Source organism: Danio aesculapii, chromosome 1 (genome assembly GCF_903798145.1).
Source record: "Danio aesculapii chromosome 1, fDanAes4.1, whole genome shotgun sequence".
Taxonomy (NCBI): Eukaryota; Metazoa; Chordata; class Actinopteri; order Cypriniformes; family Danionidae; genus Danio; species Danio aesculapii.
Genome location: NC_079435.1, coordinates 62,706,860 through 62,818,006, shown reverse-complemented (window position 1 = coordinate 62,818,006; position 111,147 = coordinate 62,706,860). Strand labels below are relative to the sequence as shown.

General features: G+C 35.8%; 8 protein-coding genes across 9 annotated transcripts in view; 5 read left to right on the top strand and 3 right to left on the bottom strand.

The window, feature by feature from the left end:
- Positions 1-635: 635 nt before the first annotated feature.
- On the bottom strand, positions 636-9,934 carry trmt10c (tRNA methyltransferase 10C, mitochondrial RNase P subunit). The gene is made up of 5 exons (XM_056463952.1): positions 9,744-9,934; positions 8,077-8,343; positions 7,283-7,564; positions 5,713-6,045; positions 636-2,829 (listed from the first exon to the last, which is right to left on the bottom strand). The coding sequence occupies exons 2-5, from the start codon at positions 8,338-8,340 to the stop codon at positions 2,494-2,496; spliced, it is 1,215 nt and encodes a 404-aa protein (XP_056319927.1). The 5' UTR covers positions 8,341-8,343; positions 9,744-9,934; the 3' UTR covers positions 636-2,493.
- Positions 9,935-10,149: 215 nt separating this feature from the next.
- On the top strand, positions 10,150-13,911 carry txnl4b (thioredoxin-like 4B). The gene is made up of 3 exons (XM_056453027.1): positions 10,150-10,364; positions 11,507-11,658; positions 13,325-13,911. The coding sequence occupies exons 1-3, from the start codon at positions 10,233-10,235 to the stop codon at positions 13,488-13,490; spliced, it is 450 nt and encodes a 149-aa protein (XP_056309002.1). The 5' UTR covers positions 10,150-10,232; the 3' UTR covers positions 13,491-13,911.
- Positions 13,912-16,112: 2,201 nt separating this feature from the next.
- Positions 16,113-26,096, bottom strand: si:ch73-41e3.7 (uncharacterized protein LOC572312 homolog). Its single transcript, XM_056463939.1, has 4 exons — positions 26,021-26,096; positions 23,345-23,795; positions 21,301-21,524; positions 16,113-16,453 (listed from the first exon to the last, which is right to left on the bottom strand). The coding sequence occupies exons 2-4, from the start codon at positions 23,780-23,782 to the stop codon at positions 16,207-16,209; spliced, it is 909 nt and encodes a 302-aa protein (XP_056319914.1). The 5' UTR covers positions 23,783-23,795; positions 26,021-26,096; the 3' UTR covers positions 16,113-16,206.
- Positions 26,097-26,506: 410 nt separating this feature from the next.
- Positions 26,507-35,051, top strand: mrpl16 (mitochondrial ribosomal protein L16). The gene is made up of 5 exons (XM_056463928.1): positions 26,507-26,691; positions 27,791-27,862; positions 28,957-29,105; positions 30,911-31,204; positions 34,412-35,051. The coding sequence occupies exons 1-5, from the start codon at positions 26,634-26,636 to the stop codon at positions 34,601-34,603; spliced, it is 765 nt and encodes a 254-aa protein (XP_056319903.1). The 5' UTR covers positions 26,507-26,633; the 3' UTR covers positions 34,604-35,051.
- Positions 35,052-36,129: 1,078 nt separating this feature from the next.
- cenpq (centromere protein Q) lies at positions 36,130-57,081 on the top strand. The gene is made up of 9 exons (XM_056453015.1): positions 36,130-36,214; positions 37,404-37,495; positions 39,868-39,922; positions 45,421-45,514; positions 47,054-47,122; positions 48,028-48,157; positions 51,263-51,382; positions 52,960-53,037; positions 56,819-57,081. The coding sequence occupies exons 2-9, from the start codon at positions 37,409-37,411 to the stop codon at positions 56,972-56,974; spliced, it is 789 nt and encodes a 262-aa protein (XP_056308990.1). The 5' UTR covers positions 36,130-36,214; positions 37,404-37,408; the 3' UTR covers positions 56,975-57,081.
- Positions 57,082-59,886: 2,805 nt separating this feature from the next.
- On the bottom strand, positions 59,887-66,039 carry LOC130233737 (C3a anaphylatoxin chemotactic receptor). Its single transcript, XM_056463913.1, has 2 exons — positions 65,941-66,039; positions 59,887-61,419 (listed from the first exon to the last, which is right to left on the bottom strand). Exons 1-2 carry the CDS (start codon positions 65,967-65,969, stop codon positions 60,339-60,341), a joined length of 1,110 nt encoding a protein of 369 aa, XP_056319888.1. The 5' UTR covers positions 65,970-66,039; the 3' UTR covers positions 59,887-60,338.
- Positions 66,040-94,011: 27,972 nt separating this feature from the next.
- On the top strand, positions 94,012-105,336 carry mrpl39 (mitochondrial ribosomal protein L39). Its single transcript, XM_056453004.1, has 10 exons — positions 94,012-94,176; positions 94,985-95,194; positions 98,290-98,429; positions 98,984-99,083; positions 99,387-99,454; positions 101,178-101,290; positions 101,470-101,535; positions 101,991-102,144; positions 102,299-102,346; positions 105,186-105,336. The coding sequence occupies exons 1-10, from the start codon at positions 94,137-94,139 to the stop codon at positions 105,273-105,275; spliced, it is 1,029 nt and encodes a 342-aa protein (XP_056308979.1). The 5' UTR covers positions 94,012-94,136; the 3' UTR covers positions 105,276-105,336.
- Positions 105,337-110,086: 4,750 nt separating this feature from the next.
- jam2a (junctional adhesion molecule 2a) overlaps positions 110,087-111,147 on the top strand; it is a 19,889-nt gene continuing 18,828 nt past the window's right edge. For both annotated transcript variants that reach the window (XR_008838243.1, XM_056463896.1), the window contains exon 1: positions 110,087-110,278. Coding sequence is in view for 1 of the 2 variants with exons in the window: in XM_056463896.1 (XP_056319871.1) it covers positions 110,242-110,278 (37 nt within the window). In the remaining variant the exon portion in view is untranslated. The remainder of the gene's footprint in view (positions 110,279-111,147) is intronic.

The following is a 111,147-nucleotide window of genomic DNA, read 5'->3' as shown; positions in this document are numbered from 1 at the left end:
GAATCAGTATCAATGTGAGCTTATTTCTCATCCTCCTAATATCTGACTATTTCTTATATTCTTAAACTAAAAATTCTAATGACGTGATCAATAATATGGTCAAAAATACATGATTTTGCTTTCCTTTATTATTTTTGTTGATTTCTTTAATTTTATTTTCAGGTTTAGCTTCACCACATGATGCAAAAGCTTGTTTTACTGCAGTCCAAACACATGCTTTCACTTTTCTTTAACTCTTTAGCTCTTCTTTAGTTTCACCACATGAAGCAGACGATTTGTGAAGTCTAAAATCCTTTTATCTGATTGAGAATCCGCATTTCTCTGTCTGCTTGCACTGAGATTCAGTGTGCAGTTAATTATTCTGTGAGATGAAATGAGAGAGAACTGTTCGAGTCCGAAATAATGTCAAAATTAGAAAACGGTTGTCAGGCATACATGTAATGCATTACTATGCAAAATCTACTTTCCTTTTTCAGTCATTATTAGCTCAAATTCTACCTGAAGCAGAAGGTTGTTGATGTCTGAAATAATTTTCACCGCTGTAAATGCAGAATCAGGAACTCTTATGCTGAATTTGCATGTTTACTAATGCAGCTTATTATTCCTTCAAATGAACGCAGAGAGAAACTGTTCAATTCACAAGAAACTGTCTAATTTAATCACCAAAATTATGACAAAATGCAAAATCTAGCTCAAATTCTACCTGAATGTTACATGAAGCACAAGTTTAGTGATGTGTGAAATAATATTCAGAATCAGGAACAGTACGAGTTTCACTTCTGCTTTAAAAAATAGTTCTTTGATTACACTAATGTCATTAGTATTATCATCATTTATTATTTCTGTCTCAATCACAGTGTGAGTTTTATTTCCCATTGTTTATTTTGTAAATGCCTCGTAAATAATACACCAAAATATTTCCAAAAGTGGATTATAACCAAGGCTGAGTGTTCAAAAACTAGCTGACTCACTCCTGATGTAGACTATGGCGTCACATTAACACACGCTTATATAACTACAATATACAAACTGCACAAAACAAACGGTGATGTTGAAGTAATGAGCTATTTAAAAGTACACTTTAAAGAAAATCACATGAGAGAGAGAGAGAGAGAGAGAGAGAGAGAGAGAGAGAGAGAGAGAGAGAGAGAGAGAGAGAGAGAGAGAGAGAGAGAGAGAGAGAGAGCAATATGATCTGTTTTAAGGCACAGTCTGTCAGGCTGCGTTTAGTTTTTATTTTAGGTTTGTTAATGTATGAATTATTTAGGTTTAATATTTCCTGTATGGGGATTAATATTTGATTGGCCATTAAAATGGAAAATCTAACAATTTTATTGATCGGTTGGAGCTCAAAAAATAAAAATAAAGTTATTAACAACTGCAGATTTGGGTCGTGCCTTGTGTGACCGCCCGCTGTACCAGATTATTTCAATATCTTCATTATCCCGATATCCGGCTCTTTTTTATACACTTAAAATGAAATTATTTAAAAAAATAAAATAGTCAAAATGAATATTAATATTATAAGTATTAATAAATGTGCTAATACATACGTCCACAATACTTATACTCTGAAGGGGGTCACACACCAGAAGCGACGCGCCACGCATTTTAGAATTCTAAAGGTTTCTATCAGGGTACACACACCGGCACTGCATGTTGGCGGCGCCCAGCCATGACACTGTTCATATTTCTGCCGCGCCATCTGTATACTTTAATTTTAAATAACATGCGAATGTGCGTGTCTGGTGTGCGTGCCGTGTCGCAGTGCATCCGGTGTGTGACGCCCTTTAGACTCAAGAAGGTATCGCTGCAGCCCAGAGACCTCCATGTGGGAGGGATTACACCGCAAGTAGGTGCAGGTGGAGCAGATATTAATAAAACACATCAGGTTACTGTGAGGTTGGGTTAAGGCTTGGGGTAGGTGTAGACATTCACAAAGCACAATATTGGACTCCGTGTCATGTTCAAGACATTAATTAAATAAATAAATGTCCTCATTTGTAAGTCGCTTTGGATAAAAGCGTCTGCTAAATGACTAAATGTAAATAACTTCAGGTTTGTATAGCCCACTTAGAGCTCAAGTCCCACCACCCACTCCGACCTCTGTTTATAGCCTTCTCATTAGACTGATAAAAGAAAAAACATTACATTAATTGGTATTAAAATTGTCTAAATGAAACAGAAAACACATGCTTTTATTTATTATATAGTCTTGATTTGTGTTTAGCTTTAGTTTCACGATATGAAGCAGATTTATGATGTCTGAAATCATTTTGCTGCTGTAAATGCAGAATCAGTAATAATATTCTCCTCATCTCTCTTACACTGAAATCTTTTTTTTTTATATTTCTTTAATTGGTATTAAAATACTATCCAGAAGAGTCCTACTACGTGCTTTTATTATTTGGGTTTCACCACATGAAGCAGAATATCGTTGACGTCTGCATCTCTTCTCACTGCTGTAAATGCAGTCCGTCAGTAACCGCATGATTATTTCTGTTGGTGTTGTTTCTGCTGCCTCCACCAGGGGGCTCTGTCTGCTGCTCCTCTGTGGTTTTTCTGGCTCCTCCGGTCTCCGCTTGGTTGATGGAAACCTTTATGTTTCCTCTTGGGCACAAACTCCAGCGCTTTCTGCCAGCTGCCCGTCTGCTTCACCGTGGTCAGAATGCGGATCATCTGATCCAGAGTCAGATTTTTAGCTCCACAATCCCAGTCCAGATACTCGTCCAGCGGGAGGCGCGCCGTGGCCAGTTTCAGGCGTTTAGCGTTAGCCAGCGATGCTCCTGCGCGGATGCTGCGGTCCACCATAGCTCCCACTATATACACCTGTCAGCACACACAGATGCAGATATACAGTTCATTCACTCGTTTTCTTTTCAGCTTAGTCCCTTTATTAATCAGGGGTCGCCTGATTGAACCGCCAACTTATCCAGCATATGTTTTACACAGCGGATGCCCTTCCATCCGCAACCCATCACTGGGAAACACCCACACACTCTTGATATATAATTAATAGTTCAATATTAAGATAATGAACATGTGTAATATCGGTATTGTGAGCACTGTGAAACATTTAGACTGCTCTTTAAGAATATTCACACTGTATTTGATGTTCATAACAACGCCAAAATGATTAAAGAGCTTAATACAGGGCTGTTACACCTTTTCTGAGTCAAATTGAAAGTCCACATGAACCAGAAGCTGCGACCGATTTTTATTTAGTTTCGTATTGTCATGTAGTTTCTAGAGAAACGGGATATTAAATGAGAAAACAGTGGGCGTGGCTTGTTTTTTCTACTGCAAGCTGATTGGATGTAGTAAAGTAGATGTTTCATTCAGAAAGATGGGAAAAAGGAAGAGTTATTACGACCTAACAGACTCCTCCTCCTCCTCACCATTTCTGTTTATTGTAATGAGCGGACAGTTGAAGGGGTGTGGTTAAGTATAATAGCCACGCCCAATGCCTTAGACAGACCTAATCTGAGAATAGGGTATATGCAGAAGTATGGGTGTCAAAATGAATTGTTTCTTCGGTGCACCGTGATGCTGACACGGACAGTTCAGTATCGGTTCAGTAATAGATCATTACAGGTTATTGTATACTGACGTCATTTATCTCATATGCGCTATATCGCCGTAGCTTACTATGGTGAGGGAGGCGAGACGCTCTAACTACTTAAAAAAACACAGAAACTATGCACAATTTCATTGCGTGTGTGTTTGCTGGATCCGTCTTTCATTGACACTCACAGCAGAAGCCCCTATTTCACTGCGATTGAGAGAATGACAGTAAACTCCATTTCTCTCTCTCACTGTGGCTCATTTGACCGGCTGCGTGACTTTTCCTCTCCTCTCGGCTGTTACACTTCTGGATACAGACACGAGCGCGCGAGTTTTCTCCTATCATGGATCAGCTGTGATCCCCTCTGCAGTGTTGCCAGATGTAGCTGACTGATTTCAGCCCAAAAACTATCCAAAACCCGCTGAAATGCCTATCCAAAACCACCCAATCTGGCAACACTGCGCCGCTGCCGTTTATCAGTGTCACTCATCGGTGAACAGCGCCTGTGAAGTAAAATATAAATGTGTATGGAGAGCATCATCAATGCACTGTGATATCGAATTGAACCGAATTGAACCGAACCGTGAGACCAGTGTAGGTTCACACCTCTATGCAGACTTTTAAATTCTCAGTGAACTGGGTCAAGTGCTTCCGGTTAACTGTATGGCGTTATAAAATCGGCACGTTTAAGGTCTGTTTTCTTTAAAAATCAGCGATCTCCACTGGCTGGGTGATGTCTGATATAAAGTGGGTACAAGAAAGTACAAGAAGCACTGCATTAAATGAATTTTTCCCTGCCATGTCCCTAGCATATTCAATGGTGTTTCTGCGCTAGCCTGCAAATCCTGACAGGTGTGTGCGTGTAAATGGCTTTTCATCTCCTTTTAAGTTTGAGCAACTATAATGGACGCTAAAGTCTATTTAACTGATTATATTTTAATGACATTACAACATCGATGCTGTAAAAGCAACCGTATAAAATGGAAAAAATTCACTGTTTCACTGTTCGCCGGAAGTTTATTAGTACGGGAAGAAACACCCTATTTAACTCAAAACAAACAGGAAGTGCATTTATATTTTTCAAATTTTGATTAAAAATTATAAAGGAAAACACTATATTTTTTTTCTTAATGACATGAACGGATAAATTGTTCACCCCAAAGCTAGCGACAACAAAATCTGTTAGCTTTGATTTCATGCCTTTTGATTGACGTTGTCTAGTTGCTCTGTGCAGATCACGTGAATTAAAAAAATTATTAATATTTTTATTAAAAAAAATTCAGGGTTTTCACCTTTAATGGATAGGAAAGTGTAGATTATTGACAGGAAACCATGGGGAGCAGAGAGAGGGGAAGGATCGGCATAGGACCGCGAGACGGGACTTGAACTCTGGTCGCCGTGAGCACCGGAGTGCATGTGTCGACGCACTAACCACTACACCACTGGCGCCGACAATCATGTGATTTTTGAGCTGAACTCTATGGTGGCCTTATACACGAAGGGCAAAAAACCGCACAGATGTATGATAAGAGCATGTTTAGCCAACAGGGGGCGATAAAGACATTTATGCGGAGTTCACACCAAATGAGGAAGCATTTGCATTAGTAAATCACGTGCAAATCAATGCAAGCGTGAGAACAGAAGCATATTACCGTCGTGTGGGTGATCGACACCAAATATGCAATGCATTTGCTGCAAACATTTGGAATTGGCCTCATTTGCATCTTGTGCGATCGGTGTTAACCAAGCCGTGTCGGCCAATCAGAAAGGAGAAAACGGCTCACAGTGATGTCATGAGTCGAAAACTAGTGTTCACGTGACCACACTGTACCCAGAGCTTTGGAAAATCTTCACCCTGGCCAGAGTTTTCAGAAAGGTTCGGCTGACACTGTGTTTTCTTGTGGAGCCACAGCACGTAGATAAGTGCGGTTTGTTTTGAAAATACCCGTGTTCGTGTGGGCAGAGCCTACATGATGTTTTTTGTCAGCGAGTAAACTTTAAATCACCTAACAGGTGTCAGCCAGTTAGATCGCTCTATGCAAATACCCTCGAGCAGATGCTAGCCAATCCCATTTAGGGAGCACTGGAAAACTAATGTGATTGGCTGTTGTCCTAATAATAAATCAGATATTGTGCTAGCTGTTCACCTTGGTGTGGTCGAATGTGCGCAGGACGGAGCGTGAGTCTGCGGTGAGGTACACCAGGTCCTGATGTGGGAACAGCTCCAGCGGCGAGCGCTCTGTGTGCGTGATCAGCAGGCGTCTCCAGGTCTCGTCCCCGTATCTCCGCAGCAGCTCGCGGTGGTATGCTCCCCCCGGCTGCAGGCTGCAGAAGTGCAGGTGAAACGGCTCCTGAACCCGCCGGTTAAAGCCTTCGCTCTCCAGCAGCTGACTGACCGTATTCTCCAGCTCATGCCGGCTCATCTGCTGATCGTAGCTCATGTCGAAGACCAGCGGCTGGTCGAAGCGCATCGCCTGCGCCTGGAGATGAAGAACAGGAGCTCATTAGGCAGCTACACTCATCTCAGAAAACAAACTACAACCCCAATAGAGGTGATGAAAAATAAACATACATACACTCAAACACTACACATAGACACTCAGACACAAACATACAGACATACACACACACACACACACACACACACACACACACACTACATTTACACACAGACACAAACAGACTCAGACAAAGATGATGTAACAGGCATACACACTCACTAGGGCTGGGCGATTTGGCCTAACATCTCGATTAATTAAACATTTTAACTCGATTACGATTAATGAAGGACTGTTTTAATCATTTATTTTTTTTTTGCCCTCATAGTTCACTGATAAGTTTTGAACAGTAAATACGCTCGCATATTACAAGTGAGAGATTCCTGAATGATGGGTGCAGGACAAAACTGAAGGAAACACACTGTGTACGATTATTTACTGAACATCAATGTTGAACAACTGAAATTAAAACACACGTCGCTTAAAACGAACAGTCCAGTTTTTTTCTTATTAAAAAGTGAAAATGAGTAACTTACACTTTTAAAAACAACATAAATGATTTCCCATGTTTTTCATATTAAAAGTAGAAAATAAGCAGTATCTCTTCTAAATAGTTGCATTTCATTTGTTTGTTGCATTTCATGAGTTTGGAAAAAATAAGTGTCAGTTTAAATGGTTCCGGGTCCAAGTTCACTGCCATGTGGCGTCCTTTCACAAATTATTTCCAAAGCCAAATGTAACTGTTAGTGGACAAAATGATGCTGATGCTGCCAGGTGTTGCTTGTACTGATGTTGTCTTCATTTTTTTTTTTGTCTGTGTGTATATGTACACAATGTTAAACCACTATGTTTATATTGATGTGGTGTTGTGTTGTTAGTTATGTCGATTAATGTATGTTTTTTGACTACTTAAATAAAAAAAAGGGGAAAAAAGAATAATGTTCAAGATTTAGAATAAATGTTAGGCTACTTGTAAAATGTGTTTTTTTTAACAACAGTAGGTCAATAGTGAAAGTTGACCTCACTTATGTCCTGTTGTGCGGTTTCTTACAACCTTTGATGGGTTATTTCCACAATTTATGATGACATAGCAGTCAAAATAGGTCAAATCAGAATATAGTAGAAAACATTCTGGACCTTTCTCGGTGGGGGGGGTAGTTCTTTCGAACTGAATGTGGATGTGGATTACTTTGACTAATCTCCCAGCCCTAACACTCACCGCCCTCCAGTTGTGTGCGCACTCGATGGAGTTGTTGCGGAGCCTCAGCATGAAGGTGTTCTCCAGGCCTGCGGCTCGCTCCTCCTCGTCCTCCTCTTTTCCATTATTATCATGGAGTTTTTCCGCTTCTCTTTCAGCTCTCTTCTTCTCCTGCTTCCTCTTGTCGTTGATCTTCTGCGCCTCTTTGATGGCCAGGAATTTGAGGTATTTCTTCTTGGAGGATTTAGTGGTGAGAATGGAGAGTTCCTGCAGCTGCTGATCCGTGATCACCTTCGGCACCAGCTGAACACATGGAGATATACATATATAAATATATACATACATATATATATATATGTGTGTGTGTGTGTGTGTGTGTGTGAAAGAGACCCTTGCACGCTAATCTTGATATGTCTGATAAAGTCAGAATAATCCCCTCAGCTCTCAGAATGCAGTGAACACAGTAAATATATTTCTGCCCACACACACACACACACACACACACACACACTATAATCAGCTGTTTTACTCCAATGAACTTCATATAAAAGCCAGAAACTCTTCAGCACAGGCCGATTTAAAGGGTGAATGCTGACAACTGATGATCAACAGTAGAAATGACACACGTTACCTTTTAATCCCAACAGGGAAAACCAGCATCAATCAGTAATGCATGATTATCTGCTGTCATGACTTTACAATCAATAAATGTGATTATAATGAAGGTCATCAGCACCAACATAATCAAAGAGCAGTCAATCTGAACAGTATTTAAGGGTTAATATCTGATGTGGTTCTAATAAGTGTAGCATCACCTTTCCGGCATGATGCCAGGTCTCCACCAGCTCTCGGTGCGCCTCCAGCACTGACGCAGCCGATGTCGAGTCCTGCAGATGCGGAGGATCTTCCGGCAGAGCTTGAGATCTCATCACAGACTTCCAGGCGTCCAGATCCAGCTTCTCCTCATGCTGTGGGTCATCTTTAAGGAGCGTCCGGCTGCTGCTGAAGAACCTGACGGTTATCTGCTGACACGCACACATCCGTCTGACCCGCGGGAAACACCAGCGCAGAAACATCATCAGCTGAGGACAGGAGAACAACACGGCACAGAGATCAGGTATTTTAATAATCCGTTCATCTACCATGGTGGCTCAGTGGTTAGCACTGTGGCCTCACAGCAAGAAGGTCACTGGTTTGAGTCCCAGCTGGGTCAGTGTGTGTTTCTGTGTGGAGTTTGCATGTTCTCCCCGTGTTGGCGTGGGTTTCCTCTGGGTGCTCCTGTTTCCCCCACAGTCCAAACACATGCGCTATAGGGGAATTGATCAACTAATCTGGCTGTAGTGTATGAGTGTGCATGGGTGTTTTCCAGCATCCGCTGTGTAAAACATATGCTGAATAAGTTGGTGGTTCATTCCGCTGTGATGAACTCTGATGAATAAAGGGACTAAGCTGAAGGAAAATGATTGAATGAATGGATCTACCCGTGTAATCAGTCAATCATATATATATATATATATAGACACATACACATGCATTCAAATACATTTATACACCTATACATGCATAGCCATCTATTTATATTGCATTTATATTACACTTTATTGCATTCAACTCAACTTGCAGCTAATGCCCTTTATTCTGAATTTAAATAATGAAATCTTTTATTTCATCAGAAATTGCATTAATAAATAATTTAATTACAAGATAAAATAAAAACTAGCTGCATATCACTTAATTAAGATAAATATAACAAGAAAATCAAATAAAGTTATACAGACAGAAAGTGATGCATTCGGTTCAATTTTTGTTTCAAACAAAGAGTCGATTACTACAGATTTAATGGATTATTGGTTGTAATTAATTAAAACAAATAATTTGATTAAACATTTCAGCGCTAATCGACTGTTTATTCTGTTCATCTCTATTGTGTATTTGATATAAACACAATCTAAAAGACATTTCAGTGTGGTGATATCATTGGCCCGTGATCTTTCCTGCTTATCAAACTATTTCATAACTGTAACAAGAGTCAATTCAATCATAACTGCATGTTAAAACAGCTCTCATGACATTATTTATCAATATGTGGCTCTTTTGGATTCTCAGAAGCTTTAGAAATTAAAAATATAAAACAGTTGACCAATGTTTTTGTTTACATCCCTCAAAATGGTCTATTAAGCTTCATTGTGTCAACAAAACCAAACAAAAACTCTGAACCTGCTTTATCAATGATCTTCTGATTTATGTTCAGCAAATTACTCTATAATTACCATGTACTGTATAACTAATTAATCTGACAACTTATTTGCATATTTTAACATAAGAAATTCTACAATATCAAATTACAGTGTTGTATATTAGTTAACATAACTAACCTGTAGGATTTAAAAAGTAAAACTAGTATCTGCTGTTCGCGGTAAATAAGAAATCTGTCACAAACAGAGTGAGAGTTTTTAGTTTGAGAAGTAAATGAAAGACTCACTGTTGGAGATAGACAAATCAGAATGAAATCAGCACCGTGACGCCCAGCCCCGTCCTCTTCTACATCTACAACATTATTCACACTTTATTTGAAGTAAATCTCTGTTCCACATCAGCTGCGGGTCTGCATGTCCACTCAGAAGTCACTGCTGGACCCTCAAAAGGACACACGCGCTGTTGATGTCATGTGGATGTCTGTGTGCAGCAATAAAATCTGTCCGTGCGGAAATCAATATTATATAGATGATTTTTGAAACCATTTGAGTGCTAAAACTAATATTAATCTTATTTTTAATCATAAAGCGATTTTATCATTAATAATAATACGTTATTTAAGCGGAGACACGCAAACTGCAGAAACCGTTGTTGGCGTTTCTAGTCGGTTCTAATATAGTGTTGTACCACACGCTAGTAAACATCCGCAGGAGTTCGTGCACACTCTCCGATGTGAATTTAATTAAAGATTCTGTTTAGTTTTAATTAAAGCGTCATGAGCTTTTTCCTCCCTAAACTGTCGAGTAAAAAAGACATTGATGAGGCGATTAAGAGTGTCGCTGAGAAGGTTTTAGTGCTGCGCTTCGGCAGAGATGAAGATTCTGTGTGTTTGCAGATTGACGAGATTGTGAGTCGGTTATAAATCGCCTTTAATCATTATTAAATTAGTGAATATATGATATATGTTCTCTATGCTGTCCTTACCCGCTATATGTGCTCATTTAACAGCTTAATACTTATTTTTTTGTATTTAAAAGTCACGTTTTATAAGTACGCATGCATGTTTTAGGGTGTAAGAAGTTTGTGCAAATAAAAATTAGCAGTTATTATTATCAGCCTTTAAAATGACCTTTAGAGTCCTTTATGTCCAAAGATCTTGTTCGTTATATTTACAACATAATTTTTTGTTGACAAGTCTATTTAAAGTTCACAGTTTGGCCTCAAAATACTCATTAAATGTAATCTGAAATCTTTATTCTTTGTCACTATCCTTTAAATCATTAGTACAGCTCAGAATAAGTATGTTGTTTCATTTTTACTTACACCACAGGGCAGCTGAATGCTTGATTCTGATTGGCTGATGATCATTCTAAGGCAGTGGTTTCAAACTCAATTCCTAGAGGGCCGCAGCTCTGCATACTTCAGCTCCAACCACCTCCAACTGACACCTGCTTAATAGTCTCTAGTAGTCCTGCACACCTTGATTAGATGGATTAGCTATGTTTGTTTAGGTTTAGAGCAAAACAGCAGAGCTGCGGCCCTCCAGGAGTTGAGTTTGAGACCTATATTCTAAAGTGTTTGGTTATTGTCAGATAAAGGCACAGCTAAAGTAGTTCCGGCAGGTATTACGGCTTCTTATCACTACACTTTCAAAATTAATTTGAAACAAGTAGACACTTAATATGCTTTCTATATTTATAATCCATATATATATATATATATATATATATATATATATATATATATATATATATATATATATATATATATATAAATTAATTTTGTAAAAAAAAATTATGTTGGCATCAAATTTTGAATTGAATTTGACTTTAACCCATGGAGATATTTTACTTTAATACCTCTATTCAATTCACTATTAAATGATATTTTATATACTTGTTAGATCTGCCTAGACAGCGTTTTATATTGGCATATTTGACAGATTTATACTTTAGTAGCATATTTTACAGTTATAGTATGTTAGCTAAATGCACTTTTTTTTAAATAAAAGCATAAATGCTGAAAGTGTTGTGTTTGTGTGATTGACAGCTGTCAAAGACGGCTCATGATCTGAGTAACATGGCCAGTATTTATCTGGTGGATGTGGATTCAGCTCCGGTTTACACCAGATACTTCGACATCAGCTTCATTCCCTCCACCGTGTTCTTCTTCAACGGACAGCACATGAAAGTGGACTACGGGTGAGTTCTGATAAGTGTTTGATTCTGACACTAGCAACATTTGTATTGTGATTAATTAAGTTTTTATCACAATATATGCTGTTATCATCATCACAATGTTCACCTGAGCTGCCAAATACGTAACTTTAACAAGTGTAATAACAGAAATAGGTATTTATGTGTTGCGTTATTGTATGTAAATGTTCAGAGTAAATGCAAACTGCAAAATGACTATGAAGTACATGTCCCATTAGTTAATGCTTTTACATCCACAGTGCTAAATAACCAGCCCTTTTAAAAGTGAGTTATGCACAATAGGTCCATTTAACTAATACATATTAATTATTAATATTATGCTTTAAGTATTACAATGAATTAGTATTACATCTCAACAGATGAGATTAAGATTAACATGTGAATGTGAAAATGTTTATGTGTGATGTCACTTATTAATTCTGCATCGTTTGGTACACTGATATGCAAAGAAGTCTCAATACTAAATAACTAGTGCTAGTATTCTGAAGTGATAACAATATCAGGCATGTTTATATTCATTCATTTTCCTTCGGATTAGTTCCTTATTTATCAGGGGTTGCCGCAGCCGAATGAACCACCAACAATTCCAGCATATGTTTTACACAGCAGATGCCCTTCCAGCCGCAACACAGTACTGGGAAACACCCATACACACTCATTTACACACACACTCTTACACTACAGCCAATTTAGTTGATCAATTCCCCTATAGCGCATGTGTTTGGACTGTGGGGGAAACCGGAGCACCCGGAGGAAACCCACACCAACACGGGGAGAACATGCAAACTCCACACAGAAACGCCAACTGACCCAGCTGAGGCTCAAACCAGCGACCTTCCTGCTATAAGGCCTCACTGCTAACCACTGAGCCACCGAGCTGCCCCCCAGCATGTCTGTAATCATTATATATTGTATTGTTGAACATCTTTATTATCAGTTTCTTCATGGTAAATCAATATTATAACTATATATTATCATCTATATTAATACGCTATTATTAGACTAATGATCACCTGGCTCTGATCCAGAAGCAGAACACGCTGTTCTGCAAAAGTCACAATCACAGGATGTGGTTAAAGTGAGAAGCTTCTTACTAGTGAATCTAAATTCACTTCTGCTGACACGGATATTTCCAAAGAACTGTGTTAGGAAACTACAGCGATTGAAAAGATCTCACACTTCTCACTCTCTTAAAGGCACAGTTTACCCAAAAATGAGCATTTCCTCTCGTTTATGAGTTGCTTTATTCCGTTGAACACTAAAGAAGATATTCTGAAGAATGTTCAGTCGTTGACATCCATAGTTTATTCACTAAATCTGTTTCCATTGTAGTTTATGCATATTTTGTTCTCATCAATAAACAGTTTACCCTACACATTTTCAAAATGTATGAGCATCTTGGGGTTTCAGTTAAGCATATTTTATGTGATGATACGAAATGCACATATCAAAGGATCAAAAGCCTGAAAGGGTCAGTTTCAGAGAGTTAGAAAGCATTATTTGTGTGCTATTTTCAGCTCAAACTGAAACACACACACACTAGAGTGTATAAAGAGGCAGAATAGGTGTGCTTTAATATCTGCTAATCCGCCAGACTGAGCTTGTGTCATAGTGTGGTGATTTCGCTGTGTTTCTCTCTCATGTGTTTCAGATCTCCAGATCACACTAAGTTTGTGGGAAGCTTCAAAAGCAAGCAGGACTTTATGGATCTGGTTGAAGTGATTTATCGAGGAGCCATGAGAGGAAAACTGATCGTCCAGAGCCCAATCGACCCCAGAAACATCCCCAAATATGACCTGCTGTACCACGACATCTAGCCGTGAGTTTAAGAGTAGTTAAAGGGACAGTTCACACCAGAATCAACATTTCCTCCTCATTCAATTGCACTTAGGTGTTTCTAAACGTTGGAGTTTTTCCTTCTGTTGAACACAAAACAAGATATTTTGAAGAATGTTGACATCCATTGTATTTCTGTGTTCCTATAAGTGAAGTCAATGGCTGTTTTGTTCAGCATTCTACAGTAGATCTTCATTTGTGTTCAACAGAAGAGAGAAACTCAAACAGGGTGAGTAAAAGATGGCAGAGTTATCACTTTTAGGTGTACCGTCCCTTTAAGAGCGATTGAACAAGAGGATGCAGGGTTTCCTGTGGAAACGATGATCTTTTGTATTTATAATAACAGCTTTATGTTGTGAAATATTTCTGTTTTCATAATAAAACTCTGTGTTTTTACACTGACCTGTGGAGGTTTGAAGGTAATTTACACTAAACATTAAACAATCAATCAGTACAACTGTTATAAAATATGAATAGAGGAGAACCCAGAGGAGACGTGTTGGTTAATCTGCAGTCATACAGCGTCTTCGAGAAGTCCATGTGTCTGCAAGAGCCTATTGGAGGTCTGCAGTCTGCAAATTTTATCACTAGTCTTAATTAAGACAAAGCTGTCCTGTCTATATTGTCTTAAGAGGAGGGGAGACGGCTAAACAAAGCATGCCAATTCAGTATTGGATTCAGCATGATAACCAGCATATAGGTGTTAGAAACCGGCCCAGCTACTGACCACACAAGTTCATCAACAGAAGGGTTTCTGTAGCCTGAAAATATCACCCAAAGACAAAGGCAGAGTCATTTAGAAGCCTGGCCGTAGCATTTGCATCACTCTGGCTCAGCCTGTAGTCAGAAAGACAAAGGTAAATGTCCCTCATGGCTGAGCTGTTAATAAAATGATATAATCAATAACCAAAGAATAGAACGTTTCAGTTATGTGTAGATTATTGTTCATTTGAAACTAGATCATATACATTTATATTTCCACACAACTTTACATAAAGGTATTTACTAACATCAACAAACCATGCTTTTGCTGCAGGTGATGATCTGAAACAGCGTCGGTGTTAGAAAATATTTCCAAAAGAATTAAAACTGCTAATATTAGATCTATATATAGTGCATATATTATGGAAATAACTTATTTTGCACATGATTAGTCGTGATTAATTTGCATCTAATTTAGAACAGATAGTTTTACTCTACTTGCTGCACGATATGGGAAAAATATGTGATAATGTAATAATATTTCTTATGATATAACTCATGTTAAAAATCACTCTTTTATTAGCAATTAAAAATGTATATATTCATGTTATGATCATACTAAAATAAACAGGTCACGGATGTTTTTCTGAGCTTAAATATTCACTCATTTTCCTTCGGCTTAGTCCCATATTTATCAGGGGTCGCCACAGTGGAATGAACCGCCAACTATTCCCGAATATGTTTTACACAGCGAATGCCCTTTCAGATGCAACCCAGCACTGGGAAGCACCCATACACACTCATTCACACACACACACACTCATACACTACAGACTGGACTGTGGGGGAAACCGGAGCACCCGGAGGAAACCCACGCCAACACGAGGAGGAGCATGCAAACTCCACACAGAAACACCAACTGACCCAGCCAAGACTCGAACCAGAGACCTTCTTGCTGTAAGGCCACAGTGCTAACCACAGAGCCACCGTGTTTCCCTTTAAATAAATAGAATAAAAAATAAACTTAAAAAAACACGAATGTCTAAAAACCTCGGTGGAATTTCAGATTCTCCTTGGCTCTCGTCATTTTCCTCTGTCGTCTCCCAGCGTTAGTGTTTATGAATACTGTTTATCATGTAAATAACTCATTTTGTACGATTAGTCATGATTAATTGACTAATTTAGATTAGAGACTTCTTGTCTATTTGCTGCACGATACTGGGACAATATGTGATGTGCATTAATGATATTTCTTATGGTTTAAATCACATTTAAAAATGCCATTAGCAATTAAAAAACAAACTTAATTATTAATGTAATAATCATACTAAAGTAATCAGGCCATAACTATATATCTGAGCTAATAAAATCAACAACAACACTAAAGACTTTAAAACACCATCAATGAATGAAAACTTCAGTGGAAATTCAGATTCTCATTGGCTGTTGTCATTTTAGTGTTTATGAGTAAAGATCTTGGTAACACTTCAGTTTAGGTCACAGTTCAGGGTATTAACTAACTTTACTAGCTTATTAATCTACTAATTATCTGTTTATAGACCATTTCAATATAGAACATTTCCTGCTTGTCATCAAACTATTTCATAGCTGTAACAAGAAGCAATTCAATCCTAACTTGATGTTGAAACAGCTCTCATAACATTCTTTATTAATATTAGTCTCTTTCTGGAATCTCAGAAGCTTTTAGACATTAAAAATGTAAAACAGGGAATACTTTGGGACCATTGTTTATGTTTACATCCCTCAAAATGGTCTATTCATAGTCAGTAAGGTAGAAGTTGGGTTTAGGTACTGGTAAAATTAGGGATGGCGAATAGATTATACTTTATAAATGCTAATGAACAGTTCCTATTTTATTAACAGGCAGGTAATAAGCCAGTATTTAATAGCGTGAATTGAGAGCTAAAGTATTACCAAGATCCTGAATGAAGACAGTAATGGCTGATTCTGATGCAGAGTGTGCTTTATTTACTCTCAGTGTTTGTCGTTGTTGTTGTGGTCGTGTGAGCGGCTCCTGCTGCGGGTGATGATCTCGAATGGTGTCGGTGGAGCTTTGGGTTTGATGGTTTTGCTGAAGAAGCGAAACACAGACTCCATGCAGACGGCAGGCGCAGAGTCGTGACACTGAGTCCCGGCAGAGATCTGTGTACATCCGGCCTTCAGCGAGCCCACCGAGCGGTTCAGGGCTTTAGTGCTCAAGATCCACGTCCTGGAGTGACACCTGGACAGAGTATAGGCACACATTACACACACACACACACACTAATGGTAAAGTGTAGAAGGGTGACAGCTGAGGCTGTTATTTAACAAGAATTATTCAGATTATTTATTAAATAAACCAGTAATTGTATTTTATTTACACCTACACCAATGTAAGATGGCTAAATCTCTCCAGAATATCAGACCCTAATAACTCTTATGGTATTTCAGGAGACAAGACCACGAGAATGCTCAGGCACTACAACAATAGCCTTTCTGATCTGAGAAGAAGATCAGCAAACCAGCTGTTCGACTCTTCTGTTCAAATCACTGTTGACATAGGCTGGAAAACAGAGCTACACCACACCAGGGGGGAATGCGAGAAAGTTCACCTTAAGCCCCCCTTCTTGACCCTTAAGTTACCTTCTGATCAGAGCAAATCATTCACATTTGATTAATTTACTAATTTATTGTACATTATTAATGTCTACCCCCATCCTAACCCTAAACCCAACCATCACAGTAATGTAAAACAGTAATTATACAGAGTATTATTCATATTGTTTATTAAATTACCCATTTATTGTACGTTATTAAAGCCTACCCCATCCTAACCCTAAACCCAATCATCATAGTAATGTAAAACACTAATTATACAGAATATTATTCATATTATTTATTAAATTACCCATTAAATTGTATTTTATTATTGTTTACCTCTACTCCAACCCTAAATCAACCATCACAGTAATGTAAAACAGTAATTATACAGACTATTATTCATATTATTAATTAATTTACCCATTTATTGTACGTCATTAAAGCCTACCCCATCCTAACCTAAACCCAACCATCATAGTAATGTAAAACAGTAATTATACAGAATATTATTCATATTATTAATTAATTTACTCATTATTGTATATTATTAAAGCCTACCCCATTCCTAACCTAAACCCAACCATCATAGTAATGTAAAACAGTAATTATACAGAGTATTATTCACATTATTTATTAATTTACCCATTAAATTGCATTTGATTAACGTCTACCACCACCTTCACATTATTACCCTTACACAGTTATCTTCAAGTGTTGATCACATAGAGACTGTGTCTGTTCCTCGTATTATTAGATCAAGAAACAAACGTACTGTGTGCTCCAGAAATAATCTATTAAGAATTAAACCAGAAAAAACACTAAAAAGTGAAAATACAAATTTGATGAAGCTTGGTCTCCTAAACATCAGGTCACTAGCACCTAAAGCACTTATCATAAATGAAATAATAACAGATAACAATCTTAATGCACTCTGTCTTACTGAAACCTGGCTGAAACAAAATGACTATATTAGTTTAAATGAGGCAACTCCTCCAGGATTCTTATATAAGCATGAGGCTCGTCAAACTGGTCGTGGTGGTGGAGTCGCGTCAATCTTTAGTGATATTCTTAATGTTAATCAGAGAAACGGACTTATGTTTAGCTCCTTTGAAGTACTAGCGCTTAATGTTGTCCTTCCAAACACTATGCAAAAACCTATGTTATCTCTCGCTCTAATCACCATATATAGACCTCCAGGACCCTATGTCAATTTTCTAAAAGAGTTTTCTGATTTTATCTCTGACTTACTAGTTAAAACTGATAAAATACTAATTGTAGGAGACTTTAACATCCACATAGATGACGCTAACGACACATTAGGGCTCGCGTTTACGGACTTGCTGGTCTCACTAGGAATAAAGCAAAATGTTATTGGTCCAACTCATCGCCTAAAGCATACACTAGATCTAATTCTGTCTTATGGAATTGAGGTCACTGATGTAGACATTATACCACAAAGTGATGATATTACAGACCACTACCTCTTACTATATAAGCTGTGTTTACCTGAAATTAGCAGATCCGCTCCGATATATCGTCCTAGTAGAACTATTGTTCCATCCACTAAAGATGAATTTATAAACAACTTACCTGATCTTTCTCTACTTCGAAATGCACCCGCAAACGCAAATGACCTTGATGTAGTAACCAGCAGTATGGATGCCATCTTTACTAGCACTTTAAATACTGTGGCACCCATCAAACTAAAAAAGGCTAGAGAGAATAAAACTACACTATGGTATAATAGTCATACCCGCGCTCTCAAAACAGCAGCCCGTGCCCTGGAACGTAAATGGAAAAAAACTAATTTAGAAGTCTTTAGAATTGCATACAAAGACAGTATGTCCAGCTATAGGAGGGCTTTAAAATCTGCCAGGGCTGAGCACCTCCGCAAACTGATAGAAAATAATCATAACAATCCTAGATTCTTATTTAACACCATCGCTAAATTAACAAATAATCGGTCATCTTTGGAACAAAACGTTCCACCGCAAATTAGTAGTGATGACTTCATGAATTTTTTCAGTGATAAAATAGAAGGCTTTAGACAGAAAATAGGAGATATTAAACTTTCTGCACCGCCTTATACTTCAGATCCAGTAAACACGCCTCTGAATCTAAATAACCTACAGTGCTTTAAAATCATAGAACAGGAAGAGCTAGACAAAATTATAAATAGCTCTAAATCAGCTACGTGTATATTGGACCCAATTCCAACAAAGTTACTGAAAGAATTGCTACCTGTTATAGGAGAACCTCTTCTTAACATTATCAACTCTTCTTTATCTTTAGGCCATGTTCCAAATCCTTACAAGTTAGCTGTTATTAAACCTATTATTAAGAAACCACAACTGGAACCCAGCAACTTAGCTAATTATAGGCCTATTTCAAACCTTCCATTTATATCTAAAATACTAGAAAAAGTTGTTTCTGCTCAATTATGCTCCTTTCTGCAGACCAACAATGTTTTTGAAGTGTTTCAGTCAGGTTTCAGAGCTCATCACAGTACAGAAACTGCATTAGTGAAAATAACCAACGATTTACTCTTAGCTGCTGACCAAGGGTGCATCTCGCTATTAGTTCTACTCGATCTTAGTGCTGCATTTGACACCATTGACCATGGTATCCTTATTAATTGCTTAAAGTCTACAGGTGTCCAGGGACAGGCCCTACAATGGTTTAAGTCATACTTATCTGACCGTTACCAGTTTGTAAATATTAATGGACAGCCTTCACAAATCAGCCCAGTAAAATACGGGGTGCCTCAAGGATCAGTTTTAGGCCCTTTACTGTTTACAATATACATGCTACCCCTGGGAGACATTATTAGAAGACATGGGATCAGCTTTCACTGCTATGCAGATGATACTCAATTATATATTTCAACTAAACCTGACGAGACGTCTAATCTGTCCAAGCTAACTGAGTGTATTAAAGATGTTAAAGACTGGATGACCAACAATTATCTTCTCTTAAACTCAGACAAAACAGAATTATTACTTATTGGGCCTAAATCCTGTACACAGCAGATCTCACAACTCGATCTACAATTAGAGGGATACAAAGTTAGCGTTAGTTCTACTATAAAAGATCTGGGTGTCATATTAGACAGCAATTTAACTTTTAAAAATCATATTTCCCATGTCACAAAAACTGCTTTCTTTCATCTGAGAAATATAGCTAAGTTACGAAGTATGCTATCCATCTCAGATGCAGAAAAGCTAGTCCATGCTTTTATGACTTCTAGGCTGGACTACTGTAATGCTCTGTTTGCTGGCTGCCCAGCATCCTCTATTAACAAACTTCAATTAGTACAAAATGCAGCTGCCAGAGTTCTAACCAGGTCTAGAAAATTTGATCACATCACCCCAATTTGATCCTCCTTACACTGGCTGCCTGTTAAGTTTCGTATTGAATTTAAAATATTGCTTCTTACATATAAAGCTCTAAATAATCTAGCTCCTGCTTATCTAACCAATCTTCTGTCTCGCTACAATCCAACTCGCTCTTTAAGATCCCAAAACTCAGGACTTCTGGTAGTACCTAGAATAGCAAAGTCGAGTAAAGGAGGTCGAGCCTTCTCATTTATAGCTCCTAAACTCTGGAATAGCCTTCCTGATAACGTCCGAGGCTCAGACACACTCTCCCAATTCAAAACTAGATTAAAGACCTATCTGTTCAGTAAAGCATACACTTAGTGCACCACTTAGGGGGCTTCCACACAGGTTATGCATCTTGCTGATATACACTGTGAACATCAGCTACGCTAATTATTCTCTTTATTCTCCATTTCCACCTGGGGATACTCTTCCCGAGGCCCTCAGACTATGCAGAGTCACTGATTCAATCCAAGACCAACGACGAGATGATCCCAAGGTTTCCATATCCTGGACCTGGCCGAATCCTGAACAACTACTGCGATGGTCATGGAAGAGTGGAGAACATGAGACTGTTTCCTATGACGCTCCAGAGACAGACGAGTCTTCGCTGAGGCCAGCTTCCAGCCTCCGCCACTGAGACTGCAGCTCTGCACAAGACGTTTGGCCAGCGGAGAAATTAAAATGGTCGTGCACAACTGAGCCTGGTTTCTCTCAAGGTTTTTTTTCTTCACTTCCGCCTTTAGTGAAGTTTTTTTTCCCTCGCCGCTGTCGCTACTGGCTTGCATGGTTCAGGATCTGTAGAGCTCCGCATCGTTGGATTTGCTCTTCAGTATTTGGACTCTCAGTAGTGATTATTAAACCACACTGAACTGAGCTAAACTGAACTTAACTTAAACACTACAAACTGAACTACACTGTTCCTATTTACTGTGACCTTTTATGTGAAGCTGCTTTGACACAATCTACATTGTATAAGCGCTATACAAATAAAGGTGAATTGAAATTGAATTGAATTGAATCAGATGGATTGCTGTTATGATCATTTTTCCATATTTTCCAACTTCAGTGATTTATTTATTTATTTATTTTTTAAGTCAGTGTTGAGCACCTGAGCCAGTCTCGTCCGGCTTTCCCCAGCGGCTGATGCCACAGACTGTGACTGGAGTCCAGAAAAGCCACAGCCGTGACCCGCCGCTGCACCTCCTCCATCCGGCAGCACAGCAGATCCACAAACGCCAGACCTCCGTATCCATGAGCCACCACACACACATGCTGCGCCGCGCTCACACACACGAGACGCCGCCACACTGCAGACACGTGCTCCTCCGGCGTCTGCAGAAAACGACATGACATTACAGGTCTGTGTTCATATTTAAAACTGCAGTATATAAGACTGACACCCAGTGGCTGAACTGGGTATTGCAGTCCAAAATCAAAACACTTTTTCACTCGGCCCCTCTGAGGCTGACTCCACGTGAACGCAGGATGCCAGATTGACGACATAAAGCGGGCATGGCTGACCATGGAGCCTATCTAGTTTGAAAAATATTTTTAGTTTCGTTTAGAAATTTATGTTTAGTCAAGCTCTTGATGGATGCGTTTGGCGCCACCTACTGGTGTTTCTCTAAACAGCTGCAGCTCAGATTTTCCACCACAGATGAGTGGTTATTAATTCTAAAAACCATTATTATTTTTGATAAAAAAATTTCACTCCAGTTTTCGGTTGACTATTGTTAGTTTTTCAATTACTATTAATATTTAATTTAATTTTAGTTGAATTTCAGTCAGACTGATAAGTTTTTTGACTAATAGTTTATGTTTACTAAAATGGTCTGCACATCTAATTATGACAGTTAAATATTTCTAACATTTTTATAGAAAAGATGCATATTTGTATATAATCAAGCTCTTGACTGATGCGTTTGGCGCCACCTACTGGTGTTTCTCTAAACAGCTGCAGCTCAGATTTTACACCACAGAATGAGTGATTATTAATTCTGAAAACCATTATTATTTTATTTCAGTTAGTTTTTCAATAGCTGTTGTTAGTTTAGTTTCAGTTTTTCATTTATTGTGAGTTTTTTTATTATTTAAGCTAAATTTCCGTCAGACTAAAATGTTTTTTGACCAAAAGTTTGTCTTGATGCATTTGGCGCCCCCTACTGGTGTTTCTCTAAACAGTTGACCAATAGTTTTACTCTTAGTTTTTGTTTATACATATCTTTCATTTAATTTGTTTTTGTATATAGTTAAGCTCTTGACGGATGCGTTTGGCGCCACCTACTGGTGTTTCTCTAAACAGCTGCAGCTCACATTATACACCACAGAATAAGTCTTTATTAATTCTGAAAACAGTTATTATTTTCGCCAATTATTGTGTCCTTTCAGTTTTCCGTTGATTTTTGTTGGTTTTTCGTTTATTATGAATTTTTCATTTCAATTAAGTTAAATTTCTGTCAGACTAAAATGTTTTTGAACAATAGTTTTAGTTTTTGTTCACTAAAATAACCTTGGTCTGCACATCTAATTATGCTGGTCAAATAATTGTAACATTTCTATAGAAAAGATGTTTTTGTACATATTTAAGCTCTTGACGGATGCGTTTGGCGCCACCTACTGCTGTTTCTCTAAACAGTCACAGCTCAGATTTTACACAGCAGAATGAGTGATTATTAATTCTCAAAACCATTATTATTTATTTCAGTAGCTGTTGTTCATTTAGTCTTATCTTTTTCATTTATTGTGGATTTTTTTGTATTATTTCAGCTAAATTTCAGTCAGACTAAAATGTTTTTGACCAGTAGTTTTAGTCTTGACTGATGCTTTTGGTGCCACCTACTGGTGTTTCTCTGAACAGCTGACCAATAGTTTTAGTCTTAGTTCATTCATTCAATTTCCTTTCGCTTATTCCCTTTATTCATCAGGGGTCACCACAGCGGAATGAACCACCAATTTGTCTACCATGTGTTTTACACAGCGTATGCCCTTCCAGCTGCAACCCAGTACTGTGAAATACTAGAAAAGATGTGTATTTGTATATAATCAAGCTCTTGAGGCATGCATTTGGCGCCACCTACTGGTGTTTCTCTAAACAGCCGCAGCTCAGATGTTTATCGTTGATTTGACCAATAGTCTTGGTTTCCTTAAATAACCTTGTTGTGCAGGTCTCCATTAGGGTTCATGATGATAACAGCGTAGTCTTCCATCAGAGCCCAGCGCAAGTACGGGATCTGGCTACCGGTCTCCAAGCCCTCGTGAGCCGTGATCTTCCAGCTCCAGAGTCCGCCTTGCACCGTTCCCCGGTCCTGCAGGAGAAGCAGCAAACACCCAGCATGCTCCAGGGCTCCGGGGGTCATGAACACAGAGCTGTGTTCCTCCAGACGCATCTGAAAGTTCTGCTGTAGGAGTGTGTAAACGTGCTGCGTCAGGAATCTGCACAGTCTACGCTGCTCCGTTTCCGTCTGCAGAGCGTCTCGTGGGTGGAAGCGGAACCGGTATGGCTCACCAGTGTGTGTGTGTCGAAGGCGGCCGTCAGTGGAGAACGAGTACGGGAACTCAGATTCACTGGATTCTGGGCACTCCGACATCATGCAGGACTTTAATCTGCAAACAAATTATAAATAGATTTATATATAGATATTATATTATATATGTACACACACACACACACACATATATATAAAAATATTAAATCACAAAAGCAACAAAAATAAATGCACTACAGAATGTTACATTTTCACACAAATGCACAAAGTATTTCGACATTATGCGGGACTGAATCTGCAAAAACATTCATTAAAAATGCGTTTATATTATAGTATAGTGTAGTATATTATATTATATTATATTATATAAATGCTTTTTTTTATTTATATTTATTTTTTCATCAAAACATTCCAGCATCTTAGAGTGAATAGTTTAATAGTTAAACCGTATTATTCACTCTGAAAAACGCGTGTGTTGATGTGCATTTTAAAATGAAATTACTCTGTTAGAATAGTTGGGTTAAAAATACCCCAACATATAACCCAACTATAGGTTATTATAGCACCTTCCCAACTATGGGTTATTTTAACCCAATGCATTGAGTTATTTCATTTAGTCAATGCATTGGGTTATTTTGGTTAAATGTTATTTTTTCCATTGTGGTTTTACTATATTGCTACTAGTACTACTATTAATTAATTTTGTGTATTTACTTGAGTAAATGTGTGTAAATCTATATTTATTCAATTTTTTAATTAATTACAGTAATATTATTGACTAATGTGAAAATGTTGATCTGATTTATGTACAATACAGTGTGTACAGTAATATTTTCAGTCTTTCAGTAGAGATATTTTATGAAAGACTTGCTTTGATCACCAAATCAAGTGAATCTAATTGGATTTGCATTTTAAACATTAAATAAAAGTTAAAAATAGATGATTTTTTATGTCATATATTAAGGTTTAAGTTGTGATACTCCCAAAATAATTGCAGATTTTTACCAAAATTCCCAGCAGAAATAGCAAAAAAATGTCCGCAGATTCCATCTGGCCCTAATTATAGCTGTGTAAATAAATAACATACAGTGTTCAAAAATACTGAAAATGCTTCATTTCCCTTACATCTTAGTTCCAGAAACTTTTGTTAAAATAAATCAAGAATCGCAAACAATGAAGAAACAGAAGACCGTGCAGACAGTGATAAACTGTGCAAGCAGGAAATCATGTGTTGATGGAGCAGAATATGGAGCTCTGTGTGCTGTAGAGAGTGTCCAGCAGCAGAGTATCCATAATGTACAATACATTTTAACCACATCCAAACGCTTCTAAAAGATGGTCTTGGCTGGTGAAGCGGATATAAAAACACGACATGGAGAGGTAATAAACAACAACAACAATATTATTGTGTTATAGCTTAAATAAACTATAACACAAAAACAACACGCATATTAATACAGCTGTTTTGTGTCAGTTAAATCAGTTGACTGTTGAAATTTTTAACCCAACTGGGTATTAAATAAATAACCAAATAAAGGTAAAAAAATAACCCAACAAAGCACCAAATATTTAACTCAACGGGTTGAGTTATTAATAAATAACATAATAAAGGTTAAAAATAACCCAGCAAAGCACCAAATATGTTTAACTCAATCTTTGGGTTAAATAAATAACTCAAAGTTTTTACATTTGTACATTTATAGCCCAGTTGTTGGGTCAAATATGTAAAAACCCAAAGCTGGGTTAAGACAACCCACTGTGTTGGCAGTGCTGGCGAAGGTTACTAAAATGGATTGTTTTAACCCAGTTTTAGGTCAAGTGTGAACAATTTCTTTCAGATAAATTTAAATTATATAACCAGCATTACAGACAAATATGAACCCAATGTTGGGTTATTTTTAAATATATATATTTCAATTACATTTTTAACACAACTGTTGGGTCAAATATGAATAAACCCAACAGTAGGTACATTTTTTCAATTGCATTTAATGACACTTTTTAACCCAACTGCTGGGTCCATATTTGACCCAGTGTTGAGGTTAAACAACCACATTTTTTGAGTGTGATGTTAGAATCTTGTGCTCCTTCTTTTATGCAACTGAAAGTGTTCCTCAGCCGCTTATCATGAAAGGTTGTGGGTTGTTGTTTTTCGTCTGGGCTGGCCTGTTTGTTTGTGGTAATAGTTAAGTGAATGTGACTCTGCTAAGCAGGAGACTCAGAAACATTAATAAATATTAATTATTCCAAAAGGTTTACTGCTGCTAGTATAAAATTTACCTCCAAATCAAAGCCTGTTAATTCACTATCAACACTGTCCTCTGAGGACTAGTTAAAGTTTACCTGAAGTAGCTCTTCAGCGCTCAGTTGACTGAAGAATAAGCAGATCGAGATCATGTGACAGCTGTTATTGATTATCATCAGGCTAGTATAAATACTGTAGTGCTCACTAGATAGTGTATGCTAATTGTGAAAAATAACAGTTGACGAACAGTTTAATGTTGTCGTTTCCTTAAAAATATGTCTGAAATGTTTTATTTGTGTGTGTAAAATCAGTTTTGGTAGTCGCTCAAGTATTGAATCCTAATGTCGTGTTTATTCTATCTAGTGTGCACTAGACAGTGTTCTATCCTACATGGTAGGGCACACTTTTCTAATACTGAACGCTAAATGTAAACAAGCTTACATTTCCCCTTAAACGTTTGATATTATTGTTTAATTTATTAAAGAGTTTTTGATACGAATAAGTAAAATCGAAAACTAATAAATATATATGAAAAAAAATCAAGCGGAACTGATGTTTGCAGATTTCCCACCGACGGAGTTTCACCGACACACCGCATGTTGATCAAACATGGCAGCGACCTTGTGAAGCCGACGTGAATTATAACTAGCAGCAGAAATGAACATTTATACACGTTTACATTGCAAAAACCCATGAGTTCCAGATTCAGTCATGTTCCCAGTAGTGAAGAGTGTCTTTCTGGGAATTTTCCGGTCATCCAGTCAGACAGGTACATTTAAATAACTAATAATCTCATTTACATATAACGATATTTTATTAAATCAGTAGTTTCCATTATTAGCAGGAACACGCGACATGTTTGGATTCATATAGTATGGCGATAGATTTATTTTCTTACCCTGTGCCTAAACATGGTAGTCAGCAGTGGTTAGTAATAGTACCAATGCAGGTTTATTGATAAAAGTTAGCATATTTGGTACACGATGCTAATTCAAAGTGCTTCACGCGAAAACGAAGGTTACAAAACACAAAATACATTGAGTACAAGAAATGAAGAGGCTTAAAATGAATATAAATAGAAAGAAAGACACAAATAGTGGGATTACAAATAGTAAACAGTAGTTCACTGTGTAGTAGCTTGAGCTAGTTTAGTAGTCTGCATAATTATTGATCCGGGTTAACTAGTTTAGAGTAACTCCGCCATTGAACCTGTTTACTAGTAGCTGAATCTCTGAGTGGTTTGTCTGATATTGTTATTCATTCATTCATTTTATTTCAGCTTAATCCCTTTATTCATCAGGGGTTGCCACAGCGGAATGAACCGCCAACTTATCACGCCAACACAGGGAGAACATGCACACTCCACACAGGAATGCCAAATGACCCAGCTGGGACTTGAACCAGCGACCTTCTTGCTGTGAGGCCACAATGCTGAGCCACCGTGTCGCCCTGATATTGTTAACTCTGGGTTAATGGGTTGGTTATGAAGTTAAATGTGGTGTCACTGGTTTGAGCCTCGGCTGGGTCAGTTGGTGTTTCTATGTGTAGTTTGCATGTTCTCCCCGTGTTGGCATGTGTTTCCTCCGGGTGCTCCGGTTTCCCCCACAGTCCAAACACATCCGCTATAGGGGAACTGATGAACTAAATTGGCCCTAGTGTATGTGTGGGTGTTTCCCATTATTGGGTTGCGACAGGAATGGCATCCGCTGTGTAAAACATATGCTGGAATAGTTGGCGGTTCATTCCGCTGTGGCAACCTCTGCCATAAAGACGTAAGCTGAAAGAAAAGGAATGAAATGATTAATGCTAACTCACACACTAGTTTACTAGTTGCTAACTGTCTGTCTGTCTGTCTGTCTGGTCTTCAGGTGTGCTGCAGAAACAGATGAAGCTGCTGTCGGCGGGGCTGAAGACTTATGAAATCCCTCCAGACTTCAGCCGTAAATATGCATTTACCCTCATAGTTGATATTTAAATTTTTTTATTTTCAGCTTTTTTATTTTCATAATAATTTTAGTTAAAATTTGGATAATTTTGTTTTTAAAACCTTTTTAAAAAACATTTTAACCTAAAATGCCTGTGTTTTAAAATTAATTTTAATTAAGTGTGTCAGATTAATGTTAATAAACAATGTTTTTTTGCAAATAATTTGACTCTTTTATTTCAAATCGTTGTCAAGTTTCAGCTTTTGGCAGTTTTTTGATGTAGCATTTTCTTATTAGATATCAGATAGATATTAGATATTAGATAGATAATATGTTTTTATTTGTATATTACTAATATTGTTTAATAAATATAAAAAATTGCAAAAAAATAATCACAAATTTTGTAACATTTCCCTGGATATTTAAGAAATTCTATAATGTTAATTTTATTTGATTTAAGATTATACTATAAAGTTACAATATTGATATTTATCTTACATTTATTTGTCATAATTTATAGTTGAAGGCAAAATTATTAATAAAATATTTAGACATTTTTATTATTATTAAATATTATTGAAGATGGGCAACACGGTGGCTTGGTGGTTAGCACTGTGTCCTCACAGCAAGAAGGTCGCTGGTTCGAGTGTCAGCTGGGTCAGTTGGCATTTCTGAGTTAGCATGTTCTCCCCGTGTTGGTGTGGGTTTCCTCTGGGTGCTCCGGTTTCCCCCACAGTCCAAACACATGCGCTATAGGGGAACTGATGAACTGAATTGGCCGTAGTGTGTGTGTGTGTGTGTGAGAATGAGAAGGGCTGGAAGGTCATCTGTTGTGTAAAGCATATGCTGAAATAGTTGGCGGTTCATTCCGCTGTGGTGACCCCTAAAGAATAAAGAGACTAAGCTGAAGGAAAATGAATGAATGAATGAATGAATGAATGAAGACAAAACTATTATTCTTATAATTAGGAGAGATAGTAATTGTACAAAAACACAAACCCTGCGTGTTCAGTATTGTATGAAATGGTGTTTGTGATTTAATTATCACACTGAGGCGTGTGCAGCGTTCACTTCATACCTGATTGTGTTTCTCTCTCACACACACACAGATGTGGTTTTACCTGAGAAACCCAAACTCAAGTTCATGGAGAAAGTGCCGAGTCTGAAACAAGCCAAGAAGGAGATGAAGAGGCTGCGGGACATTCAGGGCCCGTCCAAAACAGCCACCAAATTCAGCCAGGGAGAGTACGGCATTCTGGTCAGTGACACACACACACACACACACACACACACTATTTACGTTTAGACAGCAGACCTAATCACCAGAAGTAATAATGCTGAAGTTAATAACTAGACGACTGATTCAGAAAGATTTTGTTTCTGTGCTGTTAAATTGTGTAAAGCGCTTTAGGACTACTATGTGTGTGTCTGTTTACGCATGTATACATATGTGTGTGTATTAATATGAATTTGTATATATATGCAACGTGTGTATATATATATATATATATATATATATATATATATATATATATATATATATATATATATATATATATATATATATATTAGAGCTGCACAATATATTATTTCAGCATCAATATCATAATGTGCACATTTGCAGTAGTCACATCACAGGATCTGCAACATTGAGTAATGATTTTAGTTGACCCAGAGAAACAGACACATGAGTATTGTGTAGTTATTGGAGAGTTTAACAATAGTGGAGAAAAGGTTTTTCATCTACTGTGTTTTTAAGGCCGGACAGCTTTCAAAGTATTCAGGCACAAGACATTTTACCGTTTGTAACTTTAATAAAGAATAATTTTATTGAAATATTCGTACAATAAAGACAGTCTTATTTTACATATAAAATAATATTCAAATTCTGAACCTGAATACTATTTGACTGCCCTGAAAACCCTAAAACACTGTTTATTTCACTTTTATCTTTGCTTTTAATTCATTTTTTGAAGAAACACAATCATTCCACTCAATCTGTATTTATAATGTATCCAAATAGCAGTTTTTAAGTCAGCTGGTGAAATTGTTTATATACATCACAACGTGTGTGTGTGCGTGCGTGCGAGCGCGTGTGTGTGTGTGTATGGTATGTGTGGGCGTGTGTATGTGTGTGTATATGTGTGTGTGTGTGTGTGTGTGTGTGTATATATATATATATATATATATATATATATATATATATATATATATATATATATATATATATATATATATATATATATATATATATATATAAATATAAATAAATGTGTGTGTATATGCACATATGTGTGTGTGTGTGTATATGCACATGTGTGTGTGTGTGTATATGCACATATGTATGTGTATGTATGTTTATATGTCTGTGTATATGCATATGTGTGTTTTTATATGCATGTGTAAATTTGTGTGTGCATGCATGTGTATATGCGTAAATGTGTAAAGTTGTGTGTGTGTGTATTTATGGATATGTGCATTTGTGTCTTTATATGTGTGTGTGTATGCATATGTGGGTTTTAGATTTATGTGCGTGTATGCATATGTGTTGTGTGTGTGTGTGTGTGTGTGTGTGTGTGTGTGTGCGTGTGTGTGTGTGTGTGTGCATATGTAAATGTGCGTACGTGTAATGTGCATGTGTATTTATGTGAGTGTGTGTGCATGATTATGTGAGGTCTGTCTGTAGGCGAGTATGTATGCATGCATGTGTAAATGTGTGTGTGTGTATGTCTGTGTGAAAACTAATATTGCTTAAGGGGGCTAATAATATTGATCTTAAAATGGCTTTAAAACAATTAAAAACTGCTTTTATTCTAGCCAAAATAAAACAAATAAGACTTTCTCCAGAATAAAAAATATTAGAGGAAATACTGTGAGAAATTCCTGAATCTGTTCAACATCTTGTGGGAAATATTGGAAAAATAATAAATATAATAATTTTGACTTCAACTGTACATGTGTGTATGTGTGTGTATGTGTCTGTGCACTTCTGTGTGTATATGCGATTATGCATGTGTAAATGTATGTGTGTGTGTTAATGTGTGTGTGTGTGTGTGTGTGCAGGCTCTGGGTGGTGGGTTCCTGCACTGGGGACACATAGAGATGATGCGTCTGACCATAAACCGCAGCATTGACCCCAGCAGCATGTTTGCGGTGTGGCGTTTCCAGCCTCCACACAAACCCATCACCAGGAAGAGTCTGGGTCAGCGCATGGGCGGAGGCAAGGGCGCCATCGACCACTACGTGACGCCCATCAAGTGCGGCCGGCTAGTGCTGGAGGTGGGGGGACACCTGGAGCTGGCACAGGTGGAGGCCGTGCTCAAACAAGTGGCCAAAAAACTGCCCTTCCCTGCTAAGGTCAGTGCAGCACACACACACACACACACACACACACACTGCTGCTCTGAGCAAGCTTATAAAAATGACAAACAAATCATGATGACAAGTCTTTTATATTGCATTGACTTATTTTAATAAGGTTTGAACTGCATTTAAGTTATACAAAGCATGTATACTTCTTATGTTAGTCAGTTTGCTTGGTGTAAGCTGGTTGAGATGACTAGAAAAGTTCATTTAATTCAACTCAAACAGTTTAAGGCAGCAACAGCTTTACAGTGTAGTAAACTGAAATCAATAGATCAAATTCACATCTTATTAGACACATACAGAGTCAGAAGCTGCATCTCAAATGGCACACTATCCCAGTGTTTCCCAACCCTGTTCCTGGAGGCACACCAACAGTACATATTTTGGATGTCTCCCTTATCTGACCCATTAACTTCAGGTGTTGGAGTCTCTTCTGATGTTATGATGAGTTGATTCAGGTGTGTTTGATTAGGGAGAGGTTGAAAATGTGGACTGTTGGTGTGCCTTCAGAAACAGGGTTGGGAAACACTGCACTATACACTCATGCACTATGTACTTATGCACTTACACACTCAACAGCATAGTATATGCATGTAGTGTCGTCCCAAATCGAACACTAATGTTTTTTTACTAAGAGGAAATTCAATCCTTTTCCCTGATAATGTTTGCCGGTTGCCAAATCAGTGAAATAAATCAAACTATTAAATAATACCTGCCTTGAGTATAACCGCATTCACCATCGGGAGGCGCTATAATTTAATAATCCAACATGTGCGCCCGATAGCTCCGCCCCTTCCACTACATGTGCAAACCAGTGGTCGTTGAATGTGTGAAGTGCACACCTGTCAACACTCCCGTTTTCCCCGGGATTTTACCGTATTTTACAGTTCTATCCTGCTATCATCCCGTAAAGGTAATTTCCCGTATTTCTCCAGTATTTTCAGTCTTTCTCTGAAGGTTGGCAAATAAACCTTAAAGAGCCGAGCCTTCCTATATGCAACCCATACCTCCCAACCACCAGGGGCCGCCCCTTACTCTTAAATGTGAGTCTGTCCTGTGCTTTCGCTTTGTTTAGGCATGGAGACACTTTGAAATAAATATAGAAACGGTGGGATTCACTTTCCTTTTCATTACAGGTACCATCTCCCCTTCATATGCAATCCTCAAAACAGTCATATAGCGGTGCGTGACTGTCAGCTGACGCGCTCCATAGTGATCAATAGTTTCCCAAACAGATTCTGTACACACGATTTGAAGCAGAGCGAAAGTCTCAATAGTATCTGGATGCAGCCTTTATGATGCAAGCTGAGCAATGCAATGTCCGATACAATGCACTCAATGGAGCTAGTGACGTCACTGTGAGGGGTAGGGTTAGGTAAACCCATTGAAAAGCATTGGATGCAGCACAGATTGCACTGCACCAGGTCTGCATCCAGGTTTTGGGTGCGTGTTTAAACAGACATACACATAATTAATAACAATAATATCTAAAGATGTTGATCTGGGTGTTTTTTTTTCAAACACAACTAATTTCTTCCTAAATGAGTATAAAATGTTAGGAAAGCAATTAAATGCTTTCACTATAACATTAGATGTGTGCATTTGTAAAGTGAAACCTGTTATTTAATGTAATGAAAAGAAAAAATCTAAATAAATAAGAGTTCATTCGCTGCTCTTTAATCAGAATGTGTGAGTTATACAGTGAAGAAACGGCTCATGAGATTTGATAGCTTGATTCTATTTCATTATAATAGCTTTTAGTTTTAATAAGCTGGACTGTTTGCTAATGTATTTGCTGCTAATGTATACTATTTATTTTTATTTTGGAAATATTAATAATAAAATGTATTACTCACCATTTAGCAGTCTAGTTGCAATGAAACAGCTCCACATGAACATATTTAGTCATTTGGGGATTTTTTAAAGAGGGGGTCGGGTCGGGGGAGTCCCTTATTATGTTGGGCATATTCCTTATTTTCACATCCCAATGTTGACAGGTATGGTGAAGTGTCCATCATTCCACACTTCATTTTACCGGCTGAATGAGTGCATCATCTGTGCACTTATTATTTTTAGAGTTTTTACTACTTACACTATTTATACTACAAAATGGCGTAGAATAGTGCATAAGTATGTGATTTGGCACGCAGCTATACACTGTGTGATATGCAGACAAACGCTTACACAACCACTCGTGACCTTAATAATAAAATGAAGAATCTAAATTATGGAATAAAATAATAATAAGAAAAGCAAATGTAGATATAAAAATAGAAGTTATGATCAAAACTTAATAATCAATGGATCAAAGTAACCTTAAAAATGTGTCTGAGATCAGTAAGGTTTATAATCTAACAGACTCTATGAAGGTTTTGAAGTGGGCTTCATATGACTCAGACTTTAAACCAAACACTTAAGATATGCGTTTTAAAATATGAGACAACAACTTATTCTTCACTTATGGATAAAGGACATTTATTAGATTTTAATTCAATAAAATAAAAATGTAATTTAGACTCCAAAGACTTCCTTAAATATGTTCAGCTCTGACAACACTTCTATCAAAACATTAAAAAAGGCACTGATGGTGATACGATTAAGAGTGCTCTAGTTAAATTAATCTCCTCAGCTTATATGGCTAAACCAATGTCAAAAACTAGAACTAAATTATATAAATCACTGATGGACTTACAAGGGGATTCATCTCTGTACATTAAGGAAAGAAGGGAGAAAGAAAGTGGCATTATCATCTAAAATGAGGATTGGCTAAATATATGTAAATTACAGTGGGCTACTTCCAGTTCTTCATATTGGAGAGATATGCTGGAGAAATATTATTGGTTTATTCCTCACCCCAAAACAGAAAATGTCCTTTTATGGAAACTCAAATAGTCGGAGGCATTGCGGATCACATGACGCTAACCATTTTCACATATTTTGGGGATGCCCTAATATTAGAGGTTTTTGGAAAGGGATACACAGCACTTTAGAAAATATCTGTAATATTTCAATTGATTTCAGCTTTGAGGTACTTTACTTGGGTATGCTGTCAATGGATTCCTTGGAAAGAAAAAGCAATGGACAGTGAGTGCAGTGGCTGTAGAAAAAAACACTGGAAACCTATTGAGTGTCCTCACAATTCACTAAAGAAAACCTGTGTGTGTGTGTGTGTGTGTGTGTGTGTGTGTGTGCGCGCAGGTGGTGAGCAGAGAGAGTCTGGCGTTGATGTATAAAGAACATGCTGAACGCGTCTCCAACAACCAGAATCCCTGGAGCTTTCAGAGGATCGTCCGCTCCAATATGCTGGGTATCCGAAAAGTGCTGAGCCCGCTGGACGTACACAACCACGGCAGATACACCGGCAAATTCTTCGACCCCAGCAGGGTGTAGTGTGTGTGTGTGTGTCTGAGAGAGAATGTGTGTGCTCATGAGAGTATGTGTGTTTGTGTCCTTGTGTGCTCATGAGTGTGTCTCTGTCTGTGTGTGCAGGAGTGCGTGCGTGTGTGAGACAGATGTGTTATCACTCAGATGATGAACACACACACTCGAGCAGGATGTGGTGTGCTAATATTTAGAGAGCTTTTATAAGCACAAGATCAAGATCAGTTGTTTTGAGTGATCGGCTCTTTTATCACACATGTTTTGCAAGACTTTCAGCTTTTGCACGCGCACACACACACACACACACACACACACACACACACACACACACACACACACACACATAACATGTAATCCATACACAGAGATCTCATGTCTACTGTCAAATCTGTGAGTGTATAAATGTTAAATGCACATGCTGACAGTGTGTATAACAAATAAATGTGGTTTCTTTCCAGTGTGAGTTATTATTATATTTGCATCCTACACTATTATTCTTTTAGACGTGTCAAATTATACATATAAATACACATGAATACATTAATTAAATGAAAGTTAAATGGCAGCATTAATGTAATTTGAACTCTCACTGAGAAACTTCAGTCATTTTTATTGTGTATTATTTTTTAATTTAAACATTTTCTCACATTTTTATATTTATTTTAAATTCTCATATTATTTTTGTTGTTTTTGGTTGTAATTATTTTAGTGCATCAAGTCACAGTAAAATAAAGTGATGTTTATTGACAGGTGACCATACTACATATATAATATAGTACTTTTTATTTCTAAATCCAGGAATATATATATATATAACAGTGCATAAAACGTAGAATGCAATATCAATCAATAAGTGACCCTGACAAAAAGTACAGTACAATATGGAACAAAGGAAAAATAACATCATAAGAGAAATAAAAAGAAGAGAGAAAGGAAAGAAGCATTAAAGAGTTTTGCAATTACAAGGGTTAATTTAAATATTATAGTATATCCAGGGGTAGAATTAGTAATTTTACAGCCCTAAGCAATTCCAGACATGGGGTCCAAAAATTCTAAAACGCACCTTTTGAACTTTATTTATATTTATTATTATTATTATTATTATTATTATTATTATTATTATTATTATTATTATTATGCTGTTTTTTTCTTCTAATATTCGGTCTCCTTTTTTTATCTATTTATTTTTTTTACATTTTCTTAAGGAAAAATAATAAATAATGATAACAACATGTAAAGCATTTTGTAAAACATGTGAAACTATTTGTTTTCTTAAAATGAATTCACAGCTAAAAATAATTGTAATACAGATGTAATAATTACGTTTAGATAAAAAAAAAATGACACTCATTATACAAAATATGATAGAAAACAATGTTATATATAATTAATAGGTATCATGTATACTTCTATTTGGGGGCCCTCATATTTCCTTGGGCCCTAAGCGACTGCTTACCTTGGCCCTGAGTACATCAGTGATGTTAGTATGTCATCGAGTAACCACACACGCATGCGCACTGGAGTTCCCGCTTTGAGTCCTGTGGCGGGAGTGCTGCTGAGGAGGAGACACTGGTCTGGCGGATGAGGAAGAGCTGAGGTTACACTGCATTTATTACTGAGGTTAGTTTTGTTTAAGGGCACAGCATTCACCAAGTCTTTGTTTTATCTTTATGTACATGCTACTCTAAATGTATTAGTGAGAAAACAGGGTCTGTTTCATTTCTGAACGCGATCGACGCCATGAAACAAGATCATAAACAAACCTGTCAAGACAGTTCGCAGATATATCACAGCATTAATGTTTTCATCTTTTAGTGTTTATTATATTCAAACATTATGGTACTGAACAGTACTTCAAGAGTAATACTATGGTAAAATGCCCATACACAGTGTTACCGATCGTGTCCTACCTCCCATTCAAGTAGCCATGGCATGACATATGCTAACGTTACCCATCAGATTTTGCTACCAGTGTAAATGTGGTATGAAATGAAGCTGTAATGTTACCCTAATCCCTAACCCCATCCTCAGAACCTTTCAAATACAGTGTTGGTAGCATAATCTGATGGGTATAAAATGTCAGGAGACCTGTTTGTGGTTACTTGTTGATGTTATTGGGTTGTTTTATCTTCATGATGATATCTTTACAGCCTAATCTGTTACTGTAACTTTATTTTTCCCTTTTAGGGTGATTTATTCTGCAGCATAACATTAATATATTTACACCATCTATACCACACCACACACATAGGACAAACATCTCACAACATATATAGTACTAAACACCGCCGCTTCCTCTTCCTATTAAAATTCAGCAAGTCAACAGCACAAGTAACAAATGAAATCAGTCAAAAAGAGGATGGGCTTTGACACTATTCTGATGAGCTTTCTTTAACACCTCAATTTCATAAAAATGTAATAACCCTGGCAATTTCGCCTCTAATTCTTTGCTGTAGGTGTTTAAAACCGTAGACGGTGAGTTCTTCTGTTTTACCTTTTAAAGAAGCAAACCAACAAATCTGTGAAAAAGTTCAAATTAATTCTACATGAGCCTTATAAAAGCAACCATCAGAGTCCTATCAATATTAAACTTGGAGCATTTCCAAAGGCAATAAAGTCTTACTTGGCCTGTCCAGCACAGTCTTACAGTATTCTCACTGAAATGTAATTTATTATCACTAATGGTACCTAGGCATTATAACTTTAGACTAATTTAGTCTGGGGCTATCAGCCGTTTTTTTTTTATCTCAATGTGAATTAAGTGTACATACACACTTAATTGTTTGTTTGTTTGTGCGTGTGTGTGCAGTTTTGATGATGAAGCCAGCGCGAGGGTCTGGAAGGGCCTCCACACGGGGCCCCAGAGGAGCTGCGGAGAGAAAAACTCACACAACACGCCAAGTGAGACACAGATGAACACAATACACTTTATTTTATTGCATATATTTCACCATTACAAACTACAATGGGAAGTATATTAGACATAATGCAGACAACAAAATGCAAAAGACAGTCAGCTTTATTGTCAATTCTACCACTTGGACTAGCCTGTGTTATTAACCAAACAAACAATGGTGGGTACGTGAACAAGCATAATATATGTATACACACACACACACACACACATGGTTTCCGCTACATTAATTCTTCCATGGCAGGGCGCCACGCCAAAATTCCTCCCTCCATGGCTACATTACTGCATCTCATTCCAAACATTCAGTCGTTGTTGTTGTTTTAATAGCGGATTATAATCACACCAAAACGTATTAAAAGGTAAGTAAATTATAACAGCGTGAACCTTTCTGTAATCAGAGCAGTGCTATGCGTTATTTGATTAACCCTTTAAGGTGAGGTGCTGACTGATTGACTGACTGACTGACTGACAGGTGCGTGATGTGTGAGGCCAGCTAACACGGTGTAGCTTTCAGTTAAGATGAACACAGTTTCCATTATTATACTTTATAGATAAAGGCCTAGGGCTCTGCAAACAATGACTTTATCTTGCTGGAGTTTATAGCCGTTTCACTTTACTTCAGGAAGCATTAATGCCGCTCTGTAGGTCTATTGGAGATGTTCATAAATATTTCTACCAAGTCTAATAAATGTTAGAGACATACTTGTTACATAAACGCACTAAATCGCACTTCAGCAGCATTTATTTGGGAGCGCACAAGAAAATCTGCACTTGAGCAGCTATATTTGAGGCTGTGCAGGAAGTTTTGTGCACAAACAGAGGAAAGCAAAGAGATTCGCAAGCTCGTATTACATAAATGTGATCTCGACTTGTAATACTGTGCTCACGACATTGTTCCTTTTGTCATTGAAATAATGCCATAGATAGTTTGTAGATTTGTGTAAAAGGCCTGCCGCCACAGCTGGAAAAACTCTTAGAGGAAGCGCTATATATATATAGATAGATAGATAGATAGATAGATAGACAGATAGACAGACAGATAGACAGACAGATAGACAGACAGATAGACAGATAGATAGATAGACAGATAGATAGATAGACAGACAGACAGACAGACAGACAGACAGACAGACAGACAGACAGATAGATAGATAGATAGATAGATAGATAGATAGATAGATAGATAGATAGATAGATAGATAGATAGATAGATAGATAGATAGATAGAAAATGTTTTCTAACCTTTTTAGTAGTTTTAGGAAGCACTTTTAGAAAGGCATGCATATAATAGTATCCCCATAGTCTGAAACGGGGAAAAAACAGACTTAATAATTTATTTTCTAGCTGCAATTAGAAACACAGTTTTTTTGTCTTAATGCTGGCATTACATAAATATAAAACATTATTTACAGGGTGTCCGCGAGGTCTTATAAAGTCCTTTATTTTCAGAAACATTATAGAAAAACAGTCTTAAATTAACTGAGAAAACTGTGTTTTAGGTCTTAAGTCTTTTTAAACAGGTCTTAATTTTCCTTTGTCCATGTAAAGCACACAATTTGGACAACATCTATTCAGTCACCATCAGTGACACTTATTGATTAACTCTGTTTATTAGTATTGTTCATGTATCTTCCTTAAAATAATGTTTGTTTAAAAGTTCTCTATGTATTGATGGCCTGTATGGACTGACTGTTACATTTACTTTTTCATGCAAGTTTAAAACTATAATAAAGTAAATGTATACAACTAGAGTTTGCTTGTTTTGAGCTATTATTTCAAAAATATGGCTAAGAGATAAGTATTTAAGATTTTTTTTAAGTAAAATTCTACTAGGGGCAGGTAAAAATAAATTCCACTGGCCCGTTGAAAAACCCCCATAGGATTTAACCCTGTATAAGTCTAAAATGTAATTCATTATGGTCTTAAAAAGCTCTTAAAAAGTCTTTCTTATAATCTGCACTATATGTCATAAAGCATGATTAATATACACATATTTATTTAAAATACACTTTGTTATGTGCACTTTTACAGTTGTGTGTCTGTAAAAAGGAGTGATTGCTGTTCTAAAAATTCATTTTTATGATCAATTTAATGTAATGTATTATTATTTATTTATTTAATGTTATTATTACATCCCTCCCCTTCACATTTGAGTCTCATTGAGTGAGAGAAACAAAAACAAATAATAAAGAATATACACATAAGGAACGTAGCAGTAATTATCATGCATGTAAGTGTCACAAAGTATTCCAGTGGGCTGTGTGAACTTTAAGTTATGCATTCAGCTCTTTTACTTGAGTTTGATGTTATATATTAATGAAATCTGCATTATAATCTTGAGCAATTATTTTTCTTTCAGAAATCCATCAGCCGTGCTGAAGGCCCACATCCGCAGCCGTCTCAGAAGAGCAGCGGTAAGTTGAGAAATGATGGGAGATGTTTCTACTTGAATGCTTCGGCAGACTTGTTGCGCAAGCTTTTCTGAAATGCATTTGCCAACTTGCTGGTTTTCCTGTTACAAAAAAAAGCATTTCAAATCAGTGGGCTACATTTGACCATGTTTCCTCTTTTTGCTGAAAATGCACATCGTCATTTACTGATACATCCTTTTAATTTGATCAGTGATAAATAGAAGAAGCTTGTTTAATGAAGATGCTGATCTTCAAAGTTTAAAAGACAACAAACAAATCAAACGCACTCCTGTTATGAACACATGGGTTATTTTTTACATGTTAGTCACTGAATATCTTGCCAAAAATCTGTTTGATTGCATATATCCGCCATCATTTAAACCAGATCAAATAGTAAGTACTATACTATACTGGAATCTGACTATGCAAAAAAATTACATATTGAGAAAATCGCCTTTTAACGCTGTTTAAATTAACTAATTTGAACTAGCATTGGCCTAAAACTGGTAAAAATATAGGCGAATAATTAGCTTCAAATGAAAAGCTTTGCTAGCATTACATAAACATGAACATAAGCTATTTGTCTGTGGCGTCTTAAAAAGTCTTAAATTCACTGAAATATTGTGTTGTAGGTCTTAGATCATTTTAAACAGGTCTGTGTTTGAATGAAAATTTACATTAGGAAATGTATAAAACCTCAATGATCTTTATTTAATATTCTAATTATTTACGGCATTAAAGAAAAAAAATGTAATTTTTTTTACCTGTTTGACTGCATATGAAGAGTTCAGATGCAAATACCTCTAAAAGCCGTTTGATATTTTCTTCTAAAATTAGCATTTTTTCCGACTCCTGTGTGTAGGCTCAGTAATTTTACTTTTATAGTGACAAACAAGTTCTATCTATTGCCTTTAAAGTGAAGTAACTGAATAAAAATACAAGGCTGAGAAGAATGTTTATTTTAAAAGAACATTTTGGGTGACCTTTAGAGGTTTTTGCATCTAAACCCTTCATACATCTTCCGTCATTTGAAGCAGTTTAAATCGTAAATAAGATTAGTTTTTTTCTTCACTGATGTATGGATTATCAGGATAGTAACATTGTTTACATTATCTGGAATCTGACTATGCAAAAAATTATTGAGAAAATCACCTTTTAAAGTTCTTTAATCTTTTTAAACAGGTCTGTGTTTGAATTAAAATTTACATTAGGAAGTTTATAAAATGTTAATGATCTTTATTTAATATTCTAATCATTTCTGGCATGAAAGAAAAATTTATCATTTTGACCCTCTTATTTTTACCTTTTTGATTGCATATATCTGCTCTTATTTAAACCAAATCAAATAGTATATAAGCTTATTTTTCTTCACCATTTACATAATCTGTAATCTGACTATGCTCATAAAATTTAAATAGTAAAAATCACATTTTTTAAAATTGACCTTAAATAGGTAAAAATATAGAGTGGATCATTTGTTTTCTTGTTCCAAAATTAAAGCTTTGCTAACATTACATAAACATAATATATTTGTCTGTGGCCTCTTAGAAAGTCTTAAAATAATATTCAAAAACATTTTAGCCATTAAAAAAAGTCTTAAATTCACTAAAATATTGTGTTGCAGTTCTTAAATCATTTTAAACAGGTCTGTGTTTGAATGAAAATTTACAAGATGTCAGTGATCTTTATTTAATGTGTGTTTTTGACTATTGCAAAAAGTTTTTACCTGTGCAACACAAGACCCTTGTGCTCCAGGGTCACAAATGGTCACCTTAGAATTATAAGGTTCAGTCTGACATTTTTTGTCGAAATTGAGTCACTGACATTAAATGACAACTAATTTATGGGAGGATTTTATACAAGTTGTTTACAAGCAGACCCAGTTGCAGCAATGAACTATACAAACAGGTTTATTGACAGAATAAGGTACAAGTAGACAGACAAGGGGATGACAAGGTCAAAACGGTAGAGGCAACGACACAGGGAAGCCAGTGGTAGAGACAAGATGGTACTAAATTGAACAGCCAGCCAGGAGTAGGAGCAACAGTGGTCAAAACCAGAGCTAGATCCTGGAGCAAGCCATGTAAACTCCAGACTGGCAGGCCACGGAGGTCAGGACACGGGATACGACTGGAAAATTAAAAGACACAAAACAGGACTGCAAACAGGCAGCAATGATATACAATAAAGTATTAAAACTAACTAAATCTAAAATAACAAAATCAAATATAAATACTAGGAGAACTAGCCTGACTTGGACAATCTGATAAAACAGAAACTGAAATAAAGACCTCTAGAATCTTAAAGAGTGTAATTAAACAATCAAACAACAACAGCTAGTAAGACTGGAACAAAAATGGTTCAAAGGATAAAAGCAAAATAAAGATTAGAACACAAAAATAAGTAAACAGGAAGAACAAACAAAAGTAGTAGCTATAAACAATAAATAGACAAGAGAACTAGAACAGGCAAGACACAAAGCTCAGTAAAGATTCAAGGCAAGGATACAAGACAAGCTCACATGGAGCAAACCAGCAAAGAAATGAGAACGCACAGCACAATATATAGAACAAAGCACACAAGAGACAGGTGAAAACAATCAGGATAACAAGCTCTAAATAAGAGGGCAGAGTAACTGAAAGCACAGAGGAAAGACAAGAGGAGCACATGGCCAACACAAATCAAGGATGTGTAAATACAGCCATGTAAATAAGCACAGGACAAACAGGCAAACATTAAACACTGACAGGACAGACAAGACTGTCAGGACCATGACAATGGGACGATAACCGTTTTCAAGGTATACCGTGGTTTGGAAAAGTCAAGGTTTTAAAACCGCCAAAATATGTGTATGATTTTTTTGTTTACAGAAATCTGTTTTTGAAACTAATGAAGACAGCAGAAGTCAATGATTTTAATGTAAACCTGTATTCTCTTTATGTGTAATCGGGTGTTTTGCAACAAGTCTCTTGCTCATGTATTAATATTATGGTTTTAATACTTCTGCATTCAATGTTTAACTCTACCACAGCTAAACAAGCTCAGAGATTCATGTTCATGTTAGATGTCCCTGCAAAGCTAATGTGGTGTACCGAACGATGGTTTACATTTCATGTTAATACGTGTGCAGCATTAACATTTTAAGAAACTTGAACATTTCTGCATCAGTTTACATCAAAATGCCTATGAAAATCACTACACTTTTGCACAAAGCACTATAAAACAAGCCTTGGGGAAGTTAACTTCTGATTGGTCAACTTGGCACTGGAGGGTGGGTACAAACCATCCTTATAAAAGCTTGTGCCTAAGGCCGCTGCCTGGAGACCCCAGAGAGACTCTAGAAGACTATTCAATTCAATTCCCCTTTATTTGTACAGCGCTTTTACAATGTAGATTGTGTCAAAGCAGCTTCACATAGAAGATAGTAAATAGGAACAGTGTAGTTCAGTTTTCAGTGTTTAAGTTCAGTTTAGTTCAGTTCAGTTCAGTGTGGTTTAATAATCACTACTGAGAGTCCAAACATTGAAGGGCAATCCATCGATACATAGCTCTACTGACCCCGAACCATGCAAGCCAGTGGCGACAGCGGAGAGGGAAAAAAAACTTCATCAATTGGCGAAAGTGAAGAAAAAAAAAACCTTGAGAGAAACCAGGCTCAGTTGGGCACGATCATTTTAATTTCTCCGCTGGCCAAACGTCTTGTGCAGAGCTGCAGTCTCAGCGGTGGAGGCTGGAAGCTGGCCTCAGCAAAGACTCGTCTGTCTCTGGAGCGTCACAGGAATCAGTGTCATGCTCTCCACTCCTCCATGACCACCACAGCAGCTGCTCAGGGTACGGCCTGGTCCAGGATTATGGAGACCATGGGATCATCTCGTCGCTACAGACCAGAGCAGGCAGGGACCCAGAAAAAATGGGTTAATCACACAGCTAGGCATGGGGTTTGTAAAAGTCAAGGTTTTAAAACTTTTCTGTAATACCGTTCCTAAGGTATGAGTGAGATTTTTTTATTTATTTAACTTTTTTAGGACAACAGTTTCTCCAGCAGAAAAAATATCCAAATATGGCGTTTTTAATTGTAAAGAAATTAATAAAGACAGCAGAAGTCCACAATTCATTTGAATTATATAGCCTGACATGTTTACTGTAACAAAATATTCTAAATCTTTCAAAAAATAAAATAGATTGTGTTTAACGGAGAAAAAAGTTTTAGTTTTTTTTTAACCCAGACATTTAAAAAGAGCATATATTAGAGCACTAATCACAATACCGTGAAACCGTGACATTTTTATCCAAGGTTATCATACCGTCAGAATCTTATACCAGCCCATACCTACACACAGCTCAGACATTCCCATCTCGATACCTTTCTTTCTTTCCGCCGAGAGTCTAGTTAAGTTTAGTGTGGGGCTAAAACAGTAATCAAATACGACTAGCCATTTTGCCGCGTCAGAAATTGAAACAACCGACTCCACCCCACTCAAAGCCTCGCAAGGACAAAGAACTGCCAGCGAGCCACGTGCTCAACATTGGGAGTTTCTTCACATCACACAAGGAACGCCTCCAGATTACCACTGAACTGGTGTAAACTAAACGCAAGCCTAAAGAAACCAAAGGAAGGTTAAATTGATTGTATTTGGTTTGCTTGGTTTTACTCTTACAAAATCAAAGGATTTTCATCATTACACTCTCTCAAACTTTTAATTTACTTTCTTTACTCTTCTCCTGTATGAATGTGTGTTTGTGTTGGGTGTTAGTTTCTGTCAGATTGAAGAAAGGTGCCTGTGCATGTTTATGAATCTAACGTCTTAAACTTCGATCTTGCCACCCTGCTTAAACATAAATGGGTTTTTATTTTGATAGCAATAGCCAGAAATAAAATCAGCTGTTTGAACGATCGCTGGACAATTCGATTGCTCGTATTTAAAGAGTAGATTTTTTTTTGAAGCCCTGTTCAAATGAGTCTTCAATTCCCTTTGAGCTAATAAGCTGCATCACCTTTTACAGCTGTTTAAATAAACTAATTTGAACTAAAATGGATAAAATATAGACTGAATCATTTGTTTTCTTGCTCCAAATGTAAAGCTTTGCTAGCATTACATAAACATGAACATAAGATATTTGCCTGTGACCTCTTCGAAAGTCTTAATATTCAAAAACAATATTTTAGCCATTTAAAAAAGTCTTAAATCATTTTAAACAGGTCTGTGTTTGAATGAAAATCTACAAAATGTCAGTGATCTTTATTTAATATGTATTTTTGACTAATGCAAAAAGGTTACAGGACGCTTGTGCTCCAGGGTCATAAATGTCAATATTAAATGTGAATTGTGAATTATTTCTGACATGGAAATGTATATATTATGACACATTTGGCATTTTTTTGCTGAATAATTTCCTTTTCAATTCTATGTTGCATCAAAATGATCGGTTGTATTTTACCTGAATATATGGTCTAATATATCATTAATATTTTTGTCTCCTGCTTGCCTGATTTCCTTTAGCGACGGTTGGAAAGAGTAAAAATCAGAGAAACTGGAAGCCGCTGGCCAAGTCCTCCATTTTGGCTCTGAGGAGCATGTTTGATATGTCCATTCTGTGAGTTCTGTCATATTTGATTATCTGATGATTGAGATTATTTTCATACCTTGATTTGCCATCGGCAGCACAGTGGCTCAGTGGTTCTCCCCTTGTTGGTGTGGGTTTCCTCCGGGTGCTCCGGTTTTCCCCACAAGCCCAAAGACATGTGGTACAGGTGAATTGGGTAAGCTAAATTGTCCGTAATGAATGAGTGTGTATAGATGTTTCCCTGTGATGGGTTGCTGCTGGAAGGGCATCCGCTGCGTAAAACATGTGCCGGATAAGTTGGCGGTTCATTCCACTGTGGCGACCCCTGATTAATAAAGGGACTAAGCCGAAAAGAAAATGAAAGAATGAATGATAAAACTTGCAGACAGCAGACCTGTAAGAGACCCCTGTAGGCTCTTGGAGACTCGTTAATTTACCAACACGTCTCGATAAATCAATTCTGCTTCTCGAGTCTCCTGGACTAGGTTCTCTCTCATCGTTTATTTTTTTACAATTACAATATACAATTTGCATCAACCTCTCGCAAAATTTACATTTTCGTTACCGTACTCTATAAATTAAAGCAAACTAAGGCAAACAAAATCAAATCAAATTTTAACTTCCAGTAAAGTTTGCCAGGGTTTCTGTGGGGTCTTAAAAAGCCTTAACATGTCTTCAATCTCAAAATTCATATTGTAGGCCATAAAAAGTCTTAAATGTACTGAAATATTGTGTTATAGGTCTTAAATCCTTTTTTAACAGGTCTTAAATTTTCTTTGTTCATGTATTGCTACTCAATCTGGCCAAAACTCATACAATCACCAACAATAAATCTCAATAAAACTTTAAACTTTTATTTTAAACAGTAATTTTTAACTCTATCATAATGGTTTAATTTCCTTACAGTAACATTTGTTTAAAGTTCTCTATGTATTTACTGCTGAGGACACGACCTGGACAGATTGTTTTGCATAGATTTATTCGTTTTTAAAACATTTGTTCATTTTTTTCTTTTTATTTTAAAGAAAGTTTATATTAAAACAAAAAAGTGTATGATACAAGAGCTTGATTGTTTTTACACAATATTTAAAATAAAGAATTTGGAGTCGGTATTTTGTATAAGAAAAAAATCTAAAATATATATTTTTAAATATTGTATTATTAAATGGATTAAATTATATTTTTTTTGATGGGGCAAAAAAATCTTTTCCATCTGGGCCATTTGAAAAATTCCTTAGCCTTTAGCCCTTTATAGGTCTAAAATTTCATTCATAATGGTCTTAGAAATGTCTTCAAGTCTTATATTAAACCCTGGTTTACGGACGAGCCCCCATTTGTTACTATAAAACGACAGCATTGGCTTACAACAATGTAAGAATGTACTAAATATTTTATTGCACCATCAATTATGATTTGCCTTAAAAATAATGTTTAAAAACATACTGGTCCTAAACAGAGACTTATATAGTTTGACTTTTTACAATTTTCTTTGATTTTGGGTGAAATGCCACATTACAGAAACTTCTTTTTTCTATATGGTCTAATGTTGTTTTTTTGCCTGTGTGTCAGATCTGTGCTCACATTGAAAACCAAAGAGAAAGAGGAATCACAGAAGCATCTCAACCTCATTAAAGACCGGTAAGAGTTTTCTTTTGCCAAACATAGTCACACTGTCAAGTTAAAGGGCCAGGGCTGCACGTGGTGCAGTGGGTAGCACGTTCGCCTCACAGCAAGAAAATCACTGGTTCGAGCCTCGGCTGGGTCAGTTGGTGTTTCTGTGTGGAGTTTGCATGTTCTCCCTGTGTTGGCGTGGGTTTCCTCCAGGTGCTCCGGTTTCCTCCTGCAGTCCACACACATGCAGTACAGCTGAATTGAGTAAGCTAAATTGTCCATAGTGAATGTGATATGAGAGTGTATAGATGTTTCCCAGTGATGGGTTGCAGCTGGATGGGCATCCGCTGTGTAAAACATATACTGGAATAGTTGGTGGTTCATTCCGCTGTGGCGACCCCTGATTAATAAAGGGACTAGGCCGAAAAGAAAATGAATGAATGACTGAATTTAGATTGATTAAGAAGGTTTTCTAGGGAGTCTTAACAGTGTTGAGGTACAGAAACAAAAAAAAATCTCATGTATAAATCATTCACAAAACTACATTATTAGAAATGGTTCTGTGTTTTGTCAAAATGCTTTAAACTTCTAAAATTGAAATTGTGGAAAAATACAGATGATAAACTTTCACTATATTATGGTTAAATTCTGCAGCGACTACTCAAACCTCATGTGTTCTGAATTGTGTATCTGATCAACTACTCAACTCAACATTGGAGCACTGGCTGTTCTCAGATCATAATCTCACTCTATAATTACAATTAATGACAAAAATAATGTTTGGAAATGTAAATAGATATTACAAACTGACATGTTACTGAGAAATATAGAAATAACCCACCTTAAACCTTTTTTTTTGGTGAAAATACCAGTAGCCTAAGACTTTTCTGCAGTGCTGTACATCTCAGCTTTTTCACAACATGTTTTCCTAGGTTTTTGGCGAAGTGCGCTCAGCTTTCTGTTCCTCCGAGGAAACGTGGAGACATGATGAGTGTGTCTCGTCAGTTCAGCACAGAGAGTAAGAAGTCTGAACACGGAAAGAAGACGCTTCAGGCTCTAGAGGTGATCAATGACTCAGGATGATTGCATAAGAAATAACTGATGACTGGCTACTGAATAATTGGAAAATAGCTCACACTTGAGGTAATGATTCCCCTCAGATGTGCATTATTTTTTATCTCTTTCCTTGCCAGTGTTTTTTTATTTGATTATTTTTTTTAAGCTGCCAACATTTTTGATCATTTTTACCTAAATTTGACAGCCCTCACAAATTTTTGTAATATATGAGCATAGTATATACACTCAGCGGCCACTTTATTAGGTACACCTCACTAGTACAGTGTTGGACCCCCTTTTGCCTTCAGAACTGCCTTAATCCTTCTTGTCAGAGATTTAACAAGGTATGGGAAATATTCCTCAGAGATTTTGCTCCATATTGACATGATAGCATCACACAGTTGCTGCAAATTTGTCTGCTGCATATCCATGATGCCAATCTCCTGTTCCACCACATCCCAAAGGTGCTCTATTGGATTGAGCTCTGGTGACTGTGGAGGCCATTTGAGTACAGTAAACTCATTGTCATGTTCAAGAAACCAGTCTGAGATGATTGGCGCTTTATGACATGGTGCGTTATCCTGCTGGAAGTAGCCATCAGAAGATGGAGACACTGTGCTCATAAAGGGATGGACATGGTCAGCAACAATACTCAGGTAGTCTGTGGCGTTGGCACCATGCTCAATTGGTACTAATGGACCCAAAGTGTGCCAAGAAAATACCATTACACCACCCCCAGCAGCCTGAACCGTTGACACTAGGCAGGATGGATCCATGCTTTCATGTTGGTGCCATGTGGTTGGCTGATTAGAAATTTGCGTTAAGAAGCAGTTGGACAGGTGTACCTAATAAAGTGGCCAGTGAGTAGATATCAAATCTAGGCCTGTCACAATCAATAAATGGACTGTCCACAACACATGCACATGTCCTCAATCATTTTTGGGGATGCAATATATATATATATATATATATCATCCATAAATAAACTATTTTAGCCACATTTCAGAATCTCTATCTCTATTGGAGGTGTCAGTATGGTTAAAACACTGTAGTATTTGCTGTAAATTACTATAGTATACTTTTCATGTTGGTGTCTGACAGCTGAAAATAGATCTGCTAGCAGATATTGCATCCTCTGTTACTTTTTACTTTGCACTATTTTTGGTAACATTTATTATTAGTTATTTAGGATATAAGTGTTCACATTCTGACTCCAAATGGCTAATTATTAAATAATTAAAAGGACAATAATTAAAAGAAATATGCTTAAGAATAAAATAAGATGTATTATCTGAAAGCGTGTACTTGCATTGTGATGATATATTATATTATCTGGCATAAAATGGCCTTAAAATGACAATATTATTGGTTATCGCAATATATTTTGGTGCAATATATCGTATGATAAAAAATAGATATTACGACAAGCCTAATCAAAACAAAGAACCAAGTATTTGCTTTAAAAAGAAGCATTTTATTCAAATGTCCACTAGAATCCAGAATTGCATTTTTCTAAAAGTAGTGCATTTTTTTTAAAGAGCCCCTATTATGCATTAAAAGATAATATTTTGGTTTGGGGGGTTTCCAACAACAGGCTGATATACATGCAAGTTCAAAAAACACTTTCATTGTTTTCATTTACTTAGAACTGTGTTACACACTGCATGGAAGGTCATTTTCAAAAACACATAATGAGGGCTCTTTAAGATGTATAGAATATAATACAGAGAATTAGGCCTGTCATGATATCTATTTATTTATTGTACGATATATTGCACCAAAATATATTGCAACAAACAATATTGTCATATTAAGACCTTTGAAAATGACTATAATTAAATATTCTCAAGAATAAAAAATTATGTGTGAGTGAAAATAAGAGTGTGATGATATTATATTGTCATTCTGGTATTATATATTGAGTGGCATAAAAAGGTCTTAATATGACTAATATTGTTTCTTGCAATATATTTTGGTGTAATATATCGTACAATAAATAAATAGATATCATGACAGGCCTTGTTATATTGTGTATATCTTAATTTAATTATAGTCATTTTAAGAATGTTATAATTAGGCATTGCAATCAGAAAGTGAAAATGCATATTCTAAATAAAAAAAGAGTAAATGTTGAAGGTAGAAAGTAACCTGCTGCGATATTTGCTATCAGATTTATTTTCAGTTGTCTGACACCTGCATGATGAAATATACTATAGTAATTTATAGTAAATACTGCAGTGTTTAACCATACTGACACTGAAAAGTGTGCATAAATTACACGCATATTAAGTTGATCCATGAGGTGGATCATGTTATTGCCGGCAAGCAGGGTTAAACCAAGGGAAGTTTGTAAAACTGTTAATTTTTGCACACAATTTTACTTTCTCTGACTGTCTTATATTTGATTCCCAGGAGACACAGATGTTTTGTAACTCACTCAGGACATGTGTTAGGGCTGTGTGATATACTTTAATACACCTAAAGCATGGATTGCCGTAAAAATTCATTAATGGCAGGAAAGCATTTTCTCTTAACCTGACGAGTCAGATGTTGTGATTGAGAGTTTATTTGTCAGATTTTTTCTCCTGTGTCCGCCTCATCTCCTCCTCCTCCTGTTCTCTGTGTGTGTGTGTGTGTGTGTGTGTGTGTCCTACTCAAGTTTCTCCTGTGTGTAGCACTAGTGTCCTCCACATCTCCTCCTCCTCCTGTCCTGTGTGCGTGCGTGCGTGCGTGTCTTCCCCAAATGTCTCCTGTGTGTAGCACTAGTGTCCTCCACATCTCCTCCTTTTGTTGTGTGTGTGTGTTAGTCAGGTGTGTGTCTTCCTCAAGTGTCTCCTGTGTGTAGCACTAGTGTCCTCCACATCTCCTCCTTCTGTTGTGTTCTGATGTGATGTCTGACTGTTGTAGTTGTGAAATAATCATTCAGCGGAGTGATATGGAGCTGTAATGCGCTCTAAACCTGCTGGAACTACTTTGTACTCTGTATCTCACAATAACCAAACACCTTAGAGGGATCATGAGCCAATCAGAATCAAGTATTCAGCAGGCCTGTGGTATAAGTGGTTATAACTAACCTTTCATTAATCTGTTGTGTGTTTTGGACTCGTTTAGGAGAACATGAGCTCGATTGTCAGCACTCTTGAGGAGATGGAGGTGAAGATGGAGAGGCTGCAGGAGAAATGCAGGATAATGAGTAGCAGAATAGAGGAGGAAGAGGAAAAAGCACAGGAGGTAAAGCATCATTTATTCATTTTCCTTCAGTTTAGTGTCTGATTTAGCAGGGGTCACCACAGTGGAATGAACCGCCAACTATTCCAGCGTATGTTTTACACAGCGGATGCCCTTCCAGCCGCAACCTAGTACTGGGAAACACCCATACACACTCATTCACACTCATACACTACGGCCAATTTATTTAATCAGTTCCCCTATAGCGCATGTGTTTGGACTGTGGGGGAAACCGGCATTGTACAGTGCATCATACAATGATTTATTTATTTATTTAAAAAATTAAGGTAGGTTTTGTATGATTTTCTTTTTTTTGGTATCACTTTACAAAACAGGACTCAAAGTTAATGTTACTTATGGTATTTTCCTAACATAAACAATAAACAATGCATGTTTTTCAGTGTTTATTCCTCTTTGTTAATGAAATTACAGTTGTTAAGCACAGCGTAGGATAAATGCAGCAATAATGTAGTGTTACGAACTCCAGCTTTTTAAGGCTCGTCTAGGGAAGGGGTTAACAACATAAAACTCAAAAGTACAATTCTCTATTTAGAGACCAGAAAATAAGTGTCCGATCAAATTAAGGTGGCAACAAAAATATAAATAATAAATTAAACAATATTTCTTATATGAAACAATTACTTAAACAAACATGCACAAAACATAAATAAACCATATAGAAAGCATAAATAAAGCATAGAGAAGGCATAGATCAACAATGAATTAAACGAAACAACACCAGCATGGCACCTCAGCAGGGGCTGCACATGATGCACACAGAAGTCTCAGACCTTCATCAGGCCAAGGTACGTAGAGATTCTCAACAAGTACAGGTCGTTCTCTCAAGAGAGCAAAGATCGGAAGGACCAGTCAGACACACACTGGAAAACAAAGAGCCACTCTGACACACACTCTGCTTCCGCTTTTAAAGCCGCCAGTCCACATGAGCTGTAGGTGCGAGGCGGAGTTAACCTCAAAGAAAAGAAACGTCTATTAATAAATCAATAAACTCCAACACAAAATAATAATAATAAAGAAGAAGAAAAATAAATAAACCGTGACACCCCCAGCCCCCCCCTAAAAAAGAAACCATTTTTACTTCTCCCATCCTTGTGTTCCTATTGGAAAAACAAGGAAAAATAAACATACAACTGTGAAAGTGCATCCGCCACCACATTTTCTGTTACTCTTTCATGATGAATTTCAAGATTGTATGGCTGTACCATTAAAGCCCAACGCATTTTGTTCATTGTTTGTTCATGTTAGTAAATGCGCTAACCAACATGAACTAAGTGTCGTGTGTTGTAAAGTGTTGACTATTAAATAATAAATGTTTTTGTGATTTAAAATATTTCTCAATTTTTATATTCTTTTAATATATTCTTTCTATTACTTTATTAAACTATGCATGCATCCTTGTATGTATCGTTTACCTCTATACGTTTATACTATGTGTATGTAAAGCATATTGAGATGCTGCTTAAAAGGTGCTTTTTAAATTAAGTTTATTATTAATTATAACACTCAACTAATCTCAACTTCTGTCTGTTGTGTAATAATAATTTCTGATTCTGTTCCAGTTTCTTCAACTGTCAGAACAAACAATCCTGCATCTTCCAGCGTTACAGTCTCGCTCAGCCAATGAGCTGACGCTACAGGTACATCGCTCACCACTTCCTCTTACATGACCCCATAATACACACAATGCACAATTAATGAAACTCTCTCAATATGAACTTGTGTTTTAATTTATGAAATGTATAAAGTCTGTATCACATTAAGCTGCTCATGCTTTGATATTTTGGTAAAGTCACTCCTGCTTGTGCAATATTATTAAACTATGTAATATTGTTAACACTTTACAATCAGGTTGTATTAGTTAATGTATTTACTCACATGAACAAACAGTAATCAATGCATTTATTATTGTATTTGTTCATGCTAGTTAAAGGAATAAGTCATTCATTGTTAGTTCATGTTAACTCACTGTGCGTTAACTAATTTTAAAGGTAAGTGCTTTGAAATGTGCATTTTTATTGCATGTTTGATGTAATCCCAACTGAAAAACAGAGAGGGTGGGGCATAGAGTAGCCCCTCCCCTTTTTAAAAGCATCCAATAGCAATTAAAAAACAATTTGCAAATAAAAAGCAAATGAGAAGAGTTTTGAAGGGGGAGGGGCATGACAAATACTAGAGAGCATTTGATTGGTCAGAAGATTTGATGAGAAACCGAAGTATTAGGTGATGCGAAAAAAAAAAAAACAAACATTGATCCATTTAAGCGAAAGTGACAAACTACAAGCTTTACATGATGTTTATATCAGTTTTATATCTTATAAACGCAAACTTTGTCATTTTGTTTTGTACCACAGTAGCTGTTAAATATCCTGGAAGACTATTATATCTGAAAAATATTATTTTAATTTCACTGGACCGTTAACAAGCATGAATTTAGATTTTAATGATACGCAAGTAAATGTTATGATTAATAAATGCTGCACAAGCATTGTTCATTATTAGATTATATTAGGGCTGTGCAATTTGGGGAAAATATCTCATTGCGTTTTTTTTTTTAATAGATTTTGCGATTCTCTGTTTGTTTCTTTTTTTGGGCGTAGTTCAGTTGGGCAATTCTGATTGGGCAGAAGGAAAGTCTGCTCATTCAATTGGCTAGTTATAAAGCCCCGGTCAGATCACGCGATTTTGGCATGATTTCCTTGATGTTGGGTGTCGTGGAGAGTCGTAAACGACAAATAGGCATCGTGACCCAAGATTCAATTGTTTATTCTCATGTAATGGCATAGTTCACGACAACCGATATCTGCGATACCTCACGACACCATCGCATGTTTAATTTTCTGAAGCATAGCAGATTGGTTTTGAAGCACTTCACCTCAGATGTTATTCGTTATTTTTGTGTATGTGTGTGTGTGTATGTGTATATATATATGTATATATATGTGTATATATATATGTATATATGTGTGTATATGTGCGCGTATATATTTTATATGCGTATATATTTTATATGCATATATATTTTATATTGCAGCCTCTTGCGATTTAACTTGCAACGTTTCAAATTGCGATTGGATTCTGATTAATCGCACAGCCCTAGTTCATATTAGTAAATCCATTAACTAATGAAACCTTATTATAAATTGTGACCATAAGATCTTATAGTAACACAAACTCATAGGGATTTTTTGTTTTGCCTTATTCATATTATAGATTCATTCTAACAATATTCATATAGACTTAAGCGTTCTTATAAAAGACAAAAGTGTCTTTTGAAAAGTAAGTGAACATTATGGAAAAGTGTTTCATTTATCTTCATTTATTCATCTGTAAGTTGCATGTTCTCCCCGTGTTGGTGTGGGTTTCCTCCGAGTGCTCTGGTTTCCCCCACAGTCCAAACACATGCGCTATAGGGGAATTGATGAACTACATTGGCCTTAGTGTTTGAGTGTGTGGGTGAATGTGTGTATGGGTGTTTCCCAGTACAGGGATGCGGCTGGAAGGGCATCCGTTGTGTAAAACATATGCTGGAATAGTTGGTGGTTCATACTGCTGTGGCGACCTCTGAAATAGAGACTAAGCCGAAAGAATGAATATAGCCTTCTAGGTAGTGGTTTATTTTCTGCTTCTAGAAAACAACATCATTCTACTACAGAAATGTGAGACTTGCATTGTTGTAATTTGCAAGCGAAATGTGTTGGCCATGACAGTACTGAAACTCTTATTAATCCCAAATATAGGCATTGTTTTCTTTCTCACTCTTTATTTTGACTTTGAGTGAACTGAGACTAATTTTACTGAGCAAATGTGTTTTGTTCGTCTGCTTACGATGAGTGAGTAATCTCAGTATTGATTTAATCAACTCTGGAAATTTCACTTTCACCACTAGAAGTCTTTTGATTTCTAGCATCTCTGTTAGTCAATAAAATGTCATAGACTATTTATCTGAAACACATCCTTGTTGCAACTGAGGTTTTAACACCTCTTAACATCATTACAGAAATATTTACTCTCTATAGAGAAGAAAGACATCTTGAAAAACTTGCCTTCAGCTTATCTGGAACAGTAGAGTTTCTCTGACAGACTTGTTTCAAACTTCTCAGGAAGTGCAGTTTCAACACTGAATAATCTTCGCAATTGTTTTGTAAGTGATTCTCAGGTAGAAATCTGATGCATGGAAAATGTACAAATTACATGTATGACAAGCAAGTTCATATTCGGATTTCTCCAAGTCATACATTGCAAAAATGGCCACGTTCATCTATTTATTTCAACTATTGGAATTACAAATATGATGCGTATATACACTAACCGGCCACTTTATTAGGTACACCTGTCCAACTGCTTGTTAATGCAAATGTATAATCAGCCAATCACATTGCAGCAGCTCAATGCATTTAGGCATGTAGACATGGTCAAGACGATCTGCTGCAGGTCAAAGCAAGCATCAAAATGGGGAAGAAAGGGGATTTAAGTGACTGAACGTGGCATGGTTGTTGCTGCCAGACGGGCTGCTCTGAGTATTTCAGAAACTGCTGATCTACTGGGATTTTCACGCACAACCATCTCTAGGGTTTACAGAGAATGGTCCGACATAGAGGAAATATCCAGTGAGCGGCAGTTCTGTGGGCGCAAATGCCTTGTTGATGCCAGAGGTCAGAGGAGAATGGCCAGACTGGCTCCAGCTGATAGAAAGCCAACAGTAACTCAAATAAGCACTCGTTACAATTCTAGAAAACACAAAGTGTTATAGACTGTCTGTTGTTTAAAACCTAATTCTGGTGTCAGATTAATTAAGTTTAAGTATTACCTGCCTTATCTCTCATTTCTGCTTCATACAAATCTATGAGGAGCCATGCTTTGTCAAAATAAGATCTTTCATTCATTCAGTTTCCTTTGGCTTAGTCTATTTAACAGGGTCACCACAGCGGAATGAACCGCCAACTGTTCCAGCATATCTTTTACACAGCGGATGCCCTTCCAGCTGCAACCCAGTACTGGGAAACACCCAATTTAGTTCATCAATTCCCCTATAGTGCATGTGTTCGGACTGTGGGCGAAACCGGAGGAAACCCACGCCAACACAGGGAGAACATGCAAACTCCACACAGAAACACCAACTGACCCAACCAGGACTCGAACCAGCGACCTTCTTGCTGTGAGGCCACAGTGCTAACCACTGAGCCATCGTGCTGCCACAAACTAAGATCTTCAATGTATTATTAAAACTTCAATTTTGTCAACTTGCAAAAGTGTCTGCATGCTGAGACCTCTTTATAAAATACTTGTACATAGAGAAGACTGTCTTTATTCTGGGGTTATCACTCTTAATTAATACACTCGCATATAACTCAAAAGCTTTTACTGGGGCAGCAATGAGGCCCTTATATCTGCTAAACTATTGTGTGGTTGACCTTTCAGGAGCAGCTGATGCAGACCGTCCCCAATCCTTCTGCAATGGTGGAGGCTCTACATCCGACTCCAGTTCTGGAGGACGTGAGGATGTTTCTGGAGCTCGCACATAAACAGGTGGATCATGCAGAAAAAGCAGCTCACAATGACAAAACCCTGGACTGAACATCACAGAGAGCCGTACACACAAACACAGCTGATGCACACAATATCTGCTCATTTATTGTATTAAAGACGTTACAGTCATGTCAAGCGTTAAAGCAGCTGTCTAAGATCAGTCTTAATCAGTGCTCTGTCAGACTATATATGTTAAACGTTTTACTCATGTTGGGTTGGTATCAGATGTGTGCCTTGTTTTAGCTGTTTTGCCAATAATTTGGATAATTAGAATGTTATGGCATAAGTATTTAGGACATAATTAAATATGTTAGGGCGTATTTGTAATGCATGGATATGAGATTATAAACTGCATGCATATGCGTGTGTGTGTGTGTGTAAGAGAAGGTTTTATGGTCTATCTACACACACATATGTATATATATATGTATGTGTGTGTGTGTATGTATATATATATATATATATATATATATATATATATATATATATATATATATATATATATATATATATATATATATATATATATATATATATATATATATATATATATTGTGATATATATATATATATTGTGATATAGATGCAAGATGGCAGATGGCATGAATAGGTTGTAAAGAATTCATAATTTTAGAGAACTTTGGATGATACTGTAGGGAAGCGTATCTGCATGAAATATAATTTAATAAAATGACAAGCAAAGTTAAATACAACAAAGAAAAGATGCAAATAAACAATAATATATAATTTTCTGTGGAGTCAAACAGTTTACAGATGCAGAAATTAAATAATCACTGTATAATAAAAATCATTTAATTAAGTTAATAATTATATAATGTTCAATTAATCTTTAAGCTAAAAACCTTTCAGTAACACTTAATAATAAGCACACACTATGAACCATTAAGCATTAGCAAATAGTGAGTTCATCATCTGTTCAGCATTAACTCTACATTAATAAGCGTGAGTAAGCAGTTTATAACTGCAGCTACAAATGCTGTATTCTTGACTTATAAGCACATATATAATGTGCTTAATAATTGTACTTTCATACATTGTTAATGATTTGTTTTTCATTACTAAATTCAGTATTGCATTGTTTACAAAGCAGTTAATAAGGAATAGTTGGTTGTTTTTTGAGATCATTAAGAATGAGTTAGTTATTAATAAACTATTAAAATTATATATGTATAATTACATTAGGCATGGGACGATAACTATTTTTGAGGGTATAACACGGTTTGGAAAAGTCAGGGTTTTAAAACCGTCAAGATTTTCTGCAATACCGTTCCTAAGGTAAGGTTTTTTTTTCTTGTTTGTTTTTTAGGACAACAGAATCACCAGCATATAGATCTCCAAAGATGCCGTTTTAAATTGTACAAAAAAATCTGTTTTTGAAATAAACGAAGAGAGCAGAAGTCAATAATTGAATTATTTAGCCTGACATGTTTACTGCTCCAAAATATTTTAAATGTTTCCTAAATAAAATATATTGTTTAAAAGGGAAAAATGTTTTTATCTTTTACCCAGACATTTAAAAAGAATATATTTTAGAGCAGTAATCATAAAACTGTGAAACCGTGATATTTTTATCCAAGGTTATCAACGGTCAGAATCTTAAACTGACCCATGCCTAATTTACAAATACTAATATTATTTTGTATGTCGATAAATGTTTTATTAACTCAACTTCATGCCGTTTTGTGACCTAATCTAAAGTGAGGACTACTCGTGCATTATAAATCCTTTATAAATGACAATTAAAGAGTCAGTTAAATTCTAAACAGGAAAAAATAAACGGCATTATTCATTCCTATTCGTTTAAAGATACACAAATAAAACTATTTAAAATCATAAATGACTTTTTTCAATCTTATAAATAAACGTACTGTACAGTTTAAACATTGCATCCTGTTATATTGTTAAATTATTATGTTGTTGTTTTATCCAATTTTATGTTGTATTTTGACACTCCTCAGCAGTGTTAAAACTTTACAGTAATTTTACTTTTTAGATAAGATTGCAAAGATTGTTGTTCAGTTGATACTGAGCCTTTAATTGCCATTTATTAGGGATTTATTAAGCATAATTAATCCTCACTAGATTGGGACAAAACTGCATGAAGTTGAATTAATAAAGCATTTATTAACATGTATAGTAACCATTACTATATGCCTGAATAAGATATATGAACGTTGATTTCAATAGTTTATTAATCATTTACTAACTCATTCTGAATACTCTTAAAAGCCACCAACTACTCTTAAATACAAATGGTTTATAAGTAATGCAATACTGAATTTAGTAATGAAAAATAAATCATTAACAATGTATGAAAGTGCTATTATTAAGGACATTATAAATATGCTTACAAGTCAAGAATACAGCCCTTGTAGCTGCAGTTATAAACTGCTTGCTAACGCTTATTAATGTAGAGTTAATGCTTTACAAATCATGGATTCACTAGATGCTAATGCTTAATAAATGATTAATAGTGTGTAAGTATTCTAAAGTGTTAACGAAACGATTAATTTATTGTGCACAAATGGCTCAATTTTGCATCAAATTCTTATAGTCAGGCCTTAAAAACACATGCAAATAATAAACTTTCACTCTGAGGTAAAAATTTGAAACACTGTGTTGTTAACTGTAATGTCTGGTCAGCTATAATCACAACTGCATTGCAGATCCCTGCGATGCGACTATTGTGGACTTGCACATTATGATTGTGCAGCCCTAATATATATATATATATATATATATATATATATATATATATATATATATATATATATATATATATATATATATATATATATATATATATATATATATATATATATATATATATTAGAGCTGCACAATATATCATTTCAACATCATAATGTGCAAGTCCGCACATATATATATATATATATATATATATATATATATATATATATATATATATATATATATGCAGATTATAATCCTTTATTCATGCAGTAGAAATATGCGCTATTGTAAAAGTTTTCTAATTATCCATGCGTGTATGTATGTGTATATATAAATATAAAAACATTCGTTATTAGCTTGCTTTAAGTCTCACAATAGCAGCAAAGCCTTCAGTCAAAGGAGGGAAAGCGCAGTTTTTTTTGTTTTGTTTTTTTGTTTTCCTCCATAATGCATATGCTACATAATAATACCTCACAATCAATTCCACTATTAAAAAACAACAATGCAAAATGAGTTTCCGAAATTCTACTGTGTTCATTGAATGATTATGAAATCAAATGCACGGAGTCAGTCAATTCTAGTGGAGATATTTATATGTTTAACTCCTGCGGTCAGCTTGTCTCATTGTTTCTGCTCAGATTGTCCAAAATATTGTTCTACAGTTGTTTGTAATTGAAATTCGCCTCTTGAAGCTCCCCTAAAACTGAGAGTCTCTCCTTCGTAGGGATTTTCTTCGTAAGGACTCCGATAGCTCCTCGTTGAAGACTCTCTCGATGGTTGATAGAAGCGACGCCCGGACTGTACGTCCGAGTCCACGAGCTGCAAACACGTAGAGGACGGGATTGACCGCGCTTTTAAAGTAGACCAGGAACAGTGACACATAAGCGCCACCTATGGCTTGTTCTTTGAGCGTCGTCCACCCGCGTTCTTGCGCAAGAGCCCTTAAAAAGCGGCATACAAAATACGGCACCCAGCAGGTCAAAAACAGCAGCATGGTGAGAAACAAAACTCTGTAGAGACGGCTCAATCTCTGCGACGTGTACACCGGTGCAGATGAAGATGTCGGTGATGACATTGAACTTTCAGCCTTTTTTGCGCAGAAGATCACAGCAATATTACAGGACATGAAGATCACCAGCGGCAGCAGGAAACCGAACACCGTTTCCACCACTATCAGAGCCTGTCCTGCCCCCTTATTGTATTCAATGCATGCTTTATGGTTGTTCCGGTCAACGATAATAGCCGACTTGATATATGGAGATGCGAATGCAGCAGCTAGCACCCAGATTGCAGCGCAAGCTAGCGGTACAACCCAACGAGGGCGCTTCAATCGAGCCCAAACGGGTCTAAGTAGACACAAACATCTCTCCACTGCTACTGCACACAGTAGAAATGCGCTTGCATACAATCCCAGACATCGTAAATAAATAATCAGCCTGCACACGGCTTCCCCGAGGGTCCACGAGAAGTTGTTTGCCAAGTACGTAAGCATTAGCGGCGTACGTAGTAGTAGCACCAAGTCTGCTAGCGCAAGGTTGACCACGTAGATCCTGAAGCTGTCCGCACTCTGAGTCTCACCCATTGATTTTCTACGACGGCACCAAACGCGGACGCCCAGCGCCCACACCACCAGAGCGTTCAGAGAGACGCCCACGGTGAAGATGAGCACGGTCAGGATCATCTGCAGGATACGGATCCCCTCACCGGGCATCTGGGGGCCAGTGATGTTGGGGATGTTGGACGTAACATTTAGCGGCGCTTCCGTAGACATTGATACTCTGTGGAAACAGTTGAGAAAAGTGGTGAATACACTGAGGAAATATAGCTCTATATTAAATTATGTAATTATATATTGAATATTATATCAGGAGCTTAAAGACGCCTCTCATATGGAGAATGAAGCCTCATGCATTGCTCAAGTGTGAGTTTCTCACAGACTTCAACAGAGTGTCAAAATCGTGATGCTTCTGTGGATCTCGTCTATCAAATCTGAGCTTTATTCTGTATTCTCAATTGGATTCGGATCAGGTGATTGGCTGAGCCATTCTACAGCTTGATTTTCTTTCTCTGAAATCATCTGAGAGTCTCCTTGGCTGTGTTTTAGATCATTGTCCTGCTGAAATGGTTTGATCTTCATCATCTGCTAATGTAGATGTTGGACTGAAGCAGCTGATGTTCATTTACACTGAGGAAGGGCGGAGGGCTGCTGAAGAACTACTGAGAGGTTTCATTTGCTGTCTGGGCTTTCACTGCTGAAATACACCTCCCTTTCTTCATGTGTTCAATACTTTTTCCCTGCGCCATTTCGTTTTATTTTACAGAACTTCATTTGTAAACTAATTAGATTTGTTTTCATGTATGAATTTCTTTGGTTGTTTATCAACATCTGGTGAACATTTCAAGTCAACAGCACCTTCAGAAATATGTTTTCTAAATAAAATGGTGACGTGTTCAGTACTTATTTCCCTCCCTGTGTAAATTTAGAAAATATATGCCTTTATTTATAATCAAATAAATCTATAAAGTAAATCTAAAACAAACCTGCTTAGTATGAAACTACTTCTTTACATTAAAAAATGCGTAGATGCATTAAAAAGGTTTTACAATGTTCAGTGGCAGAAGTGGCAGTGAAGTTAAGCAAGAGCCGTTTCCTCATTTCAGACGGATTATGAAATAAGAACATGTTTTGTTTTTAAGGAAATTGGAAGTGGTCGTGTCACAATACCTCCTGTGTGTGTTTTTTCACTAAGGTATGCGCTGCAGTCCTATTTCTCCGAACTGTTGTTATTAAAGCAGAAAATACTCCAGTGTATTTATCAAGCAATGACAGCACCAAAACAGCCATGTTTTTGTTGAACACAAAAGGAAGATATTTTGAAAAATGTAGTTTTAAATACATCAAAATAGTTTAATTTAGCAGGAAGCGATATGTATTTTTAATGTCTGTACATTCAAATATAAAAAAGACTGCTGATTTACTGAACCTTTTTACAGTCTGGCCCAAAAAAATAAATAAAATCCTATTAGTTTATTCCTATCAGCAAGTGATTGCAGTGTTTGTGTGTCTGTGTGTTTAAGCACGTTTAAGACACTCTGATTGTTTTTAAAATATATTTTCAATTTTCATTCATGTTTCGCAATCATTGTTTCTTATTTACATTTTTTTTAAATACATCAATTTATACATTTATACATCAGCAAGAAGCGATCAATATTTTTTATATTCGTTCAAAATATTTTATAAATAAATGTATAAAATATTATATTATAAATATATATCTATCTATCTATCTATCTTTATATCTGCCTATCTATCTACCTGCCTATCTGTCTGTCTGTTTGTCTGTCTATCTATCTATCTATCTATCTATCTATCTATCTATCTATCTATCTATCTATCTATCTATCTATCTATCTATCTATCTATCTATCTATCTATCTATCTATCTATCTATCTATCTATCTATCTCATGAATTGTACATGCCTACTGTGCATATACATTTGTAATTATGTTCATATCTATCTGCATACCTCTGATTATCAATAGTAACCGGTACATAGTTAATACAACCTGTATATATTGTTGATAATACATCCATCTGTCACCATAGTTTTTCTGTAACTGCGCTTTATAACTTATACCTGTATCCTGCAGTTGCTGCTATTGCACTGCTGGTTAGCACTCCTAAACTGCATTCTGTTGCTTTGTACTTGTACATGTGTAATGACATTAAAGTTGAATCTAATCTTAAAATAATCTTATATACACTATTATATGTAAAATTATATTGGCAGTAATACCTGTATTTTATAATTTACAACACCAACCACAGACAATTCATCACTTCAAACTAATAAAAATGTCAATAAAAGTCACTTTTTCCAACTTTTCCAACTCATCAAATGTTGGAGGAAAGATCAAAGCCCCATAATGCAAAACAAAAACAAAAATAAATAAAATATCAATCACAAAATACTGAAAACTGCAGATTTACTGAAACTTTTTACAGTGTGGCCCCACATTAGAGACCCCCTATCAGTAAGTCACTGCACCACGTCTCCATTGCTGTGTGCTTTAATGCATGTTTATGAAACTCTGATTGTCTTTAAATGTATTTCCGTTTATTTTTAATGCATCAAAAATAGCACAAAATTATCACAAAAACTTCTGATTTGCTGAAGCAAATAAATAAATCAAATAATATTAGTTCATCCCTATCAGAAAGTCACTGCACCATGTCTCAGTTATAGTGTTTTGTAGCATGTTTATGAAGCTCTGGTTGTCTTTTAATGTTTTATCAGTTTTCACTCAAATCTCATTTATTTTTATGCATCAAAATACAAAAAAACACTGCAGATTTACTGAAACCTTTTACAGGATGATAAAAAATAAATAAATAAAATGCTGTTAGTTCATCTCTATCAGTAAGTCACTGCACCACGTCTCTGTAGCCGTGTGTTTTAAGCATGTTTAAGATGTCTTTTAATCTGTTTTCAATTTTTATTTAAATTTCACCAATCATTGTCTAATGTAGTTTTATTTTTATGCTTTCATATGCATCAAAAAAGTTTAAACTAATCACACTGTACATTAAACTATCACAAAAAACTGCTGACTTACTGAATATTTTTACTGACATGTTTTACAATGTAGTCACAATGTAATCCTATTAGTGCATCCCTATCAGTAAGTCACTGCTCCACATCTCCATTACTGTGTTAAGCATGTTTATGTATAATTTAGTTTTAACTAAATATACTTCAGCTTTTAATGTATTTTCAGTTTTTTTATTTAAATTTCACGTTTTAGCAAGGATTATCTTGTATGTAGCATTTTATTCTAAATTATATTAATAATTTTATTACTAATATTATTGCATTAAATTAGTATCAATGCAAAAACAGTGGTGCATCCCTATCAGTAAGTCACTGCACCACGTCTCTGTTCCTGTGTGTGTTTTAAGCATATTTAAGATACTCTAGTTGTCTTTTTTTAATGTATTTTAAATTTTAATGTAAATTTCACATTTTACCAATCATTATCTGTACCATTTTATTCTAAATTATATTAATAATTTTATTACTGTTATTGCATTAAATTAGTATCAATGCAATAGTATCAATGCAAAAACAGTAGTGCATCCCTATCAGTAAGTCACTGCACCACGTCTCCTTTACTGTGTGTTTTTATGCATGTTTATGAAACTAGTTGTCTTTTATTATATTTATATTTTATTATATTTGACATTTTAGCACTCATCTTGTATGTACAATTTGATTATCAATGCATTACAATAGAATAGTATCAACTCAATAGTGTCAATGCAAAAACAGTAGTTCATCCCTATCAGTAAGTCACTATTCCAGGAACTCTGCTGCAGTGTTTGCGTGATGCTGCGTGCTTTCGTGTGTGTTTTTTTTTAAGAATAGTGGCTCGCAGGAATGTTAACTTTATCACCTGAAGGCTTCTGAATAGTCCGCCCACAGGTGTCCACCCATTCACAACCTGTTTACACACATCCATAATGCATTCCTGCTATGTGAACGAACCACCCGAACACACCTTCAGCTTCAGCACGCACTGTACACCTGAGCCACTCGTCCTACTGAATGTGTTTTAAATCTAAATGTGAAAAACCGGGCTGTATATTATTATAAATTAACTTCAAACTAGATAAACAGATTAATTCAGTAATTAAAACTAGTCTCTTAGTGTCTTAGAAAGGATTATGCTTATTTTTATCTCGACTCGGCTTCCCGTTCCACTTTAAGAGTATGTTTTAAGATAGTCTTGGTGTTTGTATCCCTAAATGGACTAGCACAATAGCACAAGGAGACCTTTCTCTGTTAATTCAATAGCACACTTCAACAATGACACTTACAGTTCAGGGCAAAATGATTAGCCCTCCCTCCTATGATATATGTACTCTTGTTCAGATATTGATCAAGTGATATTTAATGGAGCAGGGACATTTTAATTCTGACTTCAACAGTACATGTGCTCATTTAGTTTGTTCCCACACACTAGGTTAGAAACCAAGGGGAACCTGCTTTGCAAACTCTTTCTGTGCTCAAATCTAGTCTTAAAACTCATTTCTACTCATTTCTTTGGCTTTAGCACCGTGTGAGATGTCTGTTTTATTCGTTCCTCTTTGTACAGCACTTTGGTAAGCACTTGTATTTAAAAGTGCTTCATTAATAAACATTGACTTGACTAAATCCTCCGAGAAACGCCTGATTGTTTGTGTTGTAGTGGTCCTGCTGGAGTTTTCAGGTGTGTGTCGGGAGCGTCTCTTACCTTCTTGCGAGGCTTTTGTCCTCTTGCATGCATTGACTCTGGTCTGAGAGCTCTGGTTTGGTGGTTGAGGCTTCTGGATGATTAAATGCTGAGAGAGGGAGTGTTTCTTATGTTTTACGCTATCGCTTTGTAGAGGAGGGTTTCAGTTTGACAGACACACACACACACACACACTCCTGATTGCAACATTAATGGACAGACAGCGTTATTGTGGCATCAGAAATCTACATCTGACTGGTTTTAAATCGTGGCTCGTGAGATCTGGATCACAGTTTATATCTGGACAAAGAAAAAATGAGTAAAAATGATATTATATAGTACCAGAGAAAAATGAGTTAATTGGAAATATTAACTAGAACTTTTGTACTATCGTTATTGTTTTTATAATTGTTTTATTTCTGCATTTATTGTTTTTTTTATTTATTCTTTTTTAATGTTGGCAATTTATTCATTCAATAATTTTCCTTTGGCTTATTCCCTTATTTATCAGGGGTCACCACAGCGGAATGAACCACCAACTTATCCACAGTGGTTGTACATCCACAGTTTTACACAGCGGATGCCTTTCCAGCTGCAACCCAGTACTGGGAAACACCCATACACGCTCATTCTCTCACACACACACATACACTACGGCCAGTTTAGTTCATCGATTGGTGCGTGTTTTATGATATGCTGTTATAAATTTCAACATCTATTGTTATTTACCACGCATATGTAGACATTGCATGAAACATAACGTCATGAAAATGTACTTGTCTTGGAAAAGTCATAGAATTTTAGTAGTAAAAACGTGTATGAACCCTGTATATGTATATAAATATTCAGTTTTCATTTACATTAAAGTTTTAGGAGTTATATTGTTTGATAATTTTGATTTTAAGTAGATCAATTTAGTTTAAGCAAGTAGTGATTACTATTATTTTCAGATAGATTAAACTAAACTAAAAATATATATTCTTGACAACAATATTTGATTTTATTAATAAAAAAGCTTCTGCTAAATGTTATTATTTTTATTTTATTTCAGTTAGCATTTATTGTCTTGCAATTTGCCATTATGCATTTAATTGTATTTAATATTAGTTAACTATAATTAGTCTGTCATATACTTATTTTATGTCAGTTTTAGTTTAAGGAGTTTGGTGTCACGGAGGCTCAGTGGTTAGCACCAAAGCAAGAAGGTTGCTGCTTCGAGTCCCGGCTATTTTGGTGTTTCTGTGTGGAGTTTGCATGTTTGCATGTGTTGGCGTGGGTTTCCTCCGGGTGCTCCGGTTTCCCCCACAGTCCAAACACATGTGCTATAGGGGAACTGATCAACTAAATTGGCCGTAGTGTATGAGTGTGTGTGTGAATGAGTGTGTATGGGTGTTTCCAGTACTTGGTTGCAGCTGGAAGGGCATCCGCTGCATAAAACATATGCTGGATAAGTTGGCGGTTCATTCCGCTGTGGTGACCTCTGATGAATAAACGGACTAAGCTGCAGGAAAATGAATGAATGAATGTTTAGAGTTAGTTAAGTTACGAAATGAAATGAGAAATGTTGTCTTGACAACTTTTTGGTTTATTTTATTATCAGCTAATGTTCATTTCAAGAACTCAAATGTAACTTTGGGAGTGTTAATTAAAATAATCCTGAATTCCATAAAATACCAATGGATATGTTGATATCATGTTTTATACAGGACGCCCTTAATTTAAATTTATTTTATTTTATAACCCTGAGTTCCACACCAACTCAAGTCAATCATCCAATTCACTAACATTTGCTATTGCAGCTTTTTATTTGTTTAAACTTCTTCTTAGCATAGCAGATAAAGCTAATAAAGTCTGATTTAGCACGTGTACGCTGAGCAGGACAGTCTTGTCTGAGCACGTTCGGTCTGTCAGTATTACTGAAGTGTTTCATCATCGACTTTCTTGCCACCGAAACTTCCGTATCATTGAAGCGTGTGTGGTTAAAGTCAGCAGTTTTCAGATGTGTTAGTTTGACTGATAACATCACATTCCTGTGGCTTCTTTACTTTACATTCTATGAGAAATTCGTTCTTCTGAGTTCTCACAATAATAAATGGTGTCTGGTGTTATATTTGCACTAATGTTGGTTTATAGTTTTGAACCTACTTTTGTGTTGTTTTGACAGATTATGAAACTATTTGCGATGTGATCGTGGTAATCTGTGTTTTAAAGCAATAAAATGCAGCTTTAATAACTACTTCTTTCTTCCAACACTATTTATTTTAACATAATAGTTTTGTCATGACTCTCAGGTGCCTATGAGAGACACTAGATGGTGCTTCAGGTATCTGTATAGTAAACCAGCCACCTGGACTACACCTCCCACAATCCCTTGCATTTATTACACACACACATCTGAAACTGATTAGCCGGACTCTGATTAGACTCTCATCTAAAAGACATTTAGGGCTGTTTACAGCTATCCACACAGTACATTAACCAGCTCTACTGATTAATCGGACTCATATTAGTCTTCATCTTAAAGATATTTAGGGTGGTTTACAGCTATCCATACAATCCATTAACCACCTGGACTACACCTCTCACAATTCTTTGCTTTCATTACGCACACACATCTGAAACTAATTAGCCAAACTTTGATTATACTCCCATCTAAAGTAGATTTAGGGCTGTTTACAGCTATCTGTACAACCCAGTAACCACCTGGACTACACTTCCTACAATGCTTTGCATTCATTACACACATACACATCTGAAACTGATTTGCCAAAATCTGATTAGACTTTCATCTAAAAGTCACTGAGGGCTGTTTACAGCTATTCGACAATTCGTTAACCTCCTGGACTACACTTCCCACAATCCCTTGCATTTGCACACACATCTGAAACTGATTAGCCAAACTCTGATTAGAGTCTCATCTAAAAGACATTTAGGGGTTGTTTACAGCTATCTGTACAGTCTATTAACCACCTGGACTACACCTCCCAAAATTCTTTGCAGTCATTACACACACACATCTGAAACTGATTAGCCAAACTCTGATTAGACTTTCATCTTAAAGTCATTTAGGGCTGTTTACAGCTATTCGACATTTCATTAACCTCCTGTACTACAATTCCCACAATCCCTTGCATTCATTACCCACACACATGTAAAACTGATTAGCCAAACTCTGATTAGAGTCTCATCTAAAACACATTTAGGTTTGTTTACAGCTATCCATCTAAATAAAACATCTATTTTTTGTTGTACAGATATGTGCAAGACATTCAAAACTGTAAAGACATTGTATAACAACACAAAAATATTTCCAGCAACAGAACAGAATGACCACAACACTATATTTTTCTATTATTATTTCTCTTTTTACAGAGATAGGCTTCGGGTGCTGCGTCGGTGTTGGTAATGTTGCCGTCTGATATTACTTTTTAAAAAAAAATGTATTTCACGGTCAAAAGTAAAAATGAAACTATATTTTTTGATAACGCAAACATCTCAAACTGTTGCGTGTTGCGCATGTATATCTGGTAATCATGTAGCCCACAACACCTCTCAAGTTCATGTTTAGTATTTTGTGAGGAGTGTAAGTGACATTTGTGGTTTCAACAACCAGATGCATTTAGACCTGTGTAATTTCATCTGGAAACCACTTCCTGAATTTGTTTGTGTTCTGACTGATCGTATTTATATCCATCGTACTTATATCCACATTTACACCTGTCCATTTCACAATATAATATCTTTACTATCAGAAAAAAACACTTGATGTGACCAGGTGTGAACAGCCCCTTACAGATACTCTAAAGCTAAGATTTTAGGACGAATATCTATATTCGTTCATTCATTTCCTTTGGCTCAGTCCCTTATTCATCAGAGGTTGCCACAGTGGAATGAACCGCCAAGCACAATCAAATCACATTATTATCTCCTATTAGCAATGGCACACTCAATTCATTTTGTTAACTTTATTTCTGAACTGTTGCATCTATCTGTATAAATCATTCGCATAAAAAGACTAAATAAAATATTGATTATGAAATACTGACCATTTAATAAGCATTGTGAGTCTTTTTTTCGGCAGGAGCAATATTTATGTTGTGCTGTTCCTCTCCTCACCAACAGATGTCGCTGTTGTGCTGCATGTGAAGGTGAGGCAAAGCAATGCACCAGTTTTTCTTTTACATGTAAATATGTATTGATTATTAATTGATATTATAAAGCATTAGATTTAAAAGCATTTAGCATTAAAAAGCAGTAATATTTTAAAACATGGAACATGTTAACATTGAAAGTTTATTAGAATTGTCCATTATATTGTTATAGATCATAATAATTATATTTATTGTAGTTAAAGACAGATTTATAAACATTAGGTCGTATATTTATGTTTAGTCACTGTAAAATAAGTGTTGCTGTCTTAAATGATTTTGTTGAATCAAATGAGCTTTCTATTTGAGTCAATTTAAATTGTACATATTTAACATATTAAGCATTCGTTGTGTATATATATATATATATATATATATATATATATATATATATATATATATATATATATATATATGTGTGTGTGTATGTCTGTATGTATATATATATATATATATATATATATATATATATATATATATATATATATATATATATTTGAGATGTGGGTCCCCAGGAACTTGAAGGATGAGACAGGCTCAATGGCCATCCCATTAATGTGGATGGGATCATGTGAGCCTGTTCGTCCCTTTCTGAAGTCCACAATGAGCTCCTTGGTCTTGTTATGCATACATACAAACACTCTAATGCAGGGGTGGGCAAACTCGGTCCTGGAGGGCCGGTGTCCTGCACAGTTTAGCTCCAACTCTGATCAAACACACCTGCTTACAGATAATTAGTGATTTTGAAGACACTGATTAGCATGTTCAGGTGTGTTTGATTAGAGTTGAAGCTAAACTATGCAGGACACCGGCCCTCCAGGACCGAGTTTGCCCACCCCTGCTCTAATGGCTAGTGGACAGGTGGCTGCTTCTCACTGAGGGCTGCTGTTTATGCTAATGAGATGGAGACTAGTGGGCGGGACTTTCCCGCTCTGATGACACGTACAAAGGGAGAATGTCAATCAAAGTGTTTCATTCATCAAGTCTGAGTATAATAAACACAATTCATTCATGTTCAGCATTAGATTCTGGAGATATTCACACACTGCTGACACACAACTAGGATTAAACCCTGCATAATAGGTCCTCTTAGTTGGTGAAAGTGATTTTGAGATGCACCATTCATACACAAGCCTCTGGGTGGCGTATTAGTGTACAGCTGAAGAGCCAGTGGTGGTTCTGTGATCTCTATGCTCTGTCGACTTGTGGTGTTGAATATTCTACTGAAGTTTATCTGACTTTTATTGACAATTTAAGTAGTTTGAAACAATATATTTATATAAGAATATAATATATTTTGAAATAAAGTCTTTACAAAATAGCACAGAAAGTACTGGTCATTTATTACCATGTTTTGTATGGTAATTTACAACATCAATCCAGATAATATATCAGTTTAAACTGGTAAAAAATGTAAATGGAAGTCACTTTTAAACTGCAGTTGAATTTTTAACACTGATCGATTTCTGGGGGCAAAAATTTGGAGTATGCCTAATAATATAGATGTTAATGTTCTAGGTGGTTGCTAGGCAGTTAAGATATTCGGTTAATCATTTCCAGGATGTTTTAGTGGTTGCTAGGCAGTTGTTCAGTAAGGTGTTGTACAGGTTGATATGAAACTAACTTTTTCACCTGATCATTTCCAGAACATTCTAGATGATCTAGATGGTTGCTAGGCATCTAAGGCGTTTGATACTCCCAGGATGTTTTAGATGGTTGCTAGGCAGTTGTGTTTGGGTTGCTAGGCAGTTAAGATGTTGATCAGGTTGCTAGGTAATTAAAGTTTTTCATTGATAATTTCGAGAATATTCTAGATGATCTAGATGGTTGCTAGGCATCTAAGGTGTTTGATACTCCCAGGATGTTTTAGATGGTTGCTAGGCAGTTGTGTTTGGGTTGCTAGGCAGTTAAGATGTTGATCAGGTTGCTAGGTAATAAAGTTTTTCAATGATAATTTCCAGAATATTCTAGATGATCTAGATGGTTGCTAGGCATCTAAGGTGTTGTTCAGTTTGATATAAAATTTACTTTTAAAGCTGATCATTTCCAGAATATTCTAAATAATCTAGGTGGTTGCTAGGCAGTTGAGGTGTTTGATCTCTCCTCTCCAGGATGTTTTAAATGGTTGCTAGGCAGTTAAGGTGTTGTTCAGGATGCTAGGTAGTTAAGGTTTTCAGCTAATAAATTCCCAGTATATTATAAATGTTCTAAGTGGTTGTTGGGCAGTTAAAGTGTTCAGGTGATCATTTTCAGGATGTTTTAGATGGTTGCTATGCAGTGATTGTGTTTGGGTTGCTAGGCAGTTAAGGTGTTGTTCAGGTTGCTAGGTAGTTAAGGTTTTCAGCTGATCATTTCTAGAATATTATAAATGTTCTAGGTCATTGCTAGGCAGTTAAAGTGTTCAGGTGATCATTTCCAGGATGTTTTCAATGGTTGCTAGGCAGTTAAGGTGTTGTTCAGGTTGCTATAAAATTAACTTTTTCACCTGATCATTTCCAGAATGTTCTAAATGATCTAGGTGGTTGCTAGGCAGTAAATGGTGTTTGATCTCTCCAGGATGTTTTAAGTGGTTGCTTGGCAGTTGTTGTGTTTGGGTTGCTAGGCAGTTAAGGTGTTGTTCAGGTTGCTAGGTAATTAAGGTTTTCAGCTAATAATTTCCAGAATATTATAAATGTTCTAGGTGGTTGCTAGGCAGTTAAGGTGTATAGTTGATCATTTCCAGGATGTTTTAGATGGTTGCTAGGCAGTTAAGATTTTTGGGCTGCTATGCATTTAATGTGTTGTTCAGGTTTAGGGGTAATTAACTTTTTATCTAATCATTTCCGGAATATTCTAAAACTTCTAGGTTGTTGCTAAGCAGTTAAGATGTTTGGGTTGATAGGTAGTTACAGTGTTTGGGTGATCATTTTCAAGTTTTTCTTAATGTTCTATGGGGTTACTAGGCAGTTAAGGTGTTCAAGTTAATATTTACTAAATCTTCTTAATGTCATAGGTAGTTGCTAGGCAGTTAAGGTGTTCAGGTGATCATTTCCAAAATATTTTAATTGTTCCACAATGGATGTCTGCTAGGCTGTTAAAGTGTTTGGGTGATTATTTCCAGAATATTGTAATTGTTGTAGGTGGTTGCTAAGCAGTTAAGGTGTCCATGTGATAATTTCCAGGATGTCCTAAATGTTCTGAGTGGTTGCTAGGCAGTTAAAGTGTTGAAGATAATCATGGAAATGATCACCTAATGTTGTCCTACTGTATGTGGTTGCTAGGCAGTTAAGGTATTCAGGTTGCTAGGGTATTAAGGTGTTTGAGTGGTCATTTCCAAGACCTTGTAAATGTCCTCTGTGGTTGCTTTGGTTGTAAATGTGGGGAGATTTCAGAATTATAGAAACAGTTTAAGGAAACCCAGTAGGCTCAGAGTAGTCTAGACACCAGTGCTCTCAGCATGAGCACATGTGCTGTGTAGTATCAGTCTGATTAAAGGGACAGATGGCGCGACTCAAACTTTTCCCCTTCACTCGAGAATATCATAACAATTGTGAAAACAAGTGTGCAGCCCAGCATCTGTACTTCCCTCCACAGTGAAAGTTTTGATTTCAGACTAATTTAAGCTTATGCTAATTGAATTCATCATCTCTAGAATGAGATGTGAACCAAACACCTTCTAATGGTTTTCCCCTGGACTTTCCTGTATCGGCTCACTCTTACAGATATTGATGAGCTTTTACTCATCAGGGAAAATCATGCAGGATTATGTCATAAATAATCATGAACAATTATGCATTTAGCAGATACTTTCACTCAAAACGGCAACAAAAGCAAGTCAAAGAGCCAAACACTTTCTCAGATTTCCCCTTTTTTTGTAAACCTTCATGCATTCATTTAAATGAGCTTCCCACCAATAATACCTTTACAGTTGTGTTTCTTATTATGTAATATAAATGCACAGTCTGTATTATTACATTTCACTCAATTCATAAATTTCAGTTTCTCTTTATTTGGCACTTATTAATTTCTAGATGATCACAGAAAAATTTCCACATGTCGTTCCTCTAAATGATCATCGCAGCTGTGATGAAAGCAGCTTACAAGAAACTTTCTTTGATCTTTAAAGGTCATTGATGTCAGCACATGCAATAGTATGATGCATTTTCCCTTAACTGGTGTCTCAGGTTTACTGTGGTACGCCCTCGGGCATGGTCTATATGTAAACGCTTCAGTAAATTTAGCTCATCGCAGACATGAAGATGCAGTTTAACTCTTTGTTTAACACTGGAGCACGTGTTCATTTCATGGGTCATTCTAGAGTAGGGCTGGGCAGGACGAGCTACATTTAATTTCACGCTATGAGAACGTTTATTTCACGATAACAATATATTTCACGATATAGTTTTTTAATAAAGGTAGTTAATCCAGAAACTGTACACAAGTAAAATGTAAATATTTAGAAAAAAGGAAAAGGATCTTATTTGATTATATCGTATTTTTAATCTTATAAATAGTAAACAAAACATGACTTTAGATGAACCACAAATTGCGCTGTCAGACATTATTATTATTAATATTATTATTATTATTATTATTATATTCATTCATTCATTCATTTTCTTTTCAGCTTAATCCCTTTATTAATCAGTGGTCGCCACAGCGGAATGAACCGCCAACTTATCCAGCATATGTTTTACACAGCGGATGCCCTTCCAGCCGCAACCCAACACCTGGAAAACACCCATACACTCTTGCATTCACACTCATACACTACAGCCAATGTAGTTCATCAATTCCCCTATAGCGCAAACCGGAGCACCCGGAGGAAACCCACACCAACACGGGGAGAACATGCAAACTCCACACAGAAACACACACTGACCCAGCCGAGGCTCAAACCAGTGACCTTCTTGCTGTGAGGCAATTGTGTTACTTACCTGTGTTACGCCTTATTATTGTATTTTATTATGATAATATAATAATTATAATATATTAAATAATAATATTATAACTATAATATTATTATTACAAACATTTCTCAAGTAACATCATCTCGCAGATATCAAATATATCCCAAGTTACAGAAAAAGAAAACTTAAATATGAAAATATAAATATGCAAAAGGGTTTAAAAATACAAAATATAAAGGATTATGTAAATACTGAAACTAAGTGATCACTCCTTGTTGGGAATATAACAACACTGTCAGTCTGGCAACTGCCTGTTTCTCAGCCTCACGCATGCTGACTGAGTTGGCCACACCCACTTATTTACATTTTGCGGTTTAAACTGAATTAAATATTATTTTATGTTACAAATTTTATTTTTCTGTAATGAAATGTACATGTGTATATGTATGTGTGTATATATATATTCATTCATTCATTTATTTTCTTTCTTTTCAGCTTTGTCCCTTTATTAATCTGGGGTCACCACAGTGGAATGAACCGCCAATTTATCGAACATATGTTTTACGCAGTGAATGCCCTTCCAGTCGCAACCCATCACTGGGAAACACCCATACACTTTGGCCAGTTGAGTTGATCAATTCACCTATAGCCCATATGTTTGGACTGTGGAGGAAACCCACACCAACACGGGGAGAACATGCAAACTCCACACAGAAACACCAACTGACCCAGCTGGGACTCGAACCAGTGACCTTCTTGCTGATAGGCGATTGTGCTACCCACTGCACCACCATGTCGCCATATATATATGTATATATATACATACACACACACACTTGTAACCATGGAAAAACGAACCGTGCTAACTGGACAAACAAGAGAGGTTCCGAAACAAACATCTGGGTGTGAAAGCACCCTAAAGCCTGTTTTACACCGCACGCGAGAGCAGCACGTGTTTTTTGCCGTCCATGTTAACAGATTAGAGCTTTCATACCGCACGCAGAAGCAGCGCGTCAGTGTGGAGCATGAGCTAGCAGTGCTAAACAATGTATGCGCGCAGCAAACAATCTGCCTGCATGCTGCTCTCGCGTGCGGTGTGAAAAAGGCGTAATGTATTTGCACGTAAATAGACATGGCAGCCAAATTAAACTTTAGTGACAAGGCTGCACAGACCCGGTCGGGCCAGTAACCATCCTGTGTACTGTCCCGAGTGTCTCGCACGCTGGCCCCGGGCCATTGGGCAGTCATTGTCGAGCCGCTGCACTGCCTGTTCACTCAACACACACCTGGCTCTTTAATTATAGCTAATCAAGTCAACGAATCGCTTTTGTACAGTAATATTAATGTGAATTTAAACAATAGTGCACGCATAAATGTTTAAATATATCTAACCATTATATCAGTGAGTTGTGTGTGTGTGTGTATAAACCATAGAAACCACCGTGGGTTTAATTATTACTGTGATGTCAGACTCTCGTCCACCTGTCGCTGTATCTCTGTTCAGAAAAGGGAAGTGACGCAATCATGAGAAACTGAACATCTGGACCCGTGCGTTCAGTTAAACGCTCAGAATACTGTTTACACACACACACACACACACACACACACACACACACACACACACTGAGCTTTGTTTAGTGTTGCTCCTGTCATCATCATCATTATTAATGCTCTACTTTAACTTGGACCTGTGAAACGATTGGGAAAATTTCTGCACGGGAAGTTTCCTCTCTGACCACATCAAACTCAGTGTGGGCTGAGTTTCCACCAGTTTAGGGACGTCCCCTGGCTCTTCACCCGTCCCCTCCTTCATTCAGGTTTTGTCTCCCCATCGGTGGTGAATAAACACACATTTCCCATTGAGTTTAAACCGTCTCTCAATGTACCGAAACACGCCTATCTGAGTCACACTTGTGAACGTCTCGCTGTAAAGTTAAACTCCCTCATGTGATTAATCAATATATTTATTATTTATTACATCGATTTACTTTTTTTACATCTGCAATTTACTGAATGAAGTCAATGCAGAAGTAAAGATTATTTTCTACCTATCCTCCCCTTTTGGACAGACCATTATGATGGAAATAAATACTGAAACACACACACACACACACACACACACACACACACACACACACACACACACACACACATTTGAGACATTCTTGTAAATGTTTGGCTGTAAAGATGTGAAGTATTAAACGACATATGCAAGTTAAACCCTCATACGATCAATATATCTATTACTTATTAAATCAATATCTTCATTATTTATTAAATCAATATATGTATTATTTATTAAATCAATATATCTATTTCTTATTAAATCAATATATTCATTATTTATTAAATCAATATATTCATTATTTATTAAATCAATATATTTATTTATTAAATCAATATATCTATTACTTATTAAATCAATATATTCATTATTTATTAAATCAATATATCTATTATTTATTAAATCAATATATTTATTTATTAAATCAATATATCTATTACTTATTAAATCAATATCTTCATTATTTATTAAATCAATATATGTATTATTTATTAAATCAATATATCTATTTCTTATTAAATCAATATATTCATTATTTATTAAATCAATATATCTATTTCTTATTAAATCAATATATCTATTACTTATTAAATCAATATATTCATTATTTATTAAATCAATATATTCATTATTTATTAAATCAATATATCTATTACTTATTAAATCAATATATCTATTACTTATTAAATCAATATATTCATTATTTATTAAATCAATATATCTATTACTTATTAAATCAATATATCTATTACTTATTAAATCAATATATTCATTAATTATTAAATCAATATATCTATTACTTATTAAATCAATATATCTATTACTTATTAAATCAATATATTCATTATTTATTAAATCAATATATCTATTTCTTATTAAATCAATATATTTATTATTTATTAAATCAATATATTCATTATTTATTAAATCAATATATCTATTACTTATTAAATCAATATATCTATTACTTATTAAATCAATATATTCATTATTTATTAAATCAATATATCTATTTCTTATTAAATCAATATATTTATTACTTATTAAATCAATATATTCATTATTTATTAAATCAATATATCTATTACTTATTAAATCAATATATCTATTACTTATTAAATCAATATATTCATTAATTATTAAATCAATATATTCATTATTTATTAAATCAATATATTCATTATTTATTAAATCAATATATTCATTATTTATTAAATCAATATATTCATTATTTATTAAATCAATATATTTATTAAATCAATATATTCATTATTTATTAAATCAATATATTCATTAATTATTAAATCAATATATTCATTATTTATTAAATCAATATATTCATTATTTATTAAATCAATATATTCATTATTTATTAAATCAATATATTCATTATTTATTAAATCAATATATTTATTATTAATTAAATCAATATATTCATTATTTATTAAATCAATATATCTATTACTTATTAAATCAATATATTTATTAAATCAATATATTCATTATTTATTAAATCAATATATTACTTATTAAATCAATATATTCATTATTTATTAAATCAATATATTTATTATTAATTAAATCAATATATTTATTATTTATTAAATCAATATATTCATTATTTATTAAATCAATATATCTATTACTTATTAAATCAATATATTTATTAAATCAATATATTCATTATTTATTAAATCAATATATCTATTACTTATTAAATCAATATATTCATTATTTATTAAATCAATATATTTATTATTAATTAAATCAATATATTTATTATTTATTAAATCAATATATTCATTATTTATTAAATCAATATATCTATTACTTATTAAATCAATATATTTATTAAATCTATATATTCATTATTTATTAAATCAATATATCTGTTACTTATTAAATCAATATATTCATTATTTATTAAATCAATATATTCATTATTTATTAAATCAATATATTTATTTATTAAATCAATATATCTATTATTTATTAAATCAATATATTCATTATTTATTAAATCAATATATCTATTACTTATTAAATCAATATATTCATTATTTATTAAATCAATATATTCATTATTTATTAAATCAATATATCTATTACTTATTAAATCAATATATTCATTATTTATTAAATCAATATATTTATTATTTATTAAATCAATATATTCATTATTTATTAAATCAATATATCTATTACCTATTAAATCAATATATTCATTATTTATTAAATCAATATATCTATTACTTATTAAATCAATATATTTATTAAATCAATATATTCATTATTTATTAAATCAATATATCTGTTACTTATTAAATCAATATATTCATTATTTATTAAATCAATATATTCATTATTTATTAAATCAATATATTTATTTATTAAATCAATATATCTATTATTTATTAAATCAATATATTCATTATTTATTAAATCAATATATCTATTACTTATTAAATCAATATCTTCATTATTTATTAAATCAATATATTCATTATTTATTAAATCAATATATCTATTATTTATTAAATCAATATATTCATTATTTATTAAATCAATATATTCATTATTTATTAAATCAATATGTTCATTATTTATTAAATCAATATATCTATTACCTATTAAATCAATATATTCATTATTTATTAAATCAATATGTTCATTATTTATTAAATCAATATATCTATTATTTATTAAATCAATATATTCATTATTTATTAAATCAATATATCTATTATTTATTAAATCAATATATTCATTATTTATTAAATCAATATATCTATTATTTATTAAATCAATATATTCATTATTTATTAAATCAATATATCTATTATTTATTAAATCAATATATTCATTATTTATTAAATCAATATATTCATTATTTATTAAATCAATATATTCATTATTTATTAAATCAATATGTTCATTATTTATTAAATCAATATATTCATTATTTATTAAATCAATATATTTATTATTTATTAAATCAATATGTTCATTATTTATTAAATCAATATATCTATTATTTATTAAATCAATATATTCATTATTTATTAAATCAATATATCTATTACTTATTAAATCAATATATTCATTATTTATTAAATCAATATATTCATTATTTATTAAATCAATATATTCATTATTTATTAAATCAATATGTTCATTATTTATTAAATCAATATATTTATTTATTAAATCAATATATCTATTACTTATTAAATCAATATATTCATTATTTATTAAATCAATATGTTCATTATTTATTAAATCAATATATCTATTATTTATTAAATCAATATATTCATTATTTATTAAATCAATATATTCATTATTTATTAAATCAATATGTTCATTATTTATTAAATCAATATATTTATTTATTAAATCAATATATCTATTATTTATTAAATCAATATATTCATTATTTATTAAATCAATATATCTATTACTTATTAAATCAATATATTCATTATTTATTAAATCAATATATCTATTATTTATTAAATCAATATATTCATTATTTATTAAATCAATATATTCATTATTTATTAAATCAATATATTCATTATTTATTAAATCAATATGTTCATTATTTATTAAATCAATATATTCATTATTTATTAAATCAATATATTCATTATTTATTAAATCAATATATTCATTATTTATTAAATCAATATATCTATTTCTTATTAAATCAATATATTCATTATTTATTAAATCAATATATTCATTATTTATTAAATCAATATATTCATTATTTATTAAATCAATATGTTCATTATTTATTAAATCAATATATTCATTATTTATTAAATCAATATATTCATTATTTATTAAATCAATATATTCATTATTTATTAAATCAATATATTCATTATTTATTAAATCAATATGTTCATTATTTATTAAATCAATATATTTATTTATTAAATCAATATATCTATTATTTATTAAATCAATATATTCATTATTTATTAAATCAATATATCTATTACTTATTAAATCAATATATTCATTATTTATTAAATCAATATATTCATTATTTATTAAATCAATATATTCATTATTTATTAAATCAATATATTCATTATTTATTAAATCAATATATTCATTATTTATTAAATCAATATATTCATTATTTATTAAATCAATATATTCATTATTTATTAAATCAATATATTCATTATTTATTAAATCAATATATTCATTATTTATTAAATCAATATATTCATTATTTATTAAATCAATATGTTCATTATTTATTAAATCAATATATTCATTATTTATTAAATCAATATATTCATTATTTATTAAATCAATATATCTATTTCTTATTAAATCAATATCTTCATTATTTATTAAATCAATATATTCATTATTTATTAAATCAATATATCTATTTCTTATTAAATCAATATCTTCATTATTTATTAAATCAATATCTTCATTATTTATTAAATCAATATATTCATTATTTATTAAATCAATATATTCATTATTTATTAAATCAATATATTCATTATTTATTAAATCAATATATTCATTATTTATTAAATCAATATATTCATTATTTATTAAATCAATATATTCATTATTTATTAAATCAATATATCTATTTCTTATTAAATCAATATCTTCATTATTTATTAAATCAATATCTTCATTATTTATTAAATCAATATATTCATTATTTATTAAATCAATATATTCATTATTTATTAAATCAATACATTCATTATTTATTAAATCAATATATTCATTATTTATTAAATCAATATATTCATTATTTATTAAATCAATATGTTCATTATTTATTAAATCAATATGTTCATTATTTATTAAATCAATATACTTATTACTTGTTAAATCATTTTATTTATCAAACACAATGCAAAATGGTCACACACACACTTAAACACAGAGTAATAAATTTGTGAGACAAAAAACTGCTCTCTTATAATTTGTCAAATTCAATTTATACTGAAACACACACACACACACACTTGAGTCACACTTGTGATTGTCTGGCTATAAAGATATAAAGTATTGATCCACATATGCAAGTTAAACTCTCTTATGATCCTTGATTTCCTTCATGATCAGCTACAAATGAACTCCACAGAAAAGCTCTGTTCATGCATTACTTTAGACTTAGAACTAATCAGATCAGGTCTATGAGGTGTTGCATAATTGGTTCATTGTACAAGTATGAAATAAATAACCCAGCATTATTAAAGTGTAATATAATGAGTTACAGTAATTAGTAGTGGAATAGTTGGTCCAAATGCTGAATGAATAACTATAATAATGCAACACTGAAAGAAAAGGCATTCATTATTTTAAGTGAAGGAGATTATATATATCTTTTGAATGCTGCTGTCAAGTTGCCTTTATTTATATAGCACAATGTAGATTACACTCTAAAAATGCTGTGTATGAGTGTTTCCTAGTACTGGGTTGCAGCTGGAAGGGCATCCCCTGTGTAAAACATATGTTGGAGTAGTTGGCGGTTCATTGCGCTGTGGTGAGCCCTGATAAATAAGGGACTAAGCTGAAGTAAATGATCGAAGGTTGTTATAATATATATCTTTCGAATGCTGCTGTCAAATTGTCTTTATTCATATAGCACTTTATACAATGTAGAATATACTCTAAGAATGCTGGGTTGCCGTAACCCAGCGTTTGGTCAATTATGGATGAAACCAACAACTGGGTCATTTTTTGTAATTAAATTTAAATGTCACTTTTTAATCCAAGGATGATCAGGCAGGGTGGCACGGTGTCTCACTGTCGCTTTACAGCAAGAAGGTCGCTGGTTCGAGCCTCGGCTGGGTCAGTTGGTGTTTCTGTGTGGAGTTTGCATGTTCTCCCTGTGTTGGTGTGGGTTTCCTCCGGGTGCTCCGGTTTCCCCCACAGTCCAAACACATGCGCTATAGGGGAATTGATCAACTAAATTAGCCGCAGTGTATGAGTGTGAATGGATGTTTCCCAGAGATGGATTGCAGCTGGACGGGCATCCGCTGCGTAAAACATGGTGGTTCATTCCGCTGTGGTGACCCCGGATTAATAAAGGGACTAAGCCGAAAAGAAAAAAGATTATCTAGCAGAACTCTTGAATACATCATGTTATTTATGAAGTAATAATCCTGAACTTTTGTTTGTATTTTAATTCTCTGTATGATGGAAATTACTTTCATTTTCTGGTGTATTTTGAAGAATGAACTCATCAATTTGGTCATGAGTCTCTCAGTGGTTTGGTGAAACGTTCACATTTTCAGCTCATTTGTCACCTGTGTGTGCTGTTGCGTGTAAATATATGTGTGTGTGTGTGTGTGTGTGTTTAAAAGGTGAATGACACGGCCGGTTTCTTAGCAACTAAAATTATTATTAGCAATGCAACCCATACGTCTTCACACGTGGATTATTCAAGTAGCTGGATTTGGTTATTGGTCGATTTGACTCGATCCAGGATCGTTTCGTTCTTCAAAACTGATCTGAGTGTTGTTGTCATAGCAACAGGTCTGGTAGCTCAAACCTGCTCGGGAGCAGCAGCTTATTTCATGTAAACAGGATTAGATCGGGTCAGCTCAAGCCAAGATAACACTGAAAGTATGTACCGAACGCTGATATTCTCTTACAGTAGTTATATACACTTGGGAAAATAGTAAATATATATATATATATATATATGTGTGTGTGTATAAGTGTTAAAAAATACATTTTAATAAAACGTATGCAATCTGCTCTCCGAAATAAAAGTACAAAGACTGCCACCTGGTGGTTCAAAGAGAAAATTTATTGATATGAACGTTTTAGATACAATCGCGTCCGTAGCTTATTATTCAATTCAATTCAATTCCCCTTTATTTGTACAGCGCTTTTACAATGTAGATTGTGTCAAAGCAGCTTCACATAGAGGATCACAGTAAATAGGAACAGTGTAGTTCAGTTTGTAGTGTTTAAGTTCAGTTCAGTTTAGCTCAGTTCAGTGTGGTTTAATAATCACTACTGAGAGTCCAAATACTGAAGAGCAAATCCAACGATGCGCAGCTCTACAGATCCCGAACCATACAAGCCAGTGGCGACAGCGGAGAGGGAAAAAAAACTTCACTAAAGGCGGAAGTGAAGAAAAAAAACCTTGAGAGATACCAGACTCAGTTGGGCACGACCATTTTAATTTCTCCGCTGGCCAAACGTCTTGTGCAGAGCTGCAGTCTCAGTGGCGGAGGCTGGAAGCTGGCCTCAGCGAAGACTCGTCTGTCTCTGGAGCGTCACAGGAATCAGTCTCATGTTCTCCACTCTTCCATGACCATCACAGTAGCTGCTCAGGATACGGCCTGGTCCAGGATTATGGAGACCTTGGGATCATCTCGTCGTTGGTCTTGGATCGAATCAGTGACTCTGCATAGTCTGAGGGCCTCTGAGGGCCTCGGGAAGAGTATCCCCAGGTGGAAATGGAGAAAGATAATAATTAGCGTAGCTGCATAAATGAGATGCAGAAACCTGTGTGAAAGCCCGCTAAGTGGTGCACTAAGTGTATGCTTTACTGAACAGATAGGTCTTTAATCTAGTTTTGAATTGGGAGAGTGTGTCTGAGCCTCGGACGTTATCAGGAAGGCTGTTCCAGAGTTTAGGAGCTATAAATGAGAAGGCTCGACCTCCTTTACTCGACTTTGCTATTCTAGGTACTACCAGAAGCCCTGAGTTTTGAGATCTTAAAGAGCGAGTTGGATTGTAGCGAGACAGAAGATTGGTTAGATAAACAGGAGCTAGATTATTTAAAGCTTTATATGTAAGAAGCAATATTTTAAATTCAATACGAAACTTAACAGGCAGCCAGTGTAAGGAGGATCAAATTGGGGTGATGTGATCAAATTTACTAGACCTGGTAAGAACTCTGGCAGCTGCATTTTGTACTAGCTGAAGTTTGTGAATAGAGGATGCTGGGCAGCCAGCAAACAGAGCATTACAGTAGTCCAGCCTAGAAGTCATAAAAGCATGGACAAGCTTTTCTGCATCTGAGATGGATAGCATACTTCGTAACTTAGCGATATTTCTCAGATGAAAGAAAGTATATATATATAGTTTATAAGTTTAAAAAAAAAAAAAAAAAATATATATATATATATATATATATATATATATATATATATATATATATATATATAAATGAAACGTATGCAATCTGCACTCCGAAATAAAAGTACAAAGACTGCCACCTGGTGGTTCAAAGAGAAAATTTATTGATATGAACGTTTTAGATACAAACTCGTACAATCGCTTTAGTACAATTTGTGTATGATGATAGACAGTTAATGTGACGGTGATTTGATGCTTCACAAAAACTGCAGACGCCTTTACCAACATCAAAATGCTTTTGTAAACATCCAGTTATTGTTTACAGCGATTCAGAAACTGGCTACTATAATACTATAGCTACTATAATAAGGAAAATCCTCTCTAACTGTAAAACTAAATAAATTGCTAAATACGTTTGACACATGAAAGAGTAAAGCCTGCAGCACACAACACGTGTGTAAAGTTATCGCGTGCCATATTTAACAAACCGTTTACTATGATTTATATGTAAGTTTGCTCACATGGATTATTGAATATTCATCAGATGATGTCATTACACTGCTGTGCCATCAGCCAATCGTTGCATTGCGGATCATGATTTCGAGGATCGATAGATCTGTCCTTCACAACACACGCAGCGATCTCAGATCAGCTCATCCAGACATTTTAATCTGATTCTCGAACTTGTTTGAAAACCGAATTATCCAGAGATTAGTTATCAAGATTAACAGATCCAGGATCTGCCAAATCATCTTAGATCATTTTAGCAAGGTACGAAGAACGGACCCCAGGTTGCACAGTAGTTTAAGTGACTTGAGCTGGGTTATTTGAGGTGACAGGAACAGTTGCGTGATAAAGTCATTTTGTGAATGATGAGTTTAGCTCAACGGGTAAAAAATCCCTGATTGACTCATGACTCAACTGACTTAATCCCCAACATCATCGCTGATCAGGAGGATCAAATATACTGAGGAGATGAAGTGTTGTGCCATGAGTCAATTAGAGGCGGAAGAACACAACTTGAAGATTTTAAGTTTGAAAAACTCGACAATGTTTTAAAATGTAGTATTTATTGAGAGTTAGATTGGTGTGTGGTTGCTAGGCAGTTGTTAGGGTATTCTGAATGGTTGCCGTGTGGTTGTCAGGATGCTGTGTCATGTCATATTCATCAGCTTAACCAGGGCCGGGTCGCGGGGGCAGAACTCCAGACTTCTCTCTCCCCAGACACTTCCTCCAGCTCCTCTGGGGGGGATCCCGAGGCGTTCCCAGGCCAGCCGAGAGACATAGTCCCTCCAGCGTGTCCTGGGTCTTCCCCGAGGTCTCCTCCCGGTGGGACATGCCTGGAACACCTCCCGCTATGTTTTGAAGTTTTTAGAGCCAATCTGTCTCACAGATGGTTGCTAAGGTGTGAGGAGTAAGGTGTGGTTGCTATACATGTGGTTGCAAAGGCATTGCTAGGGTATTTTGTATAGTTGCTGTGTGGTTGTTAGAATGTTGCCATGTGGTTTTGAAGGTTTGAAGGGCATTCAGTCTCATAGATCCCAACAACTACAGTAATTGATCTGTTGTGGTGATTCTACAGTTGCTTTGGTAACACAACAACCACAGTAACTAATCTGCTGTGGTGATTCTACAGTTGCTATGGTAACAACAACTATAGTAATTGATCTGTTGTGGTGATTCTACAGTTGCTATGGGAACACAACTATAGTGATTAATCTGTTGTGGTTCAGTTGCTATGGTAATAATAAAACAACTACAGTAATTAGTATGTTGTTGTGATTCTACAGTTGCTATGGTAACATATCAACCACAGTATTGATTTGTTGTGATGATTCTACAGTTGCTATGGTAACGCAACAACTACAGTGATTAATCTGTTGTGGTTCTACAGTTGCTATGGTAAGATAACTATAGTGATTATTCTTTTGTGGTGGTTCTACAGTTGCTATGGTAACACAACAACCACAGTAACTGATTTGTTGTGATGATTCTACAGTTGCTATGGTAACACAACGACTACAGTATTTGATCTGTTGTGGTGATTCTACAGTCGCTATGGTAATACAACAACTATAGTGACTAATCTTTTGTGATTCTACAGTTGCTATGGTAACACAACTATAGTGATTATTCTTTTGTGGTGGTTCTACAGTTGCTATGGTAACACAACAACTACAGTATTTGATCAGTTGTGGGAATTCTGTAGTTGCTATGGTAACACAACAACTGCAGTAATTGATCTGTTGTGGTGATTCTACAGTTGGTATGGTAACACAACAACTACAGTAATATAAACTGTAATTTTCTACATGTACAGAGTATATTATTCTACAATACACCATAGTTTACTGTAGTAAAAAGTAAAGCATGCTACAGTATTTACAGCAGTTTATCAGTTCACTATAGTACATACTAAAATATGCAGCAGCATTCATTAACAAAGATTAAAATAAATATGGTATAATACACTTTAAAGGCGGCGCTGTGGCGCAGTAGGTAGTGCTGTCGCTTCACAGCAAGAAGGTCGCTGATTTGAGCCCCGGCTGGGTCAGTTGGTGTTTCTGTGTGGAGTTTGCATGTTCTCCCCGTGTTGGTGTGGGTTTCCTCCGGGTGCTCCGGTTTCCCCCACAGTCCACACACATGCGCTATAGGGGAATTGGGTAAGCTAAATTGTCCATAGTGGATGAGTGTGAATGAGTGTGTATGGATGTTTCCCAGAGATGGGTTGCAGCTGGAAGGGCATCCGCTGTGTAAAAAAATATGCTGGATAAGTTGGCGGTTCATTCCGCTGTGGCGACCCCGGATTAATAAAAGGACTAAACCAAAAAGAAAATGAATGAGTGAATAATACACTTTAGTATGGTTCAGACACATGAGATTGTCTCCTATAAATTACTATAGTGTTTATTTAATGTGGGTTCATATGAAATGTTATTATGGGATGTTTGTGAATGACATCAACAGATCTCAGGTGCCATTAAAACTAGAAGCAACTTTCCCGCTATCACTTTTGATGGTGACCTATTGATCTGTGGATATGATTTTTAATTTACCCTAAACTCTCATTTCATTTTTCATAATTAGGCTGCTCATAATTCCCCTGGGGATTTTACAATGAGTCATGACACTCACTATATATACAGCTCCCCCATATGCTGCTCATTACCGCTAGTGCCTAACGACAGAGAGAGAGAGAGACAAGTGTATGAGCGACTGTTTGACATGAGTGGAATATTTCAGATGGAGGATTATAACAGCAGCAGTCAGACAGGTAACTATGCATGCTTCAGATAAACACACACACACACACACACACACACACACACAGTGCAGCGGCTGCTGCTGCGGCTTCACATTTCCTTCCTTCTCTTCAAACTCACTTCTTAGAAGTGTTCAGACTCCATCATAGTGTCTAAAACTGATGAAAGTTACGCACATTAGGAATCAGAAGAGCAATGAAATCAGAGGGATGCGAGTCAGTGTTTCCAGCATTTAAAGGTCAGATCAGCTGCTCTCTGAAGTGTGTGTGTGTGTGGGCATGATGGAAACTGCGCTCCTCTTTAAATATACCTACATTATAGTTCCAGTACTGACTCTGCATTCAGCATAATAAGCCAAACTATTGGAAAAGCTGATGCATATGGCGTCTACATGCATGCATATTAGTGTTTATGCATTCATACATGAGGATATTTTATATTTATATCTGTTTATAACTGTGATTTATGTCTGACTTGTTGTTTTTTTTGTCCTCAGCAGATTCTGCTCCTGAAGTGTGAATGGATATGGATGTGCATTGATCTCCTGGTTCAGGTTTAATGCTAATCGTGATAGGGGTTTAGTGCTGATGAACACCTATGCTGTTAGCATTGATCCTGCGCTAGTGAGCTAACCGTCTGAGCACCAAAACTAGCTGTGAGGTCATCAAATATTCAGGATAATCACTGATTAATTCAGGTGCTTACTATACTGTGAAAAGCTATTAGTTGAAAAGTGAGTAAACTCATTACCTTCAAATTAATAAGTAAATGACCCACACTGTGAAAAATCCTGCTTGCCTTAAATTTTTAAGCTGAATCAAATTAATTTTGAGTCCAATGAACTAATTTTATGTTAAACTGACTTAAAACAGCTTGTGTAACTAATAAAATTAAGTTAGAAGATGATTAACTTAGTTTAATTAATTACAATGGACTAAAAACATATGCTGTCATGACTAATTGATCATATATGTTTTACAGTGCTTGTGCATAGTTATAAAAATTCAGTTAAGAGAACTTAACAGTTCTAAGTTACTACAGAAATACTTAAACTTTTAGGCAAAATCAACTTGTATGTTTTAAGGTCATGGGTTTACTCAATTTTTGAAGTGATTACTTTTTACAGCTCATCTGTTTGCCTCATACAATTAAAAAAACGTATATAAAATGAGTTGAAACAACACAATTCTTGTTCTTTGGGGGGTAACTTAATTGTTCAATGCACTGAAATGTGTAAAAACAATTAGGTTAGCTTATAATTAGTTTATAATTGTTAGTTCCAGACAGACAGTTTGTGTTGGAAAAGGAATTACCTCATTACTTTTTACAAATTTAAGTTAATTGAACTTAAGATAATTAAGTCATTCCCCCAAAAACCTCAAGAATTGTGTTGTTTCAGGTCAATTTAAATACGCAATTTGAACAAGCAGTAAAAGTCATTATTTGAGTGTATTTGTGGTTTCTGTTTTAACTAAAAGGCGAATAAAAGGGATCCTGCAACCGTTTGTACAGCGCATTCACTTTCATTTTCATTCATTGATGCTTTCATTGTGGTTTTTATTCTTCTTTTTTTGCATGAATGGATAGATTTAGCTGGTTTAGTAGTGTATAATATTCAAAACATCTCACTTTTAAAAAAACATTCAGTCATTTCAGTTTATATCAATTAAAAAAAGGCTTAATGTGATATTTAAAAGTAAAAATATAGTTAAAACCTAATTAACTTACTTAAATTAAAGGTGCATAAAATGAATGAATAGATGTTTACTGGTTTTAGTGGTGTATAATATTTTAAAACTCAATCCCACTGTCAAAAAGCTAAGTCATTTTTGTTTACATCAATTGATTAAACCTAAAACATCAAGGTTAAATGTGCATGAAACATATAGTTGAACCATAATTAACTAACTTGAATTAACAGTACATTAATGCATGAATGAATATATTTAAAGCTGTTTTAGTGGTGTCTAATATTCAAAACACCTCACTGTAATAAAACTTTAATTTTTAAGTTGAATCAAAATTGTCAAGTAATTGAGTTTACATCAATTAGCATACTATTTACTTGTATGAATTAAAACATATAGTTGAAACCTAATTAACTTAATCAAATTGGACATAAAAGCAATTTAGCTGGTTTAGTGTCAAATATTTAAACATCTCACTGTAAAAAAAACGTACATTTTTAAGTTGAATCAAATTAACTTTACAAGTTATTTCAGTTTACATCAAATAAACCGACTTAAAACATCAAGGTTAAATTTGTATGAATTAAACATATAGTTAATCTATAGTAATAATGTAGTATATATACTTTAGGTTTAGTAGTGTATAATATTTAAAACATCTCACATTCAGTCATTTCAGTTAATATAAATTTTAAAAAGGCTTAATGTGATATTTAAATTAAAGATATAATTGAAACCTAATTAACTTACTCAAATTAAAAGTGCATAAAATGAATGAATAGATGTTTACTGGTTTTAGTGGTGTATAATATTTTAAAACTCAATCTCACTGTAAAAAAGCTTACATTATTAAGTCATTTTTATTTACGTCAATTAATCAGAAGTTTAAATGTGTATGAAACATATAGTTGAACCCTAATTAACCAAATTGAATTGAAGGTACATTAAAGTATGAATTAATGTATTGTAAGCTGTTTTAATTGTGTCTAATAATCAAAATTCAATCCAATTTCACTGTAAAAAAAAACAAATTTGTGTTGAACCAATTAACTTTACAAGTCATTTCAGTTTGCATCAAATAAACCGACTTAAAACGTCAAGGTTAAATTTGTATGAATTAAACATATAGTTGAAGCTATAACTGTTTTAGTGGTGTCTAATATTCAAAACATCTCACTGTAATAAACTTAAATTTTTAAGTTGAATCAAACATGTCCAGTCATTTGAGTTTACATCAATTAGCATACTATTTACTTGTATGAATTAAAACATATAGTTGAAACCTAATTATAATGAATTAACATAAAAACATGGATAAATATATTCACCTGTTTTATAATATCTAAAACATCTCACTGTAAAAAATAAACCTACATTTTTAAGTTGAATCTAATTAACTTTACAGTTTATATCAATTAAACGAAGTTCAAATTTGCATGAAACATATAGCTGAAACCTAATTAACTTAATTAAATTGGATATAAAAGCACGAATGAATAGATTTAGCTGTTTTAGCGGTGTGTCATATTCAAAACATCTTACTGTAAACTACTTTTTAAAGTTGAATCTAATTAACTAAAACATTTAGTTAAACCCTACAATAAATTAGTTTTTGATATATTCATACTAGGAAATTTAAGAATGAATTACTTTGGTATGTAGGATAGGTTTTGACACATCCATCAGTGCTGATATACAGCTATATCTCACTGCTACTCGTGTGATATTGCGTTTATACAACAGTTCGACGGCACAATTGTGTATATAAATAAGAAAATCAAACATGGAGAGTCTAAAAACCCATCTGCAGCTGACGTCAGAACAGCAGAAGCCGTTACTAATTCACCAACGTCACTGTAGAGCTAGCGTTTGAGTGATTCTCTATAGCCTAATCTCTAAAGTAATGACCAAAGAGCTCACACTTTAAGATTATAAGGCTGATCGTGACCATCAAATGTCCTCCATCTACAGAGATATCTTCTTACAGTGTTACAGTCTACAGTATTTCTCTGTTGCAATCGGGTATCACAATAATTAACCCCAAAGAAATCAGTGCAATCACTAATGTTACCAGACTGCTGCTGTGTTAGCGATAAGGAGGAGGTGTCTGAGGTCTCAGCACTGTTGAGAACCAGAAAGTAACTGTATTAAAATAGGGACTGCCCTTATAAATAAACTGCATAGTTGTAATCTATACAAGAGAGAGAGAGAGAGAGATCGACTTAGAATATCACTCACCAGTTTAATAATGATTTGATCAGCTGTAGTTAGAAATCACGCTGTTTTAATCTTCTAAGCAAGCGCTTATTATGCGGTCCTGGCGCCATCTTGTGGATAGACAACGTCAACCGTCTTTGGCTAATGGCTGCCAATGCGCTCTCTCAGAAATATAAATATTTTGAAATAGGCAATATCTTTATAAATAAACTGCATAGTTGCAGTCTAAACAACTAAACAACAACATTCTATAGTATTTTATAGTATATACATATTTGTTAAACTGTAGAGCGTCCCCCTGTCACTGTATATGGGCGAAGTAAAACAGAAGAGTGAGGAGGCTGTACAAATAATGCTGATATTGCAGAATATCACACGGCTACCAGCCTATATATATATATATATATATATATATATATATATATATATATATATATATATATTCTATTATTTTTGATATTGTAGGATAGGTTTTGATATTGTTTGATAAATGTTTTTGATTTTTAGCATAATTTTCTACTCATGCAATGGATTTTTGGCGATTAAATAAAGCCATGCAAATTAAAAATGACGTTCTCCATAGTTAAGCATATTTTTCTTTTACATTTTTATTTCAGATTTTCCTCCTCCTGGTCATCATATCTGCACCCTAATAATTAAATATGCATTTAAATAATAATAATAATATAATCTCTACAATCAGACATTTTCTCCTTTTTTTCATTTTTGAATCAAGAACAACTGTGGGCGGGATTTATTTTTGATTGGTTGATTGGCTTATAGTTGATTGGTTGGTTGTGGTTTGCTATTGGTTGATCTCATGTGAATGACACCGTCCTCGTTTCAGCAAACACCAATCAGAGAAAAGAATGGGGAGGGAAGGGTTTTTGATATTGGTTGATCGCTTGTGAGTGACAGTTTGACACCGCCCCTATTTCAGTGAACACCAATCAGAGAACAATCAAAGAGCTTAGAATGACCAACAGGCAACACTCAATAGAACATTCCATTGCAACAGCAGCGCCCAGCACAGCCCCGCGATCCCGCCATTTTGGAGTGAAAGCGATCGGCCATCCACTCGATGGCAAGCAGCTGCTTTGTTTTTTATTTATTTAAAAAGTGCATTAAAGCTGAGATACAACCTGAAAGACGACAATACAACACTTACTATCACAGTCATCAGCACTTTTAATAGTTTATTTTACAGACTTATATATGCTGTTGCTCTATTGAAATTTTTATTCCAAAATGGCCGCCGTGCCATCTAGTGGCTGTTTCCCAACTCGCACTAGAGTGTCACCTCGATTCTATGCTCTTTGACAGTGTTAATACAAATATTTAAATATTAATACATTTAAGTACTTAGTAATATTAATTAACTGCATGTTCCTACTATATGGTTTGTGTTAGGATGAAATTTAAGTTTAGTACTAGTTACTTGTACTTTTGCATATATATATATATATATATATATATATATATATATATATATATATATATATATATATATATATATATATATATATATATATATATTATTATTACTATTATTATTATTATATATTATTACATATTTGTGTAATTGTTACACAAATATGTAATAATGTATAATAATTGAAACTTACTTGTAGTTAAAATTTCACCCGATACAGTATGTTTTGGGAAATCGGCGACACAGAGCGGAACTGTAAACGAGCTTCTGCTGATCGCACGGAATGTTTTTATCGCTGCACTCGGAAGCAGCACAAGCATGTCGCCGATCTCTGACAGTTAGAGACTTGATTTTCCTACGTTTATTTGTGTAGTTTGTGTTTATTTTGTTAATATTGTGCAGGAAAAGTGTGTTAAAGATCATGGCTGCCGCTCGGACTGTCGGTCAGATGCTTCAGCGCCGTAAGTGGATCATAATAACACACATAATGCTGATCAAACTGACCTTCAGAGAGTTATGATGACTCTAAGAACACATCTACAGCACACACACATTTTCACTCTTCATTAAAAGCATGCACTAGAATATAATGCAACAAGAGCTCATCACTATGATATAATTACTCAATTCTGAATCGTATTTGAAAAGAGAGGCCATGAATATTAATTATGTCCCACTTTGTTCTGTATAGTGATCGATAGTGTGTAAGAGATGTGTCCCTTTTTCATGTAACACAAATAATTACTGATTTAATAATCATTTAATAAAGGCAGTGTTCATTAAACAGTATTTATTACTGAACCAGTCTGGCCATTCTCCTCTGACCTCTGGCATCAACAAGGCATTTGCGCGTACAGAACTGCCGCTCACTGGATATTTCCTCTTTGTCGGACCATTCTCTGTAAACCCTAGAGATGGTTGTGCGTGAAAATCCCAGTAGATCAGCAGTTTCTGAAATACTCAGAGCAGCCCGTCTGGCAGCAACAACCATGCCACGTTCAGCGTCTCTTAAATCCCCTTTCTTCCCCATTCTGATGCTCGCTTTGACCTGCAGCAGATCGTCTTGACCATGTCTACATGTCTACATGCAGTGAGCTGCTGCCATGTGATTGGCTGATTAGACATTTGCAATACCAAGCAGTTGTACCTAATAAAGTGGCCAAATAAAGGAAAACCGGTCATTGTGCTGCTCATACAATTGATGTGTGTGTGTGTGTGTGTGTGTGTGTGTGTGTGTGTGTGTGTGTGTGTGTGTGTGTGTGTGTGTAGGTATGGTGTCCAGCGCTGCAGCAGCTCCTCGTCTGTCGTCTGCAGCAGTTCTGGCTCAGCGCAGTGCTCAGTTCTCCAGAGAGCAGCTCCGTCAGCGAGCGCTGCAGCCGCGGGTGGAGAAGGTGGAGGTGCAGCTGCAGGGGCCGGGCCTGCAGGGGACGCTGCTGGTGATGAACAGAGGCCTGTCTACACCATACAGCTGCGCACGCCGTGAGTATATACATATATATAACAGTAAATAGTATATATATAACACCCATCCTCACACTCTCCTGTAGACTCTTCACCGTTGGGTTATTTTTATCCACTCTGGGCTGATTTTGAGTCTTAATTTGACCAACATTTTCTCTGTGTTTCAGCAAATGTGATGATTTTTGCTGACAAATCTTATTTTGACGCATATTTTGGGAATAAAAACCCAACATTACACTCTGTTTAGATTGACTCCCCATTGGTGCTGTTTTTGCTCCATTGACATCTATTATAATCACATTGATTGATTGTAAAGTCATGACAGCAGATAAGCATGAATTCTTGATTGCTGCTGGTTTTCCCTGCTTGAATTAAGAGGGACAATCTGACATTTTACTGTTGATCTTCGGAATGAATTTGAATGGGCGTGGCCTATCATAGACTTTAACTGCTGTGATTGGCTGACAGTTTTGCATATTAACAGAGGTAAACAGGCAGTGCAGTAGAAGTGGGTGTGGATCATCTGTGAACCCACACCAACACGGGGAGAACATGCAAACTCCAAACACGAACACCAACTGGTCCAGCTGGGACTCGAACCAACGACCTTCTTGCTTTGAGGCGATCATGCTATACACTGCGCCACCGCGCCACCTCTCTCTCTCTCTCTATATATATATATATATATATATATATATATATATATATATATATATATATATATATTTATATTAGTGCTGCACGATATTGGAAAAATCTGACATTGCAATATTTTCATTCACTGCGATGTAGATGCAATTGTAACGAATTCATAATAATAGATTGATTTGCTTGATTCTGTAGGGGAATATCATTTAATAAATGGCAAGCAGAGTCAAATACAACAAAGAAAAGATGCAAATAAACTATGATTTATGATTTTCTGGGGAGTCAAACAGTTTTCATAAGCACAAATTAAATGATCACCATATGATAATAATAACAACACTATCACTTTAATTGAGTAAATACTTATGTAATGTAAAATGCATCTTTTGAGCTACGAATGTGTAATTTATTGTGCCTGAATGGCTGAAATTTGCTTAAGATTCTTACAATCAGGTCTTAAAAACACATGCAAATAATAACATTTCACTCTGAGGTTAAAATATGAAATGACTCCGCTGTTGTTAACTGTAAGGTCTGGTCAACTACATTACAGATCCCTGTGATGAGACTATTGTGGACTTGCACATTGCAATATCAATGCTGAAATGATATATTGTGCAGCCCAAATATATTGATAGCTAGTGTAAAATAATAAATCAATAAATAGTTAAACTAGCATAAGTTATCAATATTACAACTATTATAACAAATGGTGAAATAGGTATTTTTATATTTTGATGAAATTATTAAAGCTTGTTTATCATGTTAGGATTATAGTGTTTGTATAGTGATGTTTTTATGTTCTTGTTGGGTCTGTTGCAACGTAATTTCGTTCTGCATTACAATTTTATTGTGATGTTATGAATGACAAAATAAAGGAAATCAAAACTGAACTGATTTGATATATAAATTCACTTTAATGTGTGATATGACTAAAAACTAATCATAAACAAATATTTCTCAGTTCAAATGAGTAGCGGCTTGGATGCGGAAACAGTGCTCCATACGTCACCACTTAACAAGTGAATAACCACCTGTGAGGACCGTGTGGAGGTTCGAGAGTCTCTGGCGCTGTTATTTTACGGTTGTGGACTGGAAAGTTTGGGAAATCTTGCTTTAAAGAGCCCATATTATGGGTTTTTGAAAATGCCCTTCCATGTAGTGTGTAACACAGCTCTAAGTGAAGTGAAATATCCAGCTAAGGCTTAAATCTGTAAGTGTACAGTGTTTAAAATTATTGATTCATCTATAAAAGAGTCGACTCATAGTGCTTCAAACGAGTCGTCTTGATAACGAGTCATTAGGTGTTTCGCGATGACGCAGCCACGAAACACAAGCCTCGCCAGTAGTTACACGCGCAAACCCGGGAGATTTGAAACCTGCGGCCCCGCCCACTAACACAGAAAAAACACTAGACACACACACACAGACGCCGCCGGTCGAATGAAGTCACGCTGTGCTCAGATGGATAATATTGACAGTCTCTACCCAAAGATGAAACTGTGAAGAGTCAGTGGTTGAGGTTTATTCACTAGTGTAAGTAAGTGCGATTAAAATTGTTGCCTCGTTTACTCTAGCTTACAAATTATGTATTTATTGTGTTTTGTTACTTGTTAACCTGGTACAGTACACGCGGTTACTCTTTATATTCTCTTATCGCATGTAAGCCACGTTGAAAAGGTGACGCGTGCCGCTTTGTTTACGGATTTAACGTTAAATGCTTTTGTGAGCTCGCGTTCCACTGCCGTTTGTCGTTGCTATGGCCATCGTAAGCTAGGAGACGGGAGACTCGTGTCGATCTCCCTAGTTCTGAGGAGGAGCGTGATGTGTGTATGCGTGTGTTTGTGTGTGTGTGTGAGAAAAAGAGCAGGTCGAGTGTGTGACGGCTAGGAGACAGGAGACGCGTGTCGCTCTCCCTAGTTCTTCTGAGGAGCGTAGTGTGTGTGTGTGCGTGCGCGTGCGTGTGTGTGTGTGAGAGAGAGAGAAAAAGAGCAGGTAGAGTGTGTGACGGCTAGGAGACTCGCGTCGATCTCCCCAGTTCTTCTGAGGAGGGTTGTGTGTGTGAAAAAAGCCTTACACTATGAAGCGCGTGTGCACTGTGACTACTTTTATATAGTTGATTACCAGCTGGGCATTTCACTCTGTCTCGTGCTGAAGCCTGTCACTGTCGACCAATCGCAGCAGGCTGTCATCGGTCCAATCAGTGCAGATTAGCTTCGCGCTGAGGAGGGGTTTGGGAACAAATGAATTGCTGAACGATTCATATGGGAGTCGCTGGGATAATTAGGTAATAATAAATGCAGATTATAAGACATGAAAGTGTTTTTTGACCTTGCATGCATATTAGACTGTTGTTGGAGACCCTTACAACCTAAATATGACCCTATTTCATGTATAATATGGGCTCTTTAAATGAACTGTGATCCGTGCTGCAGTGTTAACCTGTGTTGTGTTGTGTATGTCAGACCTGTCGGAGTGGCATGTGAACAGCAGTGCGCTGGCGCTGGTGGACGGACAGCCGTGGCACATGCACAAACCCCTGACCCGCTCCTGTGAGCTCACACTGCTGACCTTCAGAGATCCAGACCCACAGATTCTCAACCAGGTAAACTCCATCACTACTAAACAGATTATTACAATCAGAAATACTGCTAAATAAGAGTTTAGAGTGCACCTATTATGCAAAAATCACATTTATAAATGGTTGTGTGTCAGCAGTGTGTGAGTATCTCCAGCCTCTGATGCTCAACAGGAATGAATTGTGTTTATTATACTCAGACTTGATGAATGAAACACTTTGATTGACATTCTCCCTTTGTACGTGTCATCAGAGGGGGAAAGCCCCGCCCACTAGTGGTCATCATCTCTCCCTCATTAGCATAAAGAGCAGCCCTGAGTGAGAAGCAGCCGTCTGTCCATTAACCATTAGAGTGTTTGAGCTGCTGAAGATAACGTCAGCATAGACTAAGAGGATTCTAGATGTGGAGTTCTAGATGAAGCACAGATGAACAGTGTGATAATCTTGTAAAGCACAATAATTATTGTGAAAAGCACTATACAAAGAAGTTAATAGGTATTACTTTACAGTAAGGCTGATGCATTGTAAAGTTGGTGTGTTGATCATTAGTGTGTGTGTGTGTGTGTCTGTGTGTGTTTTAGGCGTACTGGCGCTCCTGTGCGGCTCTTCTGGGTCTCGTCCTGGAATCAGCCTTTAAGGACCAGTTCAGTGTTGAGCTGCTCAAGATTCCTGAAGTGCCAGGTCAGACTGATCCTCTCTCTGTGTGTGTTTATTTTCAGCAAAAGACATTTTAAAAAAACTTGTATTTTTATTTCATGCTAAAATCAAATAGAAATTGCACTTTTTAAATAAAAATTTTTATCCTTTTTATTTAAAAACGTCTTAAATTTGGGGATTTTTTTCTTCAATCTTACGGGTTTCAATTTCGTAGTTTAATTAATTAATTACTTAATTAATTTCCAATGTTGTGCTGTCCATTTGAATTTTTCTGGGTTTCATTTGAATAAACAAATAATAAAAACACACGCTCGGTTGTGTTTGCAGTGACGGCTGGTGCTTTCTGCTGTGATCTGCTTCTGGATCCGCTTCTGGACTCCTGGAAGCCCACGGAGGTCAGAAACACGTCCTCATCACTGATTTATTCTCATCTTACTGTGCATCTCATTTGCTTTCGTTTACGTTTTACGTTTTTCTGTTGAATCTAAAAGTATTGGGGAAACAAAAATACAAAATAATTGAATAATTTATTAATTTTCCTTTGGCTCAGTCCCTTATTTATCAGGGGTCGCCACAGCGGAATGAACCGCCAACTATTCCAGCATATATTTTACACAGCAGAAGCTCTTCCAGCTGTAAAAGAAATTGTGTTACCACTTCTATACGAACCTTCAGAGAACACTTAAGTCATATTTCCATTATGTGTTCACAATGATAAAACATGAAGATACTTTAACTGTGTTCACAGAGCTTAACAAACATACTTCGAGCGTTCAGGTAAACATTTTCAGAATTTCATGCAAACATTAGCAAGAAATAATCTAAGAAAGCACTTATGAACGAGAATTTAGAAGCTATACCTTGAACTAACCTTAAATGCTCATGAATATTAATGTGCAATTAATAATAAAGGGACAGCTCACCCAAAGTAAAAATTCTGTCATCATTTACTCAACCTTTATGGGTTAAACACAACAGAAGATATTTAGAACCATGTTGAAAACCTGTAACCATTGACTTCCATGCAATTTGTTTTTCCTCAGGGTGTCCACAGGGTCTTAAAAAGAATTAAAAGTTAATAAATCAATGTAGATAAATTTAAGGCTCTTAAAAAATATTAAAAAGTCTTAAATGCTGTTTTTAAAGGTATTAAATTTGATATCATATTCGATTATGCAGTGTATAGTTGTATGCTAAAGTTTGCCTCAATTAAATCTGCGAATATCAGGATGCTGCGTAGTTTATGAAATCAGTGAAATCCTGCTAGACTTGACATCATGCTGCTTTGTTTACTGCAGTAATCAAGGCAACACCATTATTTCTGCAGCTCTACAGGCGCCAACCTGCTAAATTAGCTTGATTTAAAAGATCATTCAGTGTATAAATAATGTTATCATTTTGGATTAGTTTCAGTAATTATACTGTTAAAATCTCACCCCTGTTTCCCATTTAAAAGTGGCGATGAGGTCTTAAAATGTATGGAAAGAGTCTTAAAAAAGGTCTTAACAGGTATTGAATTTCATTCTCTGATTCCTGTATATACTCTGTTCCTTCTATGGATGTCAATGGTTACCGCTTTCTTCAAAATATCTGTGTTTAAAAGAAAGAAAGAAACTCATAAAGGTTTATAAACACTTGAGGGAGAGTAAATAGTGAGTACATTTCATTTTTGGGTGAACTGGCCCTTTAATAACTCCAAAATGAACTCGCATCTATGGAGAATACAGAGGTTTTTTCAACATCATTCATTCATTTTCCTTCAGCTTAGTCCCTTATTTATCAGGGGTCGCCACAGTGGGTTGAACCAGCAACTTTTCAGCATATGTTTTACACAGCGGATACCCTTCCAGCTGCAACCCAGTACTGGGAAACACCTATACACACCAACATTCACACACACGCAAATACACTACAACCAATGTAGTTCATCAATTCCCCTATAGCGCATGTGTTTGGACTGTGGGGGAAACCAGAGCACCCGGAGGAAACCCACACCAACACGGGGAGAACACGCAAACTCCACACAGAAACACCAGCTGGCTTAAAAACACATGCAAATGAAAATATTCCACTTTATTAGAGTCAAACTTTGCTGTGTGTGTGTGTGTCGCCCTGCAGGAGAATCTGCGCAGTCTGACGCGTGACGCTCTGCAGATGATCAGCAGAGATCTGCCCTGGGAGCCGCTGGAGGTTTCAGCTTCTCTGGCATTGGAGATCTTCTCTCAGAGCAGGTCCAGCTAACACACGTTTATTCACATTCATTTAGACGCATTTATCCAAATGTGCAAATAATATGAGGTGTGTGTGTGTGTGTGTGTGTGTGTGTTAGGGATATAAACACTTCAGGTCATGAATGCCATAAGTCGGTTTAACTATAAAAACAATTGTGTGTGTGTGTGTGTGTGTTCAGGTGTAAACAGGAGGAAGTTGAAGAAGCAGCAGCTCAGAGTCAGAACGGGACGGTGACACTGTACAGGTGAACATAACACACACAAACACATTCGACACACATGCATGCACACACATACACAAGCATATGCACACACAGATGCATGCATAGACCACAACACATGCACACACAACATATACAAACACACAACATGTACAATCACAGCACACTCACGTGCACACAAATGAGTGTGTTTGGGTGTTTCCCAGTACTGGGTTGCAGCTGGAAGCCCATCCACTGCGTGAAACATATGCTGGATAAGTTAGCGGTTCATTCCGCTGTGGCGATTCCAGATTAATAAAGGGACTGCGCCCAATGAAAAACACACACACATTGCCCACAAAACACACACACACACTACACAACTTATACACACAATGTGCATAAAAACACAACCACACACAACATTTAGTGCACACAGGAGAACTTCTGTTTAGAGCATCAGTGTGTTATGTTTATTGCATGTGTGTGTGTGTGTTCAGGTGTGGGGATCATGTGACGCTAAGCTCCACCCCTCTGGTGTCCCGCACGGGTCTTTGCTCTCAGTTTGAGGTCACGTCGATACACACACTCTCAGAAAACACACGTGGAGTCCAGCGCCGAGCTCAGGGGCTCTCACTGCCCATCAACCTTACTGTGAGTACAACACACACACACACACACACACACAGCAGATGCTCTGTGACAGTGGTGATGAGCAGATCTCCTCATTCTTGATTTAAAGTCCAGTTTTATTCCAGCTTTAGTGTGTGTTTGCTTCATTCTCAGTGTGTTTGCATCACATTTTCAGGCTCATCATACAGTCTGGAGGAAGCTGCGGAAAAGAGCAGAAAGACTGGTAAGTTTGTGTGTGTGTGTGTGTGTGTGAGTAAAATTGTGTTGTAAAATTGTAATATTGCATAAAGCATTTATAAAGAAAACACAATATCAGCCATGTTTAATTACACGACACACAGACGATTAAAAGGAAAACCAATAAACTATAAACAGAAATCAAGTGTTCATCATATATTATTGTGCTTAATTCTCTCCCGCATCTCATTAGTCTTAAAGTGAATCATTAATCATGTTTAAACCACTGTTTTTGTTCATCTTTAATCACAATCTGCCCATCCGCTCTGATACGGCTGTCCTTCTCTGATTGGGTTAACTATGCCTGGCCACACCCCTCCAGCTGTTAAGTCGCTGACACACTGGACTCTCCCAATAGACTTCCATTTATATGCATGTGAATGCTGCAGATCAGAAACGTGAGCTTGTGCGTTAAGTTTCTCAGTTTGCTGCGTTGCAAAGTTCAAGCTTGGTGAATTCGGACCTGCAACATGGCATCACATGACTGCATGAGACCAATCGAAGATCAAAACATGACCTCTCTGAACAGAAGTTTAAAATAGGGACCAATCGCTCGCTTCTTTAATGTCTAGTCATCTTGTTTAATCCCGCCCCTTTTTGCAGCACTGTGCGACAGAATTTCGCATGCTCAAACTCGAGTGTAAATCATAGACTGTAAAAGATATGGACATAATATCCATGACGTCTAAAGACCACAAATTAAGCTACAAGTAGGCGTGGCCAACCTTTGCCAATTTCTTTGGGCGTCACCGTATCAACCAGGGGTGACCAAATAAAGGCAAATAGTTGAAGCATGATCCAGAGCTATACAGACGCCTGCTGGCTTTTCTATGGGAGAACGCTTTAACCTTCATTACCTGCGACTCGATGGTGTTCTGATGGGCTCGGACGGTATCCAAATTTTGATACCTCCTCCCTATTTTACCTCGGTATCCGGTATTACCGTGCATAATAAAAAAAATGATGATGTAAGGCTCAGAGAGCGTCACCAAACTGTTGGGTTGTGCCTAAACCATTCTGAAACTGAATACCGTATATGCCACCTTAGGTCTTATTCGTATTAGAGAACTGCGTGAGACGCTCTCTCTCATACACACACACACACAGAGACAGCACCAAGGGACGCACAGCATCACGCTCTCTCATTTACACACACACACGCGCACACACACATAAACAGCACACAATTAGTTATCGAGTTATCGACCGCTCCCGCGCTTTATTCGGAAATTTATTCCCACACCGCAAGACATCTGGTCGGGTCCCGTGGCTCCCGTGGTACAGTAGCGGGAATGCAGACCGCTAGTTCATATTTACCACGTCTCCCTTCTCGTTCGGTCGAAACCCGAAATACTGCCAAACTGCAGGTCACTTGGTGCGCGACTGGCCATCTTACCTCACCTCTCTCCCTCTCTCCCTCTCTCCCTCTCTCTCTCTCTCTCTCTCTCTCTCTCTCTCTCTCTCTCTCTCTCTCTCTCTCTCTCTCTCTCTCTCTCTCCTCCACACTGTCCCGTGATGTCAATCACGCATACGCATTTTTAGCCATTAAATAATAATTATTTACTCCTTGTCTCCTATTTAAGTGCACTGTTTTTTATGACGGTGTAACGGTATTGAAACTGACACCGTTGCTAATTTTAGATCCCGCGGTATACCATATTACCATATTACTGCCCAAGCCTATGTTCTGACCACATGTGCTTGGCCGTACACTATATCAATAAAGTGTTTAGTCTTTTAAAAACACTGCTGTAACACACTAAGCATTGTTCTTATGATGTTTTTCTACAGGAGGAACATAATAATAATATATAACAAATAATAACTTCCAAACACTTCAGATATAGTGTGTGTTAGTAAATGCAAGACTATTGAACTCCAGCATAACACTGTATGACAACGCTTCAGATGACTGTTCTAGAGCCTACAGCTAATCAATCTGTCAGATTCTGGAGGGCATTACAGCTCTGAAGCACATTATAAAGGATCTTAAATAAAGCAAATACATTTATAGAGATGGTATATAAGTATATAATTTCACTCAGCTGGGAAATGGAGGCCATGTGAATGGTTTGTGAGCACAATAAAGTGCACACAGCATGCCATATCATCTGATAACTGTAGGAAATAAGTCCAAAAGGCAAATGACAGTGTAAAGAAACATTAAACAAAACAAAAATACGATGAATATGCCGAGTTCAGCAGCTAATCAGCCGGAATCAGCTGAGGTGAAGAGACGGCGACCAGCGAGACCTAGCTGTCACTCAAGTGGCCACGCCCTTAATTATGCAGACTTAATAGAACTTAATATAAAGCAAATGGATGAGTTATAATAAAATTCACCCCCTCACAGTCGTCATGAAGGGTAATTTTAGCTATATGAACTAAAATTTATTTGTAGCAGGCTGTAAACACTCTTTTTTTTCTGTGTAAAGTCGGCCATTTTAACAGTGGGCTCAATAGAAATCTGCTCCATATGGAGCCAGGACTAGCGGAGTTTCCATGAATTTCCGTTATTTCCATATTAGCTTCACGAGGGAGAGCGAGAGGGTGACGCTTGGTCTGACCGCAACATTAGTTGACAGCAAGTGAGAGGCGGAGCTCAAAAAATAAACCCCGCCCCCTACTCAATATTAAATTTCAGTTGTAAATACATCATCACGCTGAAATAAAAGCATGGATCAACGTCAGGTTGATGCTTTAACATGAGAGAATCGAAACAAATGAAAACTGAACTTTAATAATGAAGTATTTATAAAACTACACATAAAAATATGAATACTGTCAAATAAATCTGCATGGACGTTTTTCTGCTCCTCTTACAGGTGGAGCTTCCCTCATCTTCAACATTGGCTCCTCCTCCCAACACAAAGGCTCCACCCACTGTCTCTGTGACTCCACCCCCTCTGCCATAACCCCGCCCCAGCACTCTGTTTGTATGATATTGTTGAATAAACGTGTTTGCCTCATGTCTAATTCTGTGTGTGTGTGTGTGTTTGTGTGTGTGAGGTTACAGCAGCTGTGTTTAATTAACCTGATGAGCTAATGAGATCCTGTACTGCAGACTGGAGGAGGAGCTGCACAAAACACAGGCTGCACTGACTCTCCAGCAGTGTGTGTGTGTGTGTGTGTGTGTGTGTGTGTGTGTGTGTGTGTGTGTGTGCGCGTGTGCGTGCGCGCCCACGTGTGTGTGTATCACTTTCTTACATTTTTTTTGGAGAGGAGTTTGATCACATTTATCCATCACTATGTGTGTGTGAGATTGTGTGAGTATTTATGTCTGTGTGTGTGAGAGTGAGTTTATAAGTGTGTGTGTTTATGCCTGAGTATTTGTGTGTGTGTGAGTTTGTGTGTAAGTGTGTGTCTAAGTATTTGTGTGTGTGTGTAAAAGACAGAGTGTAAGTGAGTTTCTGTAAAAGTGTGAATGCAAGTGTTTGTCTGATAGAGAGAGTTTGTGTCCGCAAGAGAAATAGAGAGATAGCAAGAAAGACTGTGTGTGATTGTGCTTGTGTGACTGTTTATGCCAGTGTGTGTGAGAGAGAGTTTGTGTGTGAGAGAGAAAGTGTGTGTGTTTGAGAGGAGGAGTTAGTGAGAGTGTGTGTGTATGTGGGAGTGTGTGCGTGTACACGTTTAGCCTTGACTGGTCAGATCTGGTGTGTGGGTGTGGGAAAGTTTGGTGTGTGTGTGTGTGTGTGTGTGTGTGTGTGTAAAATAAGCAGTCAGCACTTTGTCAGGCTGAAGACAAAGGCAGTGTTGTAAAAGTGAGTGTGACTGTCAGAGGAGTGTTGCAGCTGCTGTGTCTGTCGCATGCAGACAGGTGCTGTGTGTGTGTGTGTGTGTGTGTGTGTGTGTGTGTTTAAATGCCAGAGGAGCTGCTGATTATTTTAACCCAGCACAGTTTAGGGCAAGACGCTCCAGGCTACTTCATTGTGTGTGTGTGTGTGTGTGTGTGTATTGGATTTTGACATTTTAATTCAGCAAATATTACACTTTTATTCTGATCACACACACACACACACACACACACACACACACACACACAGCAGACTCTACAGTTTAATATTCATCTGTAATATGATTATATGTTCTAAATGACACTCTTCTGCCGGTGTGTTTCTACATCATTCAGCTGATTTATTTGGATTCCCAGAACTCGTGTTTCTCCATCTGATTGTCCTCTGATTTATAGAGGAATAATCAGCAGAATTAATCACCTGTTCATTTTCTTTTCGGCTTAGTCCTTTATTCATCTGATGACGCCACAGTGGAATGAACCGCCAACTATTCCAGCATATGTTTTACACCGCGAATGCCTTTTCAGTTCCAACACACTCATTCACACACACACACACACACACACACACACTCACACTACGGCCTATGTAGTTCATCAATTCCCCTATAGCGCATGTGTTCTCCACACAGAAACACCAACTGACCCAGCCGGGACTTGAACCAGCGACTTTCTTGCTGTGAGACCACAGTGCTGACCACTGAGCCACCGATACCAATTATTTTCTTTCTAATTCGATACCAAAGGGCCATATCATACACCTGGCGCAAGGCGTTACGCAATTGTTTGCTAGTTTCAGCTCGGTGCAAGACTGGTTTTGACGTTTTGCAGCACGCTGTTTAAATACAAATGCATTTGCGCTCATTTGTGTGCCCATAGACGTTCTGGTCTTAAAAAAGTTGGCATGTAGAGGCGCGTTGCTATATTGAGGAACTTAAATAAACTGTTCAATAGATCAGATCAAATCAGGTCTATTGTCCAGCACAGAGCGCGTTAGTTGTGCACCTCGCTTACACATTGCTTAATACACACAGGATGTAGAACAATGAGCAAATATCTTTACAAGTGAAAAAGAATTAAAGGATTAAAATATTACAAAAATTATTATTTTCTAGCTTACATAAATATAAAAAAACACCGCCTCCATGCCTTCTTCATCTCGGGGGGCTTTTTCAGTTTATTCATGACATTTGCTTTTGTATAATGTTATTATTATCAGCAGTATTATTGATTATCTGCATATTTATATTTGTTTTATTAAAAACAAGCTCAGATTTGTCCACCTGTCAGCTTTTAGACCATATGGGGCACAGCATGTGTGTTTGGATATTACTCAGTTTTTTTGAACACACGTCATTATTATTCTTCATTTATTCGTTTGCTGGAAATTAGAACAGAATTTAGAAATAGTTTTGAATCAAATCTTTGCGCTTAATAAATGAAATTAATTATGTGTAGGCTAATAGATGTCTGTGTGTACAACACGTTCCCCTATCCACAAGAGTGAAAGTGAAAGTAAACAATGAGGAGGCTCATCTCTTATTCTGGCACTGCAGATGCTCTGTTTAACTGTCTTCTCTCTAATGAAGTGTTCAGTTTTTACACTTACAGAGTCCGTCATGTAAATAACAAATGCACTATGGCGCGACGCAACTGACTCTTAAAGGGAATGAGAGATGAGACTGTGATTGGTTTATTCTCAAAACACACCTATAACTCATTAGGAGAATAAGCTCAACCCTGTTAGACCATGCGCCACGACGCAAAGCAGATTTATCCATCCTTAAAATCGCAAAAGTGGATTCTGACATGCCCGTAATGTCAGAGCTTTTGTGCCATGAGCTTTGGTCTTTGTGCATGGATTGTCAATATAGAGCCCCAAGTGTTTCAAGACTAAAATATTTTACTTTCATTTTATGTTTTTTTAAATCACCTTAATTAAAATACAATAAACATAATTCCCTGCCAGAAAGCGGAGGTGGGTTTTTTAAGGATTAATCATGTGAATAAAGGCTTTTTAAATTTTCCACATTTGTTTTGCTAGTGCCTTGGACTGATTTTTGTTAGGCTGAATAACACCATATATATTGCACAAACCTTGTTGTATTAAAAGACAATCTACATTTCTTCCCTTTAATGTTTAAGTCAGGGGTGTCCAAACTCGGTCCTGGAGGGCCGCTGTCCTGCATATTTTAGTTTTAACTGCAATGAAACACACCTGAAGCAGCTAATCAAGCTCTTGTAGCCTATACTAGAAACTTCCAGGCAGGTGTGTTGAAGGAAGTTGGAGCTAAACTATGAGTTTGGACACCCCTGGTTTAAGTACATATTCAGATACTATTTCAGCGCTGTCATTATTACTGTCGATAAGATATTCTAACATCAGTGATCACTCTATATTTGTGTAAAAATATTGATGAGCTGGTGACAGGATGGTGATGTGTGCTCATACTGAAAACATGTTTCGTGTCTTAACTTGATGTTCAGATGTTTAATGCATCACATGTTGACTTGTGGAGGAAACGTGATACTGGACAGGCCTGGGGTGACCAGCTGTTGTGTGTGTGTGTGTGTGTGTGTGTGTATGTGTGTGTGTGATAGAGAGACACACACACACACTCTCTTCATTTGAATTCAGCCCAATAGAGCAGCAGTTTTGTGTAGATGCTGTGAGCGTCTCAGATACGTCAGATATGCTGGATGAAGAATGTTGTGTTCTGCAGACGTTACAGTTGTCAGAAACATGCAGATGCCTCACATACACGTCAAATTAACATTTTATTGACTGGACTTGAACTACACCCACCAAAACACCACTGTATTGTTTCTGAACCTATAGTAAAGTCCTTGAGTTAATCTATAAATTCAACAGTTGCTATAGTTACAATAACTACAGTAATTGATCTGTTGTGATGATTCTACCGTTGCTATGGTAACACAACAACTACAGTAATTAATTTGTTGTGATTCTACAGTTGCTATGGTAACACAACCGTAGTAATTAACCTGCTGTGGTGATTCTACAGTTGCTATGGTAACACAATCATAGTAATTGATCTGTTGTGGTGATTCTACACTTGCTATGGTGACACAACAACTACAGTAATTAATCTGTTGTGATTCTACAGTTGCTATGGTAACACAACAACTATAGTAATTGATCTGTTGTGGTGATTCTACAGTTGCTATGGTAACAACAACTATAGTAATTAATCTGTTGTAATGATTCTACAGTTGCTATGGTAACACAACAACTGTAGTAATTAATCTGTTGTGATGATTCTACAGTTGCTATGGTAACACAAAAACTAGTAATTGATCTGTTGTGGTGATTCTACAGTTGCTATGGTAACAACAACTACTAAAGTAATTAATCTGTTGTGGTGATTCTACAGTTGCTATGGTGACAATAACTACAGTAATTTGTTGTGGGGATTCTACAGTTGCTATGGTAACAACAACTACAGTAAATGATCTGCTGTGGTGATTCTACACTTGCTATGGTAACACAACCCCTATAATAATGGATCTGTTGTGGTTATTCTGTAGTTGGTATGGTAACAAGTATAGTACCCTGTTGTGATTCTAAGGAATGTGTTGTGTTTTTCTAAAGTTGCTATGGTAACACAACGACTACAGTAATATAAACAAATGACCTAATACAACTTCACGGTATATTATATTACAATACCGCACAGTAATGTAGTAAAAAAAGTATGCTGGAGAATCCATTAACAGATTAGATACACTACTATAGTACGGTAACAGTAGTATTTACTATAAATTACTATAGTCTTTTTTTATCTTTCATTGTTTCTCTACAACCTTTAGATTATAAGAACAGTATAGTACATGTGTTTGTTTGTGTGTGTGCGTGTGTGTGTGTGTTTAGCGTTGTTCCCGCCCTCTCTCTATACACACACACATGCGCGCGCACACACACGCGCAGGACCCGCGCGCTCTCGCTCCTCCAGCCAGCTCCAGTCAGTGAGAGTTTGACCATCAGCGGGTTTCTGGACTCCAGCGCTTTTCTTCCTCCTGCTTTTGTTTCTTCTGATTCTCCTGAAAGTTCGTCCACTGTGGAGAAAATGCTGGTGTGCGTGTCTCTGCTGATATTAATACACAGTAAGTGCTTTTGTTCCATGTGATCTCCTTAAAGTCTCATTATCTCCTTCAGAGAAGCAGATTAGCCGCTCTCAGTAATGCTTTTGTTTCTGTCAGATGCCATATATATATAGAGAGAGAGGAGAGAGAGAGAGAGAGAGTGTGAGTGTAATGAAGCAGAGTTTGTTTATCTGCTCCTCAGGTGTTCATTCACCTGCACACACACACACACACTGTAAACCCTGACCCCAGAGCTACAGAAAGCGCAGTGTGTGGATGCTGCATCATGTTGTTCAACATTACTCTGGTAAACAGCATGTAAACTCCGGGAGAATATGCTAATCTCATTAAAGCTAATCTGCATTATCAGCACAGCGCTTTGTTCTTCTCAGGGCTTTAGTTATAATCTGAAGAGAAATCCCTCAACATCACTGTGTTAATAATGTAAAAAGTGACTTTAGTTTCGAGTTATTAATTAGATTTAATTTGGGTAATTAACATATTCATGACTAATAAATGAATATTCATATCTAATTATCTCATTAATATGGTCAAAATAAGTAGAGCTAAAATATTTTGTTACCATTTTTTAAAATGCTGTTGTCATAACCCAGTGTTTGGTCAATAACATTGGGTTAATTTTTTTCAATTAAATTTAAATGACACTTTTCACATTTTAACCCATTGGGTTGGGTTTGTCTATTTTTGGACTTTATTGGCTCACATCAATTAGATTAGATGTATTTATTAGATTCACTTATATTTGAGTCAGATATGGACAAAACCCAACTGTTGGGTTAATGGTGTTAAAATATATGTTTTTGATTAGTGCAACAGTTTAGTTTGTTTATATTTTAAGCAAAAATTTAGTTTTAATATATTATGTCTGA

Excerpts from the sequence above, each read along its gene's own strand:
- cenpq (XM_056453015.1), top strand. The coding sequence starts at position 37,409 with ATGATGAAGCCAGCGCGAGGGTCTGGAAGGGCCTCCACACGGGGCCCC. Across the intron at positions 51,383-52,959 it reads AAGAGGAAAAAGCACAGGAG|TTTCTTCAACTGTCAGAACA; the intron begins GTAAAGCATCAT and ends ATTCTGTTCCAG. Across the intron at positions 53,038-56,818 it reads CCAATGAGCTGACGCTACAG|GAGCAGCTGATGCAGACCGT; the intron begins GTACATCGCTCA and ends TTGACCTTTCAG.
- LOC130233737 (XM_056463913.1), bottom strand. The coding sequence starts at position 65,969 with ATGCAAGAGGACAAAAGCCTCGCAAGAAG. Across the intron at positions 61,420-65,940 it reads GACAAAAGCCTCGCAAGAAG|AGTATCAATGTCTACGGAAG; the intron begins GTAAGAGACGCT and ends CTGTTTCCACAG.
- si:ch73-41e3.7 (XM_056463939.1), bottom strand. The coding sequence starts at position 23,782 with ATGATGTCGGAGTGCCCAGAATCCAGTGAATCTGAGTTCCCGTACTCG. Across the intron at positions 21,525-23,344 it reads ATGGAGACCTGCACAACAAG|ACGCCGGAGGAGCACGTGTC; the intron begins GTTATTTAAGGA and ends CGTTTTCTGCAG. Across the intron at positions 16,454-21,300 it reads GCCGGACGAGACTGGCTCAG|GTGTCACTCCAGGACGTGGA; the intron begins GTGCTCAACACT and ends TACTCTGTCCAG.
- txnl4b (XM_056453027.1), top strand. The coding sequence starts at position 10,233 with ATGAGCTTTTTCCTCCCTAAACTGTCGAGTAAAAAAGACATTGATGAG. Across the intron at positions 10,365-11,506 it reads GTTTGCAGATTGACGAGATT|CTGTCAAAGACGGCTCATGA; the intron begins GTGAGTCGGTTA and ends TGTGATTGACAG. Across the intron at positions 11,659-13,324 it reads CACATGAAAGTGGACTACGG|ATCTCCAGATCACACTAAGT; the intron begins GTGAGTTCTGAT and ends CATGTGTTTCAG.
- mrpl16 (XM_056463928.1), top strand. The coding sequence starts at position 26,634 with ATGTTCCCAGTAGTGAAGAGTGTCTTTCTGGGAATTTTCCGGTCATCC. Across the intron at positions 27,863-28,956 it reads AATCCCTCCAGACTTCAGCC|ATGTGGTTTTACCTGAGAAA; the intron begins GTAAATATGCAT and ends ACACACACACAG. Across the intron at positions 31,205-34,411 it reads AACTGCCCTTCCCTGCTAAG|GTGGTGAGCAGAGAGAGTCT; the intron begins GTCAGTGCAGCA and ends GTGTGCGCGCAG.
- trmt10c (XM_056463952.1), bottom strand. The coding sequence starts at position 8,340 with ATGATGTTTCTGCGCTGGTGTTTCCCGCGGGTCAGACGGATGTGTGCG. Across the intron at positions 7,565-8,076 it reads CCTGGCATCATGCCGGAAAG|CTGGTGCCGAAGGTGATCAC; the intron begins GTGATGCTACAC and ends CCATGTGTTCAG. Across the intron at positions 2,830-5,712 it reads GCACATTCGACCACACCAAG|GTGTATATAGTGGGAGCTAT; the intron begins GTGAACAGCTAG and ends GTGTGCTGACAG.
- mrpl39 (XM_056453004.1), top strand. The coding sequence starts at position 94,137 with ATGGCTGCCGCTCGGACTGTCGGTCAGATGCTTCAGCGCC. Across the intron at positions 101,536-101,990 it reads GGGACGGTGACACTGTACAG|GTGTGGGGATCATGTGACGC; the intron begins GTGAACATAACA and ends GTGTGTGTTCAG. Across the intron at positions 102,347-105,185 it reads GGAAAAGAGCAGAAAGACTG|GTGGAGCTTCCCTCATCTTC; the intron begins GTAAGTTTGTGT and ends CTCCTCTTACAG.